This window comes from Haemorhous mexicanus, chromosome 1 (assembly GCF_027477595.1).
Source record: "Haemorhous mexicanus isolate bHaeMex1 chromosome 1, bHaeMex1.pri, whole genome shotgun sequence".
Taxonomy (NCBI): Eukaryota; Metazoa; Chordata; class Aves; order Passeriformes; family Fringillidae; genus Haemorhous; species Haemorhous mexicanus.
Window position 1 is genome coordinate 88,926,408 of NC_082341.1, and position 142,001 is coordinate 89,068,408.

Genomic DNA, 142,001 nt, shown 5'->3' on the forward strand with positions numbered 1-142,001 from the left:
CTTTTGTATTTCTGGCTTCGCGGAGGATCAATTTATGCAAGCCTTGGTGTATGTGCTGCATGTCCCTGCACTGGATGACATGCCATGCCTTTTGATCTCTTTTGCTTTGGCCGCAAATTTTTTCTTTTTTTTCTTTTTCTTTAGTCTCAATTTCTTGTCCCTTTTTTCTTCCCATCCAAGTAGTGCCTACTTCTTTGATTTTTCTCCTGCTTTTGCAATGGCTGTGAGGTTACTTTTGGCCTTTTTTGTTCCTTTGCACTGCACCTCATTTCCGCCCAGACCACTTTCTTGTTGTAACTATATCTCCCGATTTTCCATTTTTTTGGCCTTTTTTTTAACTGCATTTCTTTTGATGATATCTCCTTTCTCAAGTGTTTGAAAGCCTTCCTTTGAAGGGCTCGCAAGATTCCGTTTGCCTTCCCAAAAGGAAATTTCATTTCCTTTCGGGAAGGCAAACGGAATCTTGCAATTTCAATGGGGACCAATTGGGCAAGCTTTGGTGCAAGTCCCTGCACTGGATGGCATGCCATGCCTTTTGATGGCTTTTGCTCTGGCAAAGATTTTTTATTGTTTTCCTTTTTATTTTTAAGTGTCCATGCCATGTCCCTCATTTCTTCCCATTCAAGTAGTGCCTGCATCCTTGGTTTTTCCCCTGCTTTTGCAGCGGCTGTGAGGTTACTTTTGGCCTCTTTTGGTCCTTTGCACTGCACCTCATTTCTGCCCAGACCACTTCCTTGAAGTCACACAATTTCCCAATTTTTTTTTTTTTTCTTCAATTTATTTATCCTTTGCTGGTATCTCTTTTCCAGAATGGTTCTAAGTCCTTCTTTTGTATTTCTGGCTTCGCGGAGGATCAATTTATGCAAGCCTTGGTGTATGTGCTGCATGTCCCTGCACTGGATGACATGCCATGCCTTTTGATCTCTTTTGCTTTGGCCACGAATTTTGCTTTTTAATTTTTTTAAATGAAGTATCAATGCCATGTCCCTCATTTCTTCCCATCCAAGTAGTGCCTACTTCTTTGATTTTTCCCCTGCTTTTGCAACAGCTGTGAGGTTACTTTTGGCCTCTTTGGTCCTTTGCACTGCACCTCATTTCCACCCAGACCACCTTCCTGTTGTAACTATATCTCCCGATTTTCCATTTGTTTGGCCTTTTTTTCAACTGCATTTCTTTTGATGATATCTCCTTCCTCAAGTGTTTGAAAGCCTTCCTTTGAAGGGCTCGCAAGATTCCGTTTGCCTTCCCGAAAGGAAATTTCATTTCCTTTCGGGAAGGCAAACGGAATCTTGCGATTTCAATGGGGACCAATTGGGCAAGCTTTGGTGCAAGTCCCTGCACTGGATGGCATGCCATGCCTTTTGATGGCTTTTGCTCTGGCAAAGATTTTTTAATTTTTTCCTTTTTATTTTTAAGTGTCCATGCCATGTCCCTCATTTCTTCCCATTCAAGTAGTGCCTGCATCCTTGGTTTTTCCCCTGCTTTTGCAACAGCTGTGAGGTTACTTTTGGCCTCTTTTGGTCCTTTGCACTGCACCTCAGTTCTGCCCAGACCACTTCCTTGAAGTCACCAAATTTCCCAATTTTTTTTTTTTTCTTCAATTTATTTTTCCTTTGCTGGTATCTCTTTTCCAGAATGGTTCTAAGTCCTTCTTTTGTATTTCTGGCTTCGCGGAGGATCAATTTAGGCAAGCCTTGGTGTATGTGCTGCATGTCCCTGCACTGGATGACATGCCATGCCTTTTGATCTCTTTTGCTTTGGCCGCAAATTTTTTCTTTTTTTTCTTTTTTTGTAGTCTCAATTTCTTGTCCCTTTTTTCTTCCCATTCAAGTAGTGCCTACTTCTTTGATTTTTCCCCTGCTTTTGCAACAGCTGTGAGGTTACTTTTGGCCTTTTTTGTTCCTTGGCACTGCACCTCATTTCCGCCCAGATCACTTTCTTGTTGTAACTATATCTCCCGATTTTCCATTTGTTTGGCCTTTTTTTTAACTGCATTTCTTTTGATGATATCTCCTTTCTCAAGTGTTTGAAAGCCTTCCTTTGAAGGGCTCGCAAGATTCCGTTTGCCTTCCCAAAAGGAAATTTCATTTCCTTTCGGGAAGGCAAACGGAATCTTGCGATTTCAATGGGGACCAATTGGGCAAGCTTTGGTGCAAGTCCCTGCACTGGATGGCATGCCATGCCTTTTGATGGCTTTTGCTCTGGCAAAGATTTTTTAATTTTTTCCTTTTTATTTTTAAGTGTCCATGCCATGTCCCTCATTTCTTCCCATTCAAGTAGTGCCTGCATCCTTGGTTTTTCCCCTGCTTTTGCAACAGCTGTGAGGTTACTTTTGGCCTCTTTTGGTCCTTTGCACTGCACCTCAGTTCTGCCCAGACCACTTCCTTGAAGTCACCAAATTTCCCAATTTTTTTTTTTTCTTCAATTTATTTTTCCTTTGCTGGTATCTCTTTTCCAGAATGGTTCTAAGTCCTTCTTTTGTATTTCTGGCTTCGCGGAGGATCAATTTATGCCAGCCTTGGTGTATGTGCTGCATGTCCCTGCACTGGATGACATGCCATGCCTTTTGATCTCTTTTGCTTTGGCCACGAATTTTTTTTTTTTTTCTTTTTTTGTAGTCTCAATTTCTTGTCCCTTATTTCTTCCCATTCAAGTAGTGCCTACTTCTTTGATTTTTCCCCTGCTTTTGCAACGGCTGTGAGGTTACTTTTGGCCTCTTTTGGTCCTTTGCACTGCACCTCATTTCCGCCCAGACCTCCTTCTTGTAGTAGCTATATCTCCCGATTTTCCATTTTTTTGGCCTTTTTTCAACTGCATTTCTTTTGATGATATCTCCTTTCTCAAGTGTTTGAAAGCCTTCCTTTGAAGGGCTCGCAAGATTCCGTTTGCCTTCCCAAAAGGAAATTTCATTTCCTTTCGGGAAGGCAAACGGAATCTTGCGATTTCAATGGGGACCAATTGGGCAAGCTTTGGTGCAAGTCCCTGCACTGGATGGCATGCCATGCCTTTTGATGGCTTTTGCTCTGGCAAAGATTTTTTCATGTTTTCCTTTTTATTTTTAAGTGTCCATGCCATGTCCCTCAATTCTTCCCATTCAAGTAGTGCCTACTTCTTTGATTTTTCCCCTGCTTTTGCAACAGCTGTGAGGTTACTTTTGGCCTCTTTTGTTCCTTTCCACTGCACCTCATTTCTGCCCAGACCACTTTCTTGAAATCACAAAATTTCCCAATTTCTTTTTTTTTTTTTCTTCAATTTCATTTCCTTTGCTGGTATCTCTATTCCAGAGTGGTTCTAAGTCCTTCTTTTGTATTTCTGGCTTCGCGGAGGATCAATTTAGGCAAGCCTTGGTGTATGTGCTGCATGTCCCTGCACTGGATGACATGCCATGCCTTTTGATCTCTTTTGCTTTGGCCACGAATTTTTTTTTTTTTTTTCTTTTTTTGTAGTCTCAATTTCTTGTTCCTTTTTTCTTCCCATTCAAGTAGTGCCTACTTCTTTGATTTTTCCCCTGCTTTTGCAACAGCTGGGAGGTTACTTTTGGCCTCTTTTGGTCCTTTGCACTGCACCTCATTTCCACCCAGACCACCTTCTTGTTGTAACTATATCTCCCGATTTTCCATTTGTTTGGCCTTTTTTTAACTGCATTTCTTTTGATGATATCTCCTTTCTCAAGTGTTTGAAAGCCTTCCTTTGAAGGGCTCGCAAGATTCCGTTTGCCTTCCCGAAAGGAAATTTCATTTCCTTTCGGGAAGGCAAACGGAATCTTGCGATTTCAATGGGGACCAATTGGGCAAGCTTTGGTGCAAGTCCCTGCACTGGATGGCATGCCATGCCTTTTGATGGCTTTTGCTCTGGCAAAGATTTTTTAATGTTTTTCTTTTTATTTTTAAGTGTCCATGCCATGTCCCTCATTTCTTCCCATTCAAGTAGTGCCTGCATCCTTGGTTTTTCCCCTGCTTTTGCAGCGGCTGTGAGGTTACTTTTGGCCTCTTTTGGTCCTTTGCACTGCACCTCATTTCTGCCCAGACCACTTCCTTGAAGTCACAAAATTTCCCAATTTGTTTTGTTTTTTATTTTCAATTTCATTTCCTTTGCTGGTATCTCTATTCCAGAGTGGTTCTAAGTCCTTCTTTTGTATTTCTGGCTTCGCGGAGGATCAATTTAGGCAAGCCTTGGTGTATGTGCTGCATGTCCCTGCACTGGATGACATGCCATGCCTTTTGATCTCTTTTGCTTTGGCCGCAAATTTTTTCTTTTTTTTTCTTTTTTTGTAGTCTCAATTTCTTGTCCCTTTTTTCTTCCCATTCAAGTAGTGCCTACTTCTTTGATTTTTCCCCTGCTTTTGCAACGGCTGTGAGGTTACTTTTGGCCTTTTTTGTTCCTTTGCACTGCACCTCATTTCCGCCCAGACCACTTTCTTGTTGTAACTATATCTCCCGATTTTCCATTTTTTTGGCCTTTTTTTTAACTGCATTTCTTTTGATGATATCTCCTTTCTTAAGTGTTTGAAAGCCTTCCTTTGAAGGGCTCGCAAGATTCCGTTTGCCTTCCCGAAAGGAAATTTCATTTCCTTTCGGGAAGGCAAACGGAATCTTGCGATTTCAATGGGGACCAATTGGGCAAGCTTTGGTGCAAGTCCCTGCACTGGATGGCATGCTATGCCTTTTGATGGCTTTTGCTCTGGCAAAGATTTTTTAATGTTTTCCTTTTTATTTTTAAGTGTCCATGCCATGTCCCTCATTTCTTCCCATCCAAGTAGTGCCTGCATCCTTGGTTTTTCCCCTGCTTTTGCAACAGCTGTGAGGTTACTTTTGGCCTCTTTTGGTCCTTTGCACTGCACCTCATTTCTGCCCAGACCACTTCCTTGAAGTCACAAAATTTCCCAATTTGTTTTGTTTTTTATTTTCAATTTCATTTCCTTTGCTGGTATCTCTATTCCAGAGTGGTTCTAAGTCCTTCTTTTGTATTTCTGGCTTCGCGGAGGATCAATTTAGGCAAGCCTTGGTGTATGTGCTGCATGTCCCTGCACTGGATGACATGCCATGCCTTTTGATCTCTTTTGCTTTGGCCACGAATTTTGCTTTTTAATTTTTTTAAATGAAGTATCAATGCCATGTCACTCATTTCTTCCCATTCAAGTAGTGCCTACTTCTTTGATTTTTCCCCTGCTTTTGCAACAGCTGTGAGGTTACTTTTGGCCTCTTTTGTTCCTTTGCACTGCACCTCATTTCTGCCCAGACCACTTTCTTGAAGTCACAAAATTTCCCAATTTCTTTTTTTTTTTTTTCTTCAATTTTATTTCCTTTGCTGGTATCTCTTTTTCAGAATGGTTCTAAGTCCTTCTTTTGTATTTCTGGCTTCAAGGAGGATCAATTTAGGCAAGCCTTGGTGTATGTGCTGCATGTCCCTGCACTGGATGACATGCCATGCCTTTTGATCTCTTTTGCTTTGGCCGCAAATTTTTTATTTTTTTTCTTTTTTTGTAGTCTCAATTTCTTGTCCCTTTTTTCTTCCCATTCAAGTAGTGCCTACTTCTTTGATTTTTCCCCTGCTTTTGCAACAGCTCTGAGGTTACTTTTGGCCTTTTTTGTTCCTTTGCACTGCACCTCATTTCCGCCCAGACCACTTTCTTGTTGTAACTATATCTCCCGATTTTCCATTTTTTTGGCCTTTTTTTTAACTGCATTTCTTTTGATGATATCTCCTTTCTCAAGTGTTTGAAAGCCTTCCTTTGAAGGGATCGTAAGATTCCGTTTGCCTTCCCGAAAGGAAATTTCATTTCCTTTCGGGAAGGCAAACGGAATCTTGCGATTTCAATGGGGACCAATTGGGCAAGCTTTGGTGCAAGTCCCTGCACTGGATGGCATGCCATGCCTTTTGATGGCTTTTGCTCTGGCAAAGATTTTTTCATGTTTTCCTTTTTATTTTTAAGTGTCCATGCCATGTCCCTCATTTCTTCCCATTCAAGTAGTGCCTGCATCCTTGGTTTTTCCCCTGCTTTTGCAACGGCTGTGAGGTTACTTTTGGCCTCTTTTGGTCCTTTGCACTGCACCTCAGTTCTGCCCAGACCACTTCCTTGAAGTCACCAAATTTCCCAATTTTTTTTTTTTTTCTTCAATTTATTTTTCCTTTGCTGGTATCTCTTTTCCAGAATGGTTCTAAGTCCTTCTTTTGTATTTCTGGCTTCGCGGAGGATCAATTTATGCAAGCCTTGGTGTATGTGCTGCATGTCCCTGCACTGGATGACATGCCATGCCTTTTGATCTCTTTTGCTTTGGCCACGAATTTTGCTTTTTAATTTTTTTAAATGAAGTATCAATGCCATGTCCCTCATTTCTTCCCATCCAAGTAGTGCCTACTTCTTTGATTTTTCCCCTGCTTTTACAACAGCTGTGAGGTTACTTTTGGCCTCTTTTGTTCCTTTGCACTGCACCTCATTTCTGCCCAGACCACTTTCTTGAAATCACAAAATTTCCCAATTTCTTTTTTTTTTTTTCTTCAATTTCATTTCCTTTGCTGGTATCTCTATTCCAGAGTGGTTCTAAGTCCTTCTTTTGTATTTCTGGCTTCGCGGAGGATCAATTTAGGCAAGCCTTGGTGTATGTGCTGCATGTCCCTGCACTGGATGACATGCCATGCCTTTTGATCTCTTTTGCTTTGGCCACGAATTTTTTTTTTTTTTTCTTTTTTTGTAGTCTCAATTTCTTGTTCCTTTTTTCTTCCCATTCAAGTAGTGCCTACTTCTTTGATTTTTCCCCTGCTTTTGCAACAGCTGGGAGGTTACTTTTGGCCTCTTTTGGTCCTTTGCACTGCACCTCATTTCCACCCAGACCACCTTCTTGTAGTAACTATATCTCCCGATTTTCCATTTGTTTGGCCTTTTTTTCAACTGCATTTCTTTTGATGATATCTCCTTTCTCAAGTGTTTGAAAGCCTTCCTTTGAAGGGCTCGCAAGATTCCGTTTGCCTTCCCGAAAGGAAATTTCATTTCCTTTCGGGAAGGCAAACGGAATCTTGCGATTTCAATGGGGACCAATTGGGCAAGCTTTGGTGCAAGTCCCTGCACTGGATGGCATGCCATGCCTTTTGATGGCTTTTGCTCTGGCAAAGATTTTTTAATGTTTTTCTTTTTATTTTTAAGTGTCCATGCCATGTCCCTCATTTCTTCCCATTCAAGTAGTGCCTGCATCCTTGGTTTTTCCCCTGCTTTTGCAACAGCTGTGAGGTTACTTTTGGCCTCTTTTGGTCCTTTGCACTGCACCTCATTTCTGCCCCGACCACTTCCTTGAAGTCACAAAATTTCCCACTTTGTTTTTTTTTTTATTTTCAATTTCATTTCCTTTGCTGGTATCTCTATTCCAGAGTGGTTCTAAGTCCTTCTTTTGTATTTCTGGCTTCGCGGAGGATCAATTTAGGCAAGCCTTGGTGTATGTGCTGCATGTCCCTGCACTGGATGACATGCCATGCCTTTTGATCTCTTTTGCTTTGGCCGCAAATTTTTTCTTTTTTTTCTTTTTTTGTAGTCTCAATTTCTTGTCCCTTTTTTCTTCCCATTCAAGTAGTGCCTACTTCTTTGATTTTTCCCCTGCTTTTGCAACAGCTGTGAGGTTACTTTTGGCCTTTTTTGTTCCTTTGCACTGCACCTCATTTCCGCCCAGACCACTTTCTTGTTGTAACTATATCTCCCGATTTTCCATTTTTTTGGCCTTTTTTTTAACTGCATTTCTTTTGATGATATCTCCTTTCTCAAGTGTTTGAAAGCCTTCCTTTGAAGGGCTCGCAAGATTCCGTTTGCCTTCCCAAAAGGAAATTTCATTTCCTTTCGGGAAGGCAAACGGAATCTTGCAATTTCAATGGGGACCAATTGGGCAAGCTTTGGTGCAAGTCCCTGCACTGGATGGCATGCCATGCCTTTTGATGGCTTTTGCTCTGGCAAAGATTTTTTATTGTTTTCCTTTTTATTTTTAAGTGTCCATGCCATGTCCCTCATTTCTTCCCATTCAAGTAGTGCCTGCATCCTTGGTTTTTCCCCTGCTTTTGCAACAGCTGTGAGGTTACTTTTGGCCTCTTTTGGTCCTTTGCACTGCACCTCATTTCTGCCCAGACCACTTCCTTGAAGTCACAAAATTTCCCAATTTTTTTTTTTTTTCTTCAATTTATTTATCCTTTGCTGGTATCTCTTTTCCAGAATGGTTCTAAGTCCTTCTTTTGTATTTCTGGCTTCGCGGAGGATCAATTTATGCAAGCCTTGGTGTATGTGCTGCATGTCCCTGCACTGGATGACATGCCATGCCTTTTGGTCTCTATTGCTTTGGCCACGAATTTTGCTTTTTAATTTTTTTAAATGAAGTATCAATGCCATGTCCCTCATTTCTTCCCATCCAAGTAGTGCCTACTTCTTTGATTTTTCCCCTGCTTTTGCAACAGCTGTGAGGTTACTTTTGGCCTCTTTGGTCCTTTGCACTGCACCTCATTTCCACCCAGACCACCTTCCTGTTGTAACTATATCTCCCGATTTTCCATTTGTTTGGCCTTTTTTTCAACTGCATTTCTTTTGATGATATCTCCTTCCTCAAGTGTTTGAAAGCCTTCCTTTGAAGGGCTCGCAAGATTCCGTTTGCCTTCCCGAAAGGAAATTTCATTTCCTTTCGGGAAGGCAAACGGAATCTTGCGATTTCAATGGGGACCAATTGGGCAAGCTTTGGTGCAAGTCCCTGCACTGGATGGCATGACATGCCTTTTGATGGCTTTTGCTCTGGCAAAGATTTTTTAATTTTTTCCTTTTTATTTTTAAGTGTCCATGCCATGTCCCTCATTTCTTCCCATTCAAGTAGTGCCTGCATCCTTGGTTTTTCCCCTGCTTTTGCAACAGCTGTGCGGTTACTTTTGGCCTCTTTTGGTCCTTTGCACTGCACCTCAGTTCTGCCCAGACCACTTCCTTGAAGTCACCAAATATCCCAATTTTTTTTTTTTTCTTCAATTTATTTTTCCTTTGCTGGTATCTCTTTTCCAGAATGGTTCTAAGTCCTTCTTTTGTATTTCTGGCTTCGCGGAGGATCAATTTAGGCAAGCCTTGGTGTATGTGCTGCATGTCCCTGCACTGGATGACATGCCATGTCTTTTGATCTCTTTTGCTTTGGCCGCAAATTTTTTCTTTTTTTTCTTTTTTTGTAGTCTCAATTTCTTGTCCCTTTTTTCTTCCCATTCAAGTAGTGCCTACTTCTTTGATTTTTCCCCTGCTTTTGCAACAGCTGTGAGGTTACTTTTGGCCTTTTTTGTTCCTTGGCACTGCACCTCATTTCCGCCCAGACCACTTTCTTGTTGTAACTATATCTCCCGATTTTCCATTTTTTTGGCCTTTTTTTTAACTGCATTTCTTTTGATGATATCTCCTTTCTCAAGTGTTTGAAAGCCTTCCTTTGAAGGGCTCGCAAGATTCCGTTTGCCTTCCCGAAAGGAAATTTCATTTCCTTTCGGGAAGGCAAACGGAATCTTGCGATTTCAATGGGGACCAATTGGGCAAGCTTTGGTGCAAGTCCCTGCACTGGATGGCATGCCATGCCTTTTGATGGCTTTTGCTCTGGCAAAGATTTTTTAATTTTTTCCTTTTTATTTTTAAGTGTCCATGCCATGTCCCTCATTTCTTCCCATTCAAGTAGTGCCTGCATCCTTGGTTTTTCCCCTGCTTTTGCAACAGCTGGGAGGTTACTTTTGGCCTCTTTTGGTCCTTTGCACTGCACCTCAGTTCTGCCCAGACCACTTCCTTGAAGTCACCAAATTTCCCAATTTTTTTTTTTTTCTTCAATTTATTTTTCCTTTGCTGGTATCTCTTTTCCAGAATGGTTCTAAGTCCTTCTTTTGTATTTCTGGCTTCGCGGAGGATCAATTTAGGCAAGCCTTGGTGTATGTGCTGCATGTCCCTGCACTGGATGACATGCCATGCCTTTTGATCTCTTTTGCTTTGGCCACGAATTTTGCTTTTTAATTTTTTTAAATGAAGTATCAATGCCATGTCCCTCATTTCTTCCCATCCAAGTAGTGCCTACTTCTTTGATTTTTCCCCTGCTTTTGCAACAGCTGTGAGGTTACTTTTGGCCTCTTTTGTTCCTTTGCACTGCACCTCATTTCTGCCCAGACCACTTTCTTGAAATCACAAAATTTCCCAATTTCTTTTTTTTTTTTTCTTCAATTTCATTTCCTTTGCTGGTATCTCTATTCCAGAGTGGTTCTAAGTCCTTCTTTTGTATTTCTGGCTTCGCGGAGGATCAATTTAGGCAAGCCTTGGTGTATGTGCTGCATGTCCCTGCACTGGATGACATGCCATGCCTTTTGATCTTTTTTGCTTTGGCCACGAATTTTTTTCTTTTTTTTCTTTTTTTGTAGTCTCAATTTCTTGTTCCTTTTTTCTTCCCATTCAAGTAGTGTCTACTTCTTTGATTTTTCCCCTGCTTTTGCAACAGCTGGGAGGTTAGTTTTGGCCTCTTTTGGTCCTTTGCACTGCACCTCATTTCCACCCAGACCACCTTCTTGTAGTAACTATATCTCCCGATTTTCCATTTGTTTGGCCTTTTTTTCAACTGCATTTCTTTTGATGATATCTCCTTTCTCAAGTGTTTGAAAGCCTTCCTTTGAAGGGCTCGCAAGATTCCGTTTGCCTTCCCGAAAGGAAATTTCATTTCCTTTCGGGAAGGCAAACGGAATCTTGCGATTTCAATGGGGACCAATTGGGCAAGCTTTGGTGCAAGTCCCTGCACTGGATGGCATGCCATGCCTTTTGATGGCTTTTGCTCTGGCAAAAATTTTTTAATGTTTTTCTTTTTATTTTTAAGTGTCCATGCCATGTCCCTCATTTCTTCCCATTCAAGTAGTGCCTGCATCCTTGGTTTTTCCCCTGCTTTTGCAACGGCTGTGAGGTTACTTTTGGCCTCTTTTGGTCCTTTGCACTGCACCTCATTTCTGCCCAGACCACTTCCTTGAAGTCACAAAATTTCCCACTTTGTTTTTTTTTTTATTTTCAATTTCATTTCCTTTGCTGGTATCTCTATTCCAGAGTGGTTCTAAGTCCTTCTTTTGTATTTCTGGCTTCGCGGAGGATCAATTTAGGCAAGCCTTGGTGTATGTGCTGCATGTCCCTGCACTGGATGACATGCCATGCCTTTTGATCTCTTTTGCTTTGGCCGCAAATTTTTTCTTTTTTTTCTTTTTTTGTAGTCTCAATTTCTTGTCCCTTTTTTCTTCCCATTCAAGTAGTGCCTACTTCTTTGATTTTTCCCCTGCTTTTGCAACAGCTGTGAGGTTACTTTTGGCCTTTTTTGTTCCTTTGCACTGCACCTCATTTCCGCCCAGACCACTTTCTTGTTGTAACTATATCTCCCGATTTTCCATTTGTTTGGCCTTTTTTTTAACTGCATTTCTTTTGATGATATCTCCTTTCTCAAGTGTTTGAAAGCCTTCCTTTGAAGGGCTCGCAAGATTCCGTTTGCCTTCCCGAAAGGAAATTTCATTTCCTTTCGGGAAGGCAAACGGAATCTTGCAATTTCAATGGGGACCAATTGGGCAAGCTTTGGTGCAAGTCCCTGCACTGGATGGCATGCCATGCCTTTTGATGGCTTTTGCTCTGGCAAAGATTTTTTAATGTTTTTCTTTTTATTTTTAAGTGTCCATGCCATGTCCCTCATTTCTTCCCCTCCAAGTAGTGCCTACTTTGGTTTTTCCCCTGCTTTTGCAACAGCTGTGAGGTTACTTTTGGCCTCTTTTGGTCCTTTGCACTGCACCTCATTTCTGCCCAGACCACTTCCTTGAAGTCACAAAATTTCCCAATTTTTTTTTTTTTTCTTCAATTTATTTATCCTTTGCTGGTATCTCTTTTCCAGAATGGTTCTAAGTCCTTCTTTTGTATTTCTGGCTTCGCGGAGGATCAATTTATGCAAGCCTTGGTGTATGTGCTGCATGTCCCTGCACTGGATGACATGCCATGCCTTTTGGTCTCTATTGCTTTGGCCACGAATTTTGCTTTTTAATTTTTTTAAATGAAGTATCAATGCCATGTCCCTCATTTCTTCCCATCCAAGTAGTGCCTACTTCTTTGATTTTTCCCCTGCTTTTGCAACAGCTGTGAGGTTACTTTTGGCCTCTTTGGTCCTTTGCACTGCACCTCATTTCCACCCAGACCACCTTCCTGTTGTAACTATATCTCCCGATTTTCCATTTGTTTGGCCTTTTTTTCAACTGCATTTCTTTTGATGATATCTCCTTCCTCAAGTGTTTGAAAGCCTTCCTTTGAAGGGCTCGCAAGATTCCGTTTGCCTTCCCGAAAGGAAATTTCATTTCCTTTCGGGAAGGCAAACGGAATCTTGCGATTTCAATGGGGACCAATTGGGCAAGCTTTGGTGCAAGTCCCTGCACTGGATGGCATGACATGCCTTTTGATGGCTTTTGCTCTGGCAAAGATTTTTTAATTTTTTCCTTTTTATTTTTAAGTGTCCATGCCATGTCCCTCATTTCTTCCCATTCAAGTAGTGCCTGCATCCTTGGTTTTTCCCCTGCTTTTGCAACAGCTGTGAGGTTACTTTTGGCCTCTTTTGGTCCTTTGCACTGCACCTCAGTTCTGCCCAGACCACTTCCTTGAAGTCACCAAATATCCCAATTTTTTTTTTTTTCTTCAATTTATTTTTCCTTTGCTGGTATCTCTTTTCCAGAATGGTTCTAAGTCCTTCTTTTGTATTTCTGGCTTCGCGGAGGATCAATTTAGGCAAGCCTTGGTGTATGTGCTGCATGTCCCTGCACTGGATGACATGCCATGTCTTTTGATCTCTTTTGCTTTGGCCGCAAATTTTTTCTTTTTTTTCTTTTTTTGTAGTCTCAATTTCTTGTCCCTTTTTTCTTCCCATTCAAGTAGTGCCTACTTCTTTGATTTTTCCCCTGCTTTTGCAACAGCTGTGAGGTTACTTTTGGCCTTTTTTGTTCCTTGGCACTGCACCTCATTTCCGCCCAGACCACTTTCTTGTTGTAACTATATCTCCCGATTTTCCATTTTTTTGGCCTTTTTTTTAACTGCATTTCTTTTGATGATATCTCCTTTCTCAAGTGTTTGAAAGCCTTCCTTTGAAGGGCTCGCAAGATTCCGTTTGCCTTCCCGAAAGGAAATTTCATTTCCTTTCGGGAAGGCAAACGGAATCTTGCGATTTCAATGGGGACCAATTGGGCAAGCTTTGGTGCAAGTCCCTGCACTGGATGGCATGCCATGCCTTTTGATGGCTTTTGCTCTGGCAAAGATTTTTTAATTTTTTCCTTTTTATTTTTAAGTGTCCATGCCATGTCCCTCATTTCTTCCCATTCAAGTAGTGCCTGCATCCTTGGTTTTTCCCCTGCTTTTGCAACAGCTGGGAGGTTACTTTTGGCCTCTTTTGGTCCTTTGCACTGCACCTCAGTTCTGCCCAGACCACTTCCTTGAAGTCACCAAATTTCCCAATTTTTTTTTTTTTCTTCAATTTATTTTTCCTTTGCTGGTATCTCTTTTCCAGAATGGTTCTAAGTCCTTCTTTTGTATTTCTGGCTTCGCGGAGGATCAATTTAGGCAAGCCTTGGTGTATGTGCTGCATGTCCCTGCACTGGATGACATGCCATGCCTTTTGATCTCTTTTGCTTTGGCCACGAATTTTGCTTTTTAATTTTTTTAAATGAAGTATCAATGCCATGTCCCTCATTTCTTCCCATCCAAGTAGTGCCTACTTCTTTGATTTTTCCCCTGCTTTTGCAACAGCTGTGAGGTTACTTTTGGCCTCTTTTGTTCCTTTGCACTGCACCTCATTTCTGCCCAGACCACTTTCTTGAAATCACAAAATTTCCCAATTTCTTTTTTTTTTTTTCTTCAATTTCATTTCCTTTGCTGGTATCTCTATTCCAGAGTGGTTCTAAGTCCTTCTTTTGTATTTCTGGCTTCGCGGAGGATCAATTTAGGCAAGCCTTGGTGTATGTGCTGCATGTCCCTGCACTGGATGACATGCCATGCCTTTTGATCTTTTTTGCTTTGGCCACGAATTTTTTTCTTTTTTTTCTTTTTTTGTAGTCTCAATTTCTTGTTCCTTTTTTCTTCCCATTCAAGTAGTGTCTACTTCTTTGATTTTTCCCCTGCTTTTGCAACAGCTGGGAGGTTAGTTTTGGCCTCTTTTGGTCCTTTGCACTGCACCTCATTTCCACCCAGACCACCTTCTTGTAGTAACTATATCTCCCGATTTTCCATTTGTTTGGCCTTTTTTTCAACTGCATTTCTTTTGATGATATCTCCTTTCTCAAGTGTTTGAAAGCCTTCCTTTGAAGGGCTCGCAAGATTCCGTTTGCCTTCCCGAAAGGAAATTTCATTTCCTTTCGGGAAGGCAAACGGAATCTTGCGATTTCAATGGGGACCAATTGGGCAAGCTTTGGTGCAAGTCCCTGCACTGGATGGCATGCCATGCCTTTTGATGGCTTTTGCTCTGGCAAAAATTTTTTAATGTTTTTCTTTTTATTTTTAAGTGTCCATGCCATGTCCCTCATTTCTTCCCATTCAAGTAGTGCCTGCATCCTTGGTTTTTCCCCTGCTTTTGCAACGGCTGTGAGGTTACTTTTGGCCTCTTTTGGTCCTTTGCACTGCACCTCATTTCTGCCCAGACCACTTCCTTGAAGTCACAAAATTTCCCACTTTGTTTTTTTTTTTATTTTCAATTTCATTTCCTTTGCTGGTATCTCTATTCCAGAGTGGTTCTAAGTCCTTCTTTTGTATTTCTGGCTTCGCGGAGGATCAATTTAGGCAAGCCTTGGTGTATGTGCTGCATGTCCCTGCACTGGATGACATGCCATGCCTTTTGATCTCTTTTGCTTTGGCCGCAAATTTTTTCTTTTTTTTCTTTTTTTGTAGTCTCAATTTCTTGTCCCTTTTTTCTTCCCATTCAAGTAGTGCCTACTTCTTTGATTTTTCCCCTGCTTTTGCAACAGCTGTGAGGTTACTTTTGGCCTTTTTTGTTCCTTTGCACTGCACCTCATTTCCGCCCAGACCACTTTCTTGTTGTAACTATATCTCCCGATTTTCCATTTGTTTGGCCTTTTTTTTAACTGCATTTCTTTTGATGATATCTCCTTTCTCAAGTGTTTGAAAGCCTTCCTTTGAAGGGCTCGCAAGATTCCGTTTGCCTTCCCGAAAGGAAATTTCATTTCCTTTCGGGAAGGCAAACGGAATCTTGCAATTTCAATGGGGACCAATTGGGCAAGCTTTGGTGCAAGTCCCTGCACTGGATGGCATGCCATGCCTTTTGATGGCTTTTGCTCTGGCAAAGATTTTTTAATGTTTTTCTTTTTATTTTTAAGTGTCCATGCCATGTCCCTCATTTCTTCCCCTCCAAGTAGTGCCTACTTTGGTTTTTCCCCTGCTTTTGCAACAGCTGTGAGGTTACTTTTGGCCTCTTTTGGTCCTTTGCACTGCACCTCATTTCTGCCCAGACCACTTCCTTGAAGTCACAAAATTTCCCAATTTTTTTTTTTTTTCTTCAATTTATTTATCCTTTGCTGGTATCTCTTTTCCAGAATGGTTCTAAGTCCTTCTTTTGTATTTCTGGCTTCGCGGAGGATCAATTTATGCAAGCCTTGGTGTATGTGCTGCATGTCCCTGCACTGGATGACATGCCATGCCTTTTGGTCTCTATTGCTTTGGCCACGAATTTTGCTTTTTAATTTTTTTAAATGAAGTATCAATGCCATGTCCCTCATTTCTTCCCATCCAAGTAGTGCCTACTTCTTTGATTTTTCCCCTGCTTTTGCAACAGCTGTGAGGTTACTTTTGGCCTCTTTGGTCCTTTGCACTGCACCTCATTTCCACCCAGACCACCTTCCTGTTGTAACTATATCTCCCGATTTTCCATTTGTTTGGCCTTTTTTTCAACTGCATTTCTTTTGATGATATCTCCTTCCTCAAGTGTTTGAAAGCCTTCCTTTGAAGGGCTCGCAAGATTCCGTTTGCCTTCCCGAAAGGAAATTTCATTTCCTTTCGGGAAGGCAAACGGAATCTTGCGATTTCAATGGGGACCAATTGGGCAAGCTTTGGTGCAAGTCCCTGCACTGGATGGCATGACATGCCTTTTGATGGCTTTTGCTCTGGCAAAGATTTTTTAATTTTTTCCTTTTTATTTTTAAGTGTCCATGCCATGTCCCTCATTTCTTCCCATTCAAGTAGTGCCTGCATCCTTGGTTTTTCCCCTGCTTTTGCAACAGCTGTGAGGTTACTTTTGGCCTCTTTTGGTCCTTTGCACTGCACCTCAGTTCTGCCCAGACCACTTCCTTGAAGTCACCAAATATCCCAATTTTTTTTTTTTTCTTCAATTTATTTTTCCTTTGCTGGTATCTCTTTTCCAGAATGGTTCTAAGTCCTTCTTTTGTATTTCTGGCTTCGCGGAGGATCAATTTAGGCAAGCCTTGGTGTATGTGCTGCATGTCCCTGCACTGGATGACATGCCATGCCTTTTGATCTCTTTTGCTTTGGCCGCAAATTTTTTCTTTTTTTTCTTTTTTTGTAGTCTCAATTTCTTGTCCCTTTTTTCTTCCCATTCAAGTAGTGCCTACTTCTTTGATTTTTCCCCTGCTTTTGCAACAGCTGTGAGGTTACTTTTGGCCTTTTTTGTTCCTTGGCACTGCACCTCATTTCCGCCCAGACCACTTTCTTGTTGTAACTATATCTCCCGATTTTCCATTTTTTTGGCCTTTTTTTTAACTGCATTTCTTTTGATGATATCTCCTTTCTCAAGTGTTTGAAAGCCTTCCTTTGAAGGGCTCGCAAGATTCCGTTTGCCTTCCCGAAAGGAAATTTCATTTCCTTTCGGGAAGGCAAACGGAATCTTGCGATTTCAATGGGGACCAATTGGGCAAGCTTTGGTGCAAGTCCCTGCACTGGATGGCATGCCATGCCTTTTGATGGCTTTTGCTCTGGCAAAGATTTTTTAATTTTTTCCTTTTTATTTTTAAGTGTCCATGCCATGTCCCTCATTTCTTCCCATTCAAGTAGTGCCTGCATCCTTGGTTTTTCCCCTGCTTTTGCAACAGCTGGGAGGTTACTTTTGGCCTCTTTTGGTCCTTTGCACTGCACCTCAGTTCTGCCCAGACCACTTCCTTGAAGTCACCAAATTTCCCAATTTTTTTTTTTTTCTTCAATTTATTTTTCCTTTGCTGGTATCTCTTTTCCAGAATGGTTCTAAGTCCTTCTTTTGTATTTCTGGCTTCGCGGAGGATCAATTTAGGCAAGCCTTGGTGTATGTGCTGCATGTCCCTGCACTGGATGACATGCCATGCCTTTTGATCTCTTTTGCTTTGGCCACGAATTTTGCTTTTTAATTTTTTTAAATGAAGTATCAATGCCATGTCCCTCATTTCTTCCCATCCAAGTAGTGCCTACTTCTTTGATTTTTCCCCTGCTTTTGCAACAGCTGTGAGGTTACTTTTGGCCTCTTTTGTTCCTTTGCACTGCACCTCATTTCTGCCCAGACCACTTTCTTGAAATCACAAAATTTCCCAATTTCTTTTTTTTTTTTTCTTCAATTTCATTTCCTTTGCTGGTATCTCTATTCCAGAGTGGTTCTAAGTCCTTCTTTTGTATTTCTGGCTTCGCGGAGGATCAATTTAGGCAAGCCTTGGTGTATGTGCTGCATGTCCCTGCACTGGATGACATGCCATGCCTTTTGATCTTTTTTGCTTTGGCCACGAATTTTTTTCTTTTTTTTCTTTTTTTGTAGTCTCAATTTCTTGTTCCTTTTTTCTTCCCATTCAAGTAGTGTCTACTTCTTTGATTTTTCCCCTGCTTTTGCAACAGCTGGGAGGTTAGTTTTGGCCTCTTTTGGTCCTTTGCACTGCACCTCATTTCCACCCAGACCACCTTCTTGTAGTAACTATATCTCCCGATTTTCCATTTGTTTGGCCTTTTTTTCAACTGCATTTCTTTTGATGATATCTCCTTTCTCAAGTGTTTGAAAGCCTTCCTTTGAAGGGCTCGCAAGATTCCGTTTGCCTTCCCGAAAGGAAATTTCATTTCCTTTCGGGAAGGCAAACGGAATCTTGCGATTTCAATGGGGACCAATTGGGCAAGCTTTGGTGCAAGTCCCTGCACTGGATGGCATGCCATGCCTTTTGATGGCTTTTGCTCTGGCAAAAATTTTTTAATGTTTTTCTTTTTATTTTTAAGTGTCCATGCCATGTCCCTCATTTCTTCCCATTCAAGTAGTGCCTGCATCCTTGGTTTTTCCCCTGCTTTTGCAACGGCTGTGAGGTTACTTTTGGCCTCTTTTGGTCCTTTGCACTGCACCTCATTTCTGCCCAGACCACTTCCTTGAAGTCACAAAATTTCCCACTTTGTTTTTTTTTTTATTTTCAATTTCATTTCCTTTGCTGGTATCTCTATTCCAGAGTGGTTCTAAGTCCTTCTTTTGTATTTCTGGCTTCGCGGAGGATCAATTTAGGCAAGCCTTGGTGTATGTGCTGCATGTCCCTGCACTGGATGACATGCCATGCCTTTTGATCTCTTTTGCTTTGGCCGCAAATTTTTTCTTTTTTTTCTTTTTTTGTAGTCTCAATTTCTTGTCCCTTTTTTCTTCCCATTCAAGTAGTGCCTACTTCTTTGATTTTTCCCCTGCTTTTGCAACAGCTGTGAGGTTACTTTTGGCCTTTTTTGTTCCTTTGCACTGCACCTCATTTCCGCCCAGACCACTTTCTTGTTGTAACTATATCTCCCGATTTTCCATTTGTTTGGCCTTTTTTTTAACTGCATTTCTTTTGATGATATCTCCTTTCTCAAGTGTTTGAAAGCCTTCCTTTGAAGGGCTCGCAAGATTCCGTTTGCCTTCCCGAAAGGAAATTTCATTTCCTTTCGGGAAGGCAAACGGAATCTTGCAATTTCAATGGGGACCAATTGGGCAAGCTTTGGTGCAAGTCCCTGCACTGGATGGCATGCCATGCCTTTTGATGGCTTTTGCTCTGGCAAAGATTTTTTAATGTTTTTCTTTTTATTTTTAAGTGTCCATGCCATGTCCCTCATTTCTTCCCCTCCAAGTAGTGCCTACTTTGATTTTTCCCATGCTTTTGCAACGGCTGTGAGGTTACTTTTGGCCTCTTTTGGTCCTTTGCACTGCACCTCATTTCTGCCCAGACCACTTCCTTGAAGTCACAAAATTTCCCAATTTCTTTTTTTTTTTTTTCTTCAATTTCATTTCCTTTGCTGGTATCTCTATTCCAGTGTGTTTCTAGGTCCTTCTTTTGTATTTCTGGCTTCAAGGAGGATCAATTTAGGGAAGCCTTGGTGTATGTGCTGCATGTCCCTGCACTGGATGACATGCCATGCCTTTTGATCTCTTTTGCTTTGGCCACGAATTTTGCTTTTTAATTTTTTTAAATGAAGTATCAATGCCATGTCCCTCATTTCTTCCCATCCAAGTAGTGCCTACTTCTTTGATTTTTCCCCTGCTTTTGCAACAGCTGTGAGGTTACTTTTGGCCTCTTTGGTCCTTTGCACTGCACCTCATTTCCACCCAGACCACCTTCCTGTTGTAACTATATCTCCCGATTTTCCATTTGTTTGGCCTTTTTTTCAACTGCATTTCTTTTGATGATATCTCCTTCCTCAAGTGTTTGAAAGCCTTCCTTTGAAGGGCTCGCAAGATTCCGTTTGCCTTCCCGAAAGGAAATTTCATTTCCTTTCGGGAAGGCAAACGGAATCTTGCGATTTCAATGGGGACCAATTGGGCAAGCTTTGGTGCAAGTCCCTGCACTGGATGGCATGCCATGCCTTTTGATGGCTTTTGCTCTGGCAAAGATTTTTTAATTTTTTCCTTTTTATTTTTAAGTGTCCATGCCATGTCCCTCATTTCTTCCCATTCAAGTAGTGCCTGCATCCTTGGTTTTTCCCCTGCTTTTGCAACAGCTGTGAGGTTACTTTTGGCCTCTTTTGGTCCTTTGCACTGCACCTCAGTTCTGCCCAGACCACTTCCTTGAAGTCACCAAATTTCCCAATTTTTTTTTTTTTCTTCAATTTATTTTTCCTTTGCTGGTATCTCTTTTCCAGAATGGTTCTAAGTCCTTCTTTTGTATTTCTGGCTTCGCGGAGGATCAATTTAGGCAAGCCTTGGTGTATGTGCTGCATGTCCCTGCACTGGATGACATGCCATGCCTTTTGATCTCTTTTGCTTTGGCCGCAAATTTTTTCTTTTTTTTCTTTTTTTGTAGTCTCAATTTCTTGTCCCTTTTTTCTTCCCATTCAAGTAGTGCCTACTTCTTTGATTTTTCCCCTGCTTTTGCAACAGCTGTGAGGTTACTTTTGGCCTTTTTTGTTCCTTGGCACTGCACCTCATTTCCGCCCAGACCACTTTCTTGTTGTAACTATATCTCCCGATTTTCCATTTTTTTGGCCTTTTTTTTAACTGCATTTCTTTTGATGATATCTCCTTTCTCAAGTGTTTGAAAGCCTTCCTTTGAAGGGCTCGCAAGATTCCGTTTGCCTTCCCGAAAGGAAATTTCATTTCCTTTCGGGAAGGCAAACGGAATCTTGCGATTTCAATGGGGACCAATTGGGCAAGCTTTGGTGCAAGTCCCTGCACTGGATGGCATGCCATGCCTTTTGATGGCTTTTGCTCTGGCAAAGATTTTTTAATTTTTTCCTTTTTATTTTTAAGTGTCCATGCCATGTCCCTCATTTCTTCCCATTCAAGTAGTGCCTGCATCCTTGGTTTTTCCCCTGCTTTTGCAACAGCTGTGAGGTTACTTTTGGCCTCTTTTGGTCCTTTGCACTGCACCTCAGTTCTGCCCAGACCACTTCCTTGAAGTCACCAAATTTCCCAATTTTTTTTTTTTTCTTCAATTTATTTTTCCTTTGCTGGTATCTCTTTTCCAGAATGGTTCTAAGTCCTTCTTTTGTATTTCTGGCTTCGCGGAGGATCAATTTAGGCAAGCCTTGGTGTATGTGCTGCATGTCCCTGCACTGGATGACATGCCATGCCTTTTGATCTCTTTTGCTTTGGCCGCAAATTTTTTCTTTTTTTTCTTTTTTTGTAGTCTCAATTTCTTGTCCCTTTTTTCTTCCCATTCAAGTAGTGCCTACTTCTTTGATTTTTCCCCTGCTTTTGCAACAGCTGTGAGGTTACTTTTGGCCTTTTTTGTTCCTTTGCACTGCACCTCATTTCCGCCCAGACCACTTTCTTGTTGTAACTATATCTCCCGATTTTCCATTTTTTTGGCCTTTTTTTTAACTGCATTTCTTTTGATGATATCTCCTTTCTCAAGTGTTTGAAAGCCTTCCTTTGAAGGGCTCGCAAGATTCCGTTTGCCTTCCCAAAAGGAAATTTCATTTCCTTTCGGGAAGGCAAACGGAATCTTGCGATTTCAATGGGGACCAATTGGGCAAGCTTTGGTGCAAGTCCCTGCACTGGATGGCATGCCATGCCTTTTGATGGCTTTTGCTCTGGCAAAGATTTTTTAATTTTTTCCTTTTTATTTTTAAGTGTCCATGCCATGTCCCTCATTTCTTCCCATTCAAGTAGTGCCTGCATCCTTGGTTTTTCCCCTGCTTTTGCAACAGCTGTGAGGTTACTTTTGGCCTCTTTTGGTCCTTTGCACTGCACCTCAGTTCTGCCCAGACCACTTCCTTGAAGTCACCAAATTTCCCAATTTTTTTTTTTTTCTTAAATTTATTTTTCCTTTGCTGGTATCTCTATTCCAGAATGGTTCTAAGTCCTTCTTTTGTATTTCTGGCTTCGCGGAGGATCAATTTATGCAAGCCTTGGTGTATGTGCTGCATGTCCCTGCACTGGATGACATGCCATGCCTTTTGGTCTCTTTTGCTTTGGCCACGAATTTTGCTTTTTAATTTTTTTAAATGAAGTATCAATGCCATGTCCCTCATTTCTTCCCATCCAAGTAGTGTCTACTTCTTTGATTTTTCCCCTGCTTTTGCAACAGCTGTGAGGTTACTTTTGGCCTCTTTGGTCCTTTGCACTGCACCTCATTTCTGCCCAGACCACCTTCCGGTTGTAACTATATCTCCCGATTTTCTATTTGTTTGGCCTTTTTTTAACTGCATTTCTTTTGATGATATCTCCTTTCTCAAGTGTTTGAAAGCCTTCCTTTGAAGGGCTCGCAAGATTCCGTTTGCCTTCCCGAAAGGAAATTTCATTTCCTTTCGGGAAGGCAAAAGGAATCTTGCGATTTCAATGGGGACCAATTGGGCAAGCTTTGGTGCAAGTCCCTGCACTGGATGGCATGCCATGCCTTTTGATGGCTTTTGCTCTGGCAAAGATTTTTTAATGTTTTTCTTTTTATTTTTAAGTGTCCATGCCATGTCCCTCATTTCTTCCCATCCAAGTAGTGCCTGCATCCTTGGTTGATCCCCTGCTTTTGCAACGGCTGTGAGGTTACTTTTGGCCTCTTTTGGTCCTTTGCACTGCACCTCATTTCTGCCCAGACCACTTTCTTGAAGTCACAAAATTTCCCAATTTCTTTTTTTTTTTTCTTCAATTTCATTTCCTTTGCTGGTATCTCTATTCCAGAGTGTTTGTAGGTCTTTCTTTTGTATTTCTGGCTTCGCGGAGGATCAATTTAGGCAAGCCTTGGTGTATGTGCTGCATGTCCCTGCACTGGATGACATGCCATGCCTTTTGATCTCTTTTGCTTTGGCCACGAATTTTGCTTTTTAATTTTTTTAAATGAAGTATCCATGCCATGTCCCTCATTTCTTCCCATCCAAGTAGCGCCTAGTTCTTTGATTTTTCCCCTGCTTTTGCAACAGCTGTGAGGTTACTTTTGGCCTCTTTTGGTCCTTTGCACTGCGCCTCATTTCTGCCCAGACCACTTTCTTGAAATCACAAAATTTCCCAATTTCTTTTTTTTTTTTTCTTCAATTTCATTTCCTTTGCTGGTATCTCCATTCCAGAGTGGTTCTAAGTCCTTCTTTTGTATTTCTGGCTTCGCACAAGCCTTGGTGTATGTGCTGCATGTCCCTGCACTGGATGACATGCCATGCCTTTTGATCTCTTTTGCTTTGGCCACGAATTTTTTTTTTTTTTTTCTTTTTTTGTAGTCTCAATTTCTTGTTCCTTTTTTCTTCCCATTCAAGTAGTGCCTACTTCTTTGATTTTTCCCCTGCTTTTGCAACAGCTGGGAGGTTACTTTTGGCCTCTTTTGGTCCTTTGCACTGCACCTCATTTCCACCCAGACCACCTTCTTGTAGTAACTATATCTCCCGATTTTCCATTTGTTTGGCCTTTTTTTCAACTGCATTTCTTTTGATGATATCTCCTTTCTCAAGTGTTTGAAAGCCTTCCTTTGAAGGGCTCGCAAGATTCCGTTTGCCTTCCCAAAAGGAAATTTCATTTCCTTTCGGGAAGGCAAACGGAATCTTGCGATTTCAATGGGGACCAATTGGGCAAGCTTTGGTGCAAGTCCCTGCACTGGATGGCATGCCATGCCTTTTGATGGCTTTTGCTCTGGCAAAGATTTTTTAATGTTTTTCTTTTTATTTTTAAGTGTCCATGCCATGTCCCTCATTTCTTCCCATTCAAGTAGTGCCTGCATCCTTGGTTTTTCCCCTGCTTTTGCAACGGCTGTGAGGTTAATTTTGGCCTCTTTTGGTCCTTTGCACTGCACCTCATTTCTGCCCAGACCACTTCCTTGAAGTCACAAAATTTCCCAATTTGTTTTGTTTTTTATTTTCAATTTCATTTCCTTTGCTGGTATCTCTATTCCAGAGTGTTTGTAGGTCCTTCTTTTGTATTTCTGGCTTCGCGGAGGATCAATTTAGGCAAGCCTTGGTGTATGTGCTGCATGTCCCTGCACTGGATGACATGCCATGCCTTTTGATCTCTTTTGCTTTGGCCACGAATTTTTTTTTTTTTTTCTTTTTTTGTAGTCTCAATTTCTTGTCCCTTATTTCTTCCCATTCAAGTAGTGCCTACTTCTTTGATTTTTCCCCTGCTTTTGCAACAGCTGGGAGGTTACTTTTGGCCTCTTTTGGTCCTTTGCACTGCACCTCATTTCCGCCCAGACCACTTTCTTGTTGTAACTATATCTCCCGATTTTCCATTTGTTTGGCCTTTTTTTCAACTGCATTTCTTTTGATGATATCTCCTTTCTCAAGTGTTTGAAAGCCTTCCTTTGAAGGGCTCGCAAGATTCCGTTTGCCTTCCCGAAAGGAAATTTCAGTTCCTTTCAGGAAGGCAAACGGAATCTTGCGATTTCAATGGGGACCAGTTGGGCAAGCTTTGGTGCAAGTCCCTGCACTGGATGGCATGCCATGCCTTTTGATGGCTTTTGCTCTGGCAAAGATTTTTTAATGTTTTTCTTTTTATTTTTAAGTGTCCATGCCATGTCCCTCATTTCTTCCCATTCAAGTAGTGCCTGCATCCTTGGTTTTTCCCCTGCTTTTGCAACAGCTGTGAGGTTACTTTTGGCCTCTTTTGGTCCTTTGCATTGCACCTCATTTCTGCCCAGACCACTTCCTTGAAGTCACAAAATTTCCCAATTTCTTTTTTTTTTTTCTTCAATTTCATTTCCTTTGCTGGTATCTCTATACCAGAGTTTTTGTAGGTCCTTCTTTTGTATTTCTGGCTTCGCAGAGGATCAATTTAGGCAAGCCTTGGTGTATGTGCTGCATGTCCCTGCACTGGATGACATGCCATGCCTTTTGATCTCTTTTGCTTTGGCCACGAATTTTGCTTTTTAATTTTTTTAAATGAAGTATCAATGCCATGTCCCTCATTTCTTCCCATCCAAGTAGTGCCTAGTTCTTTGATTTTTCCCCTGCTTTTGCAACAGCTGTGAGGTTACTTTTGGCCTCTTTTGTTCCTTTGCACTGCACCTCATTTCCACCCAGACCACTTTCTTGAAATCACAAAATTTCCCAATTTCTTTTTTTTTTTTTCTTCAATTTCATTTCCTTTGCTGGTATCTCTATTCCAGAGTGGATATAAATCCTTCTTTTGTATTTCTGGCTTCGCGGAGGATCAATTTAGGCAAGCCTTGGTGTATGTGCTGCATGTCCCTGCACTGGATGACATGCCATGCCTTTTGATCTCTTTTGCTTTGGCCACGAATTTTTTTTTTTTTTTCTTTTTTTGTAGTCTCAATTTCTTGTCCCTTATTTCTTCCCATTCAAGTAGTGCCTACTTCTTTGATTTTTCCCCTGCTTTTGCAACGGCTGTGAGGTTACTTTTGGCCTCTTTTGGTCCTTTGCACTGCACCTCATTTCCGCCCAGACCACTTTCTTGTTGTAACTATATCTCCCGATTTTCCATTTTTTTGGCCTTTTTTTCAACTGCATTTCTTTTGATGATATCTCCTTTCTCAAGTGTTTGAAAGCCTTCCTTTGAAGGGCTCGCAAGATTCCGTTTGCCTTCCCAAAAGGAAATTTCATTTCCTTTCGGGAAGGCAAACGGAATCTTGCGATTTCAATGGGGACCAATTGGGCAAGCTTTGGTGCAAGTCCCTGCACTGGATGGCATGCCATGCCTTTTGATGGCTTTTGCTCTGGCAAAGATTTTTAATGTTTTTCTTTTTATTTTTAAGTGTCCATGCCATGTCCCTCATTTCTTCCCATTCAAGTAGTGCCTGCATCCTTGGTTTTTCCCCTGCTTTTGCAACGGCTGTGAGGTTACTTTTGGCCTCTTTTGGTCCTTTGCACTGCACCTCATTTCTGCCCAGACCACTTCCTTGAAGTCACAAAATTTCCCAATTTCTTTTTTTTTTTTCTTCAATTTCATTTCCTTTGCTGGTATCTCTATTCCAGAATGGTTCTAAGCCCTTCTTTTGTATTTCTGGCTTCAAGGAAAATCAATTGAGGCAAGCCTTGGTGTATGTGCTGCAAGTCCCTGCACTGGATGACATGCCATGCCTTTTGATCTCTTTTGCTTTGGCCACGAATTTTTTTTTTTTTCTTTTTTTGTAGTCTCAATTTCTTGTCCCTTATTTCTTCCCATTCAAGTAGTGCCTACTTCTTTGATTTTTCCCCTGCTTTTGCAACGGCTGTGAGGTTACTTTTGGCCTCTTTTGGTCCTTTGCACTGCACCTCATTTCTGCCCAGACCACTTCCTTGAAGTCACAAAATTTCCCAATTTTTTTTTTTTTTCTTCAATTTCATTTCCTTTGCTGGTATCTCTTTTCCAGAATGGTTCTAAGTCCTTCTTTTGTATTTCTGGCTTCGCGGAAGATCAATTTAAGCAAGCCTTGGTGTATGTGCTGCATGTCCCTGCACTGGATGACATGCCATGCCTTTTGATCTCTTTTGCTTTGGCCACGAATTTTGCTTTTTAATTTTTTTAAATGAAGTATCAATGCCATGTCCCTCATTTCTTCCCATCCAAGTAGTGCCTACTTCTTTGATTTTTCCCCTGCTTTTGCAACAGCTGTGAGGTTACTTTTGGCCTCTTTTGTTCCTTTGCACTGCACCTCATTTCTGCCCAGACCACTTTCTTGAAATCACAAAATTTCCCAATTTCTTTTTTTTTTTTTTCTTCAATTTCATTTCCTTTGCTGGTATCTCTATTCCAGAGTGGTTCTAAGTCCTTCTTTTGTATTTCTGGCTTCGCGGAGGATCAATTTAGGCAAGCCTTGGTGTATGTGCTGCATGTCCCTGCACTGGATGACATGCCATGCCTTTTGATCTCTTTTGCTTTGGCCACGAATTTTTTTTTTTTTTTCTTTTTTTGTAGTCTCAATTTCTTGTCCCTTATTTCTTCCCATTCAAGTAGTGCCTACTTCTTTGATTTTTCCCCTGCTTTTGCCACAGCTGTGAGGTTACTTTTGGCCTCTTTTGGTCCTTTGCACTGCACCTCATTTCCACCCAGACCACCTTCTTGTACTAATTATATCTCCCGATTTTCCATTTTTTTGGCCTTTTTTTCAACTGCATTTCTTTTGATGATATCTCCTTTCTCAAGTGTTTGAAAGCCTTCCTTTGAAGGGCTCGCAAGATTCCATTTGCCTTCCCGAAAGGAAATTTCATTTCCTTTCGGGAAGGTAAACGGAATCTTGCGATTTCAATGGGGACCAATTGGGCAAGCTTTGGTGCAAGTCCCTGCACTGGATGGCATGCCATGCCTTTTGATGGCTTTTGCTCTGGCAAAGATTTTTTAATGTTTTTCTTTTTATTTTTAAGTGTCCATGCCATGTCCCTCATTTCTTCCCATTCAAGTAGTGCCTGCATCCTTGGTTTTTCCCCTGCTTTTGCAACAGCTGTGAGGTTACTTTTGGCCTCTTTTGGTCCTTTGCACTGCACCTCATTTCTGCCCAGACCACTTCCTTGAAGTCACAAAATTTCCCAATTTCTTTTTTTTTTTTCTTCAATTTCATTTCCTTTGCTGGTATCTCTATACCAGAGTCTTTGTAGGTCCTTCTTTTGTATTTCTGGCTTCGCGGAGGATCAATTTAGGCAAGCCTTGGTGTATGTGCTGCATGTCCCTGCACTGGATGACATGCCATGCCTTTTGATCTCTTTTGCTTTGGCCACGAATTTTGCTTTTTAATTTTTTTAAATGAAGTATCAATGCCATGTCCCTCATTTCTTCCCATCCAAGTAGTGCCTACTTCTTTGATTTTTCCCCTGCTTTTGCAACTGCTGTGAGGTTACTTTTGGCCTCTTTTGGTCCTTTGCACTGCACCTCATTTCTGCCCAGACCACTTTCTTGAAATCACAAAATTTCCCAATTTCTTTCTTTTTTTTTTCTTCAATTTCATTTCCTTTGCTGGTATCTCTATTCCAGAGTGGTTCTAAGTCCTTCTTTTGTATTTCTGGCTTCGCGGAGGATCAATTTAGGCAAGCCTTGGTGTATGTGCTGCATGTCCCTGCTCTGGATGACATGCCATGCCTTTTGATCTCTTTTGCTTTGGCCACAAATTTCTTTTTTTTTTTCTTTTTTTGTAGTCTCAATTTCTTGTCCCTTATTTCTTCCCATTCAAGTAGTGCCTACTTCTTTGATTTTTCCCCTGCTTTTGCAACAGCTGGGAGGTTACTTTTGGCCTCTTTTGGTCCTTTGCACTGCACCTCATTTCCACCCAGACCACCTTCTTGTAGTAACTATATCTCCCGATTTTCCATTTTTTTGGCCTTTTTTTCAACTGCATTTCTTTTGATGATATCTCCTTTCTCAAGTGTTTGAAAGCCTTCCTTTGAAGGGCTCGCAAGATTCCGTTTGCCTTCCCGAAAGGAAATTTCATTTCCTTTCGGGAAGGCAAACGGAATCTTGCGATTTCAATGGGGACCAATTGGGCAAGCTTTGGTGCAAGTCCCTGCACTGGATGGCATGCCATGCCTTTTGATGGCTTTTGCTCTGGCAAAGATTTTTTAATGTTTTTCTTTTTATTTTTAAGTGTCCATGCCATGTCCTCATTTCTTCCCATCCAAGTAGTGCCTGCATCCTTGGTTTTTCCCCTGCTTTTGCAACGGCTGTGAGGTTAATTTTGGCCTCTTTTGGTCCTTTGCACTGCACCTCATTTCTGCCCAGACCACTTCCTTGAAGTCACAAAATTTCCCAATTTTTTTTTTTTTTTTCTTCAATTTATTTTTCCTTTGCTGGTATCTCTATTCCAGAGTGGTTCTAAGTCCTTCTTTTGTATTTCTGGCTTCGCGGAGGATCAATTTATGCAAGCCTTGGTGTATGTGCTGCATGTCCCTGCACTGGATGACATGCCATGCCTTTTGGTCTCTTTTGCTTTGGCCACGAATTTTGCTTTTTAATTTTTTTAAATGAAGTATCAATGCCATGTCCCTCATTTCTTCCCATCCAAGTAGTGTCTACTTCTTTGATTTTTCCCCTGCTTTTGCAACAGCTGTGAGGTTACTTTTGGCCTCTTTGGTCCTTTGCACTGCACCTCATTTCTGCCCAGACCACCTTCCTGTTGTAACTATATCTCCCGATTTTCCATTTTTTTGGCCTTTTTTTTAACTGCATTTCTTTTGATCATATCTCCTTTCTCAAGTGTTTGAAAGCCTTCCTTTGAAGGGCTCGCAAGATTCCGTTTGCCTTCCCAAAAGGAAATTTCATTTCCTTTCGGGAAGGCAAACGGAATCTTGCGATTTCAATGGGGACCAATTGGGCAAGCTTTGGTGCAAGTCCCTGCACTGGATGGCATGCCATGCCTTTTGATGGCTTTTGCTCTGGCAAAGATTTTTTAATGTTTTTCTTTTTATTTTTAAGTGTCCATGCCATGTCCCTCATTTCTTCCCATTCAAGTAGTGCCTGCATCCTTGGTTTATCCCCTGCTTTTGCAACGGCTGTGAGGTTACTTTTGGCCTCTTTTGGTCCTTTGCACTGCACCTCATTTCTGCCCAGACCACTTTCTTGAAGTCACAAAATTTCCCAATTTCTTTTTTTTTTTTCTTCAATTTCATTTCCTTTGCTGGTATCTCTATTCCAGAGTGTTTGTAGGTCTTTCTTTTGTATTTCTGGCTTCGCGGAGGATCAATTTAGGCAAGCCTTGGTGTATGTGCTGCATGTCCCTGCACTGGATGACATGCCATGCCTTTTGATCTCTTTTGCTTTGGCCACGAATTTTGCTTTTTAATTTTTTTAAATGAAGTATCCATGCCATGTCCCTCATTTCTTCCCATCCAAGTAGCGCCTAGTTCTTTGATTTTTCCCCTGCTTTTGCAACAGCTGTGAGGTTACTTTTGGCCTCTTTTGGTCCTTTGCACTGCGCCTCATTTCTGCCCAGACCACTTTCTTGAAATCACAAAATTTCCCAATTTCTTTTTTTTTTTTCTTCAATTTCATTTCCTTTGCTGGTATCTCCATTCCAGAGTGGTTCTAAGTCCTTCTTTTGTATTTCTGGCTTCGCACAAGCCTTGGTGTATGTGCTGCATGTCCCTGCACTGGATGACATGCCATGCCTTTTGATCTCTTTTGCTTTGGCAACGAATTTTTTTTTTTTTTTCTTTTTTTGTAGTCTCAATTTCTTGTCCCTTATTTCTTCCCATTCAAGTAGTGCCTACTTCTTTGATTTTTCCCCTGCTTTTGTAACGGCTGTGAGGTTACTTTTGGCCTCTTTTGGTCCTTTGCACTGCACCTCATTTCCACCCAGACCACCTTCTTGTAGTAGCTATATCTCCCGATTTTCCATTTGTTTGGCCTTTTTTTCAACTGCATTTCTTTTGATGATATCTCCTTTCTCAAGTGTTTGAAAGCCTTCCTTTGAAGGGCTCGCAAGATTCCGTTTGCCTTCCCGAAAGGAAATTTCATTTCCTTTCGGGAAGGCAAACGGAATCTTGCGATTTCAATGGGGACCAATTGGGCAAGCTTTGGTGCAAGTCCCTGCACTGGATGGCATGCCATGCCTTTTGATGGCTTTTGCTCTGGCAAAGATTTTTTAATGTTTTTCTTTTTATTTTTAAGTGTCCATGCCATGTCCCTCATTTCTTCCCATTCAAGTAGTGCCTGCATCCTTGGTTTTTCCCCTGCTTTTGCAACGGCTGTGAGGTTAATTTTGGCCTCTTTTGGTCCTTTGCACTGCACCTCATTTCTGCCCAGACCACTTCCTTGAAGTCACAAAATTTCCCAATTTGTTTTGTTTTTTATTTTCAATTTCATTTCCTTTGCTGGTATCTCTATTCCAGAGTGTTTGTAGGTCCTTCTTTTGTATTTCTGGCTTCGCGGAGGATCAATTTAGGCAAGCCTTGGTGTATGTGCGGCATGTCCCTGCACTGGATGACATGCCATGCCTTTTGATCTCTTTTGCTTTGGCCACGAATTTTTTTTTTTTTTTCTTTTTTTGTAGTCTCAATTTCTTGTTCCTTATTTCTTCCCATTCAAGTAGTGCCTACTTCTTTGATTTTTCCCCTGCTTTTGCAACAGCTGTGAGGTTACTTTTGGCCTCTTTTGGTCCTTTGCACTGCACCTCATTTCTGCCCAGACCACTTTCTTGTTGTAACTATATCTCCCGATTTTCCATTTGTTTGGCCTTTTTTTCAACTGCATTTCTTTTGATGATATCTCCTTTCTCAAGTGTTTGAAAGCCTTCCTTTGAAGGGCTCGCAAGATTCCGTTTGCCTTCCCGAAAGGAAATTTCAGTTCCTTTCAGGAAGGCAAACGGAATCTTGCGATTTCAATGGGGACCAGTTGGGCAAGCTTTGGTGCAAGTCCCTGCACTGGATGGCATGCCATGCCTTTTGATGGCTTTTGCTCTGGCAAAGATTTTTTAATGTTTTTCTTTTTATTTTTAAGTGTCCATGCCATGTCCCTCATTTCTTCCCATTCAAGTAGTGCCTGCATCCTTGGTTTTTCCCCTGCTTTTGCAACAGCTGTGAGGTTACTTTTGGCCTCTTTTGGTCCTTTGCACTGCACCTCATTTCTGCCCAGACCACTTCCTTGAAGTCACAAAATTTCCCAATTTCTTTTTTTTTTTTCTTCAATTTCATTTCCTTTGCTGGTATCTCTATACCAGAGTCTTTGTAGGTCCTTCTTTTGTATTTCTGGCTTCGCAGAGGATCAATTTAGGCAAGCCTTGGTGTATGTGCTGCATGTCCCTGCACTGGATGACATGCCATGCCTTTTGATCTCTTTTGCTTTGGCCACGAATTTTGCTTTTTAATTTTTTTAAATGAAGTATCAATGCCATGTCACTCATTTCTTCCCATCCAAGTAGTGCCTACTTCTTTGATTTTTCCCCTGCTTTTGCAACTGCTGTGAGGTTACTTTTGGCCTCTTTTGTTCCTTTGCACTGCACCTCATTTCCACCCAGACCACTTTCTTGAAATCACAAAATTTCCCAATTTCTTTTTTTTTTTTTCTTCAATTTCATTTCCTTTGCTGGTATCTCTATTCCAGAGTGGTTCTAAGTCCTTCTTTTGTATTTCTGGCTTCGCGGAGGATCAATTTAGGCAAGCCTTGGTGTATGTGCTGCATGTCCCTGCACTGGATGACATGCCATGCCTTTTGATCTCTTTTGCTTTGGCCACAAATTTCTTTTTTTTTTTCTTTTTTTGTAGTCTCAATTTCTTGTCCCTTATTTCTTCCCATTCAAGTAGTGCCTACTTCTTTGATTTTTCCCCTGCTTTTGCAACAGCTGGGAGGTTACTTTTGGCCTCTTTTGGTCCTTTGCACTGCACCTCATTTCCACCCAGACCACCTTCTTGTAGTAACTATATCTCCCGATTTTCCATTTGTTTGGCCTTTTTTTCAACTGCATTTCTTTTGATGATATCTCCTTTCTCAAGTGTTTGAAAGCCTTCCTTTGAAGGGCTCGCAAGATTCCGTTTGCCTTCCCGAAAGGAAATTTCATTTCCTTTCGGGAAGGCAAACGGAATCTTGCGATTTCAATGGGGACCAATTGGGCAAGCTTTGGTGCAAGTCCCTGCACTGGATGGCATGCCATGCCTTTTGATGGCTTTTGCTCTGGCAAAGATTTTTTAATGTTTTTCTTTTTATTTTTAAGTGTCCATGCCATGTCCTCATTTCTTCCCATCCAAGTAGTGCCTGCATCCTTGGTTTTTCCCCTGCTTTTGCAACGGCTGTGAGGTTAATTTTGGCCTCTTTTGGTCCTTTGCACTGCACCTCATTTCTGCCCAGACCACTTCCTTGAAGTCACAAAATTTCCCAATTTGTTTTGTTTTTTATTTTCAATTTCATTTCCTTTGCTGGTATCTCTATTCCAGAGTGTTTGTAGGTCCTTCTTTTGTATTTCTGGCTTCACGGAGGATCAATTTAGGCAAGCCTTGGTGTATGTGCTGCATGTCCCTGCACTGGATGACATGCCATGCCTTTTGATCTCTTTTGCTTTGGCCACGAATTTTTTTTTTTTTTTCTTTTTTTGTAGTCTCAATTTCTTGTCCCTTATTTCTTCCCATTCAAGTAGTGCCTACTTCTTTGATTTTTCCCCTGCTTTTGCAACGGCTGTGAGGTTACTTTTGGCCTCTTTTGGTCCTTTGCACTGCACCTCATTTCTGCCCAGACCACTTCCTTGAAGTCACAAAATTTCCCAATTTCTTTTTTTTTTTTCTTCAATTTCATTTCCTTTGCTGGTATCTCTATACCAGAGTCTTTGTAGGTCCTTCTTTTGTATTTCTGGCTTCGCAGAGGATCAATTTAGGCAAGCCTTGGTGTATGTGCTGCATGTCCCTGCACTGGATGACATGCCATGCCTTTTGATCTCTTTTGCTTTGGCCACGAATTTTGCTTTTTAATTTTTTTAAATGAAGTATCAATGCCATGTCCCTCATTTCTTCCCATCCAAGTAGTGCCTACTTCTTTGATTTTTCCCCTGCTTTTGCAACAGCTGTGAGGTTACTTTTGGCCTCTTTTGTTCCTTTGCACTGCACCTCATTTCTGCCCAGACCACTTTCTTGAAATCACAAAATTTCCCAATTTCTTTTTTTTTTTTTTCTTCAATTTCATTTCCTTTGCTGGTATCTCTATTCCAGAGTGGTTCTAAGTCCTTCTTTTGTATTTCTGGCTTCGCGGAGGATCAATTTAGGCAAGCCTTGGTGTATGTGCTGCATGTCCCTGCACTGGATGACATGCCATGCCTTTTGATCTCTTTTGCTTTGGCCACGAATTTTTTTTTTTTTTTCTTTTTTTGTAGTCTCAATTTCTTGTCCCTTATTTCTTCCCATTCAAGTAGTGCCTACTTCTTTGATTTTTCCCCTGCTTTTGCCACAGCTGTGAGGTTACTTTTGGCCTCTTTTGGTCCTTTGCACTGCACCTCATTTCCACCCAGACCACCTTCTTGTACTAATTATATCTCCCGATTTTCCATTTTTTTGGCCTTTTTTTCAACTGCATTTCTTTTGATGATATCTCCTTTCTCAAGTGTTTGAAAGCCTTCCTTTGAAGGGCTCGCAAGATTCCGTTTGCCTTCCCGAAAGGAAATTTCATTTCCTTTCGGGAAGGTAAACGGAATCTTGCGATTTCAATGGGGACCAATTGGGCAAGCTTTGGTGCAAGTCCCTGCACTGGATGGCATGCCATGCCTTTTGATGGCTTTTGCTCTGGCAAAGATTTTTTAATGTTTTTCTTTTTATTTTTAAGTGTCCATGCCATGTCCCTCATTTCTTCCCATTCAAGTAGTGCCTGCATCCTTGGTTTTTCCCCTGCTTTTGCAACAGCTGTGAGGTTACTTTTGGCCTCTTTTGTTCCTTTGCACTGCACCTCATTTCCACCCAGACCACTTACTTGAAATCACAAAATTTCCCAATTTCTTTTTTTTTTTTTCTTCAATTTCATTTCCTTTGCTGGTATCTCTATTCCAGAGTGGATATAAGTCCTTCTTTTGTATTTCTGGCTTCGCGGAGGATCAATTTAGGCAAGCCTTGGTGTATGTGCTGCATGTCCCTGCACTGGATGACATGCCATGCCTTTTGATCTCTTTTGCTTTGGCCACGAATTTTTTTTTTTTTTTTCTTTTTTTGTAGTCTCAATTTCTTGTCCCTTATTTCTTCCCATTCAAGTAGTGCCTACTTCTTTGATTTTTCCCCTGCTTTTGTAACGGCTGTGAGGTTACTTTTGGCCTCTTTTGGTCCTTTGCACTGCACCTCATTTCCACCCAGACCACCTTCTTGTAGTAGCTATATCTCCCGATTTTCCATTTTTTTGGCCTTTTTTTAACTGCATTTCTTTTGAGGATATCTCCTTTCTCAAGTGTTTGAAAGCCTTCCTTTGAAGGGCTCGCAAGATTCCGTTTGCCTTCCCGAAAGGAAATTTCATTTCCTTTCGGGAAGGCAAACGGAATCTTGCGATTTCAATGGGGACCAATTGGGCAAGCTTTGGTGCAAGTCCCTGCACTGGATGGCATGCCATGCCTTTTGATGGCTTTTGCTCTGGCAAAGATTTTTTAATGTTTTTCTTTTTATTTTTAAGTGTCCATGCCATGTCCCTCATTTCTTCCCATTCAAGTAGTGCCTGCATCCTAGGTTTTTCCCCTGCTTTTGCAACGGCTGTGAGGTTACTTTTGGCCTCTTTTGGTCCTTTGCACTGCACCTCATTTCTGCCCAGACCACTTCCTTGAAGTCAAAAAATTTCCCAATTTGTTTTGTTTTTTATTTTCAATTTCATTTCCTTTGCTGGTATCTCTATTCCAGAGTGTTTGTAGGTCCTTCTTTTGTATTTCTGGCTTCACGGAGGATCAATTAAGGCAAGCCTTGGTGTATGTGCTGCATGTCCCTGCACTGGATGACATGCCATGCCTTTTGATCTCTTTTGCTTTGGCCACGAATTTTTTTTTTTTTTTCTTTTTTTGTAGTCTCAATTTCTTGTCCCTTATTTCTTCCCATTCAAGTAGTGCCTACTTCTTTGATTTTTCCCCTGCTTTTGCAACGGCTGTGAGGTTACTTTTGGCCTCTTTTGGTCCTTTGCACTGCACCTCATTTCCGCCCAGACCACTTTCTTGTTGTAACTATATCTCCCGATTTTCCATTTGTTTGGCCTTTTTTTCAACTGCATTTCTTTTGATGATATCTCCTTTCTCAAGTGTTTGAAAGCCTTCCTTTGAAGGGCTCGCAAGATTCCGTTTGCCTTCCCGAAAGGAAATTTCATTTCCTTTCGGGAAGGCAAACGGAATCTTGCGATTTCAATGGGGACCACTTGGGCAAGCTTTGGTGCAAGTCCCTGCACTGGATGGCATGCCATGCCTTTTGATGGCTTTTGCTCTGGCAAAGATTTTTAATGTTTTTCTTTTTATTTTTAAGTGTCCATGCCATGTCCCTCATTTCTTCCCATCCAAGTAGTGCCTGCATCCTTGGTTTTTCCCCTGCTTTTGCAACAGCTGTGAGGTTACTTTTGGCCTCTTTTGGTCCTTTGCACTGCACCTCATTTCTGCCCAGACCACTTCCTTGAAGTCACAAAATTTCCCAATTTTTTTTTTTTTTCTTCAATTTTATTTCCTTTGCTGGTATCTGGTTTTCAGAATGGTTCTAAGTCCTTCTTTTGTATTTCTGGCTTCGCACAAGCCTTGGTGTATGTGCTGCATATCCCTGCACTGGATGACATGCCATGCCTTTTGATCTCTTTTGCTTTGGCCACGAATTTTTTTTTTTTTCTTTTTTTGTAGTCTCAATTTCTTGTCCCTTATTTCTTCCCATTCAAGTAGTGCCTACTTCTTTGATTTTTCCTCTGCTTTTGCAACAGCTGTGAGGTTACTTTTGGCCTCTTTTGGTCCTTTGCACTGCGCCTCATTTCCACCCAGACCACCTTCTTGTAGTAACTATATCTCCCGATTTTCCATTTTTTTGGCCTTTTTTTCAACTGCATTTCTTTTGATGATATCTCCTTTCTCAAGTGTTTGAAAGCCTTCCTTTGAAGGGCTCGCAAGATTCCGTTTGCCTTCCCAAAAGGAAATTTCATTTCCTTTCGGGAAGGCAAACGGAATCTTGCGATTTCAATGGGGACCAATTGGGCAAGCTTTGGTGCAAGTCCCTGCACTGGATGGCATGCCATGCCTTTTGATGGCTTTTGCTCTGGCAAAGATTTTTTAATGTTTTCCTTTTTATTTTTAAGTGTCCATGCCATGTCCCTCATTTCTTCCCATCCAAGTAGTGCCTACTTCTTTGATTTTTCCCCTGCTTTTGCAACAGCTGTGAGGTTACTTTTGGCCTCTTTTGGTCCTTTGCACTGCACCTCATTTCTGCCCAGACCACTTTCTTGAAATCACAAAATTTCCCAATTTCTTTTTTTTTTTTTTCTTCAATTTCATTTCCTTTGCTGGTATCTCTATTCCAGAGTGGTTCTAAGTCCTTCTTTTGTATTTCTGGCTTCGCGGAGGATCAATTTAGGCAAGCCTTGGTGTATGTGCTGCATGTCCCTGCACTGGATGACATGCCATGCCTTTTGATCTCTTTTGCTTTGGCCACGAATTTTTTTTTTTTTTTCTTTTTTTGTAGTCTCAATTTCTTGTCCCTTCTTTCTTCCCATTCAAGTAGTGCCTACTTCTTTGATTTTTCCCCTGCTTTTGCAACGGCTGTGAGGTTACTTTTGGCCTCTTTTGGTCCTTTGCACTGCACCTCATTTCCTCCCAGACCACTTTCTTGTTGTAACTATATCTCCCGATTTTCCATTTTTTTGGCCTTTTTTTCAACTGCATTTCTTTTGATGATATCTCCTTTCTCAAGTGTTTGAAAGCCTTCCTTTGAAGGGCTCGCAAGATTCCGTTTGCCTTCCCAAAAGGAAATTTCATTTCCTTTTGGGAAGGCAAACGGAATCTTGCGATTTCAATGGGGACCAATTGGGCAAGCTTTGGTGCAAGTCCCTGCACTGGATGGCATGCCATGCCTTTTGATGGCTTTTGCTCTGGCAAAGATTTTTTAATGTTTTTCTTTTTATTTTTAAGTGTCCATGCCATGTCCCTCATTTCTTCCCATTCAAGTAGTGCCTGCATCCTTGGTTTTTCCCCTGCTTTTGCAACGGCTGTGAGGTTACTTTTGGCCTCTTTTGGTCCTTTGCACTACACCTCATTTCTGCCCAGACCACTTCCTTGAAGTCACAAAATTTCCCAATTTTTTTTTTTTTTTTTCTTCAATTTATTTTTCCTTTGCTGGTATCTCTGTTCCAGAATGGTTCTAAGTCCTTCTTTTGTATTTCTGGCTTCACGGAGGATCAATTTATGCAAGCCTTGGTGTATGTGCTGCATGTCCCTGCACTGGATGACATGCCATGCCTTTTGATCTCTTTTGCTTTGGCCACGAATTTTGCTTTTTAATTTTTTTAAATGAAGTATCAATGCCATGTCCCTCATTTCTTCCCATCCAAGTAGTGCCTACTTCTTTGATTTTTCCCCTGCTTTTGCAACGGCTGTGAGGTTACTTTTGGCCTCTTTTGGTCCTTTGCACTGCACCTCATTTCTGCCCAGACCACTTTCTTGAAATCACAAAATTTCCCAATTTCTTTTTTTTTTTTTCTTCAATTTCATTTCCTTTGCTGGTATCTCCATTCCAGAGTGGTTCTAAGTCCTTCTTTTGTATTTCTGGCTTCGCACAAGCCTTGGTGTATGTGCTGCATGTCCCTGCACTGGATGACATGCCATGCCTTTTGATCTCTTTTGCTTTGGCCACGAATTTTTTTTTTTTTTCTTTTTTTGTAGTCTCAATTTCTTGTCCCTTATTTCTTCCCATTCAAGTAGTGCCTACTTCTTTGATTTTTCCTCTGCTTTTGCAACGGCTGGGAGGTTACTTTTGGCCTCTTTTGGTCCTTTGCACTGCACCTCATTTCCACCCAGACCACCTTATTGTAGTAACTATATCTCCCGATTTTCCATTTGTTTGGCCTTTTTTTCAACTGCATTTCTTTTGATGATATCTCCTTTCTCAAGTGTTTGAAAGCCTTCCTTTGAAGGGCTCGCAAGATTCCGTTTGCCTTCCCAAAAGGAAATTTCATTTCCTTTCGGGAAGGCAAACGGAATCTTGCGATTTCAATGGGGACCACTTGGGCAAGCTTTGGTGCAAGTCCCTGCACTGGATGGCATGCCATGCCTTTTGATGGCTTTTGCTCTGGCAAAGATTTTTTCATGTTTTCCTTTTTATTTTTAAGTGTCCATGCCATGTCCCTCATTTCTTCCCATTCAAGTAGTGCCTGCATCCTTGGTTTTTCCCCTGCTTTTGCAACGGCTGTGAGGTTACTTTTGGCCTCTTTTGGTCCTTTGCACTGCACCTCATTTCTGCCCAGACCACTTCCTTGAAGTCACAAAATTTCCCAATTTGTTTTGTTTTTTATTTTCAATTTCATTTCCTTTGCTGGTATCTCTATTCCAGAGTGTTTGTAGGTCCTTCTTTTGTATTTCTGGCTTCACGGAGGATCAATTTAGGCAAGCCTTGGTGTATGTGCTGCATGTCCCTGCACTGGATGACATGCCATGCCTTTTGATCTCTTTTGCTTTGGCCACGATTTTTTTTTTTTTTTTCTTTTTTTGTAGTCTCAATTTCTTGTCCCTTATTTCTTCCCATTCAAGTAGTGCCTACTTCTTTGATTTTTCCCCTGCTTTTGCAACAGCTGTGAGGTTACTTTTGGCCTCTTTTAGTCCTTTGCACTGCACCTCATTTCTGCCCAGACCACTTCCTTGAAGTCACAAAATTTCCCAATTTTTTTTTTTTTTTTCTTCAATTTATTTTTCCTTTGCTGGTATCTCTTTTCCAGAATGGTTCTAAGTCCTTCTTTTGTATTTCTGGCTTCGCGGAGGATCAATTTAGGCAAGCCTTGGTGTATGTGCTGCATGTCCCTGCACTGGATGACATGCCATGCCTTTTGATCTCTTTTGCTTTGGCCACGATTTTTTTTTTTTTTTTCTTTTTTTGTAGTCTCAATTTCTTGTCCCTTATTTCTTCCCATTCAAGTAGTGCCTACTTCTTTGATTTTTCCCCTGCTTTTGCAACAGCTGTGAGGTTACTTTTGGCCTCTTTTGGTCCTTTGCACTGCACCTCATTTCCACCCAGACCACCTTCTTGTAGTAACTATATCTCCCGATTTTCCATTTGTTTGGCCTTTTTTTCAACTGCATTTCTTTTGATGATATCTCCTTTCTCAAGTGTTTGAAAGCCTTCCTTTGAAGGGCTCGCAAGATTCCGTTTGCCTTCCCGAAAGGAAATTTCATTTCCTTTCGGGAAGGCAAACGGAATCTTGCGATTTCAATGGGGACCAATTGGGCAAGCTTTGGTGCAAGTCCCTGCACTGGATGGCATGCCATGCCTTTTGATGGCTTTTGCTCTGGCAAAGATTTTTTAATGTTTTTCTTTTTATTTTTAAGTGTCCATGCCATGTCCCTCATTTCTTCCCATTCAAGTAGTGCCTGCATCCTTGGTTTTTCCCCTGCTTTTGCAACGGCTGTGAGGTTACTTTTGGCCTCTTTTGGTCCTTTGCACTGCACCTCATTTCTGCCCAGACCACTTCCTTGAAGTCACAAAATTTCCCAATTTGTTTTGTTTTTTTTTTTCAATTTCATTTCCTTTGCTGGTATCTCTATTCCAGAGTGTTTGTAGGTCCTTCTTTTGTATTTCTGGCTTCACGGAGGATCGATTTAGGCAAGCCTTGGTGTATGTGCTGCATGTCCCTGCACTGGATGACATGCCATGCCTTTTGATCTCTTTTGCTTTGGCCACGAATTTTTTTTTTTTTTCTTTTTTTGTAGTCTCAATTTCTTGTCCCTTATTTCTTCCCATTCAAGTAGTGCCTACTTCTTTGATTTTTCCCCTGCTTTTGCAACGGCTGTGAGGTTACTTTTGGCCTCTTTTGGTCCTTTGCACTGCACCTCATTTCCGCCCAGACCACCTTCTTGTTGTAACTATATCTCCCGATTTTCCATTTTTTTGGCCTTTTTTTCAACTGCATTTCTTTTGATGATATCTCCTTTCTCAAGTGTTTGAAAGCCTTCCTTTGAAGGGCTCGCAAGATTCCGTTTGCCTTCCCGAAAGGAAATTTCATTTCCTTTCGGGAAGGCAAACGGAATCTTGCGATTTCAATGGGGACCAATTGGGCAAGCTTTGGTGCATGTCCCTGCACTGGATGGCATGCCATGCCTTTTGATGGCTTTTGCTCTGGCAAAGATTTTTTAATGTTTTTCTTTTTATTTTTAAGCGTCCATGCCATGTCCTCATTTCTTCCCATTCAAGTAGTGCCTGCATCCTTGGTTTTTCCCCTGCTTTTGCAACGGCTGTGAGGTTACTTTTGGCCTCTTTTGATCCTTTGCACTGCACCTCATTTCTGCCCAGACCACTTTCTTGAAATCACAAAATTTCCCAATTTCTTTTTTTTTTTTTTCTTCAATTTCATTTCCTTTGCTGGTATCTCTATTCCAGAGTGGTTCTAAGTCCTTCTTTTGTATTTCTGGCTTCGCGGAGGATCAATTTAGGCAAGCCTTGGTGTATGTGCTGCATGTCCCTGCACTGGATGACATGCCATGCCTTTTGATCTCTTTTGCTTTGGCCACGAATTTGTTTTTTTTTTTTCTTTTTTTGTAGTCTCAATTTCTTGTCCCTTATTTCTTCCCATTCAAGTAGTGCCTACTTCTTTGATTTTTTCCCTGCTTTTGCAACAGCTGGGAGGTTACTTTTGGCCTCTTTTGGTCCTTTGCACTGCACCTCATTTCCACCCAGACCACCTTCTTGTAGTAACTATATCTCCCGATTTTCCATTTTTTTGGCCTTTTTTTCAACTGCATTTCTTTTGATGATATCTCCTTTCTCAAGTGTTTGAAAGCCTTCCTTTGAAGGGCTCGCAAGATTCCGTTTGCCTTCCCGAAAGGAAATTTCATTTCTTTTCGGGAAGGCAAACGGAATCTTGCGATTTCAATGGGGACCAATTGGGCAAGCTTTGGTGCAAGTCCCTGCACTGGATGGCATGCCATGCCTTTTGATGGCTTTTGCTCTGGCAAAGATTTTTTAATGTTTTTCTTTTTATTTTTAAGTGTCCATGCCATGTCCCTCATTTCTTCCCATCCAAGTAGTGCCTACTTCTTTGATTTTTCCCCTGCTTTTGCAACAGCTGTGAGGTTACTTTTGGCCTCTTTTGATCCTTTGCACTGCACCTCATTTCTGCCCAGACCACTTTCTTAAAATCACAAAATTTCCCAATTTCTTTTTTTTTTTTTCTTCAATTTCATTTCCTATGCTTGTATCTCTATTCCAGAGTGGTTCTAAGTCCTTCTTTTGTATTTCTGGCTTCGCGGAGGATCAATTTAGGCAAGCCTTGGTGTATGTGCTGCATGTCCCTGCACTGGATGACATGCCATGCCTTTTGATCTCTTTTGCTTTGGCCGCGAATTTGTTTTTTTTTTTCTTTTTTTGTAGTCTCAATTTCTTGTCCCTTATTTCTTCCCATTCAAGTAGTGCCTACTTCTTTGATTTTTCCCCTGCTTTTGCAACGGCTGGGAGGTTACTTTTGGCCTCTTTTGGTCCTTTGCACTGCACCTCATTTCCGCCCAGACCACCTTCTTGTTGTAACTATATCTCCCGATTTTCCATTTGTTTGGCCTTTTTTTCAACTGCATTTCTTTTGATGATATCTCCTTTCTCAAGTGTTTGAAAGCCTTCCTTTGAAGGGCTCGCAAGATTCCGTTTGCCTTCCCGAAAGGAAATTTCATTTCCTTTCGGGAAGGCAAACGGAATCTTGCGATTTCAATGGGGACCAATTGAGCAAGCTTTGGTGCATGTCCCTGCACTGGATGGCATGCCATGCCTTTTGATGGCTTTTGCTCTGGCAAAGATTTTTTAATGTTTTTCTTTTTATTTTTAAGTGTCCATGCCATGTCCTCATTTCTTCCCATTCAAGTAGTGCCTGCATCCTTGGTTTTTCCCCTGCTTTTGCAACGGCTGTGAGGTTACTTTTGGCCTCTTTTGGTCCTTTGCACTGCACCTCATTTCTGCCCAGACCACTTTCTTGAAATCACAAAATTTCCCAATTTCTTTTTTTTTTTTTCTTCAATTTCATTTCCTTTGCTGGTATCTCTATTCCAGAGTGGTTCTAAGTCCTTCTTTTGTATATCTGGCTTCGCGGAGGATCAATTTAGGCAAGCCTTGGTGTATGTGCTGCATGTCCATGCACTGGATGACATGCCATGCCTTTTGATCTCTTTTGCTTTGGCCACGAATTTGTTTTGTTTTTTCTTTTTTTGTAGTCTCAATTTCTTGTTCCTTATTTCTTCCCATTCAAGTAGTGCCTACTTCTTTGATTTTTCCCCTGCTTTTGCAACAGCTGTGAGGTTACTTTTGGCCTCTTTTGGTCCTTTGCACTGCACCTCATTTCAACCCAGACCACCTTCTTGTAGTAACTATATCTCCCGATTTTCCATTTGTTTGGCCTTTTTTTCAACTGCATTTCTTTTGATGATATCTCCTTTCTCAAGTGTTTGAAAGCCTTCCTTTGAAGGGCACGCAAGATTCCGTTTGCCTTCCCGAAAGGAAATGAAATTTCCTTTCGGGAAGGCAAACGGAATCTTGCGATTTCAATGGGGACCAATTGGGCAAGCTTTGGTGCAAGTCCCTGCACTGGATGGCATGCCATGCCTTTTGATGGCTTTTGCTCTGGCAAAGATTTTTTAATGTTTTTCTTTTTATTTTTAACTGTCCATGCCATGTCCCTCATTTCTTCCCATCCAAGTAGTGCCTACTTCTTTGATTTTTCCCCTGCTTTTGCAACAGCTGTGAGGTTACTTTTGGCCTCTTTTGATCCTTTGCACTGCACCTCATTTCTGCCCAGACCACTTTCTTAAAATCACAAAATTTCCCAATTTCTTTTTTTTTTTTTTCTTCAATTTCATTTCCTATGCTTGTATCTCTATTCCAGAGTGGTTCTAAGTCCTTCTTTTGTATTTCTGGCTTCGCGGAGGATCAATTTAGGCAAGCCTTGGTGTATGTGCTGCATGTCCCTGCACTGGATGACATGCCATGCCTTTTGATCTCTTTTGCTTTGGCCGCGAATTTGTTTTTTTTTTTCTTTTTTTGTAGTCTCAATTTCTTGTCCCTTATTTCTTCCCATTCAAGTAGTGCCTACTTCTTTGATTTTTCCCCTGCTTTTGCAACGGCTGGGAGGTTACTTTTGGCCTCTTTTGGTCCTTTGCACTGCACCTCATTTCCGCCCAGACCACCTTCTTGTTGTAATTATATCTCCCGATTTTCCATTTGTTTGGCCTTTTTTTCAACTGCATTTCTTTTGATGATATCTCCTTTCTCAAGTGTTTGAAAGCCTTCCTTTGAAGGGCTCGCAAGATTCCGTTTGCCTTCCCGAAAGGAAATTTCATTTCCTTTCGGGAAGGCAAACGGAATCTTGCGATTTCAATGGGGACCAATTGGGCAAGCTTTGGTGCATGTCCCTGCACTGGATGGCATGCCATGCCTTTTGATGGCTTTTGCTCTGGCAAAGATTTTTTAATGTTTTTCTTTTTATTTTTAAGTGTCCATGCCATGTCCTCATTTCTTCCCATTCAAGTAGTGCCTGCATCCTTGGTTTTTCCCCTGCTTTTGCAACGGCTGTGAAGTTATTTTGGCCTCTTTTGGTCCTTTGCACTGCACCTCATTTCTGCCCAGACCACTTTCTTGAAATCACAAAATTTCCCAATTTCTTTTTTTTTTTTTCTTCACTTTCATTTCCTTTGCTGGTATCTCTATTCCAGAGTGGTTCTAAGTCCTTCTTTTGTATTTCTGGCTTCGCGGAGGATCAATTTAGGCAAGCCTTGGTGTATGTGCTGCATGTCCATGCACTGGATGACATGCCATGCCTTTTGATCTCTTTTGCTTTGGCCACGAATTTTGCTTTTTAATTTTTTTAAATGAAGTATCAATGCCATGTCACTCATTTCTTCCCATCCAAGTAGTGCCTACTTCTTTGATTTTTCCCCTGCTTTTGCAACAGCTGTGAGGTTACTTTTAGCCTCTATTGATCCTTTTCACTGCACCTCATTTCCACCCAGACCACTTTCTTGAAATCACAAAATTTCCCAATTTCTTTTTTTTTTTTCTTCAATTTCATTTCCTTTGCTGGTATCTCTTTTTCAGAATGGTTCTAAGTCCTTCTTTTGTATTTCTGGCTTCGCGGAGGATCAATTTAGGCAAGCCTTGGTGTATGTGCTGCATGTCCCTGCACTGGATGACATGCCATGCCTTTTGATCTCTTTTGCTTTGGCCACGAATTTTGCTTTTTAATTTTTTTAAATGAAGTATCAATGCCATGTCCCTCATTTCTTCCCATCCAAGTAGTGCCTACTTCTTTGATTTTTCCCCTGCTTTTGCAACAGCTGTGAAGTTACTTTTGGCCTCTTTTGGTCCTTTGCACTGCACCTCATTTCTGCCCAGACCACTTTCTTGAAATCACAAAATTTCCCAATTTCTTTTTTTTTTTTTTTCTTCAATTTCATTTCCTTTGCTGGTATCTCTATTCCAGAGTGGTTCTAAGTCCTTCTTTTGTATTTCTGGCTTCGCGGAGGATCAATTTAGGCAAGCCTTGGTGTATGTGCTGCATGTCCCTGCACTGGATGACATGCCATGCCTTTTGATCTCTTTTGCTTTGGCCACGAATTTTTTTTTTTTTTCTTTTTTTGTAGTCTCAATTTCTTGTCCCTTATTTCTTCCCATTCAAGTAGTGCCTACTTCTTTGATTTTTCCCCTGCTTTTGCAACGGCTGTGAGGTTACTTTTGGCCTCTTTTGGTCCTTTGCACTGCACCTCATTTCCGCCCAGACCACCTTCTTGTAGTAGCTATATCTCCCGATTTTCCATTTTTTTGGCCTTTTTTTCAACTGCATTTCTTTTGATGATATCTCCTTTCTCAAGTGTTTGAAAGCCTTCCTTTGAAGGGCTCGCAAGATTCCGTTTGCCTTCCCGAAAGGAAATTTCATTTCCTTTCGGGAAGGCAAACGGAATCTTGCGATTTCAATGGGGACCAATTGGGCAAGCTTTGGTGCAAGTCCCTGCACTGGATGGCATGCCATGCCTTTTGATGGCTTTTGCTCTGGCAAAGATTTTTTAATGTTTTTCTTTTTTTTTTTAAGTGCCCATGCCATGTCCCTCATTTCTTCCCATTCAAGTAGTGCCTGCATCCTTGGTTTTTCCCCTGCTTTTGCAACAGCTGTGAGGTTACTTTTGGCCTCTTTTGGTCCTTTGCACTGCACCTCATTTCTGCCCAGACCACTTTCTTGAAGTCACAAAATTTCCCAATTTCTTTTTTTTTTTTTTCAATTTCATTTCCTTTGCTGGTATCTCTATTCCAGAGTGTTTGTAGGTCTTTCTTTTGTATTTCTGGCTTCGCGGAGGATCAATTTAGGCAAGCCTTGGTGTATGTGCTGCATGTCCCTGCACTGGATGACATGCCATGCCTTTTGATCTCTTTTGCTTTGGCCACGAATTTTGCTTTTTAATTTTTTTAAATGAAGTATCCATGCCATGTCCCTCATTTCTTCCCATCCAAGTAGTGCCTAGTTCTTTGATTTTTCCCCTGCTTTTGCAACAGCTGTGAGGTTACTTTTGGCCTCTTTTGTTCCTTTGCACTGCACCTCATTTCTGCCCAGACCACTTTCTTGAAATCACAAAATTTCCCAATTTCTTTTTTTTTTTTTCTTAAATTTCATTTCCTTTGCAGGTATCTCCATTCCAGAGTGGTTCTAAGTCCTTCTTTTGTATTTCTGGCTTCGCACAAGCCTTGGTGTATGTGCTGCATGTCTCTGCACTGGATGACATGCCATGCCTTTTGATCTCTTTTGCTTTGGCCACGAATTTGTTTTTTTTTTTCTTTTTTTGTAGTCTCAATTTCTTGTCCCTTATTTCTTCCCATTCAAGTAGTGCCTACTTCTTTGATTTTTCCCCTGCTTTTGCAACAGCTGTGAGGTTACTTTTGGCCTCTTTTGGTCCTTTGCACTGCACCTCATTTCCGCCCAGACCACCTTCTTGTAGTAACTATATCTCCCGATTTTCCATTTTTTTGGCCTTTTTTTCAACTGCATTTCTTTTGATGATATCTCCTTTCTCAAGTGTTTGAAAGCCTTCCTTTGAAGGGCTCGCAAGATTCCGTTTGCCTTCCCGAAAGGAAATTTCATTTCCTTTCGGGAAGGCAAACGGAATCTTGCGATTTCAATGGGGACCAATTGGGCAAGCTTTGGTGCAAGTCCCTGCACTGGATGGCATGCCATGCCTTTTGATGGCTTTTGCTCTGGCAAAGATTTTTTAATGTTTTTCTTTTTATTTTTAAGTGTCCATGCCATGTCCCTCATTTCTTCCCATTCAAGTAGTGCCTGCATCCTTGGTTTTTCGCCTGCTTTTGCAACAGCTGTGAGGTTACTTTTGGCCTCTTTTGGTCCTTTGCACTGCACCTCATTTCTGCCCAGACCACTTCCTTGAAGTCACAAAATTTCCCGATTTCTTTTTTTTTTTTCTTCAATTTCCTTTTCTTTTGCTGGTATCTCTATACCAGAGTGTTTGTAGGTCCTTCTTTTGTATTTCTGGCTTCGCGGAGGATCAATTTAGGCAAGCCTTGGTGTATGTGCTGCATGTCCCTGCACTGGATGACATGCCATGCCTTTTGATCTCTTTTGCTTTGGCCACGAATTTTGCTTTTTAATTTTTTTAAATGAAGTATCAATGCCATGTCCCTCATTTCTTCCCATTCAAGTAGTGCCTACTTCTTTGATTTTTCCCCTGCTTTTGCAACAGCTGTGAGGTTACTTTTGGCCTCTTTTCATCCTTTTCACTGCACCTCATTTCCACCCAGACCACTTTCTTGAAATCACAAAATTTCCCAATTTCTTTTTTTTTTTTCTTCAATTTCATTTCCTTTGCTGGTATCTCTATTCCAGAGTGGATATAAGTCCTTCTTTTGTATTTCTGGCTTCGCGGAGGATCAATTTAGGCAAGCCTTGGTGTATGTGCTGCATGTCCCTGCACTGGATGACATGCCATGCCTTTTGATCTCTTTTGCTTTGGCTACGAATTTTTTTTTTTTTTCTTTTTTTGTAGTCTTAATTTCTTGTCCCTTATTTCTTCCCATTCAAGTAGTGCCTACTTCTTTGATTTTTCCCCTGCTTTTGCAACGGCTGGGAGGTTACTTTTGGCCTCTTTTGGTCCTTTGCACTGCACCTCATTTCCGCCCAGACCACCTTCTTGTAGTAGCTATATCTCCCGATTTTCCATTTTTTTGGCCTTTTTTTAACTGCATTTCTTTTGATGATATCTCCTTTCTCAAGTGTTTGAAAGCCTTCCTTTGAAGGGCTCGCAAGATTCGGTTTGCCTTCCCGAAAGGAAATTTCATTTCCTTTCGGGAAGGCAAACGGAATCTTGCGATTTCAATGGGGACCAATTGGGCAAGCTTTGGTGCAAGTCCCTGCACTGGATGGCATGCCATGCCTTTTGATGGCTTTTGCTCTGGCAAAGATTTTTTAATGTTTTTCTTTTTATTTTTAAGTGTCCATGCCATGTCCCTCATTTCTTCCCATTCAAGTAGTGCCTGCATCCTTGGTTTTTCCCCTGCTTTTGCAACAGCTGTGAGGTTACTTTTGGCCTCTTTTGGTCCTTTGCACTGCACCTCATTTCTGCCCAGACCACTTTCTTGAAGTCACAAAATTTCCCAATTTGTTTTGTTTTTTATTTTCAATTTCATTTCCTTTGCTGGTATCTCTATTCCAGAATGGTTCTAAGTCCTTCTTTTGTATTTCTGGCTTCGCGGAGGATCAATTTAGGCAAGCCTTGGTGTATGTGCTGCATGTCCCTGCACTGGATGACATGCCATGCCTTTTGATCTCTTTTGCTTTGGCCACGAATTTTTTTTTTTTTTCTTTTTTTGTAGTCTCAATTTCTTGTCCCTTATTTCTTCCCATTCAAGTAGTGCCGACTTCTTTAATTTTTCCTCTGCTTTTGCAACGGCGTTGAGGTTACTTTTGGCCTCTTTTGGTCCTTTGCACTGCACCTCATTTCCACCCAGACCACCTTCTTGTAGTAACTATATCTCCCGATTTTCCATTTTTTTGGCCTTTTTTTCAACTGCATTTCTTTTGATGATATCTCCTTTCTCAAGTGTTTGAAAGCCTTCCTTTGAAGGGCTCGCAAGATTCCGTTTGCCTTCCCGAAAGGAAATTTCATTTCCTTTCGGGAAGGCAAACGGAATCTTGCGATTTCAATGGGGACCAATTGGGCAAGCTTTGGTGCAAGTCCCTGCACTGGATGGCATGCCATGCCTTTTGATGGCTTTTGCTCTGGCAAAGATTTTTTAATGTTTTTCTTTTTATTTTTAAGTGTCCATGCCATGTCCCTCATTTCTTCCCATCCAAGTAGTGCCTACTTCTTTGATTTTTCCCCTGCTTTTGCAACAGCTGTGAGGTTACTTTTGGCCTCTTTTGATCCTTTGCACTGCACCTCATTTCTGCCCAGACCACTTTCTTGAAATCACAAAATTTCCCAATTTCTTTTTTTTTTTTTTTCTTCAATTTCATTTCCTTTGCTGGTATCTCTATTCCAGAGTGGTTCTAAGTCCTTCTTTTGTATTTCTGGCTTCGCGGAGGATCAATTTAGGCAAGCCTTGGTGTATGTGCTGCATGTCCCTGCACTGGATGACATGCCATGCCTTTTGATCTCTTTTGCTTTGGCCACGAATTTTGCTTTTTAATTTTTTTAATGAAGTATCAATGCCATGTCCCTCATTTCTTCCCATCCAAGTAGTGCCTACTTCTTTGATTTTTCCCCTGCTTTTGCAACAGCTGTGAGGTTACTTTTGGCCTCTTTTGATCCTTTGCACTGTACCTCATTTCTGCCCAGACCACTTTCTTGAAATCACAAAATTTCCCAATTTCTTTTTTTTTTTTTTCTTCAATTTCATTTCCTTTGCTGGTATCTCTATTCCAGAGTGGATATAAGTCCTTCTTTTGTATTTCTGGCTTCGCGGAGGATCAATTTAGGCAAGCCTTGGTGTATGTGCTGCATGTCCCTGCTCTGGATGACATGCCATGCCTTTTGATCTCTTTTGCTTTGGCCACGAATTTTTTTTTTTTTTTCTTTTTTTGTAGTCTCAATTTCTTGTTCCTTATTTCTTCCCATTCAAGTAGTGCCTACTTCTTTGATTTTTCCCCTGCTTTTGCAACGGCTGGGAGGTTACTTTTGGCCTCTTTTGGTCCTTTGCACTGCACCTCCTTTCCGCCCAGACCACCTTCTTGTTGTAACTATATCTCCCGATTTTCCATTTTTTTGGCCTTTTTTTCAACTGCATTTCTTTTGATGATATCTCATTTCTCAAGTGTTTGAAAGCCTTCCTTTGAAGGGCTCGCAAGATTCCGTTTGCCTTCCCGAAAGGAAATTTCATTTCCTTTCGGGAAGGCAAACGGAATCTTGCGATTTCAATGGGGACCAATTGGGCAAGCTTTGGTGCAAGTCCCTGCACTGGATGGCATGCCATGCCTTTTGATGGCTTTTGCTCTGGCAAAGATTTTTTAATGTTTTTCTTTTTATTTTTAAGTGTCCATGCCATGTCCCTCATTTCTTCCCATTCAAGTAGTGCCTGCATCCTTGGTTTTTCCCCTGCTTTTGCAACAGCTGTGAGGTTACTTTTGGCCTCTTTTGGTCCTTTGCACTGCACCTCATTTCTGCCCAGACCACTTTCTTGAAATCACAAAATTTCCCAATTTCTTTTTTTTTTTTTTCTTCAATTTCATTTCCTTTGCTGGTATCTCTATTCCAGAGTGGTTCTAAGTCCTTCTTTTGTATTTCTGGCTTCGCGGAGGATCAATTTAGGCAAGCCTTGGTGTATGTGCTGCATGTCCCTGCACTGGATGACATGCCATGCCTTTTGATCTCTTTTGCTTTGGCCACGAATTTTTTTTTTTTTTCTTTTTTTGTAGTCTCAATTTCTTGTCCCTTATTTCTTCCCATTCAAGTAGTGCCTACTTCTTTGATTTTTCCCCTGCTTTTGCAACAGCTGTGAGGTTACTTTTGGCCTCTTTTGATCCTTTGCACTGCACCTCATTTCTGCCCAGACCACTTTCTTGAAATCACAAAATTTCCCAATTTCTTTTTTTTTTTTTTTCTTCAATTTCATTTTATTTGCTGGTATCTCTATTCCAGAGTGGTTCTAAGTCCTTCTTTTGTATTTCTGGCTTCGCGGAGGATCAATTTAGGCAAGCCTTGGTGTATGTGCTGCATGTCCCTGCACTGGATGACATGCCATGCCTTTTGATCTCTTTTGCTTTGGCCACGAATTTTGCTTTTTAATTTTTTTAATGAAGTATCAATGCCATGTCCCTCATTTCTTCCCATCCAAGTAGTGCCTACTTCTTTGATTTTTCCCCTGCTTTTGCAACAGCTGTGAGGTTACTTTTGGCCTCTTTTGGTCCTTTGCACTGCACCTCATTTCCACCCAGACCACCTTCTTGTAGTAACTATATCTCCCGATTTTCCATTTGTTTGGCCTTTTTTTAACTGCATTTCTTTTGATGATATCTCCTTTCTCAAGTGTTTGAAAGCCTTCCTTTGAAGGGCTCGCAAGATTCCGTTTGCCTTCCCGAAAGGAAATGAAATTTCCTTTCGGGAAGGCAAACGGAATCTTGCGATTTCAATGGGGACCAATTGGGCAAGCTTTGGTGCAAGTCCCTGCACTGGATGGCATGCCATGCCTTTTGATGGCTTTTGCTCTGGCAAAGATTTTTTAATGTTTTTCTTTTTATTTTTAAGTGTCCATGCCATGTCCCTCATTTCTTCCCATCCAAGTAGTGCCTGCATCCTTGGTTTTTCCCCTGCTTTTGCAACGGCTGTGAGGTTACTTTTGGCCTCTTTTGGTCCTTTGCACTGCACCTCATTTCTGCCCAGACCACTTCCTTGAAGTCACAAAATTTCCCAATTTGTTTTGTTTTTTATTTTCAATTTCATTTCCTTTGCTGGTATCTCTATTCCAGAGTGTTTGTAGGTCCTTCTTTTGTATTTCTGGCTTCGCGGAGGATCAATTTATGCAAGCCTTGGTGTATGTGCTGCATGTCCCTGCACTGGATGACATGCCATGCCTTTTGATCTCTTTTGCTTTGGCCACGAATTTTTTTTTTTTTTTCTTTTTTTGTAGTCTCAATTTCTTGTTCCTTATTTCTTCCCATTCAAGTAGTGCCTACTTCTTTGATTTTTCCCCTGCTTTTGCAACGGCTGTGAGGTTACTTTTGGCCTCTTTTGGTCCTTTGCACTGCACCTCATTTCAACCCAGGCCACCTTCTTGTTGTAACTATATCTCCTGATTTTCCATTTTTTTGGCCTTTTTTTCAACTGCATTTCTTTTGATGATATCTCCTTTCTCAAGTGTTTGAAAGCCTTCCTTTGAAGGGCTCGCAAGATTCCGTTTGCCTTCCCGAAAGGAAATTTCATTTCCTTTCGGGAAGGCAAACGGAATCTTGCGATTTCAATGGGGACCAATTGGGCAAGCTTTGGTGCAAGTCCCTGCACTGGATGGCATGCCATGCCTTTTGATGGCTTTTGCTCTGGCAAAGATTTTTTAATGTTTTTCTTTTTATTTTTAAGTGTCCATGCCATGTCCCTCATTTCTTCCCATCCAAGTAGTGCCTACTTCTTTGATTTTTCCCCTGCTTTTGCAACAGCTGTGAGGTTACTTTTGGCCTCTTTTGATCCTTTGCACTGCACCTCATTTCTGCCCAGACCACTTTCTTGAAATCACAAAATTTCCCAATTTCTTTTTTTTTTTTTTTCTTCAATTTCATTTTATTTGCTGGTATCTCTATTCCAGAGTGGTTCTAAGTCCTTCTTTTGTATTTCTGGCTTCGCGGAGGATCAATTTAGGCAAGCCTTGGTGTATGTGCTGCATGTCCCTGCACTGGATGACATGCCATGCCTTTTGATCTCTTTTGCTTTGGCCACGAATTTTGCTTTTTAATTTTTTTAATGAAGTATCAATGCCATGTCCCTCATTTCTTCCCATCCAAGTAGTGCCTACTTCTTTGATTTTTCCCCTGCTTTTGCAACAGCTGTGAGGTTACTTTTGGCCTCTTTTGGTCCTTTGCACTGTACCTCATTTCTGCCCAGACCACTTTCTTGAAATCACAAAATTTCCCAATTTCTTTTTTTTTTTTTTCTTCAATTTCATTTCCTTTGCTGGTATCTCTATTCCAGAGTGGTTCTAAGTCCTTCTTTTGTATTTCTGGCTTCGCGGAGGATCAATTTAGGCAAGCCTTGGTGTATGTGCTGCATGTCCCTGCACTGGATGACATGCCATGCCTTTTGATCTCTTTTGCTTTGGCCACGAATTTTGCTTTTTAATTTTTTTAATGAAGTATCAATGCCATGTCCCTCATTTCTTCCCATCCAAGTAGTGCCTAGTTCTTTGATTTTTCCCCTGCTTTTGCAACAGCTGTGAGGTTACTTTTGGCCTCTTTTGGTCCTTTGCACTGCACCTCATTTCCGCCCAGACCACCTTCTTGTTGTAACTATATCTCCCGATTTTCCATTTTTTTGGCCTTTTTTTCAACTGCATTTCTTTTGATGATATCTCCTTCCTCAAGTGTTTGAAAGCCTTCCTTTGAAGGGCTCGCAAGATTCCGTTTGCCTTCCCGAAAGGAAATTTCATTTCCTTTCGGGAAGGCAAACGGAATCTTGCGATTTCAATGGGGACCAATTGGGCAAGCTTTGGTGCAAGTCCCTGCACTGGATGGCATGCCATGCCTTTTGATGGCTTTTGCTCTGGCAAAGATTTTTTAATGTTTTTCTTTTTATTTTTAAGTGTCCATGCCATGTCCCTCATTTCTTCCCATTCAAGTAGTGCCTGCATCCTTGGTTTTTCCCCTGCTTTTGCAACGGCTGTGAGGTTACTTTTGGCCTCTTTTGGTCCTTTGCACTGCACCTCATTTCTGCCCAGACCACTTCCTTGAAGTCACAAAATTTCCCAATTTGTTTTGTTTTTTATTTTCAATTTCATTTCCTTTGCTGGTATCTCTATTCCAGAGTGTTTGTAGGTCCTTCTTTTGTATTTCTGGCTTCGCGGAGGATCAATTTATGCAAGCCTTGGTGTATGTGCTGCATGTCCCTGCACTGGATGACATGCCATGCCTTTTGATCTCTTTTGCTTTGGCCACGAATTTTTTTTTTTTTTTCTTTTTTTGTAGTCTCAATTTCTTGTTCCTTATTTCTTCCCATTCAAGTAGTGCCTACTTCTTTGATTTTTCCCCTGCTTTTGCAACGGCTGTGAGGTTACTTTTGGCCTCTTTTGGTCCTTTGCACTGCACCTCATTTCAACCCAGGCCACCTTCTTGTTGTAACTATATCTCCCGATTTTCCATTTTTTTGGCCTTTTTTTCAACTGCATTTCTTTTGATGATATCTCCTTTCTCAAGTGTTTGAAAGCCTTCCTTTGAAGGGCTCGCAAGATTCCGTTTGCCTTCCCGAAAGGAAATGAAATTTCCTTTCGGGAAGGCAAACGGAATCTTGCGATTTCAATGGGGACCAATTGGGCAAGCTTTGGTGCAAGTCCCTGCACTGGATGGCATGCCATGCCTTTTGATGGCTTTTGCTCTGGCAAAGATTTTTTAATGTTTTTCTTTTTATTTTTAAGTGTCCATGCCATGTCCCTCATTTCTTCCCATCCAAGTAGTGTCTACTTCTTTGATTTTTCCCCTGCTTTTGCAACAGCTGTGAGGTTACTTTTGGCCTCTTTTGATCCTTTGCACTGCACCTCATTTCTGCCCAGACCACTTTCTTGAAATCACAAAATTTCCCAATTTCTTTTTTTTTTTTTTTCTTCAATTTCATTTTATTTGCTGGTATCTCTATTCCAGAGTGGTTCTAAGTCCTTCTTTTGTATTTCTGGCTTCGCGGAGGATCAATTTAGGCAAGCCTTGGTGTATGTGCGGCATGTCCCTGCACTGGATGACATGCCATGCCTTTTGATCTCTTTTGCTTTGGCCACGAATTTTTTTTTTTTTTTCTTTTTTTTAGTCTCAATTTCTTGTCCCTTATTTCTTCCCATTCAAGTAGTGCCTACTTCTTTAATTTTTCCTCTGCTTTTGCAACGGCGTTGAGGTTACTTTTGGCCTCTTTTGGTCCTTTGCACTGCACCTCATTTCCACCCAGACCACCTTCTTGTAGTAACTATATCTCCCGATTTTCCATTTGTTTGGCCTTTTTTTCAACTGCATTTCTTTTGATGATATCTCCTTTCTCAAGTGTTTGAAAGCCTTCCTTTGAAGGGCTCGCAAGATTCCGTTTGCCTTCCCGAAAGGAAATTTCATTTCCTTTCGGGAAGGCAAACGGAATCTTGCGATTTCAATGGGGACCAATTGGGCAAGCTTTGGTGCAAGTCCCTGCACTGGATGGCATGCCATGCCTTTTGATGGCTTTTGCTCTGGCAAAGATTTTTTAATGTTTTTCTTTTTATTTTTAAGTGTCCATGCCATGTCCCTCATTTCTTCCCATCCAAGTAGTGCCTACTTCTTTGATTTTTCCCCTGCTTTTGCAACAGCTGTGAGGTTACTTTTGGCCTCTTTTGATCCTTTGCACTGCACCTCATTTCTGCCCAGACCACTTTCTTGAAATCACCAAATTTCCCAATTTCTTTTTTTTTTTTTTTCTTCAATTTCATTTTATTTGCTGGTATCTCTATTCCAGAGTGGTTCTAAGACCTTCTTTTGTATTTCTGGCTTCGCGGAGGATCAATTTAGGCAAGCCTTGGTGTATGTGCTGCATGTCCCTGCACTGGATGACATGCCATGCCTTTTGATCTCTTTTGCTTTTTCCACGAATTTTGCTTTTTAATTTTTTTAATGAAGTGTCCATGCCATGTCCCTCATTTCTTCCCATCCAAGTAGTGCCTACTTCTTTGATTTTTCCCCTGCTTTTGCAAAAGCTGTGAGGTTTCTTTTGGCCTCTTTTGGTCCTTTGCACTGTACCTCATTTCTGCCCAGACCACTTTCTTGAAATCACAAAATTTCCCAATTTCTTTTTTTTTTTTTTCTTCAAATTCATTTCCTTTGCTGGTATCTCTATTCCAGAGTGGTTCTAAGTCCTTCTTTTGTATTTCTGGCTTCGCGGAGGATCAATTTAGGCAAACCTTGGTGTATGTGCTGCATGTCCCTGCTCTGGATGACATGCCATGCCTTTTGATCTCTTTTGCTTTGGCCACGAATTTTTTTTTTTTTTTCTTTTTTTGTAGTCTCAATTTCTTGTTCCTTATTTCTTCCCATTCAAGTAGTGCCTACTTCTTTGATTTTTCCCCTGCTTTTGCAACGGCTGGGAGGTTACTTTTGGCCTCTTTTGGTCCTTTGCACTGCACCTCATTTCCACCCAGACCACCTCCTTGTAGTAACTATATCTCCCGATTTTCCATTTTTTTGGCCTTTTTTTCAACTGCATTTCTTTTGATGATATCTCCTTTCTCAAGTGTTTGAAAGCCTTCCTTTGAAGGGCTCGCAAGATTCCGTTTGCCTTCCCGAAAGGAAATTTTATTTCCTTTCGGGAAGGCAAACGGAATCTTGCGATTTCAATGGGGACCAATTGGGCAAGCTTTGGTGCAAGTCCCTGCACTGGATGGCATGCCATGCCTTTTGATGGCTTTTGCTCTGGCCACGAATTTTTTTTTTTTTTCTTTTTTTGTAGTCTCAATTTCTTGTCCCTTATTTCTTCCCATTCAAGTAGTGCCTACTTCTTTGATTTTTCCCCTGCTTTTGCAACAGCTGGGAGGTTACTTTTGGCCTCTTTTGGTCCTTTGCACTGCACCTCATTTCTGCCCAGACCACTTTCTTGAAATCACAAAATTTCCCAATTTCTTTTTTTTTTTTTCTTCAATTTCATTTCCTTTGCTGGTATCTCTATTCCAGAGTGGTTCTAAGTCCTTCTTTTGTATTTCTGGCTTCGCGGAGGATCAATTTATGCAAGCCTTGGTGTATGTGCTGCATGTCCCTGCACTGGATGACATGCCATGCCTTTTGATGGCTTTTGCTCTGGCAAAGATTTTTTAATGTTTTTCTTTTTATTTTTAAGTGTCCATGCCATGTCCCTCATTTCTTCCCATTCAAGTAGTGCCTGCATCCTTGGTTTTTCCCCTGCTTTTGCAACAGCTGTGAGGTTACTTTTGGCCTCTTTTGGTCCTTTGCACTGCACCTCATTTCCACCCAGACCACCTTCTTGTTGTAACTATATCTCCCGATTTTCCATTTGTTTGGCCTTTTTTTTAACTGCATTTCTTTTGATGATATCTCCTTTCTCAAGTGTTTGAAAGCCTTCCTTTGAAGGGCTCGCAAGATTCCGTTTGCCTTCCCGAAAGGAAATTTCATTTCCTTTCGGGAAGGCAAACGGAATCTTGCGATTTCAATGGGGACCAATTGGGCAAGCTTTGGTGCAAGTCCCTGCACTGGATGGCATGCCATGCCTTTTGATGGCTTTTGCTCTGGCAAAGATTTTTTAATGTTTTTCATTTTATTTTTAAGTGTCCATGCCATGTCCCTCATTTCTTCCCATTCAAGTAGTGCCTGCATCCTTGGTTTTTCCCCTGCTTTTGCAACGGCTGTGAGGTTACTTTTGGCCTCTTTTGGTCCTTTGCACTGCACCTCATTTCTGCCCCGACCACTTTCTTGAAGTCACAAAATTTCCCAATTTCTTTTTTTTTTTTTCTTCAATTTCATTTCCTTTGCTGGTATCTCCATTTCAGAGTGGTTCTAAGTCCTTCTTTTGTATTTCTGGCTTCGCACAAGCCTTGGTGTATGTGCTGCATGTCCCTGCACTGGATGACATGCCATGCCTTTTGATCTCTTTTGCTTTGGCCACGAATTGTTTTTTTTTTTTCTTTTTTTGTAGTCTCAATTTCTTGTCCCTTATTTCTTCCCATTCAAGTAGTGCCTACTTCTTTGATTTTTCCTCTGCTTTTGCAACGGCTGGGAGGTTACTTTTGGCCTCTTTTGGTCCTTTGCACTGCACCTCATTTCCACCCAGACCACCTTCTTGTAGTAACTATATCTCCCGATTTTCCATTTGTTTGGCCTTTTTTTCAACTGCATTTCTTTTGATGATATCTCCTTTCTCAAGTGTTTGAAAGCCTTCCTTTGAAGGGCTCGCAAGATTCCGTTTGCCTTCCCGAAAGGAAATTTCATTTCCTTTCGGGAAGGCAAACGGAATCTTGCGATTTCAATGGGGACCAATTGGGCAAGCTTTGGTGCAAGTCCCTGCACTGGATGGCATGCCATGCCTTTTGATGGCTTTTGCTCTGGCAAAGATTTTTTAATGTTTTTCTTTTTATTTTTCAGTGTCCATGCCATGTCCCTCATTTCTTCCCATCCAAGTAGTGCCTGCATCCTTGGTTTTTCCCCTGCTTTTGCAACAGCTGTGAGGTTACTTTTGGCCTCTTTTGGTCCTTTGCACTGCACCTCATTTCTGCCCAGACCACTTCCTTGAAGTCACAAAATTTCCCAATTTTTTTTTTTTTTCTTCAATTTTATTTCCTTTGCTGGTATCTGGTTTTCAGAATGGTTCTAAGTCCTTCTTTTGTATTTCTGGCTTCGCACAAGCCTTGGTGTATGTGCTGCATGTCCCTGCACTGGATGACATGCCATGCCTTTTGATCTCTTTTGCTTTGGCCACGAATTTTTTTTTTTTTCTTTTTTTGTAGTCTCAATTTCTTGTCCCTTATTTCTTCCCATTCAAGTAGTGCCTACTTCTTTGATTTTTCCTCTGCTTTTGCAACAGCTGTGAGGTTACTTTTGGCCTCTTTTGGTCCTTTGCACTGCGCCTCATTTCCACCCAGACCACCTTCTTGTAGTAACTATATCTCCCGATTTTCCATTTGTTTGGCCTTTTTTTCAACTGCATTTCTTTTGATGATATCTCCTTTCTCAAGTGTTTGAAAGCCTTCCTTTGAAGGGCTCGCAAGATTCCGTTTGCCTTCCCAAAAGGAAATTTCATTTCCTTTCGGGAAGGCAAACGGAATCTTGCGATTTCAATGGGGACCAATTGGGCAAGCTTTGGTGCAAGTCCCTGCACTGGATGGCATGCCATGCCTTTTGATGGCTTTTGCTCTGGCAAAGATTTTTTAATTTTTTCCTTTTTATTTTTAAGTGTCCATGCCATGTCCCTCATTTCTTCCCATCCAAGTAGTGCCTACTTCTTTGATTTTTCCCCTGCTTTTGCAACAGCTGTGAGGTTACTTTTGGCCTCTTTTGGTCCTTTGCACTGCACCTCATTTCTGCCCAGACCACTTTCTTGAAATCACAAAATTTCCCAATTTCTTTTTTTTTTTTTTCTTCAATTTCATTTCCTTTGCTGGTATCTCTATTCCAGAGTGGTTCTAAGTCCTTCTTTTGTATTTCTGGCTTCGCGGAGGATCAATTTAGGCAAGCCTTGGTGTATGTGCTGCATGTCCCTGCACTGGATGACATGCCATGCCTTTTGATCTCTTTTGCTTTGGCCACGAATTTTTTTTTTTTTTCTTTTTTTGTAGTCTCAATTTCTTGTCCCTTCTTTCTTCCCATTCAAGTAGTGCCTACTTCTTTGATTTTTCCCCTGCTTTTGCAACGGCTGTGAGGTTACTTTTGGCCTCTTTTGGTCCTTTGCACTGCACCTCATTTCCGCCCAGACCACTTTCTTGTTGTAACTATATCTCCCGATTTTCCATTTGTTTGGCCTTTTTTTCAACTGCATTTCTTTTGATGATATCTCCTTTCTCAAGTGTTTGAAAGCCTTCCTTTGAAGGGCTCGCAAGATTCCGTTTGCCTTCCCAAAAGGAAATTTCATTTCCTTTCGGGAAGGCAAACGGAATCTTGCGATTTCAATGGGGACCAATTGGGCAAGCTTTGGTGCAAGTCCCTGCACTGGATGGCATGCCATGCCTTTTGATGGCTTTTGCTCTGGCAAAGATTTTTTAATGTTTTTCTTTTTATTTTTAAGTGTCCATGCCATGTCCCTCATTTCTTCCCATTCAAGTAGTGCCTGCATCCTTGGTTTTTCCCCTGCTTTTGCAACGGCTGTGAGGTTACTTTTGGCCTCTTTTGATCCTTTGCACTGCACCTCATTTCTGCCCAGACCACTTCCTTGAAGTCACAAAATTTCCCAATTTTTTTTTTTTTTTTTCTTCAATTTATTTTTCCTTTGCTGGTATCTCTTTTCCAGAATGGTTCTAAGTCCTTCTTTTGTATTTCTGGCTTCACGGAGGATCAATTTATGCAAGCCTTGGTGTATGTGCTGCATGTCCCTGCACTGGATGACATGCCATGCCTTTTGATCTCTTTTGCTTTGGCCACGAATTTTGCTTTTTAATTTTTTTAAATGAAGTATCCATGCCATGTCCCTCATTTCTTCCCATCCAAGTAGTGCCTACTTCTTTGATTTTTCCCCTGCTTTTGCAACAGCTGTGAGGTTACTTTTGGCCTCTTTTGTTCCTTTGCACTGCACCTCATTTCTGCCCAGACCACTTTCTTGAAATCACAAAATTTCCCAATTTCTTTTTTTTTTTTTTCTTCAATTTCGTTTCCTTTGCTGGTATCTCTTTTCCAGAGTGGTTCTAAGTCCTTCTTTTGTATTTCTGGCTTCGCGGAGGATCAATTTAGGCAAGCCTTGATGTATGTGCTGCATGTCCCTGCACTGGATGACATGCCATGCCTTTTGATCTCTTTTGCTTTGGCCGCAAATTTTTTCTTTTTTTTCTTTTTTTGTAGTCTCAATTTCTTGTCCCTTTTTTCTTCCCATTCATGTAGTGCCTACTTCTTTGATTTTTCCCCTGCTTTTGCAACAGCTGTGAGGTTAATTTTGGCCTCTTTTGATCCTTTGCACTGCACCTCATTTCTGCCCAGACCACTTTATTGGAATCACAAAATTTCCCAATTTCTTTTTTTTTTTTTTCTTCAATTTCATTTTCTTTGCCTGTATCTCTATTCCAGAGTGGTTCTAAGTCCTTCTTTTGTATTTCTGGCTTCGCGGAGGATCAATTTAGGCAAGCCTTGGTGTATGTGCTGCATGTCCCTGCACTGGATGACATGCCATGCCTTTTGATCTCTTTTGCTTTGGCCACGAATTTGTTTTTTTTTTTCTTTTTTTGTAGTCTCAATTTCTTGTCCCTTATTTCTTCCCATTCAAGTAGTGCCTACTTCTTTGATTTTTCCCCTGCTTTTGCCACAGCTGTGAGGTTACTTTTGGCCTCTTTTGGTCCTTTGCACTGCACCTCATTTCTGCCCAGACCCCTTTCTTGTAGTAACTATATCTCCCGATTTTCCATTTTTTTGGCCTTTTTTTCCACTGCATTTCTTTTGATGATATCTCCTTTCTCAAGTGTTTGAAAGCCTTCCTTTGAAGGGCTCGCAAGATTCCGTTTGCCTTCCCAAAAGGAAATTTCATTTCCTTTCGGGAAGGCAAACGGAATCTTGCGATTTCAATGGGGACCAATTGGGCAAGCTTTGGTGCATGTCCCTGCACTGGATGGCATGCCATGCCTTTTGATGGCTTTTGCTCTGGCAAAGATTTTTTAATGTTTTTCTTTTTATTTTTAAGTGTCCATGCCATGTCCCTCATTTCTTCCCATTCAAGTAGTGCCTGCATCCTTGGTTTTTCCCCTGCTTTTGCAACAGCTGTGAGGTTACTTTTGGCCTCTTTTGGTCCTTTGCACTGCACCTCATTTCTGCCCAGACCACTTTCTTGAAATCACAAAATTTCCCAATTTCTTTTTTTTTTTTTTCTTCAATTTCATTTCCTTTGCTGGTATCTCTATTCCAGAGTGGTTCTAAGTCCTTCTTTTGTATTTCTGGCTTCGCGGAGGATCAATTTAGGCAAGCCTTGGTGTATGTGCTGCATGTCCCTGCACTGGATGACATGCCATGCCTTTTGATCTCTTTTGCTTTGGCCACGAATTTTTTTTTTTTTTTCTTTTTTTGTAGTCTCAATTTCTTGTCCCTTATTTCTTCCCATTCAAGTAGTGCCTACTTCTTTGATTTTTCCCCTGCTTTTGCAACAGCTGTGAGGTTACTTTTGGCCTCTTTTGGTCCTTTGCACTGCACCTCATTTCCACCCAGGCCACCTTCTTGTAGTAACTATATCTCCCGATTTTCTATTTGTTTGGCCTTTTTTTCAACTGCATTTCTTTTGATGATATCTCCTTTCTCAAGTGTTTGAAAGCCTTCCTTTGAAGGGCTCGCAAGATTCCGTTTGCCTTCCCGAAAGGAAATTTCATTTCCTTTCGGGAAGGCAAACGGAATCTTGCGATTTCAATGGGGACCAATTGGGCAAGCTTTGGTGCAAGTCCCTGCACTGGATGGCAGGCCATGCCTTTTGATGGCTTTTGCTCTGGCAAAGATTTTTTAATGTTTTCCTTTTTATTTTTAAGTGTCCATTCCATGTCCCTCATTTCTTCCCATCCAAGTAGTGCCTACTTCTTTGATTTTTCCCCTGCTTTTGCAACAGCTGTGAGGTTACTTTTGGCCTCTTTTGTTCCTTTGCACTGCACCTCATTTCTGCCCAGACCACTTCCTTGAAGTCACAAAATTTCCCAATTTTTTTTTTTTTTTTTTCAATTTATTTTTCCTTTGATGGTATCTCTTTTCCAGAATGGTTCTAAGTCCTTCTTTTGTATTTCTGGCTTCGCGGAGGATCAATTTAGGCAAGCCTTGGTGTATGTGCTGCATGTCCCTGCACTGGATGACATGCCATGCCTTTTGATCTCTTTTGCTTTGGCCACGAATTTTGCTGTTTAATTTTTTTAAATGAAGTATCAATGCCATGTCCCTCATTTCTTCCCATCCAAGTAGTGCCTACTTCTTTGATTTTTCCCCTGCTTTTGCAACAGCTGTGAGGTTAATTTTGGCCTCTTTTGATCCTTTGCACTGCACCTCATTTCTGCCCAGACCACTTTATTGGAATCACAAAATTTCCCAATTTCTTTTTTTTTTTTTTCTTCAATTTCATTTTCTTTGCCTGTATCTCTATTCCAGAGTGGTTCTAAGTCCTTCTTTTGTATTTCTGGCTTCGCGGAGGATCAATTTAGGCAAGCCTTGGTGTATGTGCTGCATGTCCCTGCACTGGATGACATGCCATGCCTTTTGATCTCTTTTGCTTTGGCCACGAATTTGTTTTTTTTTTTCTTTTTTTGTAGTCTCAATTTCTTGTCCCTTATTTCTTCCCATTCAAGTAGTGCCTACTTCTTTGATTTTTCCCCTGCTTTTGCCACAGCTGTGAGGTTACTTTTGGCCTCTTTTGGTCCTTTGCACTGCACCTCATTTCCACCCATACCAGCTTCTTGTAGTAACTATATCTCCCGATTTTCCATTTGTTTGGCCTTTTTTTCAACTGCATTTCTTTTGATGATATCTCCTTTCTCAAGTGTTTGAAAGCCTTCCTTTGAAGGGCTCGCAAGATTCCGTTTGCCTTCCCGAAAGGAAATATCATTTCCTTTCGGGAAGGCAAACGGAATCTTGCGATTTCAATGGGGACCAATTGGGCAAGCTTTGGTGCATGTCCCTGCACTGGATGGCATGCCATGCCTTTTGATGGCTTTTGCTCTGGCAAAGATTTTTTAATGTTTTTCTTTTTATTTTTAAGTGTCCATGCCATGTCCCTCATTTCTTCCCATTCAAGTAGTGCCTGCATCCTTGGTTTTTCCCCTGCTTTTGCAACGGCTGTGAGGTTACTTTTGGCCTCTTTTGGTCCTTTGCACTGCACCTCATTTCTGCCCAGACCACTTCCTTGAAGTCACAAAATTTCCCAATTTTTTTTTTTTTTTTCTTCAATTTCATTTCCTTTGCTGGTATCTCTTTTCCAGAATGGTTCTAAGTCCTTCTTTTGTATTTCTGGCTTCGCGGAGGATCAATTTATGCAAGCCTTGGTGTATGTGCTGCATGTCCCTGCACTGGATGACATGCCATGCCTTTTGATCTCTTTTGCTTTGGCCACGAATTTTGCTTTTTAATTTTTTTAAATGAAGTATCAATGCCATGTCCCTCATTTCTTCCCATTCAAGTAGTGCCTACTTCTTTGATTTTTCCCCTGCTTTTGCAACAGCTGTGAGGTTACTTTTGGCCTCTTTTGATCCTTTTCACTGCACCTCATTTCCACCCAGACCACTTTCTTGAAATCACAAAATTTCCCAATTTCTTTTTTTTTTTTCTTCAATTTCATTTCCTTTGCTGGTATCTCTATACCAGGGTGTTTGTAGGTCCTTCTTTTGTATTTCTGGCTTCGCGGAGGATCAATTTATGCAAGCCTTGGTGTATGTGCTGCATGTCCCTGCACTGGATGACATGCCATGCCTTTTGATCTCTTTTGCTTTGGCCACGAATTTTGCTTTTTAATTTTTTTAAATGAAGTATCAATGCCATGTCCCTCATTTCTTCCCATTCAAGTAGTGCCTACTTCTTTGATTTTTCCCCTGCTTTTGCAACAGCTGTGAGGTTACTTTTGGCCTCTTTTGATCCTTTGCACTGCACCTCATTTCTGCCCAGACCACTTTCTTGAAATCACAAAATTTCCCAATTTCTTTTTTTTTTTTTCTTCAATTTCATTTCCTTTGCTGGTATCTCTATTCCAGAGTGGTTCTAAGTCCTTCTTTTGTATTTCTGGCTTCGCGGAGGATCAATTTAGGCAAGCCTTGGTGTATGTGCTGCATGTCCCTGCACTGGATGACATGCCATGCCTTTTGATCTCTTTTGCTTTGGCCACGAATTTTTTTTTTTTTTCTTTTTTTGTAGTCTCAATTTCTTGTCCCTCATTTCTTCCCATTCAAGTAGTGCCTACTTCTTTGATTTTTCCCCTGCTTTTGCAACGGCTGTGAGGTTACTTTTGGCCTCTTTTGGTCCTTTGCACTGCACCTCATTTCCGCCCAGTCCACCTTCTTGTAGTAGCTATATCTCCCGATTTTCCATTTTTTTGGCCTTTTTTTAACTGCATTTCTTTTGATGATATCTCCTTTCTCAAGTGTTTGAAAGCCTTCCTTTGAAGGGCTCGCAAGATTCCGTTTGCCTTCCCGAAAGGAAATTTCATTTCCTTTCGGGAAGGCAAACGGAATCTTGCGATTTCAATGGGGACCAATTGGGCAAGCTTTGGTGCAAGTCCCTGCACTGGATGGCATGCCATGCCTTTTGATGGCTTTTGCTCTGGCAAAGATTTTTTAATGTTTTTCTTTTTTTTTTTTACGTGTCCATGCCATGTCCCTCATTTCTTCCCATTCAAGTAGTGCCTGCATCCTTGGTTTTTCCCCTGCTTTTGCAACAGCTGTGAGGTTACTTTTGGCCTCTTTTGGTCCTTTGCACTGCACCTCATTTCTGCCCAGACCACTTTCTTGAAGTCACAAAATTTCCCAATTTGTTTTTTTTTTTCTTCAATTTCATTTCCTTTGCTGGTATCTCTATTCCAGAATGGTTCTAAGTCCTTCTTTTGTATTTCTGGCTTCAAGGAAGATCAATTTAGGCAAGCCTTGGTGTATGTGCTGCATGTCCCTGCACTGGATGACATGCCATGCCTTTTGATCTCTTTTGCTTTGGCCACGAATTTTGCTTTTTAATTTTTTTAAATGAAGTATCAATGCCATGTCCCTCATTTCTTCCCATCCAAGGAGTGCCTGCATCCTTGGTTTTTCCACTGCTTTTGCAACAGCTGAGAGGTTACTTTTGGCCTCTTTTGGTCCTTTGCACTGCACCTCAGTTCTGCCCAAACCACTTCCTTGAAGTCACAAAATTTCCCGATTTCTTTTTTTTTTTTCTTCAATTTCATTTCCTTTGCTGGTATCTCTTTTTCAGAATGGTTCTAAGTCCTTCTTTTGTATTTCTGGCTTCGCGGAGGATCAATTTAGGCAAGCCTTGGTGTATGTGCTGCATGTCCCTGCACTGGATGACATGCCATGCCTTTTGATCTCTTTTGCTTTGGCCACGAATTTTGCTTTTTAATTTTTTTAAATGAAGTATCAATGCCATGTCCCTCATTTCTTCCCATCCAAGTAGTGCCTACTTCTTTGATTTTTCCCCTGCTTTTGCAACAGCTGTGAGGTTACTTTTGGCCTCTTTTGATCCTTTGCACTGCACCTCATTTCTGCCCAGACCACTTTCTTGAAATCACAAAATTTCCCAATTTCTTTTTTTTTTTTTTTTCTTCAATTTCATTTCCTTTGCTGGTATCTCTATTCCAGAGTGGTTCTAAGTCCTTCTTTTGTATTTCTGGCTTCGCGGAGGATCAATTTAGGCAAGCCTTGGTGTATGTGCTGCATGTCCCTGCACTGGATGACATGCCATGCCTTTTGATCTCTTTTGCTTTGGCCACGAATTTGTTTTTTTTTTTTCTTTTTTTGTAGTCTCAATTTCTTGTCCCTTATTTCTTCCCATTCAAGTAGTGCCTACTTCTTTGATTTTTCCCCTGCTTTTGCAACGGCTGTGAGGTTACTTTTGGCCTCTTTTGGTCCTTTGCACTGCACCTCATTTCAACCCAGGCCACCTTCTTGTAGTAACTATATCTCCCGATTTTCCATTTTTTTGGCCTTTTTTTCAACTGCATTTCTTTTGATGATATCTCCTTTCTCAAGTGTTTGAAAGCCTTCCTTTGAAGGGCTCGCAAGATTCCGTTTGCCTTCCCGAAAGGAAATGAAATTTCCTTTCGGGAAGGCAAACGGAATCTTGCGATTTTAATGGGGACCAATTGGGCAAGCTTTGGTGCAAGTCCCTGCACTGGATGGCATGCCATGCCTTTTGATGGCTTTTGCTCTGGCAAAGATTTTTTAATGTTTTTCTTTTTATTTTTAAGTGTCCATGCCATGTCCCTCATTTCTTCCCATTCAAGTAGTTCCTACTTCTTTGATTTTTCCCCTGCTTTTGCAACAGCTGTGAGGTTACTTTTGGCCTCTTTTGATCCTTTGCACTGCACCTCATTTCTGCCCAGACCACTTTCTTGAAATCACAAAATTTCCCAATTTCTTTTTTTTTTTTTCTTCAATTTCATTTCCTTTGCTGGTATCTCTATTCCAGAGTGGTTCTAAGTCCTTCTTTTGTATTTCTGGCTTCGCGGAGGATCAATTTAGGCAAGCCTTGGTGTATGTGCTGCATGTCCATGCACTGGATGACATGCCATGCCTTTTGATCTCTTTTGCTTTGGCCACGAATTTTTTTTTTTTTTCTTTTTTTGTAGTCTCAATTTCTTGTCCCTTATTTCTTCCCATTCAAGTAGTGCCTACTTCTTTGATTTTTCCCCTGCTTTTGCAACGGCTGTGAGGTTACTTTTGGCCTCTTTTGGTCATTTGCACTGCACCTCATTTCTGCCCAGACCACCTTCTTGTAGTAACTATATCTCCCGATTTTCCATTTGTTTGGCCTTTTTTTCAACTGCATTTCTTTTGATGATATCTCCTTTCTCAAGTGTTTGAAAGCCTTCCTTTGAAGGGCTCGCAAGATTCCGTTTGCCTTCCCGAAAGGAAATTTCATTTCCTTTCGGGAAGGCAAACGGAATCTTGCGATTTCAATGGGGACCAATTGGGCAAGCTTTGGTGCAAGTCCCTACACTGGATGGCATGCCATGCCTTTTGATGGCTTTTGCTCTGGCAAAGATTTTTTAATGTTTTTCTTTTTATTTTTAAGTGTCCATGCCATATCCCTCATTTCTTCCCATTCACGTAGTGCCTGCATCCTTGGTTTTTCCCCTGCTTTTGCAACAGCTGTGAGGTTACTTTTGGCCTCTTTTGATCCTTTGCACTGCACCTCATTTCTGCCCAGACCACTTTCTTGAAATCACAAAATTTCCCAATTTCTTTTTTTTTTTTTCTTCAATTTCATTTCCTTTGCTGGTATCTCTATTCCAGAGTGGTTCTAAGTCCTTCTTTTGTATTTCTGGCTTCGCGGAGGATCAATTTTGGCAAGCCTTGGTGTATGTGCTGCATGTCCATGCACTGGATGACATGCCATGCCTTTTGATCTCTTTTGCTTTGGCCACGAATTTGTTTTGTTTTTTCTTTTTTTGTAGTCTCAATTTCTTGTTCCTTATTTCTTCCCATTCAAGTAGTGCCTACTTCTTTGATTTTTCCCCTGCTTTTGCAACGGCTGTGAGGTTACTTTTGGCCACTTTTGGTCCTTTGCCCTGCACCTCATTTCCGCCCAGACCACTTTCCTGTTGTAACTATATCTCCTGATTTTCCATTTTTTTGGCCTTTTTTTCAACTGCATTTCTTTTGATGATATCTCCTTTCTCAAGTGTTTGAAAGCCTTCCTTTGAAGGGCTCGCAAGATTCCGTTTGCCTTCCCGAAAGGAAATTTCATTTCCTTTCGGGAAGGCAAACGGAATCTTGCGATTTCAATGGGGACCAATTGGGCAAGCTTTGGTGCAAGTCCCTGCACTGGATGGCATGCCATGCCTTTTGATGGCTTTTGCTCTGGCAAAGATTTTTTAATGTTTTTCTTTTTATTTTTAAGTGTCCATGCCATGTCCTCATTTCTTCCCATTCAAGTAGTGCCTGCATCCTTGGTTTTTCCTCTGCTTTTGCAACGGCTGTGAGGTTACTTTTGGCCTCTTTTGGTCCTTTGCACTGCACCTCAGTTCTGCCCAGACCACTTCCTTGAAGTCACAAAATTTCCCGATTTCTTTTTTTTTTTCTTCAATTTCATTTCCTTTGCTGGTATCTCTATACCAGAGTGTTTGTAGGTCCTTCTTTTGTATTTCTGGCTTCGCGGAGGATCAATTTATGCAAGCCTTGGTGTATGTGCTGCATGTCCCTGCACTGGATGACATGCCATGCCTTTTGATCTCTTTTGCTTTGGCCACGAATTTTGCTTTTTAATTTTTTTAAATGAAGTATCAATGCCATGTCCCTCATTTCTTCCCATTCAAGTAGTGCCTACTTCTTTGATTTTTCCCCTGCTTTTGCAACAGCTGTGAGGTTACTTTTGGCCTCTTTTGATCCTTTTCACTGCACCTCATTTCCACCCAGACCACTTTCTTGAAATCACAAAATTTCCCAATTTCTTTTTTTTTTTTTCTTCAATTTCATTTCCTTTGCTGGTATCTCTATACCAGGGTGTTTGTAGGTCCTTCTTTTGTATTTCTGGCTTCGCGGAGGATCAATTTAGGCAAGCCTTGGTGTATGTGCTGCATGTCCCTGCACTGGATGACATGCCATGCCTTTTGATCTCTTTTGCTTTGGCCACGAATTTTTTTTTTTTTTCTTTTTTTGTAGTCTCAATTTCTTGTCCATTATTTCTTCCCATTCAAGTAGTGCCTACTTCTTTGATTTTTCCCCTGCTTTTGCAACGGCTGTGAGGTTACTTTTGGCCTCTTTTGGTCCTTTGCACTGCACCTCATTTCCGCCCAGACCACCTTCTTGTAGTAGCTATATCTCCCGATTTTCCATTTTTTTGGCCTTTTTTTAACTGCATTACTTTTGATGATATCTCCTTTCTCAAGTGTTTGAAAGCCTTCCTTTGAAGGGCTCGCAAGATTCCGTTTGCCTTCCCGAAAGGAAATTTCATTTCCTTTCGGGAAGGCAAACGGGATCTTGCGATTTCAATGGGGACCAATTGGGCAAGCTTTGGTGCAAGTCCCTGCACTGGATGGCATGCCATGCCTTTTGATGGCTTTTGCTCTGGCAAAGATTTTTTAATGTTTTTCTTTTTATTTTTAAGTGTCCATGCCATGTCACTCATTTCTTCCCATTCAAGTAGCGCCTGCATCCTTGGTTTTTCCCCTGCTTTTGCAACGGCTGTGAGGTTACTTTTGGCCTCTTTTGGTCCTTTGCACTGCACCTCATTTCTGCCCAGACCACTTTCTTGAAATCACAAAATTTCCCAATTTGTTTTGTTTTTTATTTTCAATTTCATTTCCTTTGCTGGTATCTCTATTCCAGAATGGTTCTAAGTCCTTCTTTTGTATTTCTGGCTTCGCGGAGGATCAATTTATGCAAGCTTTGGTGTATGTGCTGCATGTCCCTGCACTGGATGACATGCCATGCCTTTTGATCTCTTTTGCTTTGGCCACGAATTTTTTTTTTTTTTCTTTTTTTGTAGTCTCAATTTCTTGTCCCTTATTTCTTCCCATTCAAGTAGTGCCTACTTCTTTGATTTTTCCCCTGCTTTTGCAACGGCTGTGAGGTTACTTTTGGCCTCTTTTGGTCCTTTGCACTGCACCTCATTTCCACCCAGACCACCTTCTTGTAGTAGCTATATCTCCCGATTTTCCATTTTTTTGGCCTTTTTTTAACTGCATTTCTTTTGATGATATCTCCTTTCTCAAGTGTTTGAAAGCCTTCCTTTGAAGGGCTCGCAAGATTCCGTTTGCCTTCCCGAAAGGAAATTTCATTTCCTTTCGGGAAGGCAAACGGAATCTTGCGATTTCAATGGGGACCAATTGGGCAAGCTTTGGTGCAAGTCCCTGCACTGGATGGCATGCCATGCCTTTTGATGGCTTTTGCTCTGGCAAAGATTTTTTAATGTTTTTCTTTTTTTTTTTAAGTGTCCATGCCATGTCCCTCATTTCTTCCCATTCAAGTAGAGCCTGCATCCTTGGTTTTTCCCCTGCTTTTGCAACAGCTGTGAGGTTACTTTTGGCCTCTTTTGGTCCTTTGCACTGCACCTCATTTCTGCCCTGACCACTTTCTTGAAGTCACAAAATTTCCCAATTTGTTTTTTTTTTTTTTTTCAATTTCATTTCCTTTGCTGGTATCTCTATTCCAGAGTGGTTCTAAGTCCTTCTTTTGTATTTCTGGCTTCGCGGAGGATCGATTTAGGCAAGCCTTGGTGTATGTGCTGCATGTCCCTGCACTGGATGACATGCCATGCCTTTTGATCTCTTTTGCTTTGGCCACGAATTTTGCTTTTTAATTTTTTTAAATGAAGTATCAATGCCATGTCCCTCATTTCTTCCCATTCAAGTAGTGCCTACTTCTTTGATTTTTCCCCTGCTTTTGCAACAGCTGTGAGGTTACTTTTGGCCTCTTTTGATCCTTTGCACTGCACCTCATTTCTGCCCAGACCACTTTCTTGAAATCACAAAATTTCCCAATTTCTTTTTTTTTTTTTCTTCAATTTCATTTCCTTTGCTGGTATCTCTATTCCAGAGTGGTTCTAAGTCCTTCTTTTGTATTTCTGGCTTCGCGGAGGATCAATTTAGGCAAGCCTTGGTGTATGTGCTGCATGTCCCTGCACTGGATGACATGCCATGCCTTTTGATCTCTTTTGCTTTGGCCACGAATTTTTTTTTTTTTTCTTTTTTTGTAGTCTCAATTTCTTGTCCCTTATTTCTTCCCATTCAAGTAGTGCCTACTTCTTTGATTTTTCCCCTGCTTTTGCAACGGCTGTGAGGTTACTTTTGGCCTCTTTTGGTCCTTTGCACTGCACCTCATTTCCGCCCAGACCACCTTCTTGTAGTAGCTATATCTCCCGATTTTCCATTTTTTTGGCCTTTTTTTAACTGCATTTCTTTTGATGATATCTCCTTTCTCAAGTGTTTGAAAGCCTTCCTTTGAAGGGCTCGCAAGATTCCGTTTGCCTTCCCGAAAGGAAATGAAATTTCCTTTCGGGAAGGCAAACGGAATCTTGCGATTTCAATGGGGACCAATTGGGCAAGCTTTGGTGCAAGTCCCTGCACTGGATGGCATGCCATGCCTTTTGATGGCTTTTGCTCTGGCAAAGATTTTTTAATGTTTTTCTTTTTTTTTTTAAGTGTCCATGCCATGTCCCTCATTTCTTCCCATTCAAGTAGTGCCTGCATCCTTGGTTTTTCCCCTGCTTTTGCAACAGCTGTGAGGTTACTTTTGGCCTCTTTTGGTCCTTTGCACTGCACCTCATTTCTGCCCAGACCACTTTCTTGAAGTCACAAAATTTCCCTATTTGTTTTGTTTTTTCTTCAATTTCATTTCCTTTGCTGGTATCTCTATTCCAGAATGGTTCTAAGTCCTTCTTTTGTATTTCTGGCTTCAAGGAAGATCAATTTAAGCAAGCCTTGGTGTATGTGCTGCATGTCCCTGCACTGGATGACATGCCATGCCTTTTGATCTCTTTTGCTTTGGCCACGAATTTTGCTTTTTAATTTTTTTAAATGAAGTATCCATGCCATGTCCCTCATTTCTTCCCATCCAAGTAGTGCCTACTTCTTTGATTTTTCCCCTGCTTTTGCAACAGCTGTGAGGTTACTTTTGGCCTCTTTTGGTCCTTTGCACTGCACCTCATTTCTGCCCAGACCACTTTCTTGAAATCACAAAATTTCCCAATTTCTTTTTTTTTTTTTTCTAAAATTTCATTTCCTTTGCTGGTATCTCTATTCCAGAGTGGTTCTAAGTCCTACTTTTGTATTTCTGGCTTCGCGGAGGATCAATTTAGGCAAGCCTTGGTGTATGTGCTGCATGTCCCTGCACTGGATGACATGCCATGCCTTTTGATCTCTTTTGCTTTGGCCACGAATTTTGCTTTTTAATTTTTTTAAATGAAGTATCAATGCCATGTCCCTCATTTCTTCCCATCCAAGTAGTGCCTAATTCTTTGATTTTTCCCCTGCTTTTGCAACAGCTGTGAGGTTACTTTTGGCCTCTTTTGGTCCTTTGCACTGCACCTCATTTCCGCCCAGACCACCTTCTTGTAGTAACTATATCTCCCGATTTTCCATTTGTTTGGCCTTTTTTTCAACTGCATTTCTTTTGATGATATCTCCTTTCTCAAGTGTTTGAAAGCCTTCCTTTGAAGGGGTCGCAAGATTCCGTTTGCCTTCCCAAAAGGAAATTTCATTTCCTTTCGGGAAGGCAAACGGAATCTTGCGATTTCAATGGGGACCAATTGGGCAAGCTTTGGTGCAAGTCCCTGCACTGGATGGCATGCCATGCCTTTTGATGGCTTTTGCTCTGGCAAAGATTTTTAAATGTTTTTCATTTTTTATTTAAGTATCAATGCCATGTCCCTCATTTCTTCCCATCCAAGTAGTGCCTACTTCTTTGATTTTTCCCCTGCTCTTGCAACAGCTGTGAGGTTACTTTTGGCCTCTTTTGGTCCTTTGCACTGCACCTCATTTCTGCCCAGACCACTTCCTTGAAGTCACAAAATTTCCCAATTTCTTTTTTTTTTTTTCTTCAATTTATTTTTCCTTTGCTGGTATCTCTATTCCAGAGTGTTTGTAGGTCTTTCTTTTGTATTTCTGGCTTCGCGGAGGATCAATTTAGGCAAGCCTTGGTGTATGTGCTGCATGTCCCTGCACTGGATGGCATGCCATGCCTTTTGATCTCTTTTGCTTTGGCCACGAATTTTGCTTTTTAATTTTTTTAAATGAAGTATCCGTGCCATGTCCCTCATTTCTTCCCATCCAAGTAGTGCCTAGTTCTTTGATTTTTCCCCTGCTTTTGCAACAGCTGTGAGGTTACTTTTGGCCTCTTTTGATCCTTTGCACTGCACCTCATTTCTGCCCAGACCACTTCCTTGAAGTCACAAAATTTCCCAATTTGTTTTGTTTTTTATTTTCAATTTCATTTCCTTTGCTGGTATCTCTATTCCAGAATGGTTCTAAGCCCTTCTTTTGTATTTCTGGCTTCAAGGAAGATCAATTTAAGCAAGCCTTGGTGTATGTGCTGCATGTCCCTGCACTGGATGACATGCCATGCCTTTTGATCTCTTTTGCTTTGGCCACGACTTTTTTTTTTTTTTTCTTTTTTTGTAGTCTCAATTTCTTGACCCTTATTTCTTCCCATTCAAGTAGTGCCTACTTCTTTGATTTTTCCCCTGCTTTTGCAACAGCTGTGAGGTTACTTTTTGCCTCTTTTGGTCCTTTGCACTGCACCTCATTTCCGTCCAGACCGCTTTCTTGTTGTAACTATATCTCCCGATTTTCCATTTGTTTGGCCTTTTTTTCAACTGCATTTCTTTTGATGATATCTCCTTTCTCAAGTGTTTGAAAGCCTTCCTTTGAAGGGCTCGCAAGATTCCGTTTGCCTTCCCGAAAGGAAATTTCATTTCCTTTCGGGAAGGCAAACGGAATCTTGCGATTTCAATGGGGACCAATTGGGCAAGCTTTGGTGCAAGTCCCTGCACTGGATGGCATGCCATGCCTTTTGATGGCTTTTGCTCTGGCAAAGATTTTTTAATGTTTTTCTTTTTATTTTTAAGTGTCCATGCCATGTCCCTCATTTCTTCCCATTCAAGTAGTGCCTACATCCTTGGTTTTTCCCCTGCTTTTGCAACGGCTGTGAGGTTACTTTTGGCCTCTTTTGGTCCTTTGCACTGCACCTCATTTCTGCCCAGACCACTTTCTTGAAATCACAAAATTTCCCAATTTTTTTTTTTTTTTCTTCAATTTCATTTCCTTTGCTGGTATCTCTATTCCAGAATGGTTCTAAGTCCTTCTTTTGTATTTCTGGCTTCGCGGAGGATCAATTTAGGCAAGCCTTGGTGTATGTGCTGCATGTCCCTGCACTGGATGACATGCCATGCCTTTTGATCTCTTTTGCTTTGGCCACGAATTTTTTTTTTTTTTTTCTTTTTTTGTAGTCTCAATTTCTTGACCCTTATTTCTTCCCATTCAAGTAGTGCCGACTTCTTTGATTTTTCCCCTGCTTTTGCAACGGCTGTGAGGTTACTTTTGGCCTCTTTTGGTCCTTTGCCCTGCACCTTATTTCTGCCCAGACCACTTTCTTGTTGTAACTATATCTCCCGATTTTCCATTTTTTTGGCCTTTTTTTCAACTGCATTTCTTTTGATGATATCTCCTTTCTCAAGTGTTTGAAAGCCTTCCTTTGAAGGGCTCGCAAGATTCCGTTTGCCTTCCCGAAAGGAAATTTCATTTCCTTTCGGGAAGGCAAACGGAATCTTGCGATTTCAATGGGGACCAATTGGGCAAGCTTTGGTGCAAGTCCCTGCACTGGATGGCATGCCATGCCTTTTGATGGCTTTTGCTCTGGCAAAGATTTTTTAATGTTTTTCTTTTTATTTTTAAGTGTCCATGCCATGTCCCTCATTTCTTCCCATTCAAGTAGTGCCTGCATCCTTGGTTTTTCCCCTGCTTTTGCAACAGCTGTGAGGTTACTTTTGGCCTCTTTTGGTCCTTTGCACTGCACCTCATTTCTGCCCAGACCACTTCCTTGAAGTCACAAAGTTTCCCGATTTCTTTTATTTTTTTCTTCAATTTCATTTCCTTTGCTGGTATCTCTATACCAGAGTGTTTGTAGGTCCTTCTTTTGTATTTCTGGCTTCGCGGAGGATCAATTTAGGCAAGCCTTGGTGTATGTGCTGCATGTCCCTGCACTGGATGACATGCCATGCCTTTTGATCTCTTTTGCTTTGGCCACGAATTTTGCTTTTTAATTTTTTTAAATGAAGTATCAATGCCATGTCCCTCATTTCTTCCCATCCAAGTAGTGCCTACTTCTTTGATTTTTCCCCTGCTCTTGCAACAGCTGTGAGGTTACTTTTGGCCTCTTTTGGTCCTTTGCACTGCACCTCATTTCTGCCCAGACCACTTCCTTGAAATCACAAAATTTCCCAATTTCTTTTTTTTTTTTTCTTCAATTTCATTTCCTTTGCTGGTATCTCTATTCCAGAGTGGTTCTAAGTCCTTCTTTTGTATTTCTGGCTTCGCGGAGGATCAATTTAGGCAAGCCTTGGTGTATGTGCTGCATGTCCCTGCACTGGATGACATGCCATGCCTTTTGATCTCTTTTGCTTTGGCCACGAATTTTTTTTTTTTTTCTTTTTTTGTAGTCTCAATTTCTTGTCCCTTATTTCTTCCCATTCAAGTAGTGCCTACTTCTTTGATTTTTCCCCTGCTTTTGCAACAGCTGTGAGGTTACTTTTGGCCTCTTTTGGTCCTTTGCACTGCACCTCATTTCCGCCCAGACCACCTTCTTGTAGTAACTATATCTCCCGATTTTCCATTTTTTTGGCCTTTTTTTCAACTGCATTTCTTTTGATGATATCTCCTTTCTCAAGTGTTTGAAAGCCTTCCTTTGAAGGGCTCGCAAGATTCCGTTTGCCTTCCCGAAAGGAAATTTCATTTCCTTTCGGGAAGGCAAACGGAATCTTGCGATTTCAATGGGGACCAATTGGGCAAGCTTTGGTGCAAGTCCCTGCACTGGATGGCATGCCATGCCTTTTGATGGCTTTTGCTCTGGCAAAGATTTTTTAATGTTTTTCTTTTTATTTTTAAGTGTCCATGCCATGTCCCTCATTTCTTCCCATTCAAGTAGTGCCTGCATCCTTGGTTTTTCCCCTGCTTTTGCAACAGCTGTGAGGTTACTTTTGGCCTCTTTTGGTCCTTTGCACTGCACCTCATTTCTGCCCAGACCACTTCCTTGAAGTCACAAAGTTTCCCGATTTCTTTTATTTTTTTCTTCAATTTCATTTCCTTTTCTGGTATCTCTATACCAGAGTGTTTGTAGGTCCTTCTTTTGTATTTCTGGCTTCGCGGAGGATCAATTTAGGCAAGCCTTGGTGTATGTGCTGCATGTCCCTGCACTGGATGACATGCCATGCCTTTTGATCTCTTTTGCTTTGGCCACGAATTTTGCTTTTTAATTTTTTTAAATGAAGTATCAATGCCATGTCCCTCATTTCTTCCCATCCAAGTAGTGCCTACTTCTTTGATTTTTCCCCTGCTTTTGCAACAGCTGTGAGGTTACTTTTGGCCTCTTTTGATCCTTTGCACTGCACCTCATTTCTGCCCAGACCACTTTCTTGAAATCACAAAATTTCCCAATTTCTTTTTTTTTTTTTCTTCAATTTCATTTCCTTTGCTGGTATCTCTATTCCAGAGTGGTTCTAAGTCCTTCTTTTGTATTTCTGGCTTCGCGGAGGATCAATTTAGGCAAGCCTTGGTGTATGTGCTGCATGTCCCTGCACTGGATGACATGCCATGCCTTTTGATCTCTTTTGCTTTGGCCACGAATTTTTTTTTTTTTTCTTTTTTTGTAGTCTCAATTTCTTGTCCCTTATTTCTTCCCATTCAAGTAGTGCCTACTTCTTTGATTTTTCCCCTGCTTTTGCAACAGCTGTGAGGTTACTTTTGGCCTCTTTTGGTCCTTTGCACTGCACCTCATTTCCGCCCAGACCACCTTCTTGTAGTAACTATATCTCCCGATTTTCCATTTTTTTGGCCTTTTTTTCAACTGCATTTCTTTTGATGATATCTCCTTTCTCAAGTGTTTGAAAGCCTTCCTTTGAAGGGCTCGCAAGATTCCGTTTGCCTTCCCGAAAGGAAATTTCATTTCCTTTCGGGAAGGCAAACGGAATCTTGCGATTTCAATGGGGACCAATTGGGCAAGCTTTGGTGCAAGTCCCTGCACTGGATGGCATGCCATGCCTTTTGATGGCTTTTGCTCTGGCAAAGATTTTTTAATGTTTTTCTTTTTATTTTTAAGTGTCCATGCCATGTCCCTCATTTCTTCCCATTCAAGTAGTGCCTGCATCCTTGGTTTTTCCCCTGCTTTTGCAACAGCTGTGAGGTTACTTTTGGCCTCTTTTGGTCCTTTGCACTGCACCTCATTTCTGCCCAGACCACTTCCTTGAAGTCACAAAGTTTCCCGATTTCTTTTATTTTTTTCTTCAATTTCATTTCCTTTTCTGGTATCTCTATACCAGAGTGTTTGTAGGTCCTTCTTTTGTATTTCTGGCTTCGCGGAGGATCAATTTAGGCAAGCCTTGGTGTATGTGCTGCATGTCCCTGCACTGGATGACATGCCATGCCTTTTGATCTCTTTTGCTTTGGCCACGAATTTTGCTTTTTAATTTTTTTAAATGAAGTATCAATGCCATGTCCCTCATTTCTTCCCATCCAAGTAGTGCCTACTTCTTTGATTTTTCCCCTGCTTTTGCAACAGCTGTGAGGTTACTTTTGGCCTCTTTTGATCCTTTGCACTGCACCTCATTTCTGCCCAGACCACTTTCTTGAAATCACAAAATTTCCCAATTTCTTTTTTTTTTTTTCTTCAATTTCATTTCCTTTGCTGGTATCTCTATTCCAGAGTGGTTCTAAGTCCTTCTTTTGTATTTCTGGCTTCGCGGAGGATCAATTTAGGCAAGCCTTGGTGTATGTGCTGCATGTCCCTGCACTGGATGACATGCCATGCCTTTTGATCTCTTTTGCTTTGGCCACGAATTTTTTTTTTTTTTCTTTTTTTGTAGTCTCAATTTCTTGTCCCTTATTTCTTCCCATTCAAGTAGTGCCTACTTCTTTGATTTTTCCCCTGCTTTTGCAACAGCTGTGAGGTTACTTTTGGCCTCTTTTGGTCCTTTGCACTGCACCTCATTTCCGCCCAGACCACCTTCTTGTAGTAACTATATCTCCCGATTTTCCATTTTTTTGGCCTTTTTTTCAACTGCATTTCTTTTGATGATATCTCCTTTCTCAAGTGTTTGAAAGCCTTCCTTTGAAGGGCTCGCAAGATTCCGTTTGCCTTCCCGAAAGGAAATTTCATTTCCTTTCGGGAAGGCAAACGGAATCTTGCGATTTCAATGGGGACCAATTGGGCAAGCTTTGGTGCAAGTCCCTGCACTGGATGGCATGCCATGCCTTTTGATGGCTTTTGCTCTGGCAAAGATTTTTTAATGTTTTTCTTTTTATTTTTAAGTGTCCATGCCATGTCCCTCATTTCTTCCCATTCAAGTAGTGCCTGCATCCTTGGTTTTTCCACTGCTTTTGCAACAGCTGAGAGGTTACTTTTGGCCTCTTTTGGTCCTTTGCACTGCACCTCATTTCTGCCCAGACCACTTCCTTGAAGTCACAAAATTTCCCAATTTCTTTTTTTTTTTTTTCTTCAATTTATTTTTCCTTTGCTGGTATCTCTATTCCAGAGTGTTTGTAGGTCTTTCTTTTGTATTTCTGGCTTCGCGGAGGATCAATTTAGGCAAGCCTTGGTGTATGTGCTGCATGTCCCTGCACTGGATGACATGCCATGCCTTTTGATCTCTTTTGCTTTGGCCACGAATTTTTTTTTTTTTTCTTTTTTTGTAGTCTCAATTTCTTGTCCCTTATTTCTTCCCATTCAAGTAGTGCCTACTTCTTTGATTTTTCCCCTGCTTTTGCAACAGCTGTGAGGTTACTTTTGGCCTCTTTTGGTCCTTTGCACTGCACCTCATTTCCGCCCAGACCACCTTCTTGTAGTAACTATATCTCCCGATTTTCCATTTTTTTGGCCTTTTTTTCAACTGCATTTCTTTTGATGATATCTCCTTTCTCAAGTGTTTGAAAGCCTTCCTTTGAAGGGCTCGCAAGATTCCGTTTGCCTTCCCGAAAGGAAATTTCATTTCCTTTCGGGAAGGCAAACGGAATCTTGCGATTTCAATGGGGACCAATTGGGCAAGCTTTGGTGCAAGTCCCTGCACTGGATGGCATGCCATGCCTTTTGATGGCTTTTGCTCTGGCAAAGATTTTTTAATGTTTTTCTTTTTATTTTTAAGTGTCCATGCCATGTCCCTCATTTCTTCCCATTCAAGTAGTGCCTGCATCCTTGGTTTTTCCCCTGCTTTTGCAACAGCTGTGAGGTTACTTTTGGCCTCTTTTGGTCCTTTGCACTGCACCTCATTTCTGCCCAGACCACTTCCTTGAAGTCACAAAGTTTCCCGATTTCTTTTATTTTTTTCTTCAATTTCATTTCCTTTTCTGGTATCTCTATACCAGAGTGTTTGTAGGTCCTTCTTTTGTATTTCTGGCTTCGCGGAGGATCAATTTAGGCAAGCCTTGGTGTATGTGCTGCATGTCCCTGCACTGGATGACATGCCATGCCTTTTGATCTCTTTTGCTTTGGCCACGAATTTTGCTTTTTAATTTTTTTAAATGAAGTATCAATGCCATGTCCCTCATTTCTTCCCATCCAAGTAGTGCCTACTTCTTTGATTTTTCCCCTGCTTTTGCAACAGCTGTGAGGTTACTTTTGGCCTCTTTTGATCCTTTGCACTGCACCTCATTTCTGCCCAGACCACTTTCTTGAAATCAGAAAATTTCCCAATTTCTTTTTTTTTTTTTCTTCAATTTCATTTCCTTTGCTGGTATCTCTATTCCAGAGTGGTTCTAAGTCCTTCTTTTGTATTTCTGGCTTCGCGGAGGATCAATTTAGGCAAGCCTTGGTGTATGTGCTGCATGTCCCTGCACTGGATGACATGCCATGCCTTTTGATCTCTTTTGCTTTGGCCACGAATTTTTTTTTTTTTTCTTTTTTTGTAGTCTCAATTTCTTGTCCCTTATTTCTTCCCATTCAAGTAGTGCCTACTTCTTTGATTTTTCCCCTGCTTTTGCAACAGCTGTGAGGTTACTTTTGGCCTCTTTTGGTCCTTTGCACTGCACCTCATTTCCGCCCAGACCACCTTCTTGTAGTAACTATATCTCCCGATTTTCCATTTTTTTGGCCTTTTTTTCAACTGCATTTCTTTTGATGATATCTCCTTTCTCAAGTGTTTGAAAGCCTTCCTTTGAAGGGCTCGCAAGATTCCGTTTGCCTTCCCGAAAGGAAATTTCATTTCCTTTCGGGAAGGCAAACGGAATCTTGCGATTTCAATGGGGACCAATTGGGCAAGCTTTGGTGCAAGTCCCTGCACTGGATGGCATGCCATGCCTTTTGATGGCTTTTGCTCTGGCAAAGATTTTTTAATGTTTTTCTTTTTATTTTTAAGTGTCCATGCCATGTCCCTCATTTCTTCCCATTCAAGTAGTGCCTGCATCCTTGGTTTTTCCCCTGCTTTTGCAACAGCTGTGAGGTTACTTTTGGCCTCTTTTGGTCCTTTGCACTGCACCTCATTTCTGCCCAGACCACTTCCTTGAAGTCACAAAGTTTCCCGATTTCTTTTATTTTTTTCTTCAATTTCATTTCCTTTTCTGGTATCTCTATAACAGAGTGTTTGTAGGTCCTTCTTTTGTATTTCTGGCTTCGCGGAGGATCAATTTAGGCAAGCCTTGGTGTATGTGCTGCATGTCCCTGCACTGGATGACATGCCATGCCTTTTGATCTCTTTTGCTTTGGCCACGAATTTTGCTTTTTAATTTTTTTAAATGAAGTATCAATGCCATGTCCCTCATTTCTTCCCATCCAAGTAGTGCCTACTTCTTTGATTTTTCCCCTGCTTTTGCAACAGCTGTGAGGTTACTTTTGGCCTCTTTTGATCCTTTGCACTGCACCTCATTTCTGCCCAGACCACTTTCTTGAAATCACAAAATTTCCCAATTTCTTTTTTTTTTTTTCTTCAATTTCATTTCCTTTGCTGGTATCTCTATTCCAGAGTGGTTCTAAGTCCTTCTTTTGTATTTCTGGCTTCGCGGAGGATCAATTTAGGCAAGCCTTGGTGTATGTGCTGCATGTCCCTGCACTGGATGACATGCCATGCCTTTTGATCTCTTTTGCTTTGGCCACGAATTTTTTTTTTTTTTCTTTTTTTGTAGTCTCAATTTCTTGTCCCTTATTTCTTCCCATTCAAGTAGTGCCTACTTCTTTGATTTTTCCCCTGCTTTTGCAACAGCTGTGAGGTTACTTTTGGCCTCTTTTGGTCCTTTGCACTGCACCTCATTTCCGCCCAGACCACCTTCTTGTAGTAACTATATCTCCCGATTTTCCATTTTTTTGGCCTTTTTTTCAACTGCATTTCTTTTGATGATATCTCCTTTCTCAAGTGTTTGAAAGCCTTCCTTTGAAGGGCTCGCAAGATTCCGTTTGCCTTCCCGAAAGGAAATTTCATTTCCTTTCGGGAAGGCAAACGGAATCTTGCGATTTCAATGGGGACCAATTGGGCAAGCTTTGGTGCAAGTCCCTGCACTGGATGGCATGCCATGCCTTTTGATGGCTTTTGCTCTGGCAAAGATTTTTTAATGTTTTTCTTTTTATTTTTAAGTGTCCATGCCATGTCCCTCATTTCTTCCCATTCAAGTAGTGCCTGCATCCTTGGTTTTTCCACTGCTTTTGCAACAGCTGAGAGGTTACTTTTGGCCTCTTTTGGTCCTTTGCACTGCACCTCATTTCTGCCCAGACCACTTCCTTGAAGTCACAAAATTTCCCAATTTCTTTTTTTTTTTTTTCTTCAATTTATTTTTCCTTTGCTGGTATCTCTATTCCAGAGTGTTTGTAGGTCTTTCTTTTGTATTTCTGGCTTCGCGGAGGATCAATTTAGGCAAGCCTTGGTGTATGTGCTGCATGTCCCTGCACAGGATGACATGCCATGCCTTTTGATCTCTTTTGCTTTGGCCACGAATTTTGCTTTTTAATTTTTTCAAATGAAGTATCAATGCCATGTCCCTCATTTCTTCCCATTCAAGTAGTGCCTACTTCTTTGATTTTTCCCCTGCTTTTGCAACAGCTGTGAGGTTACTTTTGGCCTCTTTTGGTCCTTTGCACTGCACCTCATTTCTGCCCAGACCACTTCCTTGAAGTCACAAAATTTCCCAATTTGTTTTGTTTTTTATTTTCAATTTCATTTCCTTTGCTGGTATCTCTATTCCAGAATGGTTCTAAGTCCTTCTTTTGTATTTCTGGCTTCAAGGAAGATCAATTTAAGCAAGCCTTGGTGTATGTGCTGCATGTCCCTGCACTGGATGACATGCCATGCCTTTTGATCTCTTTTGCTTTGGCCACGAATTTTTTTTTTTTTTTCTTTTTTTGTAGTCTCAATTTCTTGACCCTTATTTCTTCCCATTCAAGTAGTGCCTACTTCTTTGATTTTTCCCCTGCTTTTGCAACAGCTGTGAGGTTACTTTTTGCCTCTTTTGGTCCTTTGCACTGCACCTCATTTCCGTCCAGACCGCTTTCTTGTTGTAACTATATCTCCCGATTTTCCATTTGTTTGGCCTTTTTTTCAACTGCATTTCTTTTGATGATATCTCCTTTCTCAAGTGTTTGAAAGCCTTCCTTTGAAGGGCTCGCAAGATTCCGTTTGCCTTCCCGAAAGGAAATTTCATTTCCTTTCGGGAAGGCAAACGGAATCTTGCGATTTCAATGGGGACCAATTGGGCAAGCTTTGGTGCAAGTCCCTGCACTGGATGGCATGCCATGCCTTTTGATGGCTTTTGCTCTGGCAAAGATTTTTTAATGTTTTTCTTTTTATTTTTAAGTGTCCATGCCATGTCCCTCATTTCTTCCCATTCAAGTAGTGCCTACATCCTTGGTTTTTCCCCTGCTTTTGCAACGGCTGTGAGGTTACTTTTGGCCTCTTTTGGTCCTTTGCACTGCACCTCATTTCTGCCCAGACCACTTCCTTGAAATCACAAAATTTCCCAATTTGTTTTTTTTTTTATTTTCAATTTCATTTCCTTTGCTGGTATCTCTTTTCCAGAATGGTTCTAAGTCCTTCTTTTGTATTTCTGGCTTCGCGGAGGATCAATTTAAGCAAGCCTTGGTGTATGTGCTGCATGTCCCTGCACTGGATGACATGCCATGCCTTTTGATCTCTTTTGCTTTGGCCACGAATTTTGCTTTTTAATTTTTTTAAATGAAGTATCAATGCCATGTCCCTCATTTCTTCCCATCCAAGTAGTGCCTACTTCTTTGATTTTTCCCCTGCTCTTGCAACAGCTGTGAGGTTACTTTTGGCCTCTTTTGATCCTTTGCACTGCACCTCATTTCTGCCCAGACCACTTTCTTGAAATCACAAAATTTCCCAATTTCTTTTTTTTTTTTTCTTCAATTTCATTTCCTTTGCTGGTATCTCTATTCCAGAGTGGTTCTAAGTCCTTCTTTTGTATTTCTGGCTTCGCACAAGCCTTGGTGTATGTGCTGCATGTCCCTGCACTGGATGACATGCCATGCCTTTTGATCTCTTTTGCTTTGGCCACGAATTTGTTTTTTTTTTTCTTTTTTTGTAGTCTCAATTTCTTGTCCCTTATTTCTTCCCATTCAAGTAGTGCCTACTTCTTTGATTTTTCCCCTGCTTTTGCAACAGCTGTGAGGTTACTTTTGGCCTCTTTTGGTCCTTTGCACTGCACCTCATTTCCGCCCAGACCACCTTCTTGTAGTAACTATATCTCCCGATTTTCCATTTTTTTGGCCTTTTTTTCAACTGCATTTCTTTTGATGATATCTCCTTTCTCAAGTGTTTGAAAGCCTTCCTTTGAAGGGCTCGCAAGATTCCGTTTGCCTTCCCGAAAGGAAATTTCATTTCCTTTCGGGAAGGCAAACGGAATCTTGCGATTTCAATGGGGACCAATTGGGCAAGCTTTGGTGCAAGTCCCTGCACTGGATGGCATGCCATGCCTTTTGATGGCTTTTGCTCTGGCAAAGATTTTTTAATGTTTTTCTTTTTATTTTTAAGTGTCCATGCCATGTCCCTCATTTCTTCCCATTCAAGTAGTGCCTGCATCCTTGGTTTTTCCACTGCTTTTGCAACAGCTGAGAGGTTACTTTTGGCCTCTTTTGGTCCTTTGCACTGCACCTCATTTCTGCCCAGACCACTTCCTTGAAGTCACAAAATTTCCCAATTTCTTTTTTTTTTTTTTCTTCAATTTATTTTTCCTTTGCTGGTATCTCTATTCCAGAGTGTTTGTAGGTCTTTCTTTTGTATTTCTGGCTTCGCGGAGGATCAATTTAGGCAAGCCTTGGTGTATGTGCTGCATGTCCCTGCACTGGATGACATGCCATGCCTTTTGATCTCTTTTGCTTTGGCCACGAATTTTTTTTTTTTTTCTTTTTTTGTAGTCTCAATTTCTTGTCCCTTATTTCTTCCCATTCAAGTAGTGCCTACTTCTTTGATTTTTCCCCTGCTTTTGCAACAGCTGTGAGGTTACTTTTGGCCTCTTTTGGTCCTTTGCACTGCACCTCATTTCCGCCCAGACCACCTTCTTGTAGTAACTATATCTCCCGATTTTCCATTTTTTTGGCCTTTTTTTCAACTGCATTTCTTTTGATGATATCTCCTTTCTCAAGTGTTTGAAAGCCTTCCTTTGAAGGGCTCGCAAGATTCCGTTTGCCTTCCCGAAAGGAAATTTCATTTCCTTTCGGGAAGGCAAACGGAATCTTGCGATTTCAATGGGGACCAATTGGGCAAGCTTTGGTGCAAGTCCCTGCACTGGATGGCATGCCATGCCTTTTGATGGCTTTTGCTCTGGCAAAGATTTTTTAATGTTTTTCTTTTTATTTTTAAGTGTCCATGCCATGTCCCTCATTTCTTCCCATTCAAGTAGTGCCTGCATCCTTGGTTTTTCCCCTGCTTTTGCAACAGCTGTGAGGTTACTTTTGGCCTCTTTTGGTCCTTTGCACTGCACCTCATTTCTGCCCAGACCACTTCCTTGAAGTCACAAAGTTTCCCGATTTCTTTTATTTTTTTCTTCAATTTCATTTCCTTTTCTGGTATCTCTATACCAGAGTGTTTGTAGGTCCTTCTTTTGTATTTCTGGCTTCGCGGAGGATCAATTTAGGCAAGCCTTGGTGTATGTGCTGCATGTCCCTGCACTGGATGACATGCCATGCCTTTTGATCTCTTTTGCTTTGGCCACGAATTTTGCTTTTTAATTTTTTTAAATGAAGTATCAATGCCATGTCCCTCATTTCTTCCCATCCAAGTAGTGCCTACTTCTTTGATTTTTCCCCTGCTTTTGCAACAGCTGTGAGGTTACTTTTGGCCTCTTTTGATCCTTTGCACTGCACCTCATTTCTGCCCAGACCACTTTCTTGAAATCACAAAATTTCCCAATTTCTTTTTTTTTTTTTCTTCAATTTCATTTCCTTTGCTGGTATCTCTATTCCAGAGTGGTTCTAAGTCCTTCTTTTGTATTTCTGGCTTCGCGGAGGATCAATTTAGGCAAGCCTTGGTGTATGTGCTGCATGTCCCTGCACTGGATGACATGCCATGCCTTTTGATCTCTTTTGCTTTGGCCACGAATTTTTTTTTTTTTTCTTTTTTTGTAGTCTCAATTTCTTGTCCCTTATTTCTTCCCATTCAAGTAGTGCCTACTTCTTTGATTTTTCCCCTGCTTTTGCAACAGCTGTGAGGTTACTTTTGGCCTCTTTTGGTCCTTTGCACTGCACCTCATTTCCGCCCAGACCACCTTCTTGTAGTAACTATATCTCCCGATTTTCCATTTGTTTGGCCTTTTTTTCAACTGCATTTCTTTTGATGATATCTCCTTTCTCAAGTGTTTGAAAGCCTTCCTTTGAAGGGCTCGCAAGATTCCGTTTGCCTTCCCGAAAGGAAATTTCATTTCCTTTCGGGAAGGCAAACGGAATCTTGCGATTTCAATGGGGACCAATTGGGCAAGCTTTGGTGCAAGTCCCTGCACTGGATGGCATGCCATGCCTTTTGATGGCTTTTGCTCTGGCAAAGATTTTTTAATGTTTTTCTTTTTATTTTTAAGTGTCCATGCCATGTCCCTCATTTCTTCCCATTCAAGTAGTGCCTGCATCCTTGGTTTTTCCACTGCTTTTGCAACAGCTGAGAGGTTACTTTTGGCCTCTTTTGGTCCTTTGCACTGCACCTCATTTCTGCCCAGACCACTTCCTTGAAGTCACAAAGTTTCCCGATTTCTTTTATTTTTTTCTTCAATTTCATTTCCTTTTCTGGTATCTCTATAACAGAGTGTTTGTAGGTCCTTCTTTTGTATTTCTGGCTTCGCGGAGGATCAATTTAGGCAAGCCTCGGTGTATGTGCTGCATGTCCCTGCACTGGATGACATGCCATGCCTTTTGATCTCTTTTGCTTTGGCCACGAATTTTTTTTTTTTTTCTTTTTTTGTAGTCTCAATTTCTTGTCCCTTATTTCTTCCCATTCAAGTAGTGCCTACTTCTTTGATTTTTCCCCTGCTTTTGCAACAGCTGTGAGGTTACTTTTGGCCTCTTTTGGTCCTTTGCACTGCACCTCATTTCCGCCCAGACCACCTTCTTGTAGTAACTATATCTCCCGATTTTCCATTTTTTTGGCCTTTTTTTCAACTGCATTTCTTTTGATGATATCTCCTTTCTCAAGTGTTTGAAAGCCTTCCTTTGAAGGGCTCGCAAGATTCCGTTTGCCTTCCCGAAAGGAAATTTCATTTCCTTTCGGGAAGGCAAACGGAATCTTGCGATTTCAATGGGGACCAATTGGGCAAGCTTTGGTGCAAGTCCCTGCACTGGATGGCATGCCATGCCTTTTGATGGCTTTTGCTCTGGCAAAGATTTTTTAATGTTTTTCTTTTTATTTTTAAGTGTCCATGCCATGTCCCTCATTTCTTCCCATTCAAGTAGTGCCTGCATCCTTGGTTTTTCCCCTGCTTTTGCAACAGCTGTGAGGTTACTTTTGGCCTCTTTTGGTCCTTTGCACTGCACCTCATTTCTGCCCAGACCACTTCCTTGAAGTCACAAAGTTTCCCGATTTCTTTTATTTTTTTCTTCAATTTCATTTCCTTTTCTGGTATCTCTATAACAGAGTGTTTGTAGGTCCTTCTTTTGTATTTCTGGCTTCGCGGAGGATCAATTTAGGCAAGCCTTGGTGTATGTGCTGCATGTCCCTGCACTGGATGACATGCCATGCCTTTTGATCTCTTTTGCTTTGGCCACGAATTTTGCTTTTTAATTTTTTTAAATGAAGTATCAATGCCATGTCCCTCATTTCTTCCCATCCAAGTAGTGCCTACTTCTTTGATTTTTCCCCTGCTTTTGCAACAGCTGTGAGGTTACTTTTGGCCTCTTTTGATCCTTTGCACTGCACCTCATTTCTGCCCAGACCACTTTCTTGAAATCACAAAATTTCCCAATTTCTTTTTTTTTTTTTCTTCAATTTCATTTCCTTTGCTGGTATCTCTATTCCAGAGTGGTTCTAAGTCCTTCTTTTGTATTTCTGGCTTCGCGGAGGATCAATTTAGGCAAGCCTTGGTGTATGTGCTGCATGTCCCTGCACTGGATGACATGCCATGCCTTTTGATCTCTTTTGCTTTGGCCACGAATTTTTTTTTTTTTTCTTTTTTTGTAGTCTCAATTTCTTGTCCCTTATTTCTTCCCATTCAAGTAGTGCCTACTTCTTTGATTTTTCCCCTGCTTTTGCAACAGCTGTGAGGTTACTTTTGGCCTCTTTTGGTCCTTTGCACTGCACCTCATTTCCGCCCAGACCACCTTCTTGTAGTAACTATATCTCCCGATTTTCCATTTTTTTGGCCTTTTTTTCAACTGCATTTCTTTTGATGATATCTCCTTTCTCAAGTGTTTGAAAGCCTTCCTTTGAAGGGCTCGCAAGATTCCGTTTGCCTTCCCGAAAGGAAATTTCATTTCCTTTCGGGAAGGCAAACGGAATCTTGCGATTTCAATGGGGACCAATTGGGCAAGCTTTGGTGCAAGTCCCTGCACTGGATGGCATGCCATGCCTTTTGATGGCTTTTGCTCTGGCAAAGATTTTTTAATGTTTTTCTTTTTATTTTTAAGTGTCCATGCCATGTCCCTCATTTCTTCCCATTCAAGTAGTGCCTGCATCCTTGGTTTTTCCACTGCTTTTGCAACAGCTGAGAGGTTACTTTTGGCCTCTTTTGGTCCTTTGCACTGCACCTCATTTCTGCCCAGACCACTTCCTTGAAGTCACAAAATTTCCCAATTTCTTTTTTTTTTTTTTCTTCAATTTATTTTTCCTTTGCTGGTATCTCTATTCCAGAGTGTTTGTAGGTCTTTCTTTTGTATTTCTGGCTTCGCGGAGGATCAATTTAGGCAAGCCTTGGTGTATGTGCTGCATGTCCCTGCACAGGATGACATGCCATGCCTTTTGATCTCTTTTGCTTTGGCCACGAATTTTGCTTTTTAATTTTTTCAAATGAAGTATCAATGCCATGTCCCTCATTTCTTCCCATTCAAGTAGTGCCTACTTCTTTGATTTTTCCCCTGCTTTTGCAACAGCTGTGAGGTTACTTTTGGCCTCTTTTGGTCCTTTGCACTGCACCTCATTTCTGCCCAGACCACTTCCTTGAAGTCACAAAATTTCCCAATTTGTTTTGTTTTTTATTTTCAATTTCATTTCCTTTGCTGGTATCTCTATTCCAGAATGGTTCTAAGTCCTTCTTTTGTATTTCTGGCTTCAAGGAAGATCAATTTAAGCAAGCCTTGGTGTATGTGCTGCATGTCCCTGCCCTGGATGACATGCCATGCCTTTTGATCTCTTTTGCTTTGGCCACGAATTTTTTTTTTTTTTTCTTTTTTTGTAGTCTCAATTTCTTGACCCTTATTTCTTCCCATTCAAGTAGTGCCTACTTCTTTGATTTTTCCCCTGCTTTTGCAACAGCTGTGAGGTTACTTTTTGCCTCTTTTGGTCCTTTGCACTGCACCTCATTTCCGTCCAGACCGCTTTCTTGTTGTAACTATATCTCCCGATTTTCCATTTGTTTGGCCTTTTTTTCAACTGCATTTCTTTTGATGATATCTCCTTTCTCAAGTGTTTGAAAGCCTTCCTTTGAAGGGCTCGCAAGATTCCGTTTGCCTTCCCGAAAGGAAATTTCATTTCCTTTCGGGAAGGCAAACGGAATCTTGCGATTTCAATGGGGACCAATTCGGCAAGCTTTGGTGCAAGTCCCTGCACTGGATGGCATGCCATGCCTTTTGATGGCTTTTGCTCTGGCAAAGATTTTTTAATGTTTTTCTTTTTATTTTTAAGTGTCCATGCCATGTCCCTCATTTCTTCCCATTCAAGTAGTGCCTACATCCTTGGTTTTTCCCCTGCTTTTGCAACGGCTGTGAGGTTACTTTTGGCCTCTTTTGGTCCTTTGCACTGCACCTCATTTCTGCCCAGACCACTTCCTTGAAGTCACAAAATTTCCCAATTTGTTTTTTTTTTTATTTTCAATTTCATTTCCTTTGCTGGTATCTCTTTTCCAGAATGGTTCTAAGTCCTTCTTTTGTATTTCTGGCTTCGCGGAGGATCAATTTAAGCAAGCCTTGGTGTATGTGCTGCATGTCCCTGCACTGGATGACATGCCATGCCTTTTGATCTCTTTTGCTTTGGCCACGAATTTTGCTTTTTAATTTTTTTAAATGAAGTATCAATGCCATGTCCCTCATTTCTTCCCATCCAAGTAGTGCCTACTTCTTTGATTTTTCCCCTGCTCTTGCAACAGCTGTGAGGTTACTTTTGGCCTCTTTTGGTCCTTTGCACTGCACCTCATTTCTGCCCAGACCACTTTCTTGAAATCACAAAATTTCCCAATTTCTTGTTTTTTTTTTTCTTCAATTTCATTTCCTTTGCTGGTATCTCTATTCCAGAGTGTTTGTAGGTCCTTCTTTTGTATTTCTGGCTTCGCGGAGGATCAATTTAGGCAAGCCTTGGTGTATGTGCTGCATGTCCCTGCACTGGATGACATGCCATGCCTTTTGATCTCTTTTGCTTTGGCCACGAATTTTTTTTTTTTTTTTCTTTTTTTGTAGTCTCAATTTCTTGTCCCTTATTTCTTCCCATTCAAGTAGTGCCTACTTCTTTGTTTTTTCCCCTGCTTTTGCAACGGCTGGGAGGTAACTTTTGGCCTCTTTTGGTCCTTTGCACTGCACCTCATTTCCGCCCAGACCACTTTCTTGTTGTAACTATATCTCCCGATTTTCCATTTTTTTGGCCTTTTTTTCAACTGCATTTCTTTTGATGATATCTCCTTTCTCAAGTGTTTGAAAGCCTTCCTTTGAAGGGCTCGCAAGATTCCGTTTGCCTTCCCGAAAGGAAATTTCATTTCCTTTCGGGAAGGCAAACGGAATCTTGCGATTTCAATGGGGACCAATTGGGCAAGCTTTGGTGCAAGTCCCTGCACTGGATGGCATGCCATGCCTTTTGATGGCTTTTGCTCTGGCAAAGATTTTTTAATGTTTTTCTTTTTATTTTTAAGTGTCCATGCCATGTCCCTCATTTCTTCCCATTCAAGTAGTGCCTGCATCCTTGGTTTTTCCCCTGCTTTTGCAACGGCTGTGAGGTTACTTTTGGCCTCTTTTGTTCCTTTGCACTGCACCTCATTTCTGCCCAGACCACTTTCTTGAAATCACAAAATTTCCCAATTTCTTTTTTTTTTTCTCTTCAATTTCATTTCCTTTGCTGGTATCTCTATTCCAGAGTGGTTCTAAGTCCTTCTTTTGTATTTCTGGCTTCGCGGAGGATCAATTTAGGCAAGCCTTGGTGTATGTGCTGCATATTCCGTCACTGGATGACATGCCATGCCTTTTGATTTCTTTGGCTTTGGCCACGAATTTTTTTTTTTTTTCTTTTTTTGTAGTCTCAATTTCTTGTCCCTTATTTCTTCCCATTCAAGTAGTGCCGACTTCTTTGATTTTTCCCCTGCTTTTGCAACGGCTGTGAGGTTACTTTTGGCCTCTTTTGGTCCTTTGCACTGCACCTCATTTCCGCCCAGACCACTTTCTTGTTGTAACTATATCTCCCGATTTTCCATTTGTTTGGCCTTTTTTTCAACTGCATTTCTTTTGATGATATCTCCTTTCTCAAGTGTTTGAAAGCCTTCCTTTGAAGGGCTCGCAAGATTCCGTTTGCCTTCCCGAAAGGAAATTTCATTTCCTTTCGGGAAGGCAAACGGAATCTTGCGATTTCAATGGGGACCAATTGGGCAAGCTTTGGTGCAAGTCCCTGCACTGGATGGCATGCCATGCCTTTTGATGGCTTTTGCTCTGGCAAAGATTTTTTAATGTTTTTCTTTTTATTTTTAAGTGTCCATGCCATGTCCCTCATTTCTTCCCATTCAAGTAGTGCCTGCATCCTTGGTTTTTCCCCTGCTTTTGCAACAGCTGTGAGGTTACTTTTGGCCTCTTTTGGTCCTTTGCACTGCACCTCATTTCTGCCCAGACCACTTCCTTGAAGTCACAAAGTTTCCCGATTTCTTTTTTTTTTTTCTTCAATTTCATTTCCTTTTCTGGTATCTCTATACCAGAGTGTTTGTAGGTCCTTCTTTTGAATTTCTGGCTTCGCGGAGGATCAATTTAGGCAAGCCTTGGTGTATGTGCTGCATGTCCCTGCACTGGATGACATGCCATGCCTTTTGATCTCTTTTGCTTTGGCCACGAATTTTGCTTTTTAATTTTTTTAAATGAAGTATCAATGCCATGTCCCTCATTTCTTCCCATCCAAGTAGTGCCTACTTCTTTGATTTTTCCCCTGCTTTTGCAACAGCTGTGAGGTTACTTTTGGCCTCTTTTGATCCTTTGCACTGCACCTCATTTCTGCCCAGACCACTTTCTTGAAATCACAAAATTTCCCAATTTCTTTTTTTTTTTTTCTTCAATTTCATTTCCTTTGCTGGTATCTCTATTCCAGAGTGGTTCTAAGTCCTTCTTTTGTATTTCTGGCTTCGCGGAGGATCAATTTAGGCAAGCCTTGGTGTATGTGCTGCATGTCCCTGCACTGGATGACATGCCATGCCTTTTGATCTCTTTTGCTTTGGCCACGAATTTTTTTTTTTTTTTTCTTTTTTTGTAGTCTCAATTTCTTGTCCCTTATTTCTTCCCATTCAAGTAGTGCCTACTTCTTTGATTTTTCCCCTGCTTTTGCAACAGCTGTGAGGTTACTTTTGGCCTCTTTTGGTCCTTTGCACTGCACCTCATTTCCGCCCAGACCACCTTCTTGTAGTAACTATATCTCCCGATTTTCCATTTTTTTGGCCTTTTTTTCAACTGCATTTCTTTTGATGATATCTCCTTTCTCAAGTGTTTGAAAGCCTTCCTTTGAAGGGCTCGCAAGATTCCGTTTGCCTTCCCGAAAGGAAATTTCATTTCCTTTCGGGAAGGCAAACGGAATCTTGCGATTTCAATGGGGACCAATTGGGCAAGCTTTGGTGCAAGTCCCTGCACTGGATGGCATGCCATGCCTTTTGATGGCTTTTGCTCTGGCAAAGATTTTTTAATGTTTTTCTTTTTATTTTTAAGTGTCCATGCCATGTCCTTCATTTCTTCCCATTCAAGTAGTGCCTGCATCCTTGGTTTTTCCACTGCTTTTGCAACAGCTGAGAGGTTACTTTTGGCCTCTTTTGGTCCTTTGCACTGCACCTCATTTCTGCCCAGACCACTTCCTTGAAGTCACAAAATTTCCCAATTTCTTTTTTTTTTTTTTCTTCAATTTATTTTTCCTTTGCTGGTATCTCTATTCCAGAGTGTTTGTAGGTCTTTCTTTTGTATTTCTGGCTTCGCGGAGGATCAATTTAGGCAAGCCTTGGTGTATGTGCTGCATGTCCCTGCACTGGATGACATGCCATGCCTTTTGATCTCTTTTGCTTTGGCCACGAATTTTGCTTTTTAATTTTTTTAAATGAAGTATCCATGCCATGTCCCTCATTTCTTCCCATCCAAGTAGTGCCTAGTTCTTTGATTTTTCCCCTGCTTTTGCAACGGCTGTGAGGTTACTTTTGGCCTCTTTTGATCCTTTGCACTGCACCTCATTTCTGCCCAGACCACTTCCTTGATGTCACAAAATTTCCCAATTTGTTTTGTTTTTTATTTTCAATTTCATTTCCTTTGCTGGTATCTCTATTCCAGAGTGTTTGTAGGTCCTTCTTTTGTATTTCTGGCTTCGCGGAGGATCAATTTAGGCAAGCCTTGGTGTATGTGCTGCATGTCCCTGCACTGGATGACATGCCATGCCTTTTGATCTCTTTTGCTTTGGCCACGAATTTTTTTTTTTTTTTTCTTTTTTTGTAGTCTCAATTTCTTGACCCTTATTTCTTCCCATTCAAGTAGTGCCGACTTCTTTGATTTTTCCCCTGCTTTTGCAACGGCTGTGAGGTTACTTTTGGCCTCTTTTGGTCCTTTGCCCTGCACCTCATTTCTGCCCAGACCACTTTCTTGTTGTAACTATATCTCCCGATTTTCCATTTTTTTGGCCTTTTTTTCAACTGCATTTCTTTTGATGATATCTCCTTTCTCAAGTGTTTGAAAGCCTTCCTTTGAAGGGCTCGCAAGATTCCGTTTGCCTTCCCGAAAGGAAACTTCATTTCCTTTCGGGAAGGCAAACGGAATCTTGCGATTTCAATGGGGACCAATTGGGCAAGCTTTGGTGCAAGTCCCTGCACTGGATGGCATGCCATGCCTTTTGATGGCTTTTGCTCTGGCAAAGATTTTTTAATGTTTTTCTTTTTATTTTTAAGTGTCCATGCCATGTCCCTCATTTCTTCCCATTCAAGTAGTGCCTGCATCCTTGTTTTTTCCCCTGCTTTCGCAACAGCTGTGAGGTTACTTTTGGCCTCTTTTGGTCCTTTGCACTGCACCTCATTTCTGCCCAGACCACTTTCTTGAAATCACAAAATTTCCCAATTTTTTTTTTTTTTTTCTGCAATTTCATTTCCTTTGCTGGTATCTCTTTTCCAGAATGGTTCTAAGTCCTTCTTTTGTATTTCTGGCTTCGCGGAGGATCAATTTAAGCAAGCCTTGGTGTATGTGCTGCATGTCCCTGCACTGGATGACATGCCATGCCTTTTGATCTCTTTTGCTTTGGCCACGAATTTTGCTTTTTAATTTTTTCAAATGAAGTATCAATGCCATGTCCCTCATTTCTTCCCATCCAAGTAGTGCCTACTTCTTTGATTTTTCCCCTGCTTTTGCAACAGCTGTGAGGTTACTTTTGGCCTCTTTTGGTCCTTTGCACTGCACCTCATTTCTGCCCAGACCACTTTCTTGAAATCACAAAATTTCCCAATTTCTTTTTTTTTTTTTTCTTCAATTTCATTTCCTTTGCTGGTATCTCTATTCCAGAGTGTTTGTAGGTCCTTCTTTTGTATTTCTGGCTTCGCGGAGGATCAATTTAGGCAAGCCTTGGTGTATGTGCTGCATGTCCCTGCACTGGATGACATGCCATGCATTTTGATCTCTTTTGCTTTGGTCACGAATTTTTTTTTTTTTTTCTTTTTTTGTAGTCTCAATTTCTTGTCCCTTATTTCTTCCCATTCAAGTAGTGCCTACTTCTTTGATTTTTCCCCTGCTTTTGCAACGGCTGTGAGGTTACTTTTGGCCTCTTTTGGTCCTTTGCACTGCACCTCATTTCTGCCCAGACCACTTTCTTGTTGTAACTATATCTCCCGATTTTCCATTTTTTTGTCCTTTTTTTCAACTGCATTTCTTTTGATGATATCTCCTTTCTCAAGTGTTTGAAAGCCTTCCTTTGAAGGGCTCGCAAGATTCCGTTTGCCTTCCCGAAAGGAAATTTCATTTCCTTTCGGGAAGGCAAACGGAATCTTGCGATTTCAATGGGGACCAATTGGGCAAGCTTTGGTGCAAGTCCCTGCACTGGATGGCATGCCATGCCTTTTGATGGCTTTTGCTCTGGCAAAGATTTTTTAATGTTTTTCTTTTTATTTTTAAGTGTCCATGCCATGTCCCTCATTTCTTCCCATTCAAGTAGTGCCGGCATCCTTGGTTTTTCCCCTGCTTTTGCAACGGCTGTGAGGTTACTTTTGGCCTCTTTTGTTCCTTTGCACTGCACCTCATTTCTGCCCAGACCACTTTCTTGAAATCACAAAATTTCCCAATTTCTTTTTTTTTTTCTCTTCAATTTCATTTCCTTTGCTGGTATCTCTATTCCAGAGTGGTTCTAAGTCCTTCTTTTGTATTTCTGGCTTCGCGGAGGATCAATTTAGGCAAGCCTTGGTGTATGTGCTGCATATTCCGTCACTGGATGACATGCCATGCCTTTTGATCTCTTTTGCTTTGGCCACGAATTTTTTTTTTTTTTTCTTTTTTTGTAGTCTCAATTTCTTTTTCCTTATTTCTTCCCATTCAAGTAGTGCCTACTTCTTTGATTTTTCCCCTGCTTTCGCAACGGCTGTGAGGTTACTTTTGGCCTCTTTTGGTCCTTTGCACTGCACCTCATTTCAACCCAGACCACCTTCTTGTAGTAACTATATCTCCCGATTTTCCATTTTTTTGGCTTTTTTTTCAACTGCATTTCTTTTGATGATATCTCCTTTCTCAAGTGTTTGAAAGCCTTCCTTTGAAGGGCTCGCAAGATTCCGTTTGCCTTCCCGAAAGGAAATTTCATTTCCTTTCGGGAAGGCAAACGGAATCTTGCGATTTCAATGGGGACCAATTGGGCAAGCTTTGGTGCAAGTCCCTGCACTGGATGGCATGCCATGCCTTTTGATGGCTTTTGCTCTGGCAAAGATTTTTTAATGTTTTTCTTTTTATTTTTAAGTGTCCATGCCATGTCCCTCATTTCTTCCCATTCAAGTAGTGCCGGCATCCTTGGTTTTTCCCCTGCTTTTGCAACGGCTGTGAGGTTACTTTTGGCCTCTTTTGGTCCTTTGCACTGCACCTCATTTCTGCCCAGACCACTTCCTTGAAGTCACAAAATTTCCCAATTTGTTTTGTTTTTTATTTTCAATTTCATTTCCTTTGCTGGTATCTCTATTCCAGAGTGTTTGTAGGTCCTTCTTTTGTATTTCTGGCTTCGCGGAGGATCAATTTATGCAAGCCTTGGTGTATTTGCTGCATGTCCCTGCACTGGATGACATGCCATGCCTTTTGATCTCTTTTGCTTTGGCCACGAATTTTTTTTTTTTTTTCTTTTTTTGTAGTCTCAATTTCTTGTCCCTTATTTCTTCCCATTCAAGTAGTGCCTACTTCTTTGATTTTTCCCCTGCTTTTGCAACAGCTGTGAGGTTACTTTTTGCCTCTTTTGGTCCTTTGCACTGCACCTCATTTCCGCCCAGACCCCTTTCTTGTTGTAACTATATCTCCCGATTTTCCATTTGTTTGGCCTTTTTTTCAACTGCATTTCTTTTGATGATATCTCCTTTCTCAAGTGTTTGAAAGCCTTCCTTTGAAGGGCTCGCAAGATTCCGTTTGCCTTCCCGAAAGGAAATTTCATTTCCTTTCGGGAAGGGAAACGGAATCTTGCGATTTCAATGGGGACCAATTGGGCAAGCTTTGGTGCAAGTCCCTGCACTGGATGGCATGCCATGCCTTTTGATGGCTTTTGCTCTGGCAAAGATTTTTTAATGTTTTTCTTTTTATTTTTAAGTGTCCATGCCATGTCCCTCATTTCTTCCCATTCAAGTAGTGCCTGCATCCTTGGTTTTTCCCCTGCTTTTGCAACGGCTGTGAGGTTACTTTTGGCCTCTTTTGGTCCTTTGCACTGCACCTCATTTCTGCCCAGACCACTTTCTTGAAGTCATAAAATTTCCCAATTTTTTTTTTTTTTTCTTCAATTTCATTTCCTTTGCTGGTATCTCTATTCCAGAGTGTTTGTAGGTCCTTCTTTTGTATTTCTGGCTTCGCGGAGGATCAATTTAGGCAAGCCTTGGTGTATGTACTGCATGTCCCTGCACTGGATGACATGCCATGCCTTTTGATCTCTTTTGCTTTGGCCACGAATTTTTTTTTTTTTTCTTTTTTTGTAGTCTCAATTTCTTGTTCCTTATTTCTTCCCATTCAAGTAGTGCCTACTTCTTTGATTTTTCCCCTGCTTTCGCAACGGCTGTGAGGTTACTTCTGGCCTCTTTTGGTCCTTTGCACTGCACCTCATTTCTGCCCAGACCACTTCCTTGAAGTCACAAAATTTCCCAATTTCTTTTTTTTTTTTCTACAATTTCATTTCCTTTTCTGGTATCTCTTTTTCAGAATGGTTCTAAGTCCTTCTTTTGTATTTCTGGCTTCGCGGAGGATCAATTTATGCAAGCCTTGGTGTATGTGCTGCATGTCCCTGCACTGGATGACATGCCATGCCTTTTGATCTCTTTTGCTTTGGCCACGAATTTTGCTTTTTAAGTTTTTAAATGAAGTATCAATGCCATGTCCCTCATTTCTTCCCATCCAAGTAGTGCCTACTTCTTTGATTTTTCCCCTGCTTTTGCAACAGCTGTGAGATTACTTCTGGCCTCTTTTGATCCTTTGCACTGCACCTCATTTCTGCCCAGACCACTTTCTTGAAATCACAAAATTTCCCAATTTCTTTTTTTTTTTTTCTTCAATTTCATTTCTTTGCTGGTATCTCTATTCCAGAGTGGTTCTAAGTCCTTCTTTTGTATTTCTGGCTTCGCGGAGGATCAATTTAGGCAAGCCTTGGTGTATGTGCTGCATGTCCCTGCACTGGATGACATGCCATGCCTTTTGATCTCTTTTGCTTTGGCCACGAATTTTTTTTTTTTTTTCTTTTTTTGTAGTCTCAATTTCTTGTCCCTTATTTCTTCCCATTCAAGTAGTGCCTACTTCTTTGATTTTTCCCCTGCTTTTGCAACAGCTGTGAGGTTACTTTTGGCCTCTTTTAGTCTCTTGCACTGCACCTCATTTCCACCCAGACTACCTTATTGTAGTAACTATATCTCCCGATTTTCCATTTGTTTGGCCTTTTTTTCAACTGCATTTCTTTTGATGATATCTCCTTTCTCAAGTGTTTGAAAGCCTTCCTTTGAAGGGCTCGCAAGATTCCGTTTGCCTTCCCGAAAGGAAATGAAATATCCTTTCGGGAAGGCAAACGGAATCTTGCGATTTCAGTGGGGACCAATTGGGCAAGCTTTGGTGAAAGTCCCTGCACTGGATGGCATGCCATGCCTTTTGATGGCTTTTGCTCTGGCAAAGATTTTTTAATGTTTTTCTTTTTTTTTTTAAGTGTCCATGCCATGTCCCTCATTTCTTCCCATCCAAGTAGTGCCTACTTCTTTGATTTTTCCCCTGCTCTTGCAACAGCTGTGAGGTTACTTTTGGCCTCTTTTGATCCTTTGCACTGCACCTCATTTCTGCCCAGACCACTTTCTTGAAATCACAAAATTCCCCAATTTCTTTTTTTTTTTTTTCTTCAATTTCATTTCCTTTGCTGGTATCTCTATTCCAGAGTGTTTGTAGGTCCTTCTTTTGTATTTCTGGCTTCGCGGAGGATCAATTGAGGCAAGCCTTGGTGTATGTGCTGCATGTCCCTGCACTGGATGACATGCCATGCCTTTTGATCTCTTTTGCTTTGGCCACGAATTTTTTTTTTTTTTCTTTTTTTGTAGTCTCAATTTCTTGTCCCTTATTTCTTCCCATTCAAGTAGTGCCTACTTCTTTGATTTTTCCCCTGCTTTTGCAACGGCTGTGAGGTTACTTTTGGCCTCTTTTGGTCCTTTGCACTGCACCTCATTTCTGCCCAGACCACTTCCTTGAAGTCACAAAATTTCCCAATTTCTTGTTTTTTTTTTTCTTCAATTTCATTTCCTTTGCTGGTATCTCTATTCCAGAATGGTTCTAAGTCCTTCTTTTGTATTTCTGGCTTCACGGATGATCAATTTAGGCAAGCCTTGGTGTATGTGCTGCATGTCCCTGCACTGGATGACATGCCATGCCTTTTGATCTCTTTTGCTTTGGCCACGAATTTTTTTTTTTTTTTCTTTTTTTGTAGTCTCAATTTCTTGTTCCTTATTTCTTCCCATTCAAGTAGTGCCTGCATCCTTGGTTTTTCCCCTGCTTTTGCAACGGCTGTGAGGTTACTTTTGGCCTCTTTTGGTCCTTTGCACTGCACCTCATTTCAACCCAGACCACCTTCTTGTAGTAACTATATCTCCCGATTTTCCATTTGTTTGGCCTTTTTTTTAACTGCATTTCTTTTGATGATATCTCCTTTCTCAAGTGTTTGAAAGCCTTCCTTTGAAGGGCTCGCAAGATTCCGTTTGCCTTCCCGAAAGGAAATTTCATTTCCTTTCGGGAAGGCAAACGGAATCTTGCGATTTCAATGGGGACCAATTGGGCAAGCTTTGGTGCAAGTCCCTGCACTGGATGGCATGCCATGCCTTTTGATGGCTTTTGCTCTGGCAAAGATTTCTTAATGTTTTTCTTTTTATTTTTAAGTGTCCATGCCATGTCCCTCATTTCTTCCCATTCAAGTAGTGCCTGCATCCTTGGTTTTTCCCCTGCTTTTGCAACGGCTGTGAGGTTACTTTTGGCCTCTTTTGGTCCTTTGCACTGCACCTCATTTCTGCCCAGACCACTTCCTTGAAGTCACAAAATTTCCCAATTTCTTTTTTTTTTTCTTCAATTTCATTTCCTTTGCTGGTATCTCTTTTTCAGAATGGTTCTAAGTCCTTCTTTTGTATTTCTGGCTTCGCGGAGGATCAATTTAGGCAAGCCTTGGTGTATGTGCTGCATGTCCCTGCACTGGATGACATGCCATGCCTTTTGATCTCTTTTGCTTTGGCCACGAATTTTTTTTTTTTTTTTCTTTTTTTGTAGTCTCAATTTCTTGTCCCTTATTTCTTCCCATTCAAGTAGTGCCTACTTCTTTGATTTTTCCCCTGCTTTTACAACAGCTGTGAGGTTACTTTTGGCCTCTTTTGGTCCTTTGCACTGCACCTCATTTCCACCCAGTCCACCTTCTTGTTGTAACTATATCTCACGATTTTCCATTTTTTTGGCCTTTTTTTCAACTGCATTTCTTTTGATGATATCTCCTTTCTCAAGTGTTTGAAAGCCTTCCTTTGAAGGGCTCGCAAGATTCCGTTTGCCTTCCCGAAAGGAAATTTCATTTCCTTTCGGGAAGGCAAACGGAATCTTGCGATTTCAATGGGGACCAATTGGGCAAGCTTTGGTTCAAGTCCCTGCACTGGATGGCATGCCATGCCTTTTGATGGCTTTTGCTCTGGCAAAGATTTTTTAATGTTTTTTTTTTTTTTTTAAGTGTCCATGCCATGTCCCTCATTTCTTCCCATTCAAGTAGTGCCTGCATCCTTGGTTTTTCCCCTGCTTTTGCAACGGCTGTGAGGTTACTTTTGGCCTCTTTTGGTCCTTTGCACTGCACCTCATTTCTGCCCAGACCACTTCCTTGAAGTCACAAAATTTCCCAATTTGTTTTGTTTTTTATTTTCAATTTCATTTCCTTTGCTGGTATCTCTATTCCAGAGTGGTTCTAAGTCCTTCTTTTGTATTTCTGGCTTCGCGGAGGATCAATTTAGGCAAGCCTTGGTGTATGTGCTGCATGTCCCTGCACTGGATGACATGCCATGCCTTTTGATCTCTTTTGCTTTGGCCACGAATTTTTTTTTTTTTTTCTTTTTTTGTAGTCTCTATTTCTTGTCCCTTATTTCTTCCCATTCAAGTAGTGCCTACTTCTTTGATTTTTCCTCTGCTTTTGCAACTGCTGTGAGGTTACTTTTGGCCTCATTTAGTCCTTTGCACTGCACCTCATTTCCGCCCAGACCACCTTCTTGTAGTAACTATATCTCCCGATTTTCCATTTGTTTGGCCTTTTTTTCAACTGCATTTCTTTTGATGATATCTCCTTTCTCAAGTGTTTGAAAGCCTTCCTTTGAAGGGCTCGCAAGATTCCGTTTGCCTTCCCGAAAGGAAATTTCATTTCATTTCGGGAAGGCAAACGGAATCTTGCGATTTCAGTGGGGACCAATTGGGCAAGCTTTGGTGAAAGTCCCTGCACTGGATGGCATGCCATGCCTTTTGATGGCTTTTGCTCTGGCAAAGATTTTATAATGTTTTTCTTTTTATTTTTAAGTGTCCATGCCATGTCCCTCATTTCTTCCCATTCAAGTAGTGCCTACTTCTTTGATTTTTCCCCTGCTTTTGCAACAGCTGTGAGGTTACTTTTGGCCTCTTTTGATCCTTTGCACTGCACCTCATTTCTGCCCAGACCACTTTCTTGAAATCACAAAATTTCCCAATTTCTTGTTTTTTTTTTTCTTCAATTTCATTTCCTTTGCTGGTATCTCTATTCCAGAATGGTTCTAAGTCCTTCTTTTGTATTTCTGGCTTCGCGGAGGATCAATTTAGGCAAGCCTTGGTGTATGTGCTGCATGTCCCTGCACTGGATGACATGCCATGCCTTTTGATCTCTTTTGCTTTGGCCACGAATTTTTTTTTTTTTTTCTTTTTTTGTAGTCTCAATTTCTTGTCCCTTATTTCTTCCCATTCAAGTAGTGCCTACTTCTTTGATTTTTCCCCTGCTTTTGCAACAGCTGTGAGGTTACTTTTGGCCTCTTTTGGTCCTTTGCACTGCACCTCATTTCCGCCCAGACCCCTTTCTTGTTGTAACTATATCTCCCGATTTTCCATTTGTTTGGCCTTTTTTTCAACTGCATTTCTTTTGATGATATCTCCTTTCTCAAGTGTTTGAAAGCCTTCCTTTGAAGGGCTCGCAAGATTCCGTTTGCCTTCCCGAAAGGAAATTTCATTTCCTTTCGGGAAGGCAAACGGAATCTTGCGATTTCAGTGGGGACCAATTGGGCAAGCTTTGGTGCAAGTCCCTGCACTGGATGGCATGCCATGCCTTTTGATGGCTTTTGCTCTGGCAAAGATTTTTTAATGTTTTCCTTTTTATTTTTAAGTGTCCATGCCATGTCCCTCATTTCTTCCCATCCAAGTAGTGCCTACTTCTTTGATTTTTCCCCTGCTTTTGCAACAGCTGTGAGGTTACTTTTGGCCTCTTTTGATCCTTTGCACTGCACCTCATTTCTGCCCAGACCACTTCCTTGAAGTCACAAAATTTCCCAATTTCTTTTTTTTTTTTCTTCAATTTCATTTCCTTTGCTGGTATCTCTTTTTCAGAATGGTTCTAAGTCCTCCTTTTGTATTTCTGGCTTCGCGGAGGATCAATTTATGCAAGCCTTGGTGTATGTGCTGCATGTCCCTGCACTGGATGACATGCCATGCCTTTTGATCTCTTTTGCTTTGGCCACGAATTTTGCTTTTTAATTTCTTTAAATGAAGTATCAATGCCATGTCCCTCATTTCTTCCCATCCAAGTAGTGCCTACTTCTTTGATTTTTCCCCTGCTTTTGCAACAGCTGTGAGGTTACTTCTGGCCTCTTTTGATCCTTTGCACTGCACCTCATTTCTGCCCAGACCACTTTCTTGAAATCACAAAATTTCCCAATTTCTTTTTTTTTTTTTTTCTTCAATTTCATTTCCTTTGCTGGTATCTCTATTCCAGAGTGGTTCTAAGTCCTTCTTTTGTATTTCTGGCTTCGCGGAGGATCAATTTAGGCAAGCCTTGGTGTATGTGCTGCATGTCCCTGCACTGGATGACATGCCATGCCTTTTGATCTCTTTTGCTTTGGCCACGAATTTTTTTTTTTTTTTCTTTTTTTGTAGTCTCTATTTCTTGTCCCTTATTTCTTCCCATTCAAGTAGTGCCTACTTCTTTGATTTTTCCTCTGCTTTTGCAACAGCTGTGAGGTTACTTTTGGCCTCATTTAGTCCTTTGCACTGCACCTCATTTCCGCCCAGACCACCTTCTTGTAGTAACTATATCTCCCGATTTTCCATTTGTTTGGCCTTTTTTTCAACTGCATTTCTTTTGATGATATCTCCTTTCTCAAGTGTTTGAAAGCCTTCCTTTGAAGGGCTCGCAAGATTCCGTTTGCCTTCCCGAAAGGAAATTTCATTTCATTTCGGGAAGGCAAACGGAATCTTGCGATTTCAATGGGGACCAATTCGGCAAGCTTTGGTGCAAGTCCCTGCACTGGATGGCATGCCATGCCTTTTGATGGCTTTTGCTCTGGCAAAGATTTTTTAATGTTTTTCTTTTTATTTTTAAGTGTCCATGCCATGTCCCTCATTTCTTCCCATTCAAGTAGTGCCTACTTCTTTGATTTTTCCCCTGCTTTTGCAACAGCTGTGAGGTTACTTTTGGCCTCTTTTGATCCTTTGCACTGCACCTCATTTCTGCCCAGACCACTTTCTTGAAATCACAAAATTTCCCAATTTCTTGTTTTTTTTTTTCTTCAATTTCATTTCCTTTGCTGGTATCTCTATTCCAGAATGGTTCTAAGTCCTTCTTTTGTATTTCTGGCTTCGCGGAGGATCAATTTAGGCAAGCCTTGGTGTATGTGCTGCATGTCCCTGCACTGGATGACATGCCATGCCTTTTGATCTCTTTTGCTTTGGCCACGAATTTTTTTTTTTTTTTCTTTTTTTGTAGTCTCAATTTCTTGTCCCTTATTTCTTCCCATTCAAGTAGTGCCTACTTCTTTGATTTTTCCCCTGCTTTTGCAACAGCTGTGAGGTTACTTTTGGCCTCTTTTGGTCCTTTGCACTGCACCTCATTTCCGCCCAGACCCCTTTCTTGTTGTAACTATATCTCCCGATTTTCCATTTTTTTGGCCTTTTTTTCAACTGCATTTCTTTTGATGATATCTCCTTTCTCAAGTGTTTGAAAGCCTTCCTTTGAAGGGCTCGCAAGATTCCGTTTGCCTTCCCGAAAGGAAATTTCATTTCCTTTCGGGAAGGCAAACGGAATCTTGCGATTTCAGTGGGGACCAATTGGGCAAGCTTTGGTGCAAGTCCCTGCACTGGATGGCATGCCATGCCTTTTGATGGCTTTTGCTCTGGCAAAGATTTTTTAATGTTTTTCTTTTTATTTTTAAGTGTCCATGCCATGTCCCTCATTTCTTCCCATCCAAGTAGTGCCTACTTCTTTGATTTTTCCCCTGCTTTTGCAACAGCTGTGAGGTTACTTTTGGCCTCTTTTGATCCTTTTCACTGCACCTCATTTCTGCCCAGACCACTTCCTTGAAGTCACAAAATTTCCCAATTTCTTTTTTTTTTTTCTTCAATTTCATTTCCTTTGCTGGTATCTCTTTTTCAGAATGGTTCTAAGTCCTCCTTTTGTATTTCTGGCTTCGCGGAGGATCAATTTATGCAAGCCTTGGTGTATGTGCTGCATGTCCCTGCACTGGATGACATGCCATGCCTTTTGATCTCTTTTGCTTTGGCCACGAATTTTGCTTTTTAATTTCTTTAAATGAAGTATCAATGCCATGTCCCTCATTTCTTCCCATCCAAGTAGTGCCTACTTCTTTGATTTTTCCCCTGCTTTTGCAACAGCTGTGAGGTTACTTCTGGCCTCTTTTGATCCTTTGCACTGCACCTCATTTCTGCCCAGACCACTTTCTTGAAATCACAAAATTTCCCAATTTCTTTTTTTTTTTTTTTCTTCAATTTCATTTCCTTTGCTGGTATCTCTATTCCAGAGTGGTTCTAAGTCCTTCTTTTGTATTTCTGGCTTCGCGGAGGATCAATTTAGGCAAGCCTTGGTGTATGTGCTGCATGTCCCTGCACTGGATGACATGCCATGCCTTTTGATCTCTTTTGCTTTGGCCACGAATTTTTTTTTTTTTTTCTTTTTTTGTAGTCTCTATTTCTTGTCCCTCATTTCTTCCCATTCAAGTAGTGCCTAGTTCTTTGATTTTTCCCCTGCTTTTGCAACAGCTGTGAGGTTACTTTTGGCCTCTTTTGGTCCTTTGCACTGCACCTCATTTCCGCCCAGACCCCTTTCTTGTTGTAACTATATCTCCCGATTTTCCATTTGTTTGGCCTTTTTTTCAACTGCATTTCTTTTGATGATATCTCCTTTCTCAAGTGTTTGAAAGCCTTCCTTTGAAGGGCTCGCAAGATTCCGTTTGCCTTCCCGAAAGGAAATTTCATTTCCTTTCGGGAAGGCAAACGGAATCTTGCGATTTCAGTGGGGACCAATTGGGCAAGCTTTGGTGCAAGTCCCTGCACTGGATGGCATGCCATGCCTTTTGATGGCTTTTGCTCTGGCAAAGATTTTTTAATGTTTTTCTTTTTATTTTTAAGTGTCCATGCCATGTCCCTCATTTCTTCCCATCCAAGTAGTGCCTACTTCTTTGATTTTTCCCCTGCTTTTGCAACAGCTGTGAGGTTACTTTTGGCCTCTTTTGATCCTTTGCACTGCACCTCATTTCTGCCCAGACCACTTCCTTGAAGTCACAAAATTTCCCAATTTCTTTTTTTTTTTTCTTCAATTTCATTTCCTTTGCTGGTATCTCTTTTTCAGAATGGTTCTAAGTCCTCCTTTTGTATTTCTGGCTTCGCGGAGGATCAATTTATGCAAGCCTTGGTGTATGTGCTGCATGTCCCTGCACTGGATGACATGCCATGCCTTTTGATCTCTTTTGCTTTGGCCACGAATTTTGCTTTTTAATTTCTTTAAATGAAGTATCAATGCCATGTCCCTCATTTCTTCCCATCCAAGTAGTGCCTACTTCTTTGATTTTTCCCCTGCTTTTGCAACAGCTGTGAGGTTACTTCTGGCCTCTTTTGATCCTTTGCACTGCACCTCATTTCTGCCCAGACCACTTTCTTGAAATCACAAAATTTCCCAATTTCTTTTTTTTTTTTTTTCTTCAATTTCATTTCCTTTGCTGGTATCTCTATTCCAGAGTGGTTCTAAGTCCTTCTTTTGTATTTCTGGCTTCGCGGAGGATCAATTTAGGCAAGCCTTGGTGTATGTGCTGCATGTCCCTGCACTGGATGACATGCCATGCCTTTTGATCTCTTTTGCTTTGGCCACGAATTTTTTTTTTTTTTTTCTTTTTTTGTAGTCTCTATTTCTTGTCCCTTATTTCTTCCCATTCAAGTAGTGCCTACTTCTTTGATTTTTCCTCTGCTTTTGCAACAGCTGTGAGGTTACTTTTGGCCTCATTTAGTCCTTTGCACTGCACCTCATTTCCGCCCAGACCACCTTCTTGTAGTAACTATATCTCCCGATTTTCCATTTGTTTGGCCTTTTTTTCAACTGCATTTCTTTTGATGATATCTCCTTTCTCAAGTGTTTGAAAGCCTTCCTTTGAAGGGCTCGCAAGATTCCGTTTGCCTTCCCGAAAGGAAATTTCATTTCCTTTCGGGAAGGCAAACGGAATCTTGCGATTTCAGTGGGGACCAATTGGGCAAGCTTTGGTGCAAGTCCCTGCACTGGATGGCATGCCATGCCTTTTGATGGCTTTTGCTCTGGCAAAGATTTTTTAATGTTTTTCTTTTTATTTTTAAGTGTCCATGCCATGTCCCTCATTTCTTCCCATTCAAGTAGTGCCTACTTCTTTGATTTTTCCCCTGCTTTTGCAACAGCTGTGAGGTTACTTTTGGCCTCTTTTGATCCTTTGCACTGCACCTCATTTCTGCCCAGACCACTTTCTTGAAATCACAAAATTTCCCAATTTCTTGTTTTTTTTTTTCTTCAATTTCATTTCCTTTGCTGGTATCTCTATTCCAGAATGGTTCTAAGTCCTTCTTTTGTATTTCTGGCTTCGCGGAGGATCAATTTAGGCAAGCCTTGGTGTATGTGCTGCATGTCCCTGCACTGGATGACATGCCATGCCTTTTGATCTCTTTTGCTTTGGCCACGAATTTTTTTTTTTTTTTCTTTTTTTGTAGTCTCAATTTCTTGTCCCTTATTTCTTCCCATTCAAGTAGTGCCTACTTCTTTGATTTTTCCCCTGCTTTTGCAACAGCTGTGAGGTTACTTTTGGCCTCTTTTGGTCCTTTGCACTGCACCTCATTTCCGCCCAGACCCCTTTCTTGTTGTAACTATATCTCCCGATTTTCCATTTTTTTGGCCTTTTTTTCAACTGCATTTCTTTTGATGATATCTCCTTTCTCAAGTGTTTGAAAGCCTTCCTTTGAAGGGCTCGCAAGATTCCGTTTGCCTTCCCGAAAGGAAATTTCATTTCCTTTCGGGAAGGCAAACGGAATCTTGCGATTTCAGTGGGGACCAATTGGGCAAGCTTTGGTGCAAGTCCCTGCACTGGATGGCATGCCATGCCTTTTGATGGCTTTTGCTCTGGCAAAGATTTTTTAATGTTTTTCTTTTTATTTTTAAGTGTCCATGCCATGTCCCTCATTTCTTCCCATCCAAGTAGTGCCTACTTCTTTGATTTTTCCCCTGCTTTTGCAACAGCTGTGAGGTTACTTTTGGCCTCTTTTGATCCTTTGCACTGCACCTCATTTCTGCCCAGACCACTTCCTTGAAGTCACAAAATTTCCCAATTTCTTTTTTTTTTTTCTTCAATTTCATTTCCTTTGCTGGTATCTCTTTTTCAGAATGGTTCTAAGTCCTCCTTTTGTATTTCTGGCTTCGCGGAGGATCAATTTATGCAAGCCTTGGTGTATGTGCTGCATGTCCCTGCACTGGATGACATGCCATGCCTTTTGATCTCTTTTGCTTTGGCCACGAATTTTGCTTTTTAATTTCTTTAAATGAAGTATCAATGCCATGTCCCTCATTTCTTCCCATCCAAGTAGTGCCTACTTCTTTGATTTTTCCCCTGCTTTTGCAACAGCTGTGAGGTTACTTCTGGCCTCTTTTGATCCTTTGCACTGCCCCTCATTTCTGCCCAGACCACTTTCTTGAAATCACAAAATTTCCAAATTTCTTTTTTTTTTTTTTTCTTCAATTTCATTTCCTTTGCTGGTATCTCTATTCCAGAGTGGTTCTAAGTCCTTCTTTTGTATTTCTGGCTTCGCGGAGGATCAATTTAGGCAAGCCTTGGTGTATGTGCTGCATGTCCCTGCACTGGATGACATGCCATGCCTTTTGATCTCTTTTGCTTTGGCCACGAATTTTGCTTTTTAATTTCTTTAAATGAAGTATCAATGCCATGTCCCTCATTTCTTCCCATTCAAGTAGTGCCTACTTCTTTGATTTTTCCCCTGCTTTTGCAACAGCTGTGAGGTTACTTCTGGCCTCTTTTGATCCTTTGCACTGCACCTCATTTCTGCCCAGACCACTTTCTTGAAATCATAAAATTTCCCAATTTCTTTTTTTTTTTTTTTTCTTCAATTTCATTTCCTTTGCTGGTATCTCTATTCCAGAATGGTTCTAAGTCCTTCTTTTGTATTTCTGGCTTCGCGGAGGATCAATTTAGGCAAGCCTTGGTGTATGTGCTGCATGTCCCTGCACTGGATGACATGCCATGCCTTTTGATCTCTTTTGCTTTGGCCACGAATTTTTTTTTTTTTTTCTTTTTTTGTAGTCTCAATTTCTTGTTCCTTATTTCTTCCCATTCAAGTAGTGTCTGCATCCTTGGTTTTTCCCCTGCTTTTGCAACGGCTGTGAGGTTACTTTTGGCCTCTTTTGGTCCTTTGCACTGCACCTCATTTCAACCCAGACCACCTTCTTGTAGTAACTATATCTCCCGATTTTCCATTTGTTTGGCCTTTTTTTTAACTGCATTTCTTTTGATGATATCTCCTTTCTCAAGTGTTTGAAAGCCTTCCTTTGAAGGGCTCGCAAGATTCCGTTTGCCTTCCCGAAAGGAAATTTCATTTCCTTTCGGGAAGGCAAACGGAATCTTGCGATTTCAATGGGGACCAATTGGGCAAGCTTTGGTGCAAGTCCCTGCACTGGATGGCATGCCATGCCTTTTGATGGCTTTTGCTCTGGCAAAGATTTCTTAATGTTTTTCTTTTTATTTTTAAGTGTCCATGCCATGTCCCTCATTTCTTCCCATTCAAGTAGTGCCTGCATCCCTGGTTTTTCCCCTGCTTTTGCAACGGCTGTGAGGTTACTTTTGGCCTCTTTTGGTCCTTTGCACTGCACCTCATTTCTGCCCAGACCACTTCCTTGAAGTCACAAAATTTCCCAATTTCTTTTTTTTTTTCTTCAATTTCATTTCCTTTGCTGGTATCTCTTTTTCAGAATGGTTCTAAGTCCTTCTTTTGTATTTCTGGCTTCGCGGAGGATCAATTTAGGCAAGCCTTGGTGTATGTGCTGCATGTCCCTGCACTGGATGACATGCCATGCCTTTTGATCTCTTTTGCTTTGGCCACGAATTTGTTTTTTTTTTTTCTTTTTTTGTAGTCTCAATTTCTTGTCCCTTATTTCTTCCCATTCAAGTAGTGCCTACTTCTTTGATTTTTCCCCTGCTTTTACAACAGCTGTGAGGTTACTTTTGGCCTCTTTTGGTCCTTTGCACTGCACCTCATTTCCACCCAGTCCACCTTCTTGTTGTAACTATATCTCCCGATTTTCCATTTTTTTGGCCTTTTTTTCAACTGCATTTCTTTTGATGATATCTCCTTTCTCAAGTGTTTGAAAGCCTTCCTTTGAAGGGCTCGCAAGATTCCGTTTGCCTTCCCGAAAGGAAATTTCATTTCCTTTCGGGAAGGCAAACGGAATCTTGCGATTTCAATGGGGACCAATTGGGCAAGCTTTGGTTCAAGTCCCTGCACTGGATGGCATGCCATGCCTTTTGATGGCTTTTGCTCTGGCAAAGATTTTTTAATGTTTTTTTTTTTTTTTTAAGTGTCCATGCCATGTCCCTCATTTCTTCCCATTCAAGTAGTGCCTGCATCCTTGGTTTTTCCCCTGCTTTTGCAACGGCTGTGAGGTTACTTTTGGCCTCTTTTGGTCCTTTGCACTGCACCTCATTTCTGCCCAGACCACTTCCTTGAAGTCACAAAATTTCCCAATTTGTTTTGTTTTTTATTTTCAATTTCATTTCCTTTGCTGGTATCTCTATTCCAGAGTGTTTGTAGGTCCTTCTTTTGTATTTCTGGCTTCGCGGAGGATCAATTTAGGCAAGCCTTGGTGTATGTGCTGCATGTCCCTGCACTGGATGACATGCCATGCCTTTTGATCTCTTTTGCTTTGGCCACGAATTTTTTTTTTTTTTTCTTTTTTTGTAGTCTCAATTTCTTGTCCCTTATTTCTTCCCATTCAAGTAGTGCCTACTTCTTTGATTTTTCCCCTGCTTTTGCAACGGCATTGAGGTTACTTTTGGCCTCTTTTGGTCCTTTGCACTGCACCTCATTTCTGCCCAGACCACTTCCTTGAAGTCACAAAATTTCCCAATTTCTTTTTTTTTTTCTTCAATTTCATTTCCTTTGCTGGTATCTCTTTTTCAGAGTGGTTCTAAGTCCTTCTTTTGTATTTCTGGCTTCGCGGAGGATCAATTTAGGCAAGCCTTGGTGTATGTGCTGCATGTCCCTGCACTGGATGACATGCCATGCCTTTTGATCTCTTTTGCTTTGGCCACGAATTTTGCTTTTTAATTTCTTTAAATGAAGTATCAATGCCATGTCCCTCATTTCTTCCCATCCAAGTAGTGCCTACTTCTTTGATTTTTCCCCTGCTTTTGCAACAGCTGTGAGGTTACTTCTGGCCTCTTTTGATCCTTTGCACTGCACCTCATTTCTGCCCAGACCACTTTCTTGAAATCACAAAATTTCCCAATTTCTTTTTTTTTTTTTTTCTTCAATTTCATTTCCTTTGCTGGTATCTCTATTCCAGAGTGGTTCTAAGTCCTTCTTTTGTATTTCTGGCTTCGCGGAGGATCAATTTAGGCAAGCCTTGGTGTATGTGCTGCATGTCCCTGCACTGGATGACATGCCATGCCTTTTGATCTCTTTTGCTTTGGCCACGAATTTTTTTTTTTTTTTTCTTTTTTTGTAGTCTCTATTTCTTGTCCCTTATTTCTTCCCATTCAAGTAGTGCCTACTTCTTTGATTTTTCCTCTGCTTTTGCAACAGCTGTGAGGTTACTTTTGGCCTCTTTTGGTCCTTTGCACTGCACCTCATTTCAACCCAGACCACCTTCTTGTAGTAACTATATCTCCCGATTTTCCATTTTTTTGGCCTTTTTTTTAACTGCATTTCTTTTGATGATATCTCCTTTCTCAAGTGTTTGAAAGCCTTCCTTTGAAGGGCTCGCAAGATTCCGTTTGCCTTCCCGAAAGGAAATTTCATTTCCTTTCGGGAAGGCAAACGGAATCTTGCGATTTCAATGGGGACCAATTGGGCAAGCTTTGGTGCAAGTCCCTGCACTGGATGGCATGCCATGCCTTTTGATGGCTTTTGCTCTGGCAAAGATTTCTTAATGTTTTTCTTTTTATTTTTAAGTGTCCATGCCATGTCCCTCATTTCTTCCCATTCAAGTAGTGCCTGCATCCTTGGTTTTTCCCCTGCTTTTGCAACGGCTGTGAGGTTACTTTTGGCCTCTTTTGGTCCTTTGCACTGCACCTCATTTCTGCCCAGACCACTTCCTTGAAGTCACAAAATTTCCCAATTTGTTTTGTTTTTTATTTTCAATTTCATTTCCTTTGCTGGTAATCTCTTTTTCAGAATGGTTCTAAGTCCTTCTTTTGTATTTCTGGCTTCGCGGAGGATCAATTTAGGCAAGCCTTGGTGTATGTGCTGCATGTCCCTGCACTGGATGACATGCCATGCCTTTTGATCTCTTTTGCTTTGGCCACGAATTTTTTTTTTTTTTTCTTTTTTTGTAGTCTCAATTTCTTGTCCCTTATTTCTTCCCATTCAAGTAGTGCCTACTTCTTTGATTTTTCCCCTGCTTTTGCAACGGCTGTGAGGTTACTTTTGGCCTCTTTTGGTCCTTTGCACTGCACCTCATTTCAACCCAGACCACCTTCTTGTAGTAACTATATCTCCCGATTTTCCATTTTTTTGGCTTTTTTTTCAACTGCATTTCTTTTGATGATATCTCCTTTCTCAAGTGTTTGAAAGCCTTCCTTTGAAGGGCTCGCAAGATTCCGTTTGCCTTCCCGAAAGGAAATTTCATTTCCTTTCGGGAAGGCAAACGGAATCTTGCGATTTCAGTGGGGACCAATTGGGCTAGCTTTGGTGCAAGTCCCTGCACTGGATGGCATGCCATGCCTTTTGATGGCTTTTGCTCTGGCAAAGATTTTTTAATGTTTTTATTTTAAAGTGTCCATGCCATGTCCCTCATTTCTTCCCATCCAAGTAGTGCCTGCATCCTGGATTTTTACCCTTCTTTTGCAACGGCTGTGAGGTTACTTTTGGCCTCTTTTGGTCCTTTGCACTGCACCTCATTTCTGCCCAGACCACTTCCTTGAAGTCACAAAATTTCCCAATTTCTTTTTTTTTTTTCTTCAATTTAATTTCCTTTGCTGGTATCTCTTTTTCAGAATGGTTCTAAGTCCTTCTTTTGTATTTCTGGCTTCGCGGAGGATCAATTTATGCAAGCCTTGGTGTATGTGCTGCATGTCCCTGCACTGGATGACATGCCATGCCTTTTGATCTCTTTTGCTTTGGCCACGAATTTTGCTTTTTAATTTCTTTAAATGAAGTATCAATGCCATGTCCCTCATTTCTTCCCATCCAAGTAGTGCCTACTTCTTTGATTTTTCCCCTGCTTTTGCAACAGCTGTGAGGTTACTTCTGGCCTCTTTTGATCCTTTGCACTGCACCTCATTTCTGCCCAGACCACTTTCTTGAAATCACAAAATTTCCCAATTTCTTTTTTTTTTTTTTCTTCAATTTCATTTCCTTTGCTGGTATCTCTATTCCAGAGTGGTTCTAAGTCCTTCTTTTGTATTTCTGGCTTCGCGGAGGATCAATTTAGGCAAGCCTTGGTGTATGTGCTGCATGTCCCTGCACTGGATGACATGCCATGCCTTTTGATCTCTTTTGCTTTGGCCACGAATTTTTTTTTTTTTTTCTTTTTTTGTAGTCTCAATTTCTTGTCCCTTATTTCTTCCCATTCAAGTAGTGCCTACTTCTTTGATTTTTCCTCTGCTTTTGCAACGGCTGTGAGGTTACTTTTGGCCTCATTTAGTCCTTTGCACTGCACCTCATTTCCACCCAGACCACTTTCTTGTAGTAACTATATCTCCCGATTTTCCATTTGTTTGGCCTTTTTTTCAACTGCATTTCTTTTGATGATATCTCCTTTCTCAAGTGTTTGAAAGCCTTCCTTTGAAGGGCTCGCAAGATTCCGTTTGCCTTCCCGAAAGGAAATTTCATTTCCTTTCGGGAAGGCAAACGGAATCTTGCGATTTCAGTGGGGACCAATTGGGCAAGCTTTGGTGAAAGTCCCTGCACTGGATGGCATGCCATGCCTTTTGATGGCTTTTGCTCTGGCAAAGATTTTTTAATGTTTTTCTTTTTATTTTTAAGTGTCCATGCCATGTCCCTCATTTCTTCCCATCCAAGTAGTGCCTACTTCTTTGATTTTTCCCCTGCTTTTGCAACAGCTGTGAGGTTACTTTTGGCCTCTTTTGATCCTTTGCACTGCACCTCATTTCTGCCCAGACCACTTTCTTGAAATCACAAAATTTCCCAATTTGTTTTTTTTTTTTTTCTTCAATTTCATTTCCTTTGCTGGTATCTCTATTCCAGAATGGTTCTAAGTCCTTCTTTTGTATTTCTGGCTTCGCGGAGGATCAATTTAGGCAAGCCTTGGTGTCTGTGCTGCATGTCCCTGCACTGGATGACATGCCATGCCTTTTGATCTCTTTTGCTTTGGCCACGAATTTTTTTTTTTTTTTCTTTTTTTGTAGTCTCAATTTCTTGTCCCTTATTTCTTCCCATTCAAGTAGTGCCTACTTCTTTGATTTTTCCCCTGCTTTTGCAACAGCTGTGAGGTTACTTTTGGCCTCTTTTGGTCCTTTGCACTGCACCTCATTTCCGCCCAGACCCCTTTCTTGTTGTAACTATATCTCCCGATTTTCCATTTGTTTGGCCTTTTTTTCAACTGCATTTCTTTTGATGATATCTCCTTTCTCAAGTGTTTGAAAGCCTTCCTTTGAAGGGCTCGCAAGATTCCGTTTGCCTTCCCGAAAGGAAATTTCATTTCCTTTCGGGAAGGCAAACGGAATCTTGCGATTTCAATGGGGACCAATTCGGCAAGCTTTGGTGCAAGTCCCTGCACTGGATGGCATGCCATGCCTTTTGATGGCTTTTGCTCTGGCAAAGATTTTTTAATGTTTTTCTTTTTATTTTTAAGTGTCCATGCCATGTCCCTCATTTCTTCCCATCCAAGTAGTGCCTACTTCTTTGATTTTTCCCCTGCTTTTGCAACAGCTGGGAGGTTACTTTTGGCCTCTTTTGATCCTTTGCACTGCACCTCATTTCTGCCCAGACCACTTCCTTGAAGTCACAAAATTTCCCAATTTCTTTTTTTTTTTTCTTCAATTTCATTTCCTTTGCTGGTATCTCTTTTTCAGAATGGTTCTAAGTCCTCCTTTTGTATTTCTGGCTTCGCGGAGGATCAATTTATGCAAGCCTTGGTGTATGTGCTGCATGTCCCTGCACTGGATGACATGCCATGCCTTTTGATCTCTTTTGCTTTGGCCACGAATTTTGCTTTTTAATTTCTTTAAATGAAGTATCAATGCCATGTCCCTCATTTCTTCCCATCCAAGTAGTGCCTACTTCTTTGATTTTTCCCCTGCTTTTGCAACAGCTGTGAGGTTACTTTTGGCCTCTTTTGATCCTTTGCACTGCACTTCATTTCTGCCCAGACCACTTTCTTGAAATCACAAAATTTCCCAATTTCTTTTTTTTTTTTTTTCTTCAATTTCATTTCCTTTGCTGGTATCTCTATTCCAGAGTGGTTCTAAGTCCTTCTTTTGTATTTCTGGCTTCGCGGAGGATCAATTTAGGCAAGCCTTGGTGTATGTGCTGCATGTCCCTGCACTGGATGACATGCCATGCCTTTTGATCTCTTTTGCTTTGGCCACGAATTTTTTTTTTTTTTTTCTTTTTTTGTAGTCTCAATTTCTTGTCCCTTATTTCTTCCCATTCAAGTAGTGCCTACTTCTTTGATTTTTCCCCTGCTTTTGCAACGGCTGTGAGGTTACTTTTGGCCTCTTTTGGTCCTTTGCACTGCACCTCATTTCAACCCAGACCACCTTCTTGTAGTAACTATATCTCCCGATTTTCCATTTTTTTGGCTTTTTTTTCAACTGCATTTCTTTTGATGATATCTCCTTTCTCAAGTGTTTGAAAGCCTTCCTTTGAAGGGCTCGCAAGATTCCGTTTGCCTTCCCGAAAGGAAATTTCATTTCCTTTCGGGAAGGCAAACGGAATCTTGCGATTTCAGTGGGGACCAATTGGGCTAGCTTTGGTGCAAGTCCCTGCACTGGATGGCATGCCATGCCTTTTGATGGCTTTTGCTCTGGCAAAGATTTTTTAATGTTTTTATTTTAAAGTGTCCATGCCATGTCCCTCATTTCTTCCCATCCAAGTAGTGCCTGCATCCTTGATTTTTACCCTTCTTTTGCAACGGCTGTGAGGTTACTTTTGGCCTCTTTTGGTCCTTTGCACTGCACCTCATTTCTGCCCAGACCACTTCCTTGAAGTCACAAAATTTCCCAATTTCTTTTTTTTTTTTCTTCAATTTAATTTCCTTTGCTGGTATCTCTTTTTCAGAATGGTTCTAAGTCCTTCTTTTGTATTTCTGGCTTCGCGGAGGATCAATTTATGCAAGCCTTGGTGTATGTGCTGCATGTCCCTGCACTGGATGACATGCCATGCCTTTTGATCTCTTTTGCTTTGGCCACGAATTTTGCTTTTTAATTTCTTTAAATGAAGTATCAATGCCATGTCCCTCATTTCTTCCCATCCAAGTAGTGCCTACTTCTTTGATTTTTCCCCTGCTTTTGCAACAGCTGTGAGGTTACTTCTGGCCTCTTTTGATCCTTTGCACTGCACCTCATTTCTGCCCAGACCACTTTCTTGAAATCACAAAATTTCCCAATTTCTTTTTTTTTTTTTTTCTTCAATTTCATTTCCATTGCTGGTATCTCTATTCCAGAGTGGTTCTAAGTCCTTCTTTTGTATTTCTGGCTTCGCGGAGGATCAATTTAGGCAAGCCTTGGTGTATGTGCTGCATGTCCCTGCACTGGATGACATGCCATGCCTTTTGATCTCTTTTGCTTTGGCCACGAATTTTTTTTTTTTTTTTCTTTTTTTGTAGTCTCAATTTCTTGTCCCTTATTTCTTCCCATTCAAGTAGTGCCTACTTCTTTGATTTTTCCCCTGCTTTTGCAACAGCTGGGAGGTTACTTTTGGCCTCTTTTGGTCCTTTGCACTGCACCTCATTTCCACCCAGACCACCTTCTTGTAGTAACTATATCTCCCGATTTTCCATTTTTTTGGCCTTTTTTTCAACTGCATTTCTTTTGATGATATCTCCTTTCTCAAGTGTTTGAAAGCCTTCCTTTGAAGGGCTCGCAAGATTCCGTTTGCCTTCCCGAAAGGAAATTTCATTTCCTTTCGGGAAGGCAAACGGAATCTTGCGATTTCAATGGGGACCAATTGGGCAAGCTTTGGTGCAAGTCCCTGCACTGGATGGCATGCCATGCCTTTTGATGGCTTTTGCTCTGGCAAAGATTTTTTAATGTTTTTCTTTTTATTTTTAAGTGTCCATGCCATGTCCCTCATTTCTTCCCATCCAAGTAGTGCCTACTTCTTTGATTTTTCCCCTGCTTTTGCAACAGCTGTGAGGTTACTTTTGGCCTCTTTTGATCCTTTGCACTGCACCTCATTTCTGCCCAGACCACTTCCTTGAAGTCACAAAATTTCCCAATTTCTTTTTTTTTTTTTTCTTCAATTTCATTTCCTTTGCTGGTATCTCTATTCCAGAGTGTTTGTAGGTCCTTCTTTTGTATTTCTGGCTTCGCGGAGGATCAATTTATGCAAGCCTTGGTGTATGTGCTGCATGTCCCTGCACTGGATGACATGCCATGCCTTTTGATCTCTTTTGCTTTGGCCACGAATTTTGCTTTTTAATTTTTTTAAATGAAGTATCAATGCCATGTCCCTCATTTCTTCCCATCCAAGTAGTGCCTACTTCTTTGATTTTTCCCCTGCTTTTGCAACAGCTGTGAGGTTACTTTTGGCCTCTTTTGTTCCTTTGCACTGCACCTCATTTCTGCCCAGACCACTTCCTTGAAGTCACAAAATTTCCCAATTTCTTTTTTTTTTTCTTCAATTTCATTTCCTTTGCTGGTATCTCTTTTTCAGAATGGTTCTAAGTCCTTCTTTTGTATTTCTGGCTTCGCGGAGGATCAATTTAGGCAAGCCTTGGTGTATGTGCTGCATGTCCCTGCACTGGATGACATGCCATGCCTTTTGATCTCTTTTGCTTTGGCCACGAATTTTTTTTTTTTTTTTCTTTTTTTGTAGTCTCAATTTCTTGTCCCTTATTTCTTCCCATTCAAGTAGTGCCTACTTCTTTGATTTTTCCCCTGCTTTTACAACAGCTGTGAGGTTACTTTTGGCCTCTTTTGGTCCTTTGCACTGCACCTCATTTCCACCCAGTCCACCTTCTTGTTGTAACTATATCTCCCGATTTTCCATTTTTTTGGCCTTTTTTTCAACTGCATTTCTTTTGATGATATCTCCTTTCTCAAGTGTTTGAAAGCCTTCCTTTGAAGGGCTCGCAAGATTCCGTTTGCCTTCCCGAAAGGAAATTTCATTTCCTTTCGGGAAGGCAAACGGAATCTTGCGATTTCAATGGGGACCAATTGGGCAAGCTTTGGTTCAAGTCCCTGCACTGGATGGCATGCCATGCCTTTTGATGGCTTTTGCTCTGGCAAAGATTTTTTAATGTTTTTTTTTTTTTTTTAAGTGTCCATGCCATGTCCCTCATTTCTTCCCATTCAAGTAGTGCCTGCATCCTTGGTTTTTCCCCTGCTTTTGCAACAGCTGTGAGGTTACTTTTGGCCTCTTTTGGTCCTTTGCACTGCACCTCATTTCCACCCAGTCCACCTTCTTGTAGTAACTATATCTCCCGATTTTCCATTTGTTTGGCCTTTTTTTCAACTGCATTTCTTTTGATGATATCTCCTTTCTCAAGTGTTTGAAAGCCTTCCTTTGAAGGGCTCGCAAGATTCCGTTTGCCTTCCCGAAAGGAAATTTCATTTCCTTTCGGGAAGGCAAACGGAATCTTGCGATTTCAGTGGGGACCAATTGGGCAAGCTTTGATGAAAGTCCCTGCACTGGATGGCATGCCATGCCTTTTGATGGCTTTTGCTCTGGCAAAGATTTTTTAATGTTTTTCTTTTTATTTTTAAGTGTCCATGCCATGTCCCTCATTTCTTCCCATCCAAGTAGTGCCTACTTCTTTGATTTTTCCCCTGCTTTTGCAACAGCTGTGAGGTTACTTTTGGCCTCTTTTGATCCTTTGCACTGCACCTCATTTCTGCCCAGACCACTTTCTTGAAATCACAAAATTTCCCAATTTCTTTTTTTTTTTTTTCTTCAATTTCATTTCCTTTGCTGGTATCTCTATTCCAGAGTGGTTCTAAGTCCTTCTTTTGTATTTCTGGCTTCGCGGAGGATCAATTTAGGCAAGCCTTGGTGTATGTGCTGCATGTCCCTGCACTGGATGACATGCCATGCCTTTTGATCTCTTTTGCTTTGGCCACGAATTTTTTTTTTTTTTTTCTTTTTTTGTAGTCTCAATTTCTTGTCCCTTATTTCTTCCCATTCAAGTAGTGCCTACTTCTTTGATTTTTCCCCTGCTTTTGCAACAGCTGTGAGGTTACTTTTGGCCTCTTTTGGTCCTTTGCACTGCACCTCATTTCTGCCCAGACCCCTTTCTTGTTGTAACTATATCTCCCGATTTTCCATTTGTTTGGCCTTTTTTTCAACTGCATTTCTTTTGATGATATCTCCTTTCTCAAGTGTTTGAAAGCCTTCCTTTGAAGGGCTCGCAAGATTCCGTTTGCCTTCCCGAAAGGAAATTTCATTTCCTTTCGGGAAGGCAAACGGAATCTTGCGATTTCAATGGGGACCAATTGGGCAAGCTTTGGTGCAAGTCCCTGCACTGGATGGCATGCCATGCCTTTTGATGGCTTTTGCTCTGGCAAAGATTTTTTAATGTTTTTCTTTTTATTTTTAAGTGTCCATGCCATGTCCCTCATTTCTTCCCATTCAAGTAGTGCCTGCATCCTTGGTTTTTCCCCTGCTTTTGCAACGGCTGTGAGGTTACTTTTGGCCTCTTTTGGTCCTTTGCACTGCACCTCATTTCTGCCCAGACCACTTCCTTGAAGTCACAAAATTTCCCAATTTGTTTTGTTTTTTATTTTCAATTTCATTTCCTTTGCTGGTATCTCTATTTTAGAGTGTTTGTAGGTCCTTCTTTTTTATTTCTGGCTTCGCGGAGGATCAATTTAGGCAAGCCTTGGTGTATGTGCTGCATGTCCCTGCACTGGATGACATGCCATGCCTTTTGATCTCTTTTGCTTTGGCCACGAATTTTTTTTTTTTTTTCTTTTTTTGTAGTCTCAATTTCTTGTCCCTTATTTCTTCCCTTTCAAGTAGTGCCTACTTCTTTGATTTTTCCCCTGCTTTTGCAACAGCTGTGAGGTTACTTTTGGCCTCTTTTGGTCCTTTGCACTGCACCTCATTTCTGCCCAGACCACTTCCTTGAAGTCACAAAATTTCCCAATTTCTTTTTTTTTTTTCTTCAATTTCATTTCCTTTGCTGGTATCTCTATTCCAGAGTGTTTGTAGGTCCTTCTTTTGTATTTCTGGCTTCGCGGAGGATCAATTTATGCAAGCCTTGGTGTATGTGCTGCATGTCCCTGCACTGGATGACATGCCATGCCTTTTGATCTCTTTTGCTTTGGCCACGAATTTTGCTTTTTAATTTTTTTAAATGAAGTATCAATGCCATGTCCCTCATTTCTTCCCATCCAAGTAGTGCCTACTTCTTTGATTTTTCCCCTGCTTTTGCAACAGCTGTGAGGTTACTTCTGGCCACTTTTGATCCTTTGCACTGCACCTCATTTCTGCCCAGACCACTTTCTTGAAATCACAAAATTTCCCAATTTCTTTTTTTTTTTTTTCTTCAATTTCATTTCCTTTGCTGGTATCTCTATTCCAGAGTGGTTCTAAGTCCTTCTTTTGTATTTCTGGCTTCGCGGAGGATCAATTTAGGCAAGCCTTGGTGTATGTGCTGCATGTCCCTGCACTGGATGACATGCCATGCCTTTTGATCTCTTTTGCTTTGGCCACAAATTTTTTTTTTTTTTTTCTTTTTTTGTAGTCTCTATTTCTTGTCCCTTATTTCTTCCCATTCAAGTAGTGCCTACTTCTTTGATTTTTCCTCTGCTTTTGCAACGGCTGTGAGGTTACTTTTGGCCTCTTTTGGTCCTTTGCACTGCACCTCATTTCCACCCAGACCACCTTCTTGTAGTAACTATATCTCCCGATTTTCCATTTGTTTGGCCTTTTTTTCAACTGCATTTCTTTTGATGATATCTCCTTTCTCAAGTGTTTGAAAGCCTTCCTTTGAAGGGCTCGCAAGATTCCGTTTGCCTTCCCGAAAGGAAATTTCATTTCCTTTCGGGAAGGCAAACGGAATCTTGCGATTTCAGTGGGGACCAATTGGGCAAGCTTTGGTGCAAGTCCCTGCACTGGATGGCATGCCATGCCTTTTGATGGCTTTTGCTCTGGCAAAGATTTTTTAATGTTTTTCTTTTTATTTTTATGTGTCCATGCCATGTCCCTCATTTCTTCCCATCCATATAGTGCCTACTTCTTTGATTTTTCCCCTGCTTTTGCAGCAGCTGTGAGGTTACTTTTGGCCTCTTTTGATCCTTTGCACTGCACCTCATTTCTGCCCAGACCACTTTCTTGAAATCACAAAATTTCCCAATTTCTTTTTTTTTTTTTTCTTCAATTTCATTTCCTTTGCTGGTATCTCTATTCCAGAGTGGTTCTAAGTCCTTCTTTTGTATTTCTGGCTTCGCGGAGGATCAATTTAGGCAAGCCTTGGTGTATGTGCTGCATGTCCCTGCACTGGATGACATGCCATGCCTTTTGATCTCTTTTGCTTTGGCCACGAATTTTTTTTTTTTTTTTCTTTTTTTGTAGTCTCAATTTCTTGTCCCTTATTTTTTCCCATTCAAGTAGTGCCTACTTCTTTGATTTTTCCCCTGCTTTTGCAACAGCTGTGAGGTTACTTTTGGCCTCTTTTGGTCCTTTGCACTGCACCTCATTTCCGCCCAGACCCCTTTCTTGTTGTAACTATATCTCCCGATTTTCCATTTGTTTGGCCTTTTTTTCAACTGCATTTCTTTTGATGATATCTCCTTTCTCAAGTGTTTGAAAGCCTTCCTTTGAAGGGCTCGCAAGATTCCGTTTGCCTTCCCGAAAGGAAATTTCATTTCCTTTCGGGAAGGCAAACGGAATCTTGCGATTTCAATGGGGACCAATTGGGCAAGCTTTGGTGCAAGTCCCTGCACTGGATGGCATGCCATGCCTTTTGATGGCTTTTGCTCTGGCAAAGATTTTTTAATGTTTTTCTTTTTATTTTTAAGTGTCCATGCCATGTCCCTCATTTCTTCCCATTCAAGTAGTGCCTGCATCCTTGGTTTTTCCCCTGCTTTTGCAACAGCTGTGAGGTTACTTTTGGCCTCTTTTGGTCCTTTGCACTGCACCTCATTTCTGCCCAGACCACTTCCTTGAAGTCACAAAATTTCCCAATTTGTTTTGTTTTTTATTTTCAATTTCATTTCCTTTGCTGGTATCTCTATTTTAGAGTATTTGTAGGTCCTTCTTTTTTATTTCTGGCTTCGCGGAGGATCAATTTAGGCAAGCCTTGGTGTATGTGCTGCATGTCCCTGCACTGGATGACATGCCATGCCTTTTGATCTCTTTTGCTTTGGCCACGGATTTTTTTTTTTTTTTCTTTTTTTGTAGTCTCAATTTCTTGTCCCTTATTTCTTCCCTTTCAAGTAATGCCTACTTCTTTGATTTTTCTCCTGCTTTTGCAACAGCTGTGAGGTTACTTTTGGCCTCTTTTGGTCCTTTGCACTGCACCTCATTTCTGCCCAGACCACTTCCTTGAAGTCACAAAATTTCCCAATTTCTTTTTTTTTTTTCTTCAATTTCATTTCCTTTGCTGGTATCTCTATTCCAGAGTGTTTGTAGGTCCTTCTTTTGTATTTCTGGCTTCGCGGAGGATCAATTTATGCAAGCCTTGGTGTATGTGCTGCATGTCCCTGCACTGGATGACATGCCATGCCTTTTGATCTCTTTTGCTTTGGCCACGAATTTTGCTTTTTAATTTTTTTAAATGAAGTATCAATGCCATGTCCCTCATTTCTTCCCATCCAAGTAGTGCCTACTTCTTTGATTTTTCCCCTGCTTTTGCAACAGCTGTGAGGTTACTTCTGGCCACTTTTGATCCTTTGCACTGCACCTCATTTCTGCCCAGACCACTTTCTTGAAATCACAAAATTTCCCAATTTCTTTTTTTTTTTTTTCTTCAATTTCATTTCCTTTGCTGGTATCTCTATTCCAGAGTGGTTCTAAGTCCTTCTTTTGTATTTCTGGCTTCGCGGAGGATCAATTTAGGCAAGCCTTGGTGTATGTGCTGCATGTCCCTGCACTGGATGACATGCCATGCCTTTTGATCTCTTTTGCTTTGGCCACAAATTTTTTTTTTTTTTTCTTTTTTTGTAGTCTCTATTTCTTGTCCCTTATTTCTTCCCATTCAAGTAGTGCCTACTTCTTTGATTTTTCCTCTGCTTTTGCAACGGCTGTGAGGTTACTTTTGGCCTCTTTTGGTCCTTTGCACTGCACCTCATTTCCACCCAGACCACCTTCTTGTAGTAACTATATCTCCCGATTTTCCATTTGTTTGGCCTTTTTTTCAACTGCATTTCTTTTGATGATATCTCCTTTCTCAAGTGTTTGAAAGCCTTCCTTTGAAGGGCTCGCAAGATTCCGTTTGCCTTCCCGAAAGGAAATTTCATTTCCTTTCGGGAAGGCAAACGGAATCTTGCGATTTCAGTGGGGACCAATTGGGCAAGCTTTGGTGAAAGTCCCTGCACTGGATGGCATGCCATGCCTTTTGATGGCTTTTGCTCTGGCAAAGATTTTTTAATGTTTTTCTTTTTATTTTTAAGTGTCCATGCCATGTCCCTCATTTCTTCCCATCCATATAGTGCCTACTTCTTTGATTTTTCCCCTGCTTTTGCAACAGCTGTGAGGTTACTTTTGGCCTCTTTTGATCCTTTGCACTGCACCTCATTTCTGCCCAGACCACTTTCTTGAAATCACAAAATTTCCCAATTTGTTTTGTTTTTTATTTTCAATTTCATTTCCTTTGCTGGTATCTCTATTCCAGAGTGTTTGTAGGTCCTTCTTTTGTATTTCTGGCTTCGCGGAGGATCAATTTATGCAAGCCTTGGTGTATGTGCTGCATGTCCCTGCACTGGATGACATGCCATGCCTTTTGATCTCTTTTGCTTTGGCCACGAATTTTTTTTTTTTTTTCTTTTTTTGTAGTCTCAATTTCTTGTCCCTTATTTCTTCCCATTCAAGTAGTGCCTACTTCTTTGATTTTTCCCCTGCTTTTGCAACGGCTGTGAGGTTACTTTTGGCCTCTTTTGGTCCTTTGCACTGCACCTCATTTCCGCCCAGACCCCTTTCTTGTTGTAACTATATCTCCCGATTTTCCATTTGTTTGGCCTTTTTTTCAACTGCATTTCTTTTGATGATATCTCCTTTCTCAAGTGTTTGAAAGCCTTCCTTTGAAGGGCTCGCAAGATTCCGTTTGCCTTCCCGAAAGGAAATATCATTTCCTTTCGGGAAGGCAAACGGAATCTTGCGATTTCAATGGGGACCAATTGGGCAAGCTTTGGTGCAAGTCCCTGCACTGGATGGCATGCCATGCCTTTTGATGGCTTTTGCTCTGGCAAAGATTTTTTAATGTTTTTCTTTTTATTTTTAAGTGTCCATGCCATGTCCCTCATTTCTTCCCATCCAAGTAGTGCCTGCATCCTTGGTTTTTCCCCTGCTTTTGCAACAGCTGTGAGGTTACTTTTGGCCTCTTTTGGTCCTTTGCACTGCACCTCATTTCTGCCCAGACCACTTCCTTGAAGTCACAAAATTTCCCAATTTGTTTTGTTTTTTATTTTCAATTTCATTTCCTTTGCTGGTATCTCTATTTTAGAGTGTTTGTAGGTCCTTCTTTTTTATTTCTGGCTTCGCGGAGGATCAATTTAGGCAAGCCTTGGTGTATGTGCTGCATGTCCCTGCACTGGATGACATGCCATGCCTTTTGATCTCTTTTGCTTTGGCCACGAATTTTTTTTTTTTTTTCTTTTTTTGTAGTCTCAATTTCTTGTCCCTTATTTCTTCCCATTCAAGTACTGCCTACTTCTTTGATTTTTCCCCTGCTTTTGCAACGGCTGTGAGGTTACTTTTGGCCTCTTTTGGTCCATTGCACTGCACCTCATTTCTGCCCAGACCACTTTCTTGAAATCACAAAATTTCCCAATTTCTTTTTTTTTTTTTTCTTCAATTTCATTTCCTTTGCTGGTATCTCTATTCCAGAGTGGTTCTAAGTCCTTCCTTTGTATTTCTGGCTTCGCGGAGGATCAATTTAGGCAAGCCTTGGTGTATGTGCTGCATGTCCCTGCACTGGATGACATGCCATGCCTTTTGATCTCTTTTGCTTTGGCAACGAATTTTGCTGTTTAATTTTTTTAAATGAAGTATCAATGCCATGTCCCTCATTTCTTCCCATCCAAGTAGTGCCTACTTCTTTGATTTTTCCCCTGCTTTTGCAACAGCTGTGAGGTTACTTTTGGCCTCTTTTGATCCTTTGCACTGCACTTCATTTCTGCCCAGACCACTTTCTTGAAATCACAAAATTTCCCAATTTCTTTTTTTTTTTTTTTTCTTCAATTTCATTTCCTTTGCTGGTATCTCTATTCCAGAGTGGTTCTAAGTCCTTCTTTTGTATTTCTGGCTTCGCGGAGGATCAATTTAGGCAAGCCTTGGTGTATGTGCTGCATGTCCCTGCACTGGATGACATGCCATGCCTTTTGATCTCTTTTGCTTTGGCCACGAATTTTGCTTTTTAATTTTTTTAAATGAAGTATCAATGCCATGTCCCTCATTTCTTCCCATCCAAGTAGTGCCTACTTCTTTGATTTTTCCCCTGCTTTTGCAACAGCTGTGAGGTTACTTTTGGCCTCTTTTGTTCCTTTGCACTGCACCTCATTTCTGCCCAGACCACTTTCTTGAAATCACAAAATTTCCCAATTTCTTTTTTTTTTTTTTTCTTCAATTTCATTTCCTTTGCTGGTATCTCTATTCCAGAGTGGTTCTGAGTCCTTCTTTTGTATTTCTGGCTTCGCGGAGGATCAATTTAGGCAAGCCTTGGTGTATGTGCTGCATGTCCCTGCACTGGATGACATGCCATGCCTTTTGATCTCTTTTGCTTTGGCCACGAATTTTTTTTTTTTTTTCTTTTTTTGTAGTCTCAATTTCTTCTCCCTTATTTCTTCCCATTCAAGTAGTGCCTACTTCTTTGATTTTTCCCCTGCTTTTGCAACGGCTGTGAGGTTACTTTTGGCCTCTTTTGGTCTTTTGCACTGCACCTCATTTCTGCCCAGACCACTTTCTTGAAATCACAAAATTTCCCAATTTCTTTTTTTTTTTTCTTCAATTTCATTTCCTTTGCTGGTATCTCTTTTTCAGAATGGTTCTAAGTCCTCCTTTTGTATTTCTGGCTTCGCGGAGGATCAATTTATGCAAGCCTTGGTGTATGTGCTGCATGTCCCTGCACTGGATGACATGCCATGCCTTTTGATCTCTTTTGCTTTGGCCACGAATTTTGCTTTTTAATTTCTTTAAATGAAGTATCAATGCCATGTCCCTCATTTCTTCCCATCCAAGTAGTGCCTACTTCTTTGATTTTTCCCCTGCTTTTGCAACAGCTGTGAGGTTACTTCTGGCCTCTTTTGATCCTTTGCACTGCACCTCATTTCTGCCCAGACCACTTTCTTGAAATCACAAAATTTCCCAATTTCTTTTTTTTTTTTTTTCTTCAATTTCATTTCCTTTGCTGGTATCTCTATTCCAGAGTGGTTCTAAGTCCTTCTTTTGTATTTCTGGCTTCGCGGAGGATCAATTTAGGCAAGCCTTGGTGTATGTGCTGCATGTCCCTGCACTGGATGACATGCCATGCCTTTTGATCTCTTTTGCTTTGGCCACGAATTTTGCTTTTTAATTTCTTTAAATGAAGTATCAATGCCATGTCCCTCATTTCTTCCCATCCAAGTAGTGCCTACTTCTTTGATTTTTCCCCTGCTTTTGCAACAGCTGTGAGGTTACTTCTGGCCTCTTTTGATCCTTTGCACTGCACCTCATTTCTGCCCAGACCACTTTCTTGAAATCATAAAATTTCCCAATTTCTTTTTTTTTTTTTTTCTTCAATTTCATTTCCTTTGCTGGTATCTCTATTCCAGAATGGTTCTAAGTCCTTCTTTTGTATTTCTGGCTTCGCGGAGGATCAATTTAGGCAAGCCTTGGTGTATGTGCTGCATGTCCCTGCACTGGATGACATGCCATGCCTTTTGATCTCTTTTGCTTTGGCCACGAATTTTGCTTTTTAATTTCTTTAAATGAAGTATCAATGCCATGTCCCTCATTTCTTCCCATCCAAGTAGTGCCTACTTCTTTGATTTTTCCCCTGCTTTTGCAACAGCTGTGAGGTTACTTCTGGCCTCTTTTGATCCTTTGCACTGCACCTCATTTCTGCCCAGACCACTTTCTTGAAATCATAAAATTTCCCAATTTCTTTTTTTTTTTTTTTCTTCAATTTCATTTCCTTTGCTGGTATCTCTATTCCAGAATGGTTCTAAGTCCTTCTTTTGTATTTCTGGCTTCGCGGAGGATCAATTTAGGCAAGCCTTGGTGTATGTGCTGCATGTCCCTGCACTGGATGACATGCCATGCCTTTTGATCTCTTTTGCTTTGGCCACGAATTTTTTTTTTTTTTTCTTTTTTTGTAGTCTCAATTTCTTGTTCCTTATTTCTTCCCATTCAAGTAGTGCCTGCATCCTTGGTTTTTCCCCTGCTTTTGCAACGGCTGTGAGGTTACTTTTGGCCTCTTTTGGTCCTTTGCACTGCACCTCATTTCAACCCAGACCACCTTCTTGTAGTAACTATATCTCCCGATTTTCCATTTGTTTGGCCTTTTTTTTAACTGCATTTCTTTTGATGATATCTCCTTTCTCAAGTGTTTGAAAGCCTTCCTTTGAAGGGCTCGCAAGATTCCGTTTGCCTTCCCGAAAGGAAATTTCATTTCCTTTCGGGAAGGCAAACGGAATCTTGCGATTTCAATGGGGACCAATTGGGCAAGCTTTGGTGCAAGTCCCTGCACTGGATGGCATGCCATGCCTTTTGATGGCTTTTGCTCTGGCAAAGATTTCTTAATGTTTTTCTTTTTACTTTTAAGTGTCCATGCCATGTCCCTCATTTCTTCCCATTCAAGTAGTGCCTGCATCCTTGGTTTTTCCCCTGCTTTTGCAACAGCTGTGAGGTTACTTTTGGCCTCTTTTGGTCCTTTGCACTGCACCTCATTTCCACCCAGTCCACATTCTTGTAGTAACTATATCTCCCGATTTTCCATTTTTTTGGCCTTTTTTTCAACTGCATTTCTTTTGATGATATCTCCTTTCTCAAGTGTTTGAAAGCCTTCCTTTGAAGGGCTCGCAAGATTCCGTTCGCCTTCCCGAAAGGAAATTTCATTTCCTTTCGGGAAGGCGAACGGAATCTTGCGATTTCAATGGGGACCAATTGGGCAAGCTTTGGTGCAAGTCCCTGCACTGGATGGCATGCCATGCCTTTTGATGGCTTTTGCTCTGGCAAAGATTTTTTAATGTTTTTCTTTTTATTTTTAAGTGTCCATGCCATGTCCCTCATTTCTTCCCATCCAAGTAGTGCCTACTTCTTTGATTTTTCCCCTGCTTTTGCAACAGCTGTGAGGTTACTTTTGGCCTCTTTTGATCCTTTGCACTGCACCTCATTTCTGCCCAGACCACTTTCTTGAAATCACAAAATTTCCCAATTTCTTGGTTTTTTTTTTTCTTCAATTTCATTTCCTTTGCTGGTATCTCTATTCCAGAGTGGTTCTAAGTCCTTCTTTTGTATTTCTGGCTTCGCGGAGGATCAATTTAGGCAAGCCTTGGTGTATGTGCTGCATGTCCCTGCACTGGATGACATGCCATGCCTTTTGATCTCTTTTGCTTTGGCCACGAATTTTTTTTTTTTTTTTCTTTTTTTGTAGTCTCAATTTCTTGTCCCTTATTTCTTCCCATTCAAGTAGTGCCTACTTCTTTGATTTTTCCCCTGCTTTTGCAACAGCTGTGAGGTTACTTTTGGCCTCTTTTGGTCCTTTGCACTGCACCTCATTTCTGCCCAGACCCCTTTCTTGTTGTAACTATATCTCCCGATTTTCCATTTGTTTGGCCTTTTTTTCAACTGCATTTCTTTTGATGATATCTCCTTTCTCAAGTGTTTGAAAGCCTTCCTTTGAAGGGCTCGCAAGATTCCGTTTGCCTTCCCGAAAGGAAATTTCATTTCCTTTCGGGAAGGCAAACGGAATCTTGCGATTTCAATGGGGACCAATTGGGCAAGCTTTGGTGCAAGTCCCTGCACTGGATGGCATGCCATGCCTTTTGATGGCTTTTGCTCTGGCAAAGATTTTTTAATGTTTTTCTTTTTATTTTTAAGTGTCCATGCCATGTCCCTCATTTCTTCCCATTCAAGTAGTGCCTGCATCCTTGGTTTTTCCCCTGCTTTTGCAACGGCTGTGAGGTTACTTTTGGCCTCTTTTGGTCCTTTGCACTGCACCTCATTTCTGCCCAGACCACTTCCTTGAAGTCACAAAATTTCCCAATTTGTTTTGTTTTTTATTTTCAATTTCATTTCCTTTGCTGGTATCTCTATTCCAGAGTGTTTGTAGGTCCTTCTTTTGTATTTCTGGCTTCGCGGAGGATCAATTTAGGCAAGCCTTGGTGTATGTGCTGCATGTCCCTGCACTGGATGACATGCCATGCCTTTTGATCTCTTTTGCTTTGGCCACGAATTTTTTTTTTTTTTTCTTTTTTTGTAGTCTCAATTTCTTGTCCCTTATTTCTTCCCATTCAAGTAGTGCCTACTTCTTTGATTTTTCCCCTGCTTTTGCAACGGCTGTGAGGTTACTTTTGGCCTCTTTTGGTCTTTTGCACTGCACCTCATTTCTGCCCAGACCACTTTCTTGAAATCACAAAATTTCCCAATTTCTTTTTTTTTTTTTTTCTTCAATTTCATTTCCTTTGCTGGTTTCTCTATTCCAGAGTGGTTCTAAGTCCTTCTTTTGTATTTCTGGCTTCGCGGAGGATCAATTTATGCAAGCCTTGGTGTATGTGCTGCATGTCCCTGCACTGGATGACATGCCATGCCTTTTGATCTCTTTTGCTTTGGCCACGAATTTTTTTTTTTCTTTTTCTTTTTTTGTAGTCTCTATTTCTTGTCCCTTATTTCTTCCCATTCAAGTAGTGCCTACTTCTTTGATTTTTCCTCTGCTTTTGCAACGGCTGTGAGGTTACTTTTGGCCTCTTTTAGTCCTTTGCACTGCACCTCATTTCCACCCAGACCACCTTCTTGTAGTAACTATATCTCCCGATTTTCCATTTGTTTGGCCTTTTTTTCAACTGCATTTCTTTTGATGATATCTCCTTTCTCAAGTGTTTGAAAGCCTTCCTTTGAAGGGCTCGCAAGATTCTGTTTGCCTTCCCGAAAGGAAATTTCATTTCCTTTCGGGAAGGCAAACGGAATCTTGCGATTTCAGTGGGGACCAATTGGGCAAGCTTTGGTGAAAGTCCCTGCACTGGATGGCATGCCATGCCTTTTGATGGCTTTTGCTCTGGCAAAGATTTTTTAATGTTTTTCTTTTTATTTTTAAGTGTCCATGCCATGTCCCTCATTTCTTCCCATCCAAGTAGTGCCTACTTCTTTGATTTTTCCCCTGCTTTTGCAACAGCTGTGAGGTTACTTTTGGCCTCTTTTGATCCTTTGCACTGCACCTCATTTCTGCCCAGACCACTTTCTTGAAATCACAAAATTTCCCAATTTCTGTTTTTTTTTTTTCTTCAATTTCATTTCCTTTGCTGGTATCTCTATTCCAGAGTGGTTCTAAGTCCTTCTTTTGTATTTCTGGCTTCGCGGAGGATCAATTTAGGCAAGCCTTGGTGTATGTGCTGCATGTCCCTGCACTGGATGACATGCCATGCCTTTTGATCTCTTTTGCTTTGGCCACGAATTTTTTTTTTTTTTTTCTTTTTTTGTAGTCTCAATTTCTTGTCCCTTATTTCTTCCCATTCAAGTAGTGCCTACTTCTTTGATTTTTCCCCTGCTTTTGCAACAGCTGTGAGGTTACTTTTGGCCTCTTTTGGTCCTTTGCACTGCACCTCATTTCTGCCCAGACCCCTTTCTTGTTGTAACTATATCTCCCGATTTTCCATTTGTTTGGCCTTTTTTTCAACTGCATTTCTTTTGATGATATCTCCTTTCTCAAGTGTTTGAAAGCCTTCCTTTGAAGGGCTCGCAAGATTCCGTTTGCCTTCCCGAAAGGAAATTTCATTTCCTTTCGGGAAGGCAAACGGAATCTTGCGATTTCAATGGGGACCAATTGGGCAAGCTTTGGTGCAAGTCCCTGCACTGGATGGCATGCCATGCCTTTTGATGGCTTTTGCTCTGGCAAAGATTTTTTAATGTTTTTCTTTTTATTTTTAAGTGTCCATGCCATGTCCCTCATTTCTTCCCATTCAAGTAGTGCCTGCATCCTTGGTTTTTCCCCTGCTTTTGCAACGGCTGTGAGGTTACTTTTGGCCTCTTTTGGTCCTTTGCACTGCACCTCATTTCTGCCCAGACCACTTCCTTGAAGTCACAAAATTTCCCAATTTGTTTTGTTTTTTATTTTCAATTTCATTTCCTTTGCTGGTATCTCTATTCCAGAGTGTTTGTAGGTCCTTCTTTTGTATTTCTGGCTTCGCGGAGGATCAATTTAGGCAAGCCTTGGTGTATGTGCTGCATGTCCCTGCACTGGATGACATGCCATGCCTTTTGATCTCTTTTGCTTTGGCCACGAATTTTTTTTTTTTTTTCTTTTTTTGTAGTCTCAATTTCTTGTCCCTTATTTCTTCCCATTCAAGTAGTGCCTACTTCTTTGATTTTTCCCCTGCTTTTGCAACGGCTGTGAGGTTACTTTTGGCCTCTTTTGGTCTTTTGCACTGCACCTCATTTCTGCCCAGACCACTTTCTTGAAATCACAAAATTTCCCAATTTCTTTTTTTTTTTTTTTCTTCAATTTCATTTCCTTTGCTGGTTTCTCTATTCCAGAGTGGTTCTAAGTCCTTCTTTTGTATTTCTGGCTTCGCGGAGGATCAATTTATGCAAGCCTTGGTGTATGTGCTGCATGTCCCTGCACTGGATGACATGCCATGCCTTTTGATCTCTTTTGCTTTGGCCACGAATTTTTTTTTTTCTTTTTCTTTTTTTGTAGTCTCTATTTCTTGTCCCTTATTTCTTCCCATTCAAGTAGTGCCTACTTCTTTGATTTTTCCTCTGCTTTTGCAACGGCTGTGAGGTTACTTTTGGCCTCTTTTAGTCCTTTGCACTGCACCTCATTTCCACCCAGACCACCTTCTTGTAGTAACTATATCTCCCGATTTTCCATTTGTTTGGCCTTTTTTTCAACTGCATTTCTTTTGATGATATCTCCTTTCTCAAGTGTTTGAAAGCCTTCCTTTGAAGGGCTCGCAAGATTCTGTTTGCCTTCCCGAAAGGAAATTTCATTTCCTTTCGGGAAGGCAAACGGAATCTTGCGATTTCAGTGGGGACCAATTGGGCAAGCTTTGGTGAAAGTCCCTGCACTGGATGGCATGCCATGCCTTTTGATGGCTTTTGCTCTGGCAAAGATTTTTTAATGTTTTTCTTTTTATTTTTAAGTGTCCATGCCATGTCCCTCATTTCTTCCCATCCAAGTAGTGCCTACTTCTTTGATTTTTCCCCTGCTTTTGCAACAGCTGTGAGGTTACTTTTGGCCTCTTTTGATCCTTTGCACTGCACCTCATTTCTGCCCAGACCACTTTCTTGAAATCACAAAATTTCCCAATTTCTGTTTTTTTTTTTTCTTCAATTTCATTTCCTTTGCTGGTATCTCTATTCCAGAGTGGTTCTAAGTCCTTCTTTTGTATTTCTGGCTTCGCGGAGGATCAATTTAGGCAAGCCTTGGTGTATGTGCTGCATGTCCCTGCACTGGATGACATGCCATGCCTTTTGATCTCTTTTGCTTTGGCCACGAATTTTTTTTTTTTTTCTTTTTTTGTAGTCTCAATTTCTTGTCCCTTATTTTTTCCCATTCAAGTAGTGCCTACTTCTTTGATTTTTCCCCTGCTTTTGCAACAGCTGTGAGGTTACTTTTGGCCTCTTTTGGTCCTTTGCACTGCACCTCATTTCCGCCCAGACCCCTTTCTTGTTGTAACTATATCTCCCGATTTTCCATTTGTTTGGCCTTTTTTTCAACTGCATTTCTTTTGATGATATCTCCTTTCTCAAGTGTTTGAAAGCCTTCCTTTGAAGGGCTCGCAAGATTCCGTTTGCCTTCCCGAAAGGAAATTTCATTTCCTTTCGGGAAGGCAAACGGAATCTTGCGATTTCAATGGGGACCAATTGGGCAAGCTTTGGTGCAAGTCCCTGCACTGGATGGCATGCCATGCCTTTTGATGGCTTTTGCTCTGGCAAAGATTTTTTAATGTTTTTCTTTTTATTTTTAAGTGTCCATGCCATGTCCCTCATTTCTTCCCATTCAAGTAGTGCCTGCATCCTTGGTTTTTCCCCTGCTTTTGCAACAGCTGTGAGGTTACTTTTGGCCTCTTTTGGTCCTTTGCACTGCACCTCATTTCTGCCCAGACCACTTCCTTGAAGTCACAAAATTTCCCAATTTGTTTTGTTTTTTATTTTCAATTTCATTTCCTTTGCTGGTATCTCTATTTTAGAGTGTTTGTAGGTCCTTCTTTTTTATTTCTGGCTTCGCGGAGGATCAATTTAGGCAAGCCTTGGTGTATGTGCTGCATGTCCCTGCACTGGATGACATGCCATGCCTTTTGATCTCTTTTGCTTTGGCCACGAATTTTTTTTTTTTTTCTTTTTTTGTAGTCTCAATTTCTTGTCCCTTATTTCTTCCCTTTCAAGTAGTGCCTACTTCTTTGATTTTTCCCCTGCTTTTGCAACAGCTGTGAGGTTACTTTTGGCCTCTTTTGGTCCTTTGCACTGCACCTCATTTCTGCCCAGACCACTTCCTTGAAGTCACAAAATTTCCCAATTTCTTTTTTTTTTTTCTTCAATTTCATTTCCTTTGCTGGTATCTCTATTCCAGAGTGTTTGTAGGTCCTTCTTTTGTATTTCTGGCTTCGCGGAGGATCAATTTATGCAAGCCTTGGTGTATGTGCTGCATGTCCCTGCACTGGATGACATGCCATGCCTTTTGATCTCTTTTGCTTTGGCCACGAATTTTGCTTTTTAATTTTTTTAAATGAAGTATCAATGCCATGTCCCTCATTTCTTCCCATCCAAGTAGTGCCTACTTCTTTGATTTTTCCCCTGCTTTTGCAACAGCTGTGAGGTTACTTCTGGCCTCTTTTGATCCTTTGCACTGCACCTCATTTCTGCCCAGACCACTTTCTTGAAATCACAAAATTTCCCAATTTCTTTTTTTTTTTTTTCTTCAATTTCATTTCCTTTGCTGGTATCTCTATTCCAGAGTGGTTCTAAGTCCTTCTTTTGTATTTCTGGCTTCGCGGAGGATCAATTTAGGCAAGCCTTGGTGTATGTGCTGCATGTCCCTGCACTGGATGACATGCCATGCCTTTTGATCTCTTTTGCTTTGGCCACGAATTTTTTTTTTTTTTTTCTTTTTTTGTAGTCTCTATTTCTTGTCCCTTATTTCTTCCCATTCAAGTAGTGCCTACTTCTTTGATTTTTCCTCTGCTTTTGCAACGGCTGTGAGGTTACTTTTGGCCTCTTTTAGTCCTTTGCACTGCACCTCATTTCCACCCAGACCACCTTCTTGTAGTAACTATATCTCCCGATTTTCCATTTGTTTGGCCTTTTTTTCAACTGCATTTCTTTTGATGATATCTCCTTTCTCAAGTGTTTGAAAGCCTTCCTTTGAAGGGCTCGCAAGATTCCGTTTGCCTTCCCGAAAGGAAATTTCATTTCCTTTCGGGAAGGCAAACGGAATCTTGCGATTTCAGTGGGGACCAATTGGGCAAGCTTTGGTGAAAGTCCCTGCACTGGATGGCATGCCATGCCTTTTGATGGCTTTTGCTCTGGCAAAGATTTTTTAATGTTTTTCTTTTTATTTTTAAGTGTCCATGCCATGTCCCTCATTTCTTCCCATCCATATAGAGCCTACTTCTTTGATTATTCCCCTGCTTTTGCAACAGCTGTGAGGTTACTTTTGGCCTCTTTTGATCCTTTGCACTGCACCTCATTTCTGCCCAGACCACTTTCTTGAAATCACAAAATTTCCCAATTTGTTTTGTTTTTTATTTTCAATTTCATTTCCTTTGCTGGTATCTCTATTCCAGAGTGTTTGTAGGTCCTTCTTTTGTATTTCTGGCTTCGCGGAGGATCAATTTAGGCAAGCCTTGGTGTATGTGCTGCATGTCCCTGCACTGGATGACATGCCATGCCTTTTGATCTCTTTTGCTTTGGCCACGAATTTTTTTTTTTTTTCTTTTTTTGTAGTCTCAATTTCTTGTCCCTTATTTCTTCCCATTCAAGTAGTGCCTACTTCTTTGATTTTTCCCCTGCTTTTGCAACGGCTGTGAGGTTACTTTTGGCCTCTTTTGGTCCTTTGCACTGCACCTCATTTCCGCCCAGACCACTTTCTTGTTGTAACTATATCTCCCGATTTTCCATTTGTTTGGCCTTTTTTTCAACTGCATTTCTTTTGATGATATCTCCTTTCTCAAGTGTTTGAAAGCCTTCCTTTGAAGGGCTCGCAAGATTCCGTTTGCCTTCCCGAAAGGAAATTTCATTTCCTTTCGGGAAGGCAAACGGAATCTTGCGATTTCAATGGGGACCAATTGGGCAAGCTTTGGTGCAAGTCCCTGCACTGGATGGCATGCCATGCCTTTTGATGGCTTTTGCTCTGGCAAAGATTTTTTAATGTTTTTCTTTTTATTTTTAAGTGTCCATGCCATGTCCCTCATTTCTTCCCATTCAAGTAGTGCCTGCATCCTTGGTTTTTCCCCTGCTTTTGCAACAGCTGTGAGGTTACTTTTGGCCTCTTTTGGTCCTTTGCACTGCACCTCATTTCTGCCCAGACCACTTCCTTGAAGTCACAAAATTTCCCAATTTGTTTTGTTTTTTATTTTCAATTTCATTTCCTTTGCTGGTATCTCTATTCCAGAGTGTTTGTAGGTCCTTCTTTTGTATTTCTGGCTTCGCGGAGGATCAATTTAGGCAAGCCTTGGTGTATGTGCTGCATGTCCCTGCACTGGATGACATGCCATGCCTTTTGATCTCTTTTGCTTTGGCCACGAATTTTTTTTTTTTTTTCTTTTTTTGTAGTCTCAATTTCTTGTCCCTTATTTCTTCCCATTCAAGTAGTGCCTACTTCTTTGATTTTTCCCCTGCTTTTGCAACGGCTGTGAGGTTACTTTTGGCCTCTTTTGGTCCTTTGCACTGCACCTCATTTCTGCCCAGACCACTTTCTTGAAATCACAAAATTTCCCAATTTCTTTTTTTTTTTTTTCTTCAATTTCATTTCCTTTGCTGGTATCTCTATTCCAGAGTGGTTCTAAGTCCTTCTTTTGTATTTCTGGCTTCGCGGAGGATCAATTTAGGCAAGCCTTGGTGTATGTGCTGCATGTCCCTGCACTGGATGACATGCCATGCCTTTTGATCTCTTTTGCTTTGGCCACGAATTTGTTTTTTTTTTTTCTTTTTTGTAGTCTCAATTTCTTGTCCCTTTTTTCTTCCCATTCAAGTAGTGCCTGCATCCTTGGTTTTTCCCCTGCTTTTGCAACAGCTGTGAGGTTACTTTTGGCCTCTTTTGGTCCTTTGCACTGCACCTCATTTCCACCCAGTCCACCTTCTTGTAGTAACTATATCTCCCGATTTTCCATTTGTTTGGCCTTTTTTTCAACTGCATTTCTTTTGATGATATCTCCTTTCTCAAGTGTTTGAAAGCCTTCCTTTGAAGGGCTCGCAAGATTCCGTTTGCCTTCCCGAAAGGAAATTTCATTTCCTTTCGGGAAGGCAAACGGAATCTTGCGATTTCAGTGGGGACCAATTGGGCAAGCTTTGGTGCAAGTCCCTGCACTGGATGGCATGCCATGCCTTTTGATGGCTTTTGCTCTGGCAAAGATTTTTTAATGTTTTTCTTTTTATTTTTAAGTGTCCATGCCATGTCCCTCATTTCTTCCCATCCAAGTAGTGCCTACTTCTTTGATTTTTCCCCTGCTTTTGCAACAGCTGTGAGGTTACTTTTGGCCTCTTTTGATCCTTTGCACTGCACCTCATTTCTGCCCAGACCACTTTCTTGAAATCACAAAATTTCCCAATTTCTTTTTTTTTTTTTTCTTCAATTTCATTTCCTTTGCTGGTATCTCTATTCCAGAGTGGTTCTAAGTCCTTCTTTTGTATTTCTGGCTTCGCGGAGGATCAATTTAGGCAAGCCTTGGTGTATGTGCTGCATGTCCCTGCACTGGATGACATGCCATGCCTTTTGATCTCTTTTGCTTTGGCCACGAATTTTTTTTTTTTTTTCTTTTTTTGTAGTCTCAATTTCTTGTCCCTTATTTCTTCCCATTCAAGTAGTGCCTACTTCTTTGATTTTTCCCCTGCTTTTACAACAGCTGTGACGTTACTTTTGGCCTCTTTTGGTCCTTTGCACTGCACCTCATTTCTGCCCAGACCACTTCCTTGAAGTCACAAAATTTCCCAATTTCTTTTTTTTTTTTCTTCAATTTCATTTCCTTTGCTGGTATCTCTATTCCAGAGTGTTTGTAGGTCCTTCTTTTGTATTTCTGGCTTCGCGGAGGATCAATTTATGCAAGCCTTGGTGTATGTGCTGCATGTCCCTGCACTGGATGACATGCCATGCCTTTTGATCTCTTTTGCTTTGGCCACGAATTTTGCTTTTTAATTTTTTTAAATGAAGTATCAATGCCATGTCCCTCATTTCTTCCCATCCAAGTAGTGCCTACTTCTTTGATTTTTCCCCTGCTTTTGCAACAGCTGTGAGGTTACTTCTGGCCTCTTTTGATCCTTTGCACTGCACCTCATTTCTGCCCAGACCACTTTCTTGAAATCACAAAATTTCCCAATTTCTTTTTTTTTTTTTTCTTCAATTTCATTTCCTTTGCTGGTATCTCTATTCCAGAGTGGTTCTAAGTCCTTCTTTTGTATTTCTGGCTTCGCGGAGGATCAATTTAGGCAAGCCTTGGTGTATGTGCTGCATGTCCCTGCACTGGATGACATGCCATGCCTTTTGATCTCTTTTGCTCTGGCCACGAATTTTTTTTTTTTTTTTTCTTTTTTTGTAGTCTCTATTTCTTGTCCCTTATTTCTTCCCATTCAAGTAGTGCCTACTTCTTTGATTTTTCCCCTGCTTTTGCAACGGCTGTGAGGTTACTTTTGGCCTCTTTTGGTCCTTTGCACTGCACCTCATTTCTGCCCAGACCACCTTCTTGTAGTAACTATATCTCCCGATTTTCCCTTTGTTTGGCCTTTTTTTTAACTGCATTTCTTTTGATGATATCTCCTTTCTCAAGTGTTTGAAAGCCTTCCTTTGAAGGGCTCGCAAGATTCCGTTTGCCTTCCCGAAAGGAAATTTCATTTCCTTTCGGGAAGGCAAACGGAATCTTGCGATTTCAATGGGGACCAATTGGGCAAGCTTTGGTGCGAGTCCCTGCACTGGATGGCATGCCATGCCTTTTGATGGCTTTTGCTCTGGCAAAGATTTTTTAATGTTTTTCTTTTTATTTTTAAGTGTCCATGCCATGTCCCTCATTTCTTCCCATTCAAGTAGTGCCTGCATCCTTGATTTTTACCCTTCTTTTGCAACGGCTGTGAGGTTACTTTTGGCCTCTTTTGGTCCTTTGCACTGCACCTCATTTCTGCCCAGACCACTTCCTTGAAGTCACAAAATTTCCCAATTTTTGTTTTTTTTCTTCAATTTCATTTCCTTTGTTGGTATCTCTTTTCCAGAATGGTTCTAAGTCCTTCTTTTGTATTTCTGGCTTCACGGAGGATCAATTTAGGCAAGCCTTGGTGTATGTGCTGCATGTCCCTGCACTGGATGACATGCCATGCCTTTTGATCTCTTTTGCTTTGGCCACGAATTTTTTTTTTTTTTTCTTTTTTTGTAGTCTCAATTTCTTGTCCCTTATTTCTTCCCATTCAAGTAGTGCCTACTTCTTTGATTTTTCCCCTGCTTTTGCAACAGCTGTGAGGTAACTTTTGGCTTCTTTTGGTCCTTTGCACTGCTCCTCATTTCCGCCCAGACCACTTTCTTGTTGTAACTATATCTCCCGATTTTCCATTTGTTTGGCCTTTTTTTCAACTGCATTTCTTTTGATGATATCTCCTTTCTCAAGTGTTTGAAAGCCTTCCTTTGAAGGGCTCGCAAGATTCCGTTTGCCTTCCCGAAAGGAAATTTCATTTCCTTTCGGGAAGGCAAACGGAATCTTGCGATTTCAATGGGGACCAATTGGGCAAGCTTTGGTGCAAGTCCCTGCACTGGATGGCATGGAATGCCTTTTGATGGCTTTTGCTCTGGCAAAGATTTTTTAATGTTTTTCTTTTTATTTTTAAGTGTCCATGCCATGTCCCTCATTTCTTCCCATTCAAGTAGTGGCTGCATCCTTGGTTTTTCCCCTGCTTTTGCAACAGCTGTGAGGTTACTTTTGGCCTCTTTTGGTCCTTTGCACTGCACCTCATTTCTGCCCAGACCACTTCCTTGAAGTCACAAAATTTCCCAATTTGTTTTGTTTTTTATTTTCAATTTCATTTCCTTTGCTGGTATCTCTATTCCAGAATGGTTCTAAGCCCTTCTTTTGTATTTCTGGCTTCAAGGAAGATCAATTTAAGCAAGCCTTGGTGTATGTGCTGCATGTCCCTGCACTGGATGACATGCCATGCCTTTTGATCTCTTTTGCTTTGGCCACGAATTTTTTTTTTTTTTCTTTTTTTGTAGTCTCAATTTCTTGTCCCTTATTTCTTCCCATTCAAGTAGTGCCTACTTCTTTGATTTTTCCTCTGCTTTTGCAACAGCTGTGAGGTTACTTTTGGCCTCATTTAGTCCTTTGCACTGCACCTCATTTCCACCAAGATCCCTTTCTTGTTGTAACTATATCTCCCGATTTTCCATTTGTTTGGCCTTTTTTTCAACTGCATTTCTTTTGATGATATCTCCTTTCTCAAGTGTTTGAAAGCCTTCCTTTGAAGGGCTCGCAAGATTCCGTTTGCCTTCCCGAAAGGAAATTTCATTTCCTTTCGGGAAGGCAAACGGAATCTTGCGATTTCAATGGGGACCAATTGGGCAAGCTTTGGTGCGAGTCCCTGCACTGGATGGCATGCCATGCCTTTTGATGGCTTTTGCTCTGGCAAAGATTTTTTAATGTTTTTCTTTTTATTTTTAAGTGTCCATGCCATGTCCCTCATTTCTTCCCATTCAAGTAGTGCCTGCATCCTTGGTTTTTCCCCTGCTTTTGCAACAGCTGTGAGGTTACTTTTGGCCTCTTTTGGTCCTTTGCACTGCACCTCATTTCTGCCCAGACCACTTTCTTGAAGTCACAAAATTTCCCAATTTGTTTTGTTTTTTATTTTCAATTTCATTTCCTTTGCTGGTATCTCTATTCCAGAGTGTTTGTAGGTCCTTCTTTTGTATTTCTGGCTTCGCGGAGGATCAATTTAGGCAAGCCTTGGTGTATGTGCTGCATGTCCCTGCACTGGATGACATGCCATGCCTTTTGATCTCTTTTGCTTTGGCCACAAATTTTTTTTTTTTTTTCTTTTTTTGTAGTCTCAATTTCTTGTCCCTTATTTCTTCCCATTCAAGTAGTGCCTACTTCTTTGATTTTTCCCCTGCTTTTGCAACGGCTGTGAGGTTACTTTTGGCCTCTTTTGGTCCTTTGCACTGCACCTCATTTCCGCCCAGACCACTTTCTTGTTGTAACTATATCTCCCGATTTTCCATTTGTTTGGCCTTTTTTTCAACTGCATTTCTTTTGATGATATCTCCTTTCTCAAGTGTTTGAAAGCCTTCCTTTGAAGGGCTCGCAAGATTCCGTTTGCCTTCCCGAAAGGAAATTTCATTTCCTTTCGGGAAGGCAAACGGAATCTTGCGATTTCAATGGGGACCAATTGGGCAAGCTTTGGTGCAAGTCCCTGCACTGGATGGCATGCCATGCCTTTTGATGGCTTTTGCTCTGGCAAAGATTTTTTAATGTTTTTCTTTTTATTTTTATGTGTCCATGCCATGTCCCTCATTTCTTCCCATCCAAGTAGTGCCTGCATCCTTGGTTTTTCCCCTGCTTTTGCAACAGCTGTGAGGTTACTTTTGGCCTCTTTTGGTCCTTTGCACTGCACCTCATTTCTGCCCAGACCACTTCCTTGAAGTCACCAAATTTCCCAATTTTTTTTTTTTTTTTCTTAATTTTATTTCCTTTGCTGGTATCTCTATTCCAGAGTGGTTCTAAGTCCTTCTTTTGTATTTCTGGCTTCGAGGAGGATCAATTTAGGCAAGCCTTGGTGTATGTGCTGCATGTCCCTGCACTGGATGACATGCCATGCCTTTTGATCTCTTTTGCTTTGGCCACGAATTTTGCTTTTTAATTTTTTTAAATGAAGTATCAATGCCATGTCCCTCATTTCTTCCCATCCAAGTAGTGCCTACTTCTTTGATTTTTCCCCTGCTTTTGCAACAGCTGTGAGGTTACTTTTGGCCTCTTTTGGTCCTTTGCACAGCACCTCATTTCTGCCCAGACCACTTTCTTGAAGTCACAAAATTTCCCAATATCTTTTTTTTTTTTCTTCAATTTCATTTCCTTTGCTGGTATCTCTATTCCAGAGTGTTTGTAGGTCCTTCTTTTGTATTTCTGGCTTCGCGGAGGATCAATTTAGGCAAGCCTTGGTGTATGTGCTGCATGTCCCTGCACTGGATGACATGCCATGCCTTTTGATCTCTTTTGCTTTGGCCACGAATTTTTTTTTTTTTTTCTTTTTTTGTAGTCTCAATTTCTTGTCCCTTATTTCTTCCCATTCAAGTAGTGCCTACTTCTTTGATTTTTCCCCTGCTTTTGCAACGGCAGTGAGGTTACTTTTGGCCTCTTTTGGTCCTTTGCCCTGCACCTCATTTCCGCCCAGACCACTTTCTTTTTGTAACTATATTACCCGATTTTCCATTTGTTTGGCCTTTTTTTCAACTGCATTTCTTTTGATGATATCTCCTTTCTCAAGTGTTTGAAAGCCTTCCTTTGAAGGGCTCGCAAGATTCCGTTTGCCTTCCCGAAAGGAAATTTCATTTCCTTTCGGGAAGGCAAACGGAATCTTGCGATTTCAATGGGGACCAATTGGGCAAGCTTTGGTGCAAGTCCCTGCACTGGATGGCATGCCATGCCTTTTGATGGCTTTTGCTCTGGCAAAGATTTTTTAATGTTTTTCTTTTTATTTTTATGTGTCCATGCCATGTCCCTCATTTCTTCCCATCCAAGTAGTGCCTGCATCCTTGGTTTTTCCCCTGCTTTTGCAACAGCTGTGAGGTTACTTTTGGCCTCTTTTGGTCCTTTGCACTGCACCTCATTTCTGCCCAGACCACTTCCTTGAAGTCACCAAATTTCCCAATTTTTTTTTTTTTTTCTTAATTTTATTTCCTTTGCTGGTATCTCTTTTCCAGAATGGTTCTAAGTCCTTCTTTTGTATTTCTGGCTTCGAGGAGGATCAATTTAGGCAAGCCTTGGTGTATGTGCTGCATGTCCCTGCACTGGATGACATGCCATGCCTTTTGATCTCTTTTGCTTTGGCCACGAATTTTGCTTTTTAATTTTTTTAAATGAAGTATCAATGCCATGTCCCTCATTTCTTCCCATCCAAGTAGTGCCTACTTCTTTGATTTTTCCCCTGCTTTTGCAACAGCTGTGAGGTTACTTTTGGCCTCTTTTGATCCTTTGCACTGCACCTCATTTCTGCCCAGACCACTTTCTTGAAATCACAAAATTTCCCAATTTCTTTTTTTTTTAATTTCAATTTCATTTCCTTTGCTGGTATCTCTATTCCAGAGTGGTTCTAAGTCCTTCTTTTGTATTTCTGGCTTCGCGGAGGATCAATTTAGGCAAGCCTTGGTGTATGTGCTGCATGTCCCTGCACTGGATGACATGCCATGCCTTTTGATCTCTTTTGCTTTGGCCACGAATTTTGCTTTTTAATTTTTTTAAATGAAGTATCAATGCCATGTCCCTCATTTCTTCCCCTCCAAGTAGTGCCTACTTCTTTGATTTTTCCCCTGCTTTTGCAACAGCTGTGAGGT